Below are 144179 nucleotides of genomic sequence, written 5' to 3' on the forward strand. Positions count from 1 at the left end.
ATATTAAAAAAGGACTATAAAATGTGTTCACCAAAAATATCCAATGATTCTCGTTGACATTCAGGAAACTTATCATTCCCTCGTAGTCATCAAAGTCCAAATCAAAGTTCCCCGTGACCCTGAAAAGGAGTAAGCGGTAGAAGATGGATGGATGGATGGATGGACTTATGACATTTCATTGTTATGTAACTGTCTTAAACTATTATGGATAAATTCACACACTTAAAATCTGTATGCTGTGTTTGTTTCTGTAAAGCTGCTTTGAGACAATGTCCATTGTTAAACGCGCTATACAAATAAAATTGAAGTGAATTCAATTATTAAAGATAATTGAAGATAAAGATAATCTTTACCTTTGAGAGACTGTTTCTCCGTACTTCATCTCGTTCTCCATGAAGTATAACACTCGCTGTGTAGTGATCTAGTATAAAAATCCTGCGTCCCTGGTCTCTATTATTCACCACCACTTGAAAATAGTATTGGACTGTCTAAGAACAAAAGATAAAAAATAAATGATAGTTACCTCATCCAGTGTTTCATTAACATTCATTCAATATACTCAATAATGGCTTAACATTGTCATCTTTACATAAGTTAATATATTTCTCTATGTTCACAGATTATTTTTCAATTGTCATAAGAGCAATGCATTTCCCAAAGGTATGAATCATTTTTTCTTACCTCCCCCACCTGCCATTTATGTGGCTGGAGTGTTTTCAGCTCTGAATGATACAGGATACAAGACCTTTTTTTGTCCTTTGTCTGTGTGACAGCAATGACTATCTCACATGCTTTCTTAGACCACAGAGCTTGGATCTGCAATGGGATATTTGAATATAATATAAAAGGTGGTATGAATTAATGTGAACAAAAGCTTTATGACATGATTGAGAACTGCATAATACCTGGGCTGATGTGTCCTCTGAATGATCCTCAGATGTTTGCTCAGTCTTGTGTCTTTTTGGTTGGGGCACTGCTTCTGGTGGATCAAAATACTTTGAACGATGCTTTGCTGGTCTTTGAGTTTGTGATCTCTTGGCCCATTGCTCTTCTTGTTGGCAAATGGTCTGTTGTTTTGAAGATGTTCCTTGAGACAGACTATCAAGATTATGCATCATCTGATGCTGTGTGTACCTTCCTTGCAGAGAGTTAAACATCTTTTTAATGAAATCTGCAGGCCGCAGGAACCTTTTTCTGCGTAATATAATATTGGGTTACTGATCGGAAGGTCAGGGGTTCAAGCCCAGCACTGCCAAGCTGCCAGTGTTGGGCCCTTGAGCAAGGCGCTTAACCCTCTCTGCTCCAGGGGCGCTGTATCATGGCTGACCCTGCACTCTGTCCCCAACTATCTGACATGCTGGGATATGTGAAAAAAAGAATTTCACTATGCTGTAATGTATACGTGATTAATAAAGACTCATCATTATCACAATTGCGTCATGACAACGAGACTATCTGACTGCAGACTCGAGTCGGACAAATAAATGGGAAAATTCTCAGACTTTCTTGCGATTCATTTGCTACTGTTTAGTGCATGCTCTCATTTTAATTGGAATTCAAATACTGTTTACATAATGTAATTGTTAATTAATGTTGAGAGGGACACTTTTAAATAATTTAGTAAAAGGGCAGGAAGCCTCCATTTGCACATGCTCATGATTATCCATTCAGCTGTGAAATGGTTAGGAATCACTTCAATATAATTTTTACATACTGAGATGGTGTATCATAGAAAAACAGTGGCATGTTTAAACAAGCCCCCAGAAAACTGTTAGGATTTGAGAATAGAGAATCTTTGGGTTACGATGTTAGGAAAAGAGTAAGAGAACATACACAAGAATGAAAGCACCCTCGCCCCGTCACACACTTCCCATACCAAGGCCTTGGGAGAGTTTGCCAAATGACACACAGACACACAAAGTTAAATGGCAAGATCTCTCATTTATTCAAAGAAAGGCAGAGTAGATATCAGGCTTGACACACAACAGAGACAATGGGTTAACTATTGATTGGCTAGACGGAAGGGCATATTTGCATAAAACAAGAAGCATATCAATGTAAGTAAGACAGGAACAACACCATATATGGTATTCAGGAAGTCCTAGGAATAAAAGCAATTGTTATTCAGGAAGGTATGTAAATGCTCACAAATGATATTTGGGGAGACAAAGGAATGCGCAAATGGTGAGGGGCTTCAACTGTCTGTACCTGAGTCAACAAAGGAACAAAGAGAAAAAGGTGCCAACACAGGAACCAGGGAACAGAGATGGTGGGAGATTTCACAGAGAGGTGAGGGTGTTCACAGTAAACTTATCACATATTGTTTTTGTTCTTCTTTTCTAAATTGCTTGATACCAATACCATACCATTGTGTATGACACAAGCCATATGTGAGTCACAACTCACAAATGCCTGTTCTATCCGTGTATAGTTTAGGTTGGTAATAAATAGAAACTTAATGCAGTGACCTTTTAACATAAATTACAGAGGCCTTTTTTTGCATTCAGATTTCATTTAACACTGGTGATGTCATGAGGAAGAGAAAGGGAACAGACATAAGGCAGTTTTTTACTAGCAAGAAAAAGACGAGTAAGTTGAGGAGTAGTTCAGAAAGTACATAGGCCTACTACTTTTTGAAGGCATTCATGGCACTATTCGTCACATTAAGCTGAACAGAATTGTATGAATTTTAGCATTTAAAGTATTGTGTTCAACTGTTTTAACCCTAGGAATCCTGTAACGCTAGGACATTTCACAGTGATTCACTGAAGCATGTATCTGCATTACACGAACTAGTTAATCTGGGCAAACTGAAAAAAAAAAATGGATCAGCGGTTGACTTGAAGCTGTGCATGCAATTTTTGCAATTTTGCAAAAAATGTGCAATTTTTGTTTGACTTGAGACGGCACCGACACCACATCACTATGATGTATGGCATCAAAGTACCGCGATAGTGATACGAGAACAGCCGACTCTCTCATACGGAAGGCCAAAAGGACAAATATGTCTTCAGGTGTTACGTGTAAAGACGAATTTCCTGTAAGGATGACATACCACCTGTACGCATTATTGCGCCTAAACACATAATTACGTGAACAAATGTCTACTCATGGACACATGATTGCGTGTAGACACGTAAAATAAATAAATAAATAAATAAAAAAACCTATTATTTTTTCATAATAAAAGCACATGGTCTAGCGATGCAAACACAAACATTTAAACGTGTATATGTATTTAATATTTATTATAATAAATAGACATTAATTATCATGAACATACATTAATTTTGTTCTATATAACAGTTACAAACAATTTAAATTTTCTAATATATATATATATATATATATATATATATATATATATATATATATATATATATTTTTTTTTTTTAAATAAAATGGCCTATAATGAATTAATACCAAAAACTGGATTGCAATTTTGTTTTTTTTTCTGCATGGGGTGTACATCTGATATAACAGTATATTCTCACTGTTTATGTCAGTAAATGAAAAATTTAATTATAACATTTGTTACTGTAAAAATGACATTTTAGTGAGATGTTCTAATTAAGTTGTATTTGAATTATTACCAGATTTTTTTTCAACCAGGGTTGACCTCTAGTTGTTGTCATTTGTGAAAATGTTGTACCATTCTCTATATTTGTTTTTCAAAAATGTATTATTTAACTAAACTTATAAATTACATGCTCATTACAAATTACACATTTGTTTATTTAAAAAAATATATTTTTTAAAGGGTACGTACAATATATGAAAACGTGTCAGAAAATGTAAAAATAAGTTTTGTAATATTTTAACTTTAACCTTCATTGCATAATTGTTCATACAGTGACAGTGAATTTGGTCACGGGCTAACATTCGGTCTAAGATCTTATTTTTATACATAGTTGTCCATCAAGGGCTGTTTGTGCCTGACCCTTCATCTCTTAAATATAGATGAAGAAATGTCTGATTTTGAGCAGGGAAAGAATCATCTCTTTTAGTATACTGGATGAAATTTGCCTTGCTCTTTCTCACATTTGCTCTCTAGGGAAAAGCTGAGCCCATTTTACACAATTTCCAGGCTAGAGAAGGGTAACAAACATTGAAGCATAAACAACTGGTGTTGGTCAAAATAATATTTGGGGGGAATTTATGGATGATTTCATGTCTTGAAATGGTTTATAAAGTACTTCAGTCAAAAGCACGAGTGGAGTTTTTTTTTTACAGATGCAGCAAATGGAATTGTTTGTTGCTGGAGGTACAGTAAATACGCCGCATTCAAAATGTAACCATCTTTGAAATAGCAAAAGCTTGGAAAAGCCAGCCTCAAATTTTCTGACCCGGTGGAGATTGATTAGTTGTAATGTCTTAACTTAAGTCTTAACTTCCTGTGTTCCCTATAAGGCTCCGCTAATAGGCAGTTGTCATGTCCACTGCAGTGCTAGCATGTCCTCTCACTCGCTCTCTCTCGCTCTCTCTGTCTCTCTCTCTCCCTCTTGCAATGTGACCGACCCCCATGGGCAGTTGTCATGTCGACTGCAGTGTTAGCATGTCCTGTCTCTCTCTCTCTCTCTCTCTCTCTCTCTCCTCTCTCTTGCAATGTGACCAACCCCCAAACCTCTGTAGTTTTTTGGGGGGAGGTAGTGGTGGTGGTGGTGGGGGTTCATCATGACAAAAAGAATTAATATGTAATGAACATTGAGGTAAAGGGGTGAGAGTGAATGGTCCATGTGTTCATATCTGTGTGTGTGTGTGTGTGTGTGTATGTGTGTGTGTGTGTGTGTGTGTGTGTGAGAGAGAGAGAGAGCGAGCATTTGTGCACATGATAAAAGAGAATACAGAATAGACAAAGCCAGTCTGACAGCTGTTTGGCACAGGGAATTCTGTTCCAGCTAAAGCTCTTTGGTAATGGTCCAATCCCAACCCCACAACCACACCCACCAAGCAGATAGTTTACTCATTACAAATTACTGTGAGACTTCACAATCTGGAAGTCAGCAGCTATAGTCTGTTGAGTTTTGTAGGAACGCTGCACTTCAGCTTCCTCCCCCATTCCCCCCTTCGGTTCTGAAGCACATGGTATGTTCCATTTAAAAGCAAGCATGTCATCTTTCACTGCACTGGGTCCCCTCCTGGAGCAGCTGCGGAAGAGAAGAGGAACCCTGGCTCATTTTTGCTTTTTCTCATTCTTTCACACACCATTTCTTATCTTGTATAACCGTACTCTCACAACATACACAAACCACATCTTTTCAGTCAAAAAGAGAAGGACACAGAAGGAAAGGGAAGCTTGTTATTGGGATTATTTGCCTTTCTGCACATTAAAAGGAGAGAGAAGGGGGAGAGGGCATGTTGTTTCCCCTATGCTGCATTTGACACCATGCTCCTTTGTGTGGACTGGCTCCTCCCCAGGGTAAGAGCTTGAATATGATGGAAGATAATAAGCAGCTGGCGCAGCACATCGATGGTGCCCTCCACTCTGCAAGCCAGGAGGTGACCAACTTGCACTCAGAGCTCTCGGCCACCAGTCGCAGACTTGCTGAGCTCAGAGCAAACAACCCTACCGGAGTTGAGAACAACCACCAGCATGGTAAGATTGCATTAACTTCCAACAGATGTGCTACACAAAGTTTAGGAGCTCTGGTTTCTGTGTAGTGCCATTTCTCCAGTGACAGTGTTTCTGAAATGTGAAATCAAAAGCCTCATCCTGTTTTCTAGGCACCTGATGGAATGACAGTTGTACATTATGTAGTTTTGCTTTGTAGAGAGAAAGAAAGAGGGGAGATATTGTGGAAGAAAGAATGAGGATGAGTAACGTGTGCTTGAGTTCTAAACATTCATGAATTTCTGTGTCTAAAAATTTTTAAATTTCTATGTGCATGTGGTATATCTGCAACATTGCATTTATAGCATGTAGCAGATGCCCTTATACAGAGCAACTTACATTTATCTCATTTATACAACTGAGCAGTTGAGGATTGTTCAAGGGTCCAGCAGTGGCAGGTTGGCTATGCTGGGATTTGAACTCATGACTTTCTGATCAGTAGTCCAAAGCTACCATTGCCTACCTTAATAGCAACCTTCAATTTTAAATGTCTGCGTGGTTATAATATGTCAATATGTCAGTAATGTTTCTTGTTCTGACTCAGCAGTTTAGATAATAAGTGTCTTTTTATTTCATCGTACATCTTGTTGCTGTGTGATTAACATGCCAATCAGGGTGTTTGGCATGTTATTGAGAAATGAGAAAGTTGTGCTGTTTGAACAGGTGTCATTAGCAGTGCCTCTCTGAAAAAGGTTTGTTTTATGCTCCCTTCTTCCTGCTTGGATTTTTAATTTCTGTCTTCCATCTGTCTTTCTATCCAATACGTCCATTCATTAATGAGGCTCTGTAAATGTGTTGGAATGTCCAGCATGGCTCTGTTGTAATGGCTCTTTTTATGCATGTCTCTGACATGGGACACATTCTGGTGCAGTCAGGTTACTGTTACATGCCAATGCTGCTGAATGAGTGTGCAGAATATAATCAAATATGCATTCCTGCCCCAGGCTGTCCATGGGAACTGTTCTCACAGTTCAAACAGCCAGACACCCTGCCCTCGGCTCATAAATAGTGTAAACAGCTCACTAAGCAGGGCCATTCCATCTAACACTATTACCTTACACTGAGTCAATCCACATAGGTTTTATTGCCACAGAGTTACTCTTTTTAGTGTATATATGTGTGTGTAACATGATAATGCAGGGTGGATAAGGTTTCCAACACTTAATCTTTATTTACTTGCTTAATATTTACATTATATAGGAGAGAGCTCAGAGCTAAAAAGAATTACAGTATTTTGAGATTAAAGATATCACCAGCTCTAATTATAAATATAACCAATCTGATCTATCGAAGATTAAGACCAAAAATGCTAGTGAACATAATGTAATCAGAAGACACATTCACTTAGGTTTGTGGTATTGTCAAGACATTAACAAGTTGACCACATGAGTTTTATTACTATGCAAAAACGTAATCTGTTTTGTTATAGTAGAGACTTGGATAGAAAGTTGATTTGCACATTTCCTCATATAATACACTGCATATTTTCCCAGATAAAAAAGGCCAGAATTGTTTAAATTGTTTTTCTTTTAGGCCTCACTAGAGTAAAATGAGATGACCTTTAAAGCTATCAAAAAGAATCATTGCATGATCTCACATTCTCTTAGAGAATTTCCTGCATGATTAGCTACTATTGTCTCAGTGTAATTAAACCAGTGTGTGTGTGTGTGAAACAATATTATAATATGAAATATTGTAATATATTTACATGTTATTATTATTTATTATATGTGTGACCTTGTGCACATGCCCATCCTCTAATGCTGTTATGGCAGATATGAAGGTTTATCAGACCTATTGGCAGCCATCCAGTACATCAATTGGATTATTGTACTGTAAATTAAACACATAGTTAATGTATAACACTGCTACCAACATTTTAATATTTGCTGTGGGAGGAAAACATCTGATCATTAAATATTTGCTCATCACTTAAAAATGAAAGATTTTCATCCATTAAAATTAATACTCTGAGGCCTCTGTTCGCTTGGTTTGCTTGTGTAAAAGAACTATGCAAATGTGATAACACTCAACAAAAACATGTACACTGATAAACTAACAGTATCTACTGAGGATTATGTCTTTCATATGAACAAAAATTCATGTGTTGGACATGTATTTGCTTTAACAAAGTCAACATGAACCTTAGAAAAGGTTTTCTTTGCATTTACCATGTAAGAAAAAAGCACCCTCAAGTCTGGGTTCATATCATATTTGTTCTTACTATTTTTAATCAGCAATGTATGACACACAATTATGCATTCTGTACATGTGGCAAATGTCGGTTTTACTCTTCTGGGAGTCTCTTTGAAGTCCCAGCTCAAAAGAGCTATCTAGAACAGATACAGGGGTTCCCAAATGAGGGGTCTCAACCCTAAGTGGAGTTGCTTGATTTACAAATGGGGTTGTGAGGAAAAACTAATAGTCTTCTCTTTAGTTTAATTCATTTATATTACAAATTAATATGATCAATATCACTATGAAAACATATTTTTTATGCTAGAATTTTGAAATGTTGCTGGGAATCACAATAAAACAAGGCAAACTTAGAGTGTACATATCTTTTTCTCTCGCTATCATGCTGCACCAGATTAGGAATTCAGCAACAATAACTGACAAATTTCTCTGTCGAGCTATCTCTGCCAGGTCCAAGACTTTGACATGAAACATGAAAATGTGCCAAAATGAAACATCTATTTATTATTGATTTACAAGTGTGATGGTACATAATGAGGAGAAACTAAAATGCCTCATTTGTGGTAGCATATTGGCATGCTGTAAAAACACCCAGTATCCAGATATTTATTACTTTGCATGCACTGAAAATGTTGGTTTCCATTTTAAGCGCCTATCTGTGTGAAGCTGGATTCAGTAGTTTTGCCTGCATTAAATAAGGAATAACACACCAATGGGCCTTCGTGGTATAAGAGGAATGACACACTGCTAGTTGTGCTGTTATTGGAAAATAGTAGACTCTGGCATGGTAACAGTAACTTTGCTTAGTGTTGGACTATATCACACCATCCCGGTGTGGATTACTTTCCTGTAACAACATGCCCCATCATGTTTTTTCTTTACCTATTTTTAAAGCTGGATATGAGAGCAGAAATGAGACACACCTTTTCAAATACAATTCTGGACTCTGAAAAGTTCTGTCAAGAAATGCAAGCTCACCATTCCCACTAGTCTGAAGACAGCCAGTGTAAGGAATTTTTCCTTTGTTATTTAGTCACGTACTGTATCTTACATATACATATGTATGTAACTGACATATAAAATATTCAAAGATTGCAATAGTCCTAAATTTTATTCATGTTTTTTTTTCTTTTTGTTTTTTCCGACATTTATACCCAAATCTGGGCTAAAGGTCTGACCTCTGCTTCATCTCCATTTCGGTATGTGTCTGTGACAGTTAGAAAAACAAGAGAGAGAAACAAATGCTAGGAGAGAAAGATGGGGAAGTGCATAGGGAAACCAGGAGAAAGAGAGAAATGGAAAGAGAAGAGAATGAAAAAGAGAGAGAAAGAATGAGTTAGAGGTAAAAAGGTGAGGAAATGGAGGGAAATGAAGGAGGCAGAGGAGAAAGTGAGACAAAAGGAGAAGAAAGTGTGTATGTGTGTGTGTGTGTGTGTCTGAGAGAGAGAGAGAGAGAGAGAGAGAGCACTGTAACAACTGAGAGTGGTGGGAAAGACTGCTAGACTGGCAGCCGTCGCCGTAGAAACGACTGGCTATGGGAGCCTGCAGGGCAAACAGTGGAGATCTGTGAATGTGTGCATAGGCATGTTCATACTGCATTGCATGCCTGCTTAGTTGTTTTACTAGTTTGAATTTTATTGTCAAATTTTATTGGTAAATAGTTGTGTTGTGGGTCTAACAGTGTTCATGAACTCACGTGCAAAGTAAGGGGCAAAAACTTGGTTAAGGTGTTTTAACTTCTTGATGGCCATGGCAATCTTGGATCTCAAAGAAACTTATACATCTGGTATAAGGATGATTAAAGATGGTGAGAAATGTTACAAAAACTGTACAAAATATGATATGAACATAAAATAACACAGCATAGATAGTTTGCATTCTGTTCAAAAGGTATGTGAAAAGAAAACAGTTTCACAGTCTCCTCAAATGCTATTGCTATCCAATATGTGACCACACAAAAGATCACATTTAGATTTGTTTGCTAGTTTGGTAGGTTTCAATCTTTCTGTGAGGATGAAGAAGAGATTAAATGTTTGTGCTATCTTTGAAATCTGAAGATGAGACTGTCATTTATGGTATTTGGCAGATGCCCTTATCCAGAGTGATTTATATTTGTCTCATTCATATAGCTGAGTAACTGAGTATTAAGGGCCTTGCACAAGGGCTCAACAGTGGCAGCTTGGCAGTGCTGGGGTTTGAACTCATGACCTTCTGAGCAGTAGCCCAACGCCTCTAATCACTGAGCTACCACTGCCCAGGCTGTCAATTCTGTAATTTTATTTTGAGTGATTTGATCTTACATAAAATAGATTTTAGCTCTATTGTTAACTCTAGCAGGCCATGTGAGATGAATTACAGTAGAGAGAAAGTAACATTGCCCCCCAATCCTTTTTAAAAAAAAAAAAAAAAACTTCTTTCCTATCTTGGCCCTCCTTGTCTTCCTGTTGGCCCCTCCTGTGTAGGATAAAATCCTCCATCCACCAATCTTCAAAACAGGGCCTGACTGCTATAAACCACACCCTGTTTTAAGCATGAATGGAGCTGTGTGTCCAAACAATTGCCCTGGCTGGGCTTCACCATAGGAAAGGCCTAATTACCCAGGGAACACCCACAAGCTCTTCTCTTGGGGCTCCAATATAAACTGGCTGGAGGGACATTTGGGGAAAGTAATCTGTTTCCATGGGAAGCACTTGGGACCTCTGATCCCTGTGATAGTCTGCACTTTCTATCCAAGTTCCTCCTGTGGTCATCCATCTTAGTGGCTTTAATGGAACAAAATCAAATTTCTTATATAGGTGTGTGGCCGAGTTTGCAGTGTGTGTAAGTTATTCAGCCATAGCCATTAGCTCTTCTGTACTGTTGTGCATAAATAATCCATTGTTTAAGAGGTCCATGTTGGCTCCTCAGTGCCACATTTGATGGTTGATTTTGAAGAGAATGAGTGACTGAAATGCAAATATAACTAGATGCACAAGGTTCTTAGCATGCTCCAGATGTACCCAGTTTGTAGTGAGACAGCGGTTATGAAGGATTGATTTTAGCAGCATTTCCATTGTTGAAGTGCATCATATAGTCCCCACTGGATTTTCTTTCTCAGTGTACTTATGAGCTAATTCCTAAGACCTTTGTGGGTTATATCATACGAAACCAACTGACACAATGTAGGACCAGTTTCAGATCACTTTTTGATCTTTTAAAAGATAGATGAAAATATTTTTTGTAGAATGCTTCTTTTTATTGCTATTTTTCCAACCCCAAAAAGATGACCCTTATTACTGCCAAAAAAGGAAAATAAAAATCATGAAGAAATTTTCCCATCTCACTGAATGGAGTTGAAGGTGTCATGTGTTGATTTGAGCTACCCCATCAATCCACATCACTGACTTCCGACCTCTCATGATCCCCACGGGTGTTGTGGTTACTGCAGCTGGTGGTAGAAGCAGTAATTGGGGCAGTAGTGATGATGAACTCAATAGCAGATGGCCTTTTTTCCCCAACACCAGCAATCAGTGACATCAGCTGTAGCTTTCTATTTCTCTAACACACATGCGCATACACACACACACACACACACACACACACAACTGAGCAGGATGGAGAAATATGCTCTCAGTGAGGGTGTTAGCTTTATTTAAAGGTCAGAGAGAGAGAGAGAGAGAGAGAGAGAGAGAGTGGACACAGAGCTACGCCTTAGTGACAGGGATTCAGCTGATGGAGAAATGGTAACTGTAAGAGTAAAACGCTTGTGGTCATCACTAATTAACATGTTAGGCCCTTGATTTGAGTTAAAGCTAAGAGAATAAGAAAGAAGTAACATTATTACTGATGCTGCCTCAATCTGATTCAGTTCGCCTTTTTTCTAACATTTTCTGAGATCTTGAACCCTGTTTTCCACTCCACACTGACTTCACAGCTCCCCTCTTCTCCGACAACCCCTAGCAAAAATTATCGAATCACCACACTTAGAGGATGTTCACCCAGTTTTTTACTTTGTGGCAAATAAACATATCACAGATATGACACAAAACAATTTTTGTTTAATAGCTGAACATTCTGGCTTTGTGAAATGTACCTCAAACAAATTAAATTAAATAGTTTTAATTAATGGCATATGGAAAAAAAAAATATAGAATCACTCAATGTTGAGGACAAAATTATGGCATTATCAACAAACAAAATCACAATTAGTACGTTGTTGCTCCTCCTCTCGCTGTTATGAATGAATTCTTTGAGGCATGGACTTCACTAACGAAAAACAATATTCTCCATCAACTTTCTCGAATAGCGGTTGACAGATCAGCTTTGCAGGATGGAGCCTTGTCATGGACCAATTTTTTGAAATTCTATCATAAATTTTTAATCGGATTGAGCGCCGGACTGTTTGCCAGCCAGGTCATTAAGTTGATATACCTTTACTGAAGAAAAGCTTTAACACCTTTTGCTCTGTGGCAAGAGGCATTATCATCCTGAAAAATGACTTCATCTCCAAACCTATTTTCTATTGATGGAATGAACAAAGTGTCCAAAATTCCAATGTGCATTGACTATTGAGGTGTCCCCTGGTCCTTTACCTGACATGCAACCCCATATTATATTTGAGTGGGTAAAATTGATTGTTTTCTTTAGGCAGTCACTGTTTCTTCAGGCATATGTTTCATTAGAACGGCACCAGACAAAAGTTCCAGCATCATCTCCTTGGCCAATGCAGATTTGTGATTCATCACTGTGTATCACTTTCTTCCAATCATCCACACTCCATGATTGCTTCTCTTTAGCCCACTGTAACCTTGTTTTCTTCTGTTTAGGTGTTGGTGCTGGTTTTCATTTGCCTTTTCTGTATGTAAAATCCCATTACATTTAACCAGTTTCTCACAGTTCTGTCACAAATGTTGACTTCTGTTTCTGCGCATTTGTTTTTTATTTCTTTTGCTGTGCATTTTCTATTTTCAAGGCATATTGCTTTGAGTTCCCTTTTAAAGGAAACTCAATGTTACGTGAGCTCCACGCTGTGGGAAGCACCATCGCATGTGACGAAGCTTGTGTAACATCATGCCTATTTATAGGCCTGCTGTGATCAGGTTAAGTAGTAATTAAGCTCGTGATATAAAAACGTCACCTGTGAACCGCGCTGTCAGCCTTATTATCTTCAGCGAGACTGCATGTCAGTCATTTGTGTAACGCTTGCAAAAAGACTCTTCATTTCCTGTCTATCTTTAAAAAAAAAAGAAAGAAAAATCTCTTTACTTTTCTGTCCCTTTTAAAAAAGAGAGAAATGTATGAGTGAGAGAAAATTCAGGAAGTGTGTTACGCCTTGCTCCCGTTTCATCATGGGGGAGGACGGACACACTTTCTGTGTAAAGTGTCTAGAGTGGGAGCATGCCAGGGCAGCCTCGAGAGGTCTGACTGTCAGCATTAAGAAAGCCTTACAATTAGGCAGCTCCGCTCGTGGCAGAAGGGAGTTGGGTTTCAGAGCCTCACGGATCTGGGCCGCCCGCTGCCAAGGCAGCCAGCCACGTCAGGACCTGGGGATCTCATATGGATCTGAAAGAGGAGCCGGAGATGAGCGCTGCTCTATCTCTTGCTCTGTCTTCCGGGTCTGGCGGCTGAGGCCTATCTGCAGACCGCATACCTTCCTGGGACCTCTCTGTGGTGCTGCATTTTTAGAATTGTACTGGTATTTGTTTTAGAAATGCAAATCACAAGGTGATTAATTTTTTCCTCTACTTGATCTGTACTTGAAATGCCATTAATTAAAATAATTTCCTTGAACTCATTTGAGGTAGGTTTCATAAAGACAGAATTCTCAGCTATTGAACAAAAATTGGTTTGTGTCATATCTGTGATTTGTTTATTTGCTACGAAGTAAAAAAGCCGGGCGAACATCCTCTAAATGTGGTGATTCCATAATTTTTGCCAGGGGTTGTACTCTTCACTTCCAACTGAGCTGCTGTTTTTCTTGTCTCCCTACCCAGGCCTGCTCATCCTAACACAATAAGGAGTGACATGGTGCATATTTTCTATAATGACAAGAGTAACAGGGCTCTGGCACAGGAAATGAGATATGTGCCTTGGTGGGAGCCTGGTGTTTATTAAGCCCATATGTCAGCTCTGAAAAAAGGGCAGCTTTGCATATATGGAGAGAAACAATTTCCTGTGCCTGCCTTGGACAGTTCCATCTGACGCATCATCTGTTCTGCCTCATGTCTGGAGAGCATGGTCTGGGAGTTTCAGTAGGAACTTTAGACAGAAGACACAGCTCTCACAGCAGGGTCCTGAGATCGTGTAGGTTTCTGGAACACATGTTGGCCGACTTACATCATATGCCATCCATTTCAAACACTTTGAAGTTGCAGAAATTTCTGTACAAAGCTAGTCATAGCAAAAAGATGCATGTTTGTTTGTTTTCATCCATTCATCTTCAGTAGCCTCTTTATTATGGTCAGGGTGGATCCAGAGCAAGGCAGTAATACCCACTGGATGTGACTCCAGTCCATAGCAGGGCACCATGCACACACACACACATTCATACACATATTTACACACCTGGGGCAATTCAGAGTTGCCAATCCACCTACCAGCATGTTTTTGTGAGGTGAGAGGAAATCCACATAGACATACTGAGAGCACAGGAAACTTAACTGACCAAAGCTCAGGATTGAACCAGAGACCCTGGAACTGTTAGTCAGTAAAACTATCTGCTATTTTTGGGTCTTTTTGGGTAGGAGTCTATCAGTGTGGCAGATCTTGATATTTATCCCACTCTTTCTTGCAAAAACATGCTAGATTGGTCAAATTGTGAGGGCATCTCCTGTGCACAGCCCACTTCAGGTCACCCCACAGAGTTTTAGTTGGATTTAGGTCTGGTCTCTGGCTAGGCCATTAAAAAACTTTGATCTTCTTTTCTTTGTTGATTTGGATGTATGCTTTGGGTCATTGATGTGTTGAAAGGTGAAATTGCTTTTCATCGTCATCTTACTAGCAGACATCTGAATATTTTGCACTAAAATCAGTTGCCATTTGTAGCTATTCATGATTCCCTCCACCTTGATAAAAGCTCAAGTTCTGGCTGAAGAAAGGAAGCCCTAAAACATGATGCAGCCACCATCATGCTGCACTGTGCGTTTGGTGTTCTTTTGTTGATGTGGATTTTTTTGTGCCAAACAAACATTTTGGAATTATGGAATTATTATATCTTTTGGAATTGGACTCTTCTATCCATAACATATTTTGCCACATGGTTTGGGGTGATTTTACTTGGGCTTGCATGGTTTTTGTCAGAAAGGGTTTCCATCCAGCCACCCTACAACACAGCCCAGATGTGTGAAGAATATGAGAGATTGTTGTCACATACAGAGAGTAATCAGTACTTGTCAGATATTCCTGCAGCACCTTTATTGTTGCTGTAGGTCTCTTGGCAGCTCCCTGGTAAGTTTTTGTCTTGTACTTTTATAAAATTTTGGAGGGACGGCCTGTTCTTGGTAATGTGACTGTGGTGCTCCATTTTTTCTACTTGTTGATGATGGCCTTCATGGTGTTTTATGGTACATCTTTCCATCCCATTTGTGCACCACTTATCCTACACAGGATCGCAGAGAACACCCAGGGTGCCAACTCATCACACACTTAATCTCACACTCACACTTTAGAGATGCCAATCAGCCTACAACGCGTGCATGCCTTTGGATACCCTCCCACTGTGAGACCCTGTACATGCAAACTCCTCACACACACAGGGCATCAGCGGGAATCGAACGCCCAACCTCAGAGGTGTATGGCAAACATGCTAACCACTGAGCCACTGTTGCCCATGATACAGCCCGATCAATTTCTTTCAACAGTGAGACCCTGTACATGTGAGACAGTGAGATCCTGAGGGCTGTGTGTATCTGTCTGCGGATCATGGCTTCAGCAGTCAGATGAAACCAAGAAGGTGTCAAGAAAATCCTACAGAAACAGCTGGTCTTTAATTGGGCTTAATAAGAATAATTTAATTGATGACAGCTGTATGATCATGTCTTTTGAACATGAGATTTAATGTGATTGAATTGAAAATTCATTCTGAACAGCCCCCATTAAAGGGTGTGCACACTTATGCACACTGGTTATTGTACATTTTTTATTTTCCCCCTAAAATGTTTCTATACATCATATATAAATATAAATATAAATGTAAATATATAGTTTTTATACATTGTAATTCCCATTTGAGGGTGGAAATAGTTCTGACGTGATTTATCTTGGTTTAAGTGTTTTCCATCACAAAAACTTTTTAAACTATGTACTTTTTTATCCACTGTACAGTGGATAAAGGTTTACACACACCTGTTAAAATTGCAGATTGCATAGCAAACAACATAATTAATGGTGAAAATTATCTGACATGGTTTACAGTGCTGTGAAAAGAACTGATTCTGTTTTTGTGTATATTCTTTCAGAAATTAAAACAAAAATCCAAGATAAATCAAAGGTAACCTGAGTAAACACAAAATACAGTTTAAATTATTATTTATTGAAGCAAAAATGTTATCCAATACCAAATGGGCCTGTGTGAAAATTTATTTTATCCCATAGTTGCTAATTCTCCAAATCTATGAAACTGCATTCATAATGGGGTTCAGCTGGACTAGACACAACCAGACCTGATTACTGCAAACCCTGTTCAATCACATCAACACTTAAATAGAACTTTTTCAACAGCATGAAGTTGGTTAAAAGGTCTTACCCAGTAATACACTATGCCAAAATTGAAAGAAATTCCACAAATGATGAGGAAGAAAGTGATTGAGATACATCAGTCTGGGAAGGGTTAAAAACCTATTGGCTCCGGGACTCCAAAGAACCACAGTGAGAGCCATTATCTCCAACTGGAAAAACTCTGCACAGTAGTGAACTGTCCCAGAAGTGGCCAACATTCCAAAATTCCTCCAAGAGCACAGCAACTACTCATCCAGCAAGTTACAAAAGAGCCAAGGGCAACATCAAAGGACCTACAGCCCTCTCTTACATCAGTAAAGGTCACTGTTCATAACTCCACTATCAGAAGTTCAGTGGGCAAAAATAGCTTCTATGGCGAAAACCACTGCTAACCCAGAAGACCATTAAGGCTCATATGAATTTTGACAAAACATGTCTTGATGATCCTAACACCTTTTGGGAGAATGTTCTCAGGATTGATGAGTTGAAAGTGGAACTGTATGGAAGACAGGGCTCCCATTACATCTGGCATTAGATGTAGAATAGAATTCCACAAAAAGAACATCTAACCTATGGTCAAACATGGTGGTGGAAGTGTAATGGTGTGGGGATACTTAGCTTCAGGGCCTGGGCAGCTTGAAATAAATGAGGGAAACATGAATTCTGCTCTCTACCAGAAAATCCTTAAGGGGAATGTCCGGTCTTCAATCCATAAGTTGTAACTCAAGCGCAACTGAATTATGCAGCAAGACAATGATCCAAAGCATAGGAGTAAGTCCTAGTACTACAAGTAACTGAAAGACTGATCTCCAGTTGTCTGAAGCGTTTGGTTGCAGTTATTGCTTCTAAAGGTGGCACAACCAGATTTTAATTTTAAGGGGGCAATTAGTTTTTCACATTAGTGGTAGGTACTGGATAACTTTGCTTCAATAAAATTGTTTTAATAAAAACTGTATTGCGTTTACTCAGGTTGCCTTTATTTTATGTCGTATTTTGTTTAGATATAAACTTACTTGATAGATATACACAAAAAAAGAAGAAATCAGGATGGGGCAAATACTTTTTCACAGCACTGTACACTATATGGCCAAATGCATGTGGACACTTGGCCATCACACCAATATGTGGGCCTTTCCCAAACTGTTGCCAAAAAGTTGGAAGCACATAATTGTACAGAATACCTTTGTGTGTATTCTTTTTTCTTTTTTTCTTTTTTTAAATAAAAGCTTTATTGAAAAATTATGAGCAATACAATTGAAATGAAATATTGATCAATAGTCAGTTTGCTCCTTGTTTTCCATAATTTTGACTTGGTTAGACATATTACATACCAGATAATATCATGTGTGTTTGTAGTCATTTTTTTCTTTAAAAATTCCATAACAAATCAAAATCATATTGGCTTCTATGTTAAAGCGGCAACTTGGTAATTTTTTCCAGACTTTTTTAGATTGATAGCATTCTAGTAAAAAAAAAAAAAATGTTCAAGAGTTTCTATACTATTGCATCCGGGCATAGGACATACACTTGTTTTGACGTAGCAACTCCACTTGACAACTGCCCTGTGTCATGGATATGCCAGAATGAACTCAGGACTACAGTTCCCAGCAGCCGCTGCAACCCACTGCATCACTGTCACATGACCACTTGTACATACAAGTGTCATATATATATATATATATATATATATATATATAATGTGTGTGTGTGTGCACTGCACTATTGTCTAGCTTTTGTCTTGGGTTGCTCTTCTTATGTTCTTTTGTCCGTGTACCTTTTTGTCTTGTTACCATAGTTAAATGTTATTTGTATTTTGTATTTTCATGCTAAATATTTTGTATTATTGTGTTTGCAATAAACTTCAATCTGCAGTTGCATCCGTCTCACCCTGCATTATATGACATCCTGACAGGGAATCTTCACACAGTGGCCAACCATGATGTATCTCTAAGATGTTCTGATCAAAAAAAATTGTAGATTCTTAACACAAATCATACACTGTTCTCTCAGTTTCCCTTCCCTGTAATTAAGGGGTCCAAACCTGACAATGCCCCAGTGCATTAAGCAAGGTCCATGAAGACATGGTTTGTAATAGTTGGTGTGGAAGAACTCAAGTGGCTTGTGCAATGCTCTCACCTCAACCCCACTGAACACTTTTTCGATTAATTGGAATGCTGATGACACCTTAGACCCTCTCACCAGATATCAGTGGCTGACCTCACTAGACAAATTGTGGCAAGTTTAGGACTCCAACCTTTGGCTTACAGCTTGTTCACAGTGCTTATGCCAAGCTCGATTTTTAGCCTGTAAAGCCTCTACATTTTATGACACTGTCAGCCTTAATCTCTCTCCAAAGTAAAGCTGGCCTTCCAGCTAACTCTTTTCTTCCAAGAGCCCACCATTCAGGTTCCTTGTCCTTTAAACATCTAATGAGTCAGTGGTTCTTCACAAAATAAGTTGTCAGATCATCCATCTTTCATCCAGGCTAGCAAACAATGAAATTCATTCACATATACTGCATGTGTGGTTTCACCAGGAAACCCTACTAGACATGACTTAAAAGTCCCATAATTAACCACAACTTAAGTCTCAGTTGTTGATTCAGCTGTGGAATTTTGCTCTGAAAACAAACCAGCTCTGGTTGCTTTGCCAAAGCTCTTCTAATAATGGTTGTTCTCATCATATGGGGAGTGTTAGAACATGGCCAACCATTGTAGAGTGGAATGACTTGCAAATTATGTAAATATTTAAGAGCATGCTAAAAAGTCTGCAAAGAACAATGTAGAGATGCAGTCAAAGGAACAATTTGTGACCAAAGGTCATGAGAGACAGGATGAACCCAAGAAAGCCACCACTCATTTTCCAGAGGTTTCTGGTAAATGAGTTTATTTAATAATCAGTGTATACCGAGTGCTGTATAAAAATACAGAAACTAATGGAGAGGAGATAAATTCTATTAATTTTAAAAGGTAATGTCTGCACTGGGGCTTAGTGGGACCTTTGCATTCAGTCATATCTGAGAATTACTGTATAGAAATAAAACTTTATATTATGGAACTTTAGATTATGGAATTTTTCATTGCTTCTCTACTGTATGAGAAACAGGGTAATGATGCAGGTTATCCAGCATTACCTGCAAATTCTAAATCTGTGGCCATACCTGAAGTTACTGCAAGACTTTATTTTATTTAATTTTTGAACTTTATAGATGCAGGAATTCAAGGTGGTTTGAGATTTAGTGAAAGAATAAATAAAGAAAAAAATATTTAATGTTATTTCAAATAACAGATGTTTACATATAGTCCACAAGACTCACTAATAACTGAATTTACACAAATGTACCCATTCAAAAGTTTACATATGCTCAATTCTTAATACAATCTGTACCTGGATGATCAATGACCGTTTTAATGTTTTGTGTTAGTTGTTCATGAGTCCCTTGTTTGTCCTGAGCAGTTAAATTGCCCACTGTTCTTCAGAAAAATCCTCCATTTTTTTCCCCCAGCATTTTTGGCATATTTGTCCCCTTTGTAACAGTGGATATATGATGTTGAGATCTGTGTTTTTACACTTGGGACAACTGAGGGACTCCTACACAACTACTGTATTACAAAAGGTGCAAACATTCACTCGCAACAACCTCTAGTTGAAAAGGGTTGGTAAAATCAGGTGCTTTATGTACAGGTTCACTACTCAAAAGTACCTCGACACTGTTAAAAGCATGATCACACACAGAAGACCAGTAATAACTTATGGTAGGACTGAGAAATTTAGTAAGAGGTTTGACAACAGTGGAGAAATTTCTGCGAAACCCTCGATAATAACCCGCCATACCTAAAAATCGACACACTCAACATGATGTGAGAATGGGGAACTTTACTATGGCAGTTACTTTTGCTTCAAGAGGATGGACTTGTTAGTGTCCCACCTGTTTTCCTAGACAAGAAACTGTTGCCTGAGCAAAGTCACGTTTAGCAAGATTCAGTGTAAGGGCTGCCTGTTCTAACCTCTCAAACACAGTACACAATGTATGCATATTAGCAGTCCAATTGTGTAAGTAAATCACAAGATCGTCTAGATATGCTGAACAGTTTGGCACATCACCCAACACTATATTAATCAATCTCTGAAATGTTGCAGGTGTATTTTTCAAGACAAAAGCCATCACTGTGTACTGCAGAAAATTATCTGCAGTTACAAACACTAATATCTCCATGGACGTACACTGGGTTTTGGCAAGGCATGCTCCAGTAAATACTGCATCCCCTTATCATTCTTTTAGTAGCATTTACACAATATAGGTGTTGTTTAACTGGCTTATTCACAGTAACTTTAATATCATGCTGAAGAACAGAGGTTTGCTTTAGAACAGAAAGTGCTGACATAATCTAAAACATTTACTGGCTTTCCTTTAGTGTGAGTGTCACGCCCCGAGACGTATGGGAGATTAGGACGGATGCAAATGCAGTTTGACAGTTTTATTTAAGAGAGACACAGGCAGGTAAATCCAAATCGTGATCAAAAACATACATAGGTCAGGCGATCGGCAAACAGGCATAAACGGGGCAGAGCAGGGATCAAGGTCGCGGTCACGGAAAACAGGGTTGAGAAACAAACAAGAAACATAAACTATGACTAGGGACTGGGAGCGGAAAACCAGCGTGGACTAAATGCACTAATCTAACATGAAACATAACATGGACCAGGACTATTTCTATCTACTATCTCTAACGTATCTAAACTAATCTAATCTAATACTCCGTGCCATGTATATATATATATATATATATATATATATATATATATATATATATATATATATACACACAAACATAATCAGCTTTTTAAGTGCTGACAGCTGACACCAATCTAGAAACACACTTAAAAAATAGCCAATGACAGAACAGGGAGGAGACATAACAGAAACATAACAAAAGCACGTGTCCATAGTAAACAATGTCACGAAGTGTGTCGACGTCCTCGGCGGAACAGAAAAATGGAGCGACGTCCTCAGCGGAACAGGAAAGCGGAGCGACGTTCTCGGCGGAACAGAAAAACGGAGCGACATCCTCGGTGGGACAGGAAAGCGAAGCGGCGTCCTCGGCAGAGCAGGAAGGCGGAGCGGCGTCCTCGGTGGAGCAGGCAAACAGAGCGCCGTACTCGGCGGAGCAGGAAGGCAGAGCGACGTCCTCAGTGGAGCAGGAAGGCAGAGCGACGTCCTCAGCGGAGCAGGCAAACAGAGCAACATACTCAGCGGAGCAGGAAAGCAGAGTGACGTTCACATTGGAACAGTGGCGTTCTCAGTGGAGCCTAAAGGCTGAACTAGGTAGGCTGTGTCAGCGGATTCGGGCATGAGCATAACTTGGTTGATCATGTCATCAGACTTGGACGTAAGCAGAGCTTGGCTGTCCGTGTCAATAGACACTTGGTTGGTCATGTCAGCAGACTCCGGTGTTAGTAGGCATAACTGGGCATTACAGTGGACTGGGCATTACAGTGGACCTCTGGAGCTGAGACCCCCTCGTGGGTCTCAGGTTGGAGCTCGGGTTATGAGGTCGCCATGTTGACCTGTGGCTGGAGCTCTTGTGCTGAGACCTCCACGTTGGTCTCAGGTTGGAGCTCGGGTTCTGAGATCGCCATGTTGATCTCTGGCTGAGGCTCGGGTCCTGAGACCTCCTCGTGGGTCTCAGGTTGGAGCTCGGAGGTCGCCGTGTGGACCTCTGGCTGGAGCTCGGCGGGTGAGCCCACCTCATGGGTCTCAGGTTCGAGCTCGGAGGTCGCCATGTGGACCTCTGGCTGGAGCTCGGCGGGTGAGCCCACCTCATGGGTCTCAGGTTCGAGCTCTGAGGTCGCCATGTTGTCCTCTGGCTGAAGCTCGGCGGGTAAGTCCACCTCATGGGTCTCAGGTTCACCGCTAAGCCACCACTGCCCCCCATTTTGGTTTGCTTTCTAAGAGTGCTCCACTTTAACCAATTTAAAAACCTGTTCATGGATAAATACAAACTCGTCAGCTAGCACAGCAGCTTGACAACCGAAGAAATGGTCCATTCATTTAAATAGATGGACCATACTTTCTGTAATGCAATTTTTAAACTCTAACTAGATTAATTCTCTCAACAAATCAAAATCACTCACCTTATTTCGCACTGCACCATTTATCAAAACAGAATCCCTTTTTCTCTAGTGAACTATATGAAAGTTTGGGAAGACTTTTTCCTTAGGTTCTGGAAGCTCTGCCAGTATGCCTCTGGTACAAGTGCATATGCTCTAACAATAACGGCTTTTACTATATCATATCGCAAACTTTCATTAAGTGACCAAGCTGAACAAACTTCCTGGACTTTCCCATCAAGATTATAGATTATACTGCAGAAGCAAGGTCCAAATCTCTTTAGGCCAATGGAAAGTCATAGCTAACCTTTCAAACATGCTGAAATAGGTGTCCACTTCAGATTCCTAAAATGGAGGAAATAACGCAATATGCTTACTAATGTCAAAAGTATGTGGATTCAACTCAGTAGTTATGCTAAATGGTGCAGTGTGCAAGGAAGCCACAGTTGGTGTCTTTCGGGAGCGGTTTATTCCGAGGCTGCCGCCCTGTGTTTTTTTGGTTAGGGAGAACTCCTTTTCTTTGAGCTCCAAATTACGAAACTGAATTTCCCTTTTACTCTCCAGCTCCATCTTACACATAGCCAACTTGAACTCATACTCAGACTGTCGTACCTCAGACCTCTCTTTGCCTCCATTTGGAGATGAGCTAAACACATCCTGAATCGGTTCTCAGCCAGAATTCCAGCGGACTCCTCCAACTTGGGAGAGAGAGGGTCACAAGGTTCACCACCCTCTGTGACACCGTCTGGCAAAACCTGCTCCTGTGAAACAAGCACATCAGTTGTATCAGCAACCCACTGCACAGGCAATACCTCCAATTCAACCAGACCCTCAAATATGAGTCTGCGAATTTCTCTTTCTACCATAGATCTCACAGTGGGAATTTAAAATGGCCAGCTATGACAACCAACTCATCCTTTCTGCATTTCTCAAGAGCTTTATAACTAGGGTAAACAAGGAAATTATGTAACTCAAAGCTAGCCATTTCTAAAACTGTTGGCTGACTGCATCAGCACCTTCAAATAATTAATACTAATAACCGACAACTCCAAAGTACTACTATACACTATGCCCAACTTTCCATCCACCATCACTAATTCAACAAAATTTCCAGGACCCTTCAACAAATATCCCAGACAATCCCCCCACATGTTATGTGCCCCTATTTTTGTCTAAAAGGAAAACAAACTATATATAAGTAAAGGTGTGTGATAAGTATACAAAGACTAGAGCTAGCATCAAACGTAAACACAAATATGTACACTGGCATGAAGTTGGTTTGATGTTGGATGTTCAATATTCGCAGATATGCGGAAATTAAGGGACCGTCTCTAAAGTTACATATGACATTGTTATATACGTTTCTAACTTCAATAGCATTTGAAGGGAATGACTTACAGTCATATAACCAACTGTAAAGTGTTCATCTAGGTGTCAGGTATGACACACACCTTTTAGATTTTTGATATTTAATAAAATAAACTAATAAATCATATATAAATATTGTCTTGTATTTTATTACTGCATGGGCTCATACACAAAATGTACCATAATTTAAAGCTCAATAGCATTAGAAGGGAATGATGTACAGTCACAGAACCAAGTGTAAAATGTGCATCTAGGTGTCAGCTATAATGCACACCTTTTAGATTTTTGTTATTTATTAAAATAAGCTATTAAATCATATGTAAATTAGATATGAATTTCACTACAGAATGGGCCCATACACAAAATATGCCATTATTTAAAGCTCAATAGCATTTGAAGGGAATGATGTACAGTCACAAAACCAACTGTAAAGTGTTTGACTAGGTGTCAGGTATGATGCACACCTTTTAGATTTTTGATATTTAACCCTACAATGCATGAACCAAAAAAAACTTCACGAATGCATAAAGGGGGTCTTGATTGAATGGTTTTCTTAAAAAAAATAGATGTCCTATTAATGAAATAATTTATATATATATATATATATATATATATATATATATATATATATATATATATATATACACACATATATATATATATATATATATATATATATATATATATATATATATATATATATATGGCAATATTTATCCATCCATCCATCCATCTTCTATACTGCTTATCCTTTTCAGGGTCACAGGGAACCTGGAGCCTATCCCAGGGAGCATCGGGCACAAGGCGTCTTGTTAGTGTCTAGACAGAGGGATATTCCTTGCGTGCTTATCTAGAGATGCGTCTAGAACTACCTGTCCACACCATTCGCTGGAAAATGGAAAGTGAAGGAACTAGCGAATAATAAATAAGCCAGCACAGGAACACAAACACACAAAATGTTAGTTTAGCTAAATACATTTGCCAGGACCAATCAAAACTACAAGATATGGAACACAGTATAGTCTTTAACATATTCAAACTTGTCTCTCTTAGTTTACGGTTCTCTTTCTCTATGTCTACATTTACATGTACTCTTTGCTACTGCTGCTTTCCTTTGCTCTGTGTGCTGTGCTTTTCTCTGATTTAAGCTCTCAACTTCCATGTTGTCATCTTTGATGACTTTTATACCCAGAGCTTTGCCTCCTTTGGGGGAAGATACAATGCCGACTGGTGCCGCAGCCATGCATCAGCGATCCAGTCACAGACCAAAGCGCCACCTGTAGCTAATCAGGGAGAGGAGAGAAAGCAAAAGGAAGAGAAGGAAAAAAAACCTCTCCATGTGTTGCTAGGACATAACACAATCATGATCTAATTAGAAGACAGTTTGCTAGGTAGGCAGCATTTTTGGTATATAAAGATTTTTGGAAGGCAGCAAACCACTAAAGTGCCATATTTTGCTCAAATTAGAAGGTAGCATGGCATGCAACATTTTATTAGAGAAGAATTGTACATACTGTATGAACATAAACTTACTCAGTGAAAGACAGAAAGGCAATTGCATTCTCCTCCAAATGGAAAGTTTGAAATACAGAAAAGTTAAAGCTTTGCATTAGTTCAACCCTTTCATTCAAACTAAGTAAGACATAATTGAGTGTTCTGTTGTGTTGTGTAATTTATACTTTGGAGGATAAACTATAATAGTAGTACTAGGCAAACATTGTCCAGTCAAAGTCATTTTTAAAAATGGATGCTTGAGTAATCCACCTCACATCAGCACTGAGACCTTTAGGTTCATGTTTATATTTATATATATAGTTTTCTTTATACACAGTTAAGGCCAAATGTTTACATACTGTACAGCTAGGCTATAAAAATTCATATATTTCATGTTAAATCAACCAGAGTATCTACTTTATTTCCATAAGAGGTAGTTTTACAATAATATCTAAGAGACAAATTTTTCAGCTTTTATTTATGATGTCAGTCTTAGAGTCGGGGCCGCTTCCTTACATGACAGCCTTTGAGGCCATAAACATGTAGGAATCTCTTAACGTTGGATGTACATTCTTTGGTACCCGATGCCTCAAACTCCTTCACCAGTTCCTTTGTTGTTGTCCTGGGGTTCAGATGATCAGTTAATTTGTGCCTCTTTCCTGAGCAATGTAACATCTGTGTGACCCCAAGATTTTTTTAGATTTCAATCCATACACTTGTTTATACAGATGGTCATCAGTTCAGTTGTGTGGAAATTGCTGCTAAGGAGGAACTGGTCTCAAACTGGCTTGGCAGAGTTGCTTGGATTTTTCCATGGTATCAAGGGCAAAAAGAAACTGCCTCTAAAGGTAGGCCCTTTGACACCCACAGACGCACTTCAAATTGACTCCTAATTATGTCAAATAGCAAATCAGAAGCTTCTAAAAGCCAAATTCCATAAATTATTGGAATCTGTTTAAAGAGAGAGTCAACTTGGTGTAGGTACATTTTTGGCCCACTGGTATAGTGATTTAATTCTGATATAGTGAATTAAAGTTTAAAAATATGTCTGCAGTTGAGTGTTCTAAAATTACCACTGAAATGAACAAAGTACATGCCCTAACTGACTTGCCAAAAGAAATGTATTAAAATAAATTTGACGCTGTGTGAAATGTGTGAAAAACTGAGACTGAATCTTTTGCCTAGGTCAGTCATTTTATTTTCCATCAACTTTTCCCCCTATCAGCCCCACTTCAAAGTGTTCATTCATTATTAAATTTATTGTTCTTGTCAAAAAATTCAGCCATTCTTCTCTCATGCCCAAAAACCAACTATTTCTGCTTATATATTCCCATGGAATCCCTAACATAGTTAACTGATGTTATATACTTATTTAATAATAGTTAAATTGACACAGACATACATGATGTACTTTATTTTACATTAATGAACTTAAAAATCTAAATTTACCATGACAGAAAGCAATGGCACAATATCAGCACATATGTCAAGCAGAGATCCCAAAACACCTGTTAGGGGAAAAAAGAAGACTGCTCTTTTGGCATCTTTTCATTTTGTTGTTAAAATGTGAAGGTGCTTTACAAAATACTTTACCAGTCAAAAGTTTGGAGACACTTGACTGAAATGTTTCTCATGATCTTAAAATCTTTTGATCTGAAGGTATATGATTAAATGTTTGAAAAATGTGTTGTAGACAAAAATATAATTGTGCCAACATATCTATTTTTTTCATTAGAAAACATTTGATTCCTCAAGAAATTGGTTGAGAAAATGCCAAGAATAAATTTCTGGAAATTCTAAGCAAAAAGGCTGTCGACTTTAAAGATGGTAAAATACTAAATTATTTAGATTTTATTTATTTATTTTTTATCACAACATAATTCCCATAGATCCATTTGTGTTATTCCATAGTTTTGATGACTTCACTATTATTCTAAAATGTGGGGGGAAAATAAAGAATGAGTGTGTCTAAACTTTTTGTACTGTATGTAAAAGTTGGCAGGTCTGTACTGGTCATTTAAATATGTATTATTGCTATTATCATGATTATTATTATTATTATTATTATTATTATTATTATTATTATTGATATTTTCCATTTCACATCAAATGAACTTCATGTAGTGGTGGTGCTATTGTTCTTCATTTCACAAAAGTTCAAAAATATTCAGATATCCTCAATAGATGCATAAGTGTGAGCTCATTTTCACTCATCTAATTGTTTTTTTTTCTATTTTCCCTCCAGTATTTAATGTATTTTCTTCCACAGCAGTCTCAGCCTGAAGCTGATTCCTATCGAGCACAACTAGATTTTACTTGATGGGAAAATATGCTTGGCTTTGGACCATCGTCCTTTGGGACACAGTGAAAGAAGGGGGTGTGAGCATAGAGTATAAAGAGGGCTAATAAAGGAAATGGAGAGTTCAGGCCTTGTCAATAGAGATGAAATGTCTTTAGTGCCTACAATTAAAGTATTTTGTCAGTTAAATGAGTGCACAGTTTGTGAACAATATTAATAATAATACATCAATTATTTGGATGAGAAGATGGCAGAAACATACTTTGTCTCTTTAAATTTATCAATAGGTCAGTCCATTTCAAGTGGTCCAAAAAATTTTTTTGGAGTGATTACCTCTATGTATTGGCATTGCAAAAACACCAGTTTTGTAAAATTATTTTTATTTCACTTGGTTTAACTATGACGGCCATCTTTCTATCTTTGTTTGGCACACAACAAATTTTGGTTAAACAGCTTATACAGGTTATACAGCCAATTTTATTTACATTTTACATTTACATTTTATGTCATTTTGGCAGATGCCCTTATCCAGAGCGACTTACATTTATCTCATTTATACAACTGAGCAATTGAGGGTTAAGGGCCTTGCTCAAGGGCCCAACAGTGACAGCACTGGGATTTGAACTCACAATCTTCCGATCAGTAGTCCAACATCTTAACCATTAAGCTACCACTGCATTTGTGACTGAAAAGTACTTTGTGCGACTGTGAAAAAATATTTATTTGCACCGGTGCGAGTGACCTGTTCGGAGTTCTATAATACAATAGGAATAAAAACTACACGAAGTCCAAAATGCATCTACACCACGCAAGAGTTACTTTCACACTGCTTTTCATCACCTCAGTCAACCGAACAAGTGTGTAAATACTGCAGAGAAGCCATTATGATGAAGCATAACACTGAACATCATCTGCTTCAACTTCCCGATCTCACAAACCACCATCTTTTATTGATCACGCAAAATGACCTGAACCTGCGACTGTGACCTGCTCGTGTAGACACAGCGGCATCGGGCGGAGTAAATTAATAATAATGCTAATGCTACAAGGTGGGTTTAAATTCAAACTTCTTTATTAAATAATTCCTCACCAATCATAATCAAGAGTAGCAACTGTTCAGTCTGTAAACATACAGTACACTGTCACTCTCCTTCACCAACTCTAATAGCACATTCACTTCATTTAAACTCATGGTTGCCAGATATTACCTAGAAAAGTCCACTCCAGTTTTCATGTTTTGATTTAATCCCACAAAAAACTAGAGATGCACCGATGTATTGGTTATTGTTCCTGCTATCAGCTATTGGCCGATAGTTTAAAAGCATCTGATGATGATGGCCGATTATATCCTGTCAATCAAAAGGGTGCTGGAAAACAAATCGATTTCGTGCTGTGTGTAAAGAAGATGTCTCTTGTGTGAAATGATGACAAAACTGCAGTTTGTAAGCTCTGCACCGCTAAAATTTTACACTGGAAGTAGCAGCAGTGAATCGGGAGTTTCGCGTTGAGTCTATTTTTTTCCCCACACTGCTCCCACTGAATTAAAGCACCAGTACATCGCTGAAAGATTTAAATGAAGATGGGTTGACAAGAAAGTAGTATATATTGCACATAAAAATATATTTGTAGAGTAGTATGTTTCAAATCCAGTTAATGTTAATATGAGTTAATATAATAAAAAAAAAAGGTTTATATTAGGCCTATATATTACCAGTTTCATGTTCAGTGATGAAGAAGAAATGCTTTTGTTTGTGGTTAGTGAATGTGAATCCTAAGAGTTTTTTTTTTTTTTAGAATTCAGTGAATTAATTCTGTTAATATGAATTAATAACATTCAATAAGTTAAGAAATTACTTACTTACTTACTTACTTTAATCTTCAGAATTTAGTTCATGTGTTAATGTTAATTTGACTAATGTGTTTTCTGTTTATGAGACCAGTTACTGTGAAACAACTTATTGAAATGGAGAGAATAAAGTTTTTATTTGCATTTCCTTCAGAATTGTGGAATTAATTATTATTAATTTAAAAGAAGGCATAAAAGGAAGAACTATCGGTATCAGCTGATATCACTCTGAATAATCAGTTATCGATATCGGCTGAGAAATTTAGTATCGGTGCATCTCTACAAAAAACGCAATATTATCAGTAGACATGGCAACACTGTACTGGGGGACCCGATCTAAAACTGAAACAAAAAAATAAAATAAAATAAAATGTAAAGATAGAAAATGTGCTTAGTTATAAATAAATCATTCAATATAAAAAGATTATAATAAATTCATAAAATATAAATAAAATGAGAAATGAAATAATGTTTAATTACTATGGGTTGCCTTTAATATCAATTTGACATCAAACTTAGTAGGCTATTAGTGTTCTCTTTCCTAATATGGGCCATTTTTGTTTTGGTCTACTTTTAATTAGGACTCTTTAATTCAATAAAATTTAATTTGTAAACAAATGCACGTGTCGAAATGTCGCGATTGTCAACAAGGGAAAAGCAGGTGCCCATGCACCTGCTCGTGCACGCGCACTCACATGCTCCACAGCGCGCTGCTTAAAGGGGAAACTGTGACATAACGCCCCCCCTCATGAAACATCCATCACCATTGGCGGTCCCAGCCCCCTGGGCAAAATGTCCCAAGCTGAACCAGGAGACCGCACGGTGTTCTTAGCGCAACAAAAAAGCAGGGCGACGTTCACAGCAGAGCAGGAAAACATAGTGACGTCCACGTAGGAACAGGAAAGCAGAGCGACTTCCTCGGCTGAACAGGAAAGCGGAGCGACGTCCTCGGCTGAACAGGAAAGCGGAGCGACGTCCTCGACGGAGCAGGAAAGCGGAGCGACGTCCTCGACGGAGCAGGAAAGCAGAGCGACGTCCTCGGCGGAACATGAAAGCGGAGCGACATCCTCGGCGGAACAGGAAAGCAGAGCGACGTATTCGGCGGAACAGGAAAGCAGAGCGACGTCCTCGGCGGAACAGGTAAGCAGAGCGACGTCCTCGGCGGAACAGGAAAGCAGAGCGACATCCTCGGCTGAACAGGAAAACAGAGGTACGTCCTCGGCTGAACAGGAAAGCATAGTGACGTCCTCAGCAGAACAGGAAAGCTGAGCGACATCCTCGGCGTTGCAGGAAAGCAGAGTGACGTTCTCAGCAGAGCAGGATAGGAGAAGAACATCCTCGGCTGAGCAGGAAAAAAGAGCACTGTACTCAGTGGTGCAGGAAAGCATAGTGACGTCCTCAGCAGAACAGGAAAGCAGAGCGACGTCCTCGGCGGAGCAGGAAGGCAGAGCGACGTCCTCGGCGGAGCAGGGAAACAGAGCGACGTATTCAGCAGTGCAGGAAAGTGGCAAGATGTCCTCGGCTGAACAGGAAAGCAGAGCGACGTACTCAGCAGAGCGACGTACTCAGCAGAGCCTGCAGGCTGAACTTGGTTGTCTGTTTCAGCAAACTTGGGTGTGAGCAGAACTTGGTCGAACGTATTTTCTGACTCTGGCGTGAGCATAACTTGGTTGGTCAGATCAGCAGATGTGGACATGAGCAGAGCTTGGTTGTCCGTGTCAAAAGACACTTCGTTGGTCAGGTCAGCAGACTTGGACGTGGGCTGAGCTTTGTTATCCGGTTCAGCAGACACTTGGTTGGTCAGGTCAGCAGACTTGGACGTGAGCAGAACTTGGTCGGCCGTGTCAGTAGACCTGGGCTTGAGCAGAACTTGGTCGGCCGTGTCAGAAGACCTGGGCTTGAGCAGAACTTGCTCGGCCGTGTCAGTAGACTTGGGCTTGAACAGAACTTGGTCGGCCGTGTCAGTAGACCTGGGCTTGAGCAGAACTTGGTCGGCCGTGTCAGTAGACCTGGACTTGAGCAGAACTTGGTCGGCCGTGTCAGTAGACCTGGGCTTGAGCAGAACTTGGTCGGCCGTGTCAGTAGACCTGGGCTTGAGCAGAACTTGGTCGGCATGTCAGTAGACTTGGGCTTGAGCAGGGCTTGGTTGTCTGTGTTATCAGACACTTGGGACAGTAACTGGGCTTTACAGTGGATCTGTGGAGCTGAAACCCCCTCCTGAACCTCAGGCTGGAGCTCTGGTGCTGGGGCCTCCCTGTTGACCTCTAGCTGGAGCTCGGCAGGTTCGAGCTCTGAGGTCGCCAGGTTAACCGCCGGCTGGGGCTCCGGAGCTGAGACCTCCTCGTAGGTCTCAGACTGCGGCTCTGAGGTCGCCAGGTTAACCTCAGGCTGGAGCTCTGCATGAGCTTGCCTGTAGTAGTGGGTAAACAGCAGGGCAGGTTTGCCTGCCAGACTTACCCCCCCCCCCCCCAAAAAAAAAGTTGTTCTAGCTCAACCCTCGCTTCCGGACTCCTGAACCGCATCATGAACTCCCCTGTCTTCCTGCTGCATCCATGTTACAGCGGAATATTCTGTCACGTTTCATGACGCAACGGAGATAAGGACGGATGCAATCGCAGGTTAACAGTTTTATTGAGAGACACAGGCAGGTAAATCCAAAACGTAATCCACAAACATGCAAAAGGTCAGGCGATCGGCAAACAGGCATAAAAGGGGCAAGGCAGGAAACTATGTCGTGGTAACGGAAAACAGGGTCGAGATACAAAACATGAAACATAAGCTATGACTATGAACTGGGAGCGGAGAAACCAGCGTGAACTAAACAAATGAATCGAAACATGAAACATGACATGGGCTATGACTATGGTTAACTATGGAAAGGACTCTAAACTAATCTACTCTAATATATCATATCTAATGTTCCGCACCATGTGCTGGGAGGCGTGCGGTATATATACAAACAAAATCAGCGTCGTAATAGCTGACGGCTGAGAGCAATTCAGACACACGTGAAACAACAACCAATGACAGAACGGGGAGGAGACATAACAGAAACATAAACAAATGCACGTGTCGAAATGTCACGATTGTCAACAAGGGAAAAGCAGGTGCTCGCGCACCTGCTCGTGCACCCACGCTCACATGCTCCACAGCACGCTGCTTAAAGGGGAAACCATGACAATACAAGAGATATAAGAGAGTATAATCTCTTACATCTTATACATCGATGATAAGATTATACTTTGATTGGATTTTACTTTGATTAAAATATTCCATATATTATCACAACATAATCATATGCTTAATATGTTTAAATGCTGGTTTAACATTAAGTCAGGGGCGGCTGTTGCTCTGTTGGTAGAGCGGGTTGTCCACTAATCATAGGGTTGGCGGTTCGATTCCCGGCCCGCGTGACTCCATGTGCTGAAGTGTCCTTGGGCAAGACACTGAACCCCAAGTTGCTCCTGGTGGCAAGTTAGTGCCTTGCATGGCAGCTCTGCTAACATTGGTGTGTGAGTGTGTGTGTGTATGGGTGAATGAGACACAGTATAAAGCGCCTTGGATAAAAACGCTATATAAGTGCGCCATTTACCATTTACGATGGTTTCATCTAAATCATGACGTATAACATCCGCTTAGAGCCATTACACTTAGAGGCTTGGTTTCGACGATACAATGTGTATAAAAGTGTCCCCGTTTTACGTATTGAAAGCGGCTTGATTATATGTCATATTGCTGACTATTCAACGTCAAATTGTTTGCTGGGAAGTGTGTGGATTAATCACAATTGAGCAAGCCGGTGGCGACAATGGTGAGGAAAAACTCCCTAAGATGATATATGGAAGGGAAGAAACCATGAGAGGAACCAGACTCAGAAGGGAACCCATCCTCATTTGGGTAACAACGGATAGTGCAAATGTAAAGGAAAGCTCATTATGATTTTTACATGAAGACTTTGTTGAACTAGTCTACTGTTAAATAAGTCCTAGGGCCTTGCAGTCCTTGCAGTCCATAGCAGAAACCGTAGTCCCAGCAACCACAGCGAGAATGTCCATGTGGAACTGGAGTTGATGAACACTCCAATCAGAGATAGGGCATCTGAACGGATCAGGCAGGTCCGGAGAGCAGAAAGGGTCAGGATCACTGGCATCTCCATAAAGTCATGTGTGGCTTGACAGAAGGAGAGAGGGAGAGGAAGGTAAAGAGAGGAGCTATTGTTAGGCAACACTGTGTGCTTTGTGTAAAAGAAAGTCTATTCATGGTAAGTTTGAGTAAACAAATACATTTTAAGCCTAGTCTTAAACACTGAGACTGTGTCTGAGTCCTGAACATTAATTGGAAGGCTGTTCCATAACTGTGGGGCTCTATAAGAGAAAGCTCTTCCCCCTGTTGTAGCCTTCGCTATTCGAGCTACCGACAAATAGCCTGCACCTTTTGATACAAGTAGGTGTGGCGGATCATAGAAAATCAAAAGTTCGCTCAGGAACTGTGGTGCGAGACTGTTTAGTGCTTTATAAGTTAATAATAGTATTTTATAATCAATGCGTGATTTCACTGGGAGCCAATGCAGTATGGATAAGATTGGGGTGATGTGGTCATATCTTCTGGTTCTAGTAAGGACTCTAGCAGCTGCATTCTGGACTAACTGGAGTTTGTTTATGCTCCTACTGGAACATCCAGACAGTAAGGCATTACAGTAATCTAGTCTAGAGGTGACGAAAGCATGAACTAATATTTCTGCATCATGTAGTGACATTATATTTCTTATCTTAGCAATATTTCTGAGATGAAAGAAGGCTATCCTAGTAATATTATCAATATGAGCATCAACTTAAAGACTGGGGTCAATAATCACACCAAGGTCTTTTACTGCTGTACATGATGAAACAGAAAGTCCATCCAGAGTTACTATGTGATCAGAAATATTACTTCTAGCTACACGTGGTCCTAGTACAAGTACTTCTGTCTTATCAGAATTAAGTAAGATGAAGTTAATAAGCATCCAATGTCTAATGTCTGTTACACATTCCTCAACTCTATTAAGCTGCTGTCTGTTGTCTGGCTCTGCTGAAACATACAACTGTCTATCTTCAGTATACCAGTGGAAGCCAATTCCATGTTTACGAATAATTTAACCTAGAGGTATCATATATAAAGTAAAAAGCAGTGGGCCTAAAACTGAACCTTGTGGAACACCAAACTTAACCTCGGTATGTGTAGAGAAGTCGTTGATCAGATATTGCTATGTTATCATCTACAGGGTTAGTTATAAAACTGTCTGGTTTTAATTTAATAGCCTGAATTTCACATCTAATATTTTCAATTTTACCAATGAAAAAAATTCATGAAATCGTCACTGCTATATAATGATTGTGTTCCTGTTTCTGTATTGGTTTTATTCCTAGTTAATTTTGCTACCGTGTTGAATAGAAATCTAGAATTGTTTTTGTTTTCTTCTATTAAGGTGGAGAGAGAGACTTTTATTGTTTAAGATATTTAAAAATAAATATTTTATGCTTGTGTATTTATCAATTAACAACAGTATTTCTCATTGATATTATTTTAATTCAAATAACAGTGACCATGAGCAGAGAACTTACATGTAACTGTAAAGCACTTTGCAGGCACACGGTGGCTTAGTGGTTAGCATGTTCGCCTCATGACGCCGGGGTTCGGTTCCTGCTGGGGCTGTGTGTGGAGTTTGCATGTTCTCCCTGTGCTGTGGGGGTTTCCTCCCCCAGTCCACACTTTGGACTGTGGTAGGCTGATTGGCGTCTATAGTGTGTGAATGTATGTGATTGTGCCCTGGGATGGGATGCTATCCTGGGATAGGTCCCCCTGTGACCCTGAAAAGGAGTAAGTGGTGAAGTGCTTTGCATCTGATGGGTAAATGAACTCATCCAATAACATCCTCTATGAGATTATTCAGATATATACACAATATACACAGAGTGGTTCAAGAATTAACTCCAGCCCAGAACCAAGAAAGTGGAAAATGTCTAATAGTGTAGCTTTAAATATATTTTAGAGGAGCAGACTTCAAACAATGAACATTGAGGTTTGTTGTATTTGTTTACAAGGTTAATGTTTTTTGTTTTTTTTTGCATACAGTCTGTAAAATTAACTGTAAATATTACATTTAGTTTATCAGAAGGTAAATTAATGTGTTTGGACTTTGGACCACTTTGGACTGTGGTAGGCTGATTGGCGTCTGTAGTGTGTGAATGTATGTGATTGTGCCCTGGGATGGGATGCTATCCTGGGATAGGTCCCCCTGTGACCCTGAAAAGGAGTAAGTGGTGAAGTGCTTTGCATCTGATGGGTAAATGAACTCATCCAATAACATCCTCTATGAGATTATTCAGATATATACACAATATACACAGAGTGGTTCAAGAATTGACTCCAGCCCAGAACCATGAAAGTGGAAAATGTCTAATAGTGTAGCTTTAAATATATTTTAGAGGAGCAGACTTCAAACAATGAACATTGAGGTTTGTTGTATTTGTTTACAAGGTTAATGTTTTTTGTTTTTTTTTGCATACAGTCTGTAAAATTAACTGTAAATATTACATTTAGTTTATCAGAAGGTAAATTAATGTGTCATGACTATGTTCCTAAATTCTGTCATAATTGACAAGCTCAAGTTTTCTCATGCCTACTTGTGCATTATATTGTGGCACATTAACATTACCATCTCTTAAAACAAACAAACAAAACAAAACAAAAAAAATTAAACTTCAACCATGCTCCTAAATTTTTGTAATTAGGAGCACAAGTGCTCTTAAAAGAAATTGCTATTGCATTTCGGGCAGGTCTGGAGCAGTGTTCTCTGTTAGATAGAATAAATCCCTTTGGGGGAAAAATATTAGTTTTGGGACTTTCCAGAGCTTATACATGCACAAACAGATATTACACTACCAAACAGAAGGAAAAAATCTCCCTCATTCTCTCCCTTTTCTCACACTGACTGCTCACTATCAGCGACAGGTAGGCTGGGCTTCTTTTTGGTCAGAAACCACAGCATGCCTTTTTCATCCTCTCTTCATATTTTCTACCTCTGTCAAACTCTGCAGTTAAAACACACATGTTCATTTTATAAATGAGCTTCATTAATTAATGCTATGCTTCGTTCCATTCATGTCAAAGCTCCGTGTCGAAGTCTCTGTGCACTTCCCAGCTGTCCCTTATACGGGACTCTGCATTAGCTTTATTTACAACAATTAATGACTGTGGCTGTGTGGCGGGACTGAACATTGTAGGTTTTATGTGTCAGCCGCTATATTTTACTTCCCTGAATGGTGCAACTCTGAAGCCATTATGAGATGCGGTAAAAAGAAACGATTCCGCGAGCTGAATTTAAAACAAATCGACTCATCAGCTGACTGAGATCATCAATGATTGACAGAACAGGGGCCCTTCTGGGGCTAATCAGATTTAAGCTGGGGCCGACCAGTGGAGTAGCATGATCCTGCAATACTGGAGACTGCATTTTCAGGACCGCGTTTCTAAAACCCTAGGTTTTTAGTGACAACGCCACCTACCGAATTAGAGGACCAGTGACCGCATTTTTTTCTGGCAATGAAGAAGATGGATAACAATCAGAGTGTGAGTACCAAATGTGAATAAATTTTTATTTGTTTAACATTAAAAACAATTTTGATGCATTGAATCATTCAAAGTTAATGTAGCTGAAGAGTTGCTAACTATAGCATATATAGAAACCATCATATATTAGCTTCTAATACTGTAAAATGAACTGTTAGCATATTCATTTAATGAAACTGTAGTGCGACTGGCAAGCCCCAACTACGTGTGGGCTTAATGACTATGATAATAAATTCTAGCCAGCACATTAAACTTAAAAATATGACAAAAGTATGTGGATATGATTTGTCTGTCAGCTACATTAAATGCTACTTCATGTCTTCAATTTGAAAGCTTGTTTAATACTCATTGTTTTACCGTTTTAATTAAGTTAAAATAATCTTAATATTTCAACTGTACTGGCTGCCTGTTTACCCCACAACACATGTTATCAGCACATCTCGTCATATAGACATTGTTTTTGTAATGTTGAATGAGACATTTGAGAATTTTAATAGTCAGAAATAACAGAAATACCTGCATAATAATTGACTATTAAAATACGTGTTCGATTCTGTCATGTACTGTATAGTCTGTATAAAGTGATTTCAAGGACACAGATTTATCTCAGTGTAGGCAATAGTATCACAGAAGATCTGTTGGTCAAGTACTAGGCTTAGGCCTAATTTAGGGCTATTTGTGTTTATGAAATTAATTTAATGTTTAATTTGATCAATTGGGCTCTCTCTTTTTCAAGAAGCACATAACAATCCAAGAAGGGAGATCCTTGCCCGAACTGAAGAAATGCACCACATGCTGCAAGGACTTCCACTGCCCATTCTGCAGTTCATCTTTGTTTCACCAAACAATGTTGGGCAAAGTCAAACCCTATTTAGAGAGCCATTTCAACTGCACAGTTCTCCATGAAGGTAAAGTTTGCAAACATTCTCTCGGGAAATGCAAATTGAGTTATAATATGTCTATGCATGAAAAGCAGTCTGAATGTCATGATATGCTTGTGTACAAACCAATATTTAAATGATGTATTTAAATTAACTATTTTCTTTTGATCTGCCATCAATATGGCCTTGCTGTGTTGCAAAATTTGCCTTTGCAGGAGGCTGAGCAGGTCTTCTTCTCTGGTCCTGATTATCATCACATGTAAGAGTAGAAAATTAAATTTTTTACACCATGTCGAATGTATCCTTTTTTAGGCGTTAACAGAATTTCTGTTAACCCAGCAGTGATTATGTTCTCCATTTACTATTTTAGTGAAGTGGAGGAATTTAATAGATGGATACACAAACAATTGAGGAAAGAAGTTAGTTGAGGAAGTTGAGGAAAGAAGTTAGCTGCTATATGCCTTACAATCTGGGATTTAAATATTCAAGGATCAGGAAAAGTCATGTCAATAACGTTATTTCTTGCATCTCTCTCTATTATTTTTTTTCTCAATTCAGAGGAAATGTTGACATGAATGTTTCAAGAAACAGTTTTACCAAAGCATCAAAATATAATTTTTTTTTCAAAATCTTTGAACAGTACACAATAACAGTAATATGAACATTAATTGGCATGAAGATTTATATATATATATATATATATATATATATATATATATATATATATATATATATATATATTAGTTATATATGTATTCTATATAATCTGTGTGTGTAATCTGTGTGTATACATGTGCACTGTGATCCCTAAGCTCTTTTAAATATGAAATTTAAAATTACAAAGTTGGACATGTTCAAGTAAATGTTCCTTATTTCATCCACTTCTCTCTCTCACTCTGTCTTTCTCTCTCAGGAGTCGGTGAGGACAGAAGTTCTGTCTATGTGGCAGCTGATGAACACATGGGTTTGTGTGTGTGTGTGTGTGTGTGTGTTCAATTGTTATTATTTATTATTTAATAAAACATCTGCCCCGAGAGTCTTGCCTCTGTACTTTAAAATATATGGTTGAGATCTAGTGACTGAAAAGGCCATATCATATGATTCCTTCTTTATTTTACTTGATGAGCTAATTATACTAATTAGTCACACAAATTGCTCAACATGAAACTCTTAGCAACCAAGTTGAATTGCAAGAAAGAAAGTAGTATTTGGGTGTAATAAACCTTTAAAACTATAAGTAGTTAGTATTTGGTGGAAATACTGCCTTAGTTGCACCTTTTTTGGTCCTCCAAAACTTGGGTCCTACAAATGCGGTCCTAGGACTGCGGTTCTCCAATTTGGTGGGTGGCACTGTTACAAAAAATTAGGGTCATAGGACTGCGGTTCTCCAATTGAGTAGGTGGCGTTGTTACAAAAAACTAGTGTACTAGAAATGCAGTCCTAGGACTGCAGGAACATACTATTAGACCAGTGTCCCTCTGGCCCCACCCCTGGAACTGCCAGTGCTTAAAGGAAATGTCAATTCTCTAAATTGACCTAAAAATAACCTTTAGAGAACGTTTCTTGTGGAAAATCTCTCCAATCCAAGTTAATAAGTCCAGAGTCAAAAATCTAACTTTATTTAAGGCAATAAAGCTGAGACCAGTGCAGATAGTCTGAGTCTATACAATCATGGCATGAGCTTTTATAGTATCCTGAAACAATTCTCATTTAGCCAGGGTTTACCCCTTTTCTCTTTTAGTTACACCCTGAACTTTCATCACAATTAATTCATTCTGATCAGCTTATTTTAAAAATGTTTATTCTTACATTATCACATGTACAAATGCTGATTGACCTCCACATTACTCTGATTTAACATCTTTAGCCTTTTACATTGTCAGCATTCATATTTTAATCTTTTTGTATTGCCAGCATTAACACACCCCAAGTCATTCTTAGACCAAGTCATTCCTAGGCCAAGTCATTCCTAGGTCTTTGACACAAGCACAAACATTACTTACTGATTAATGCACTTCTGTGGATATAACTTCGTAATCATCAAATCTTATACGTTCGTTACATATGACTTGGTTAGCACATTTATTGATTTAAAAAATTCCATACATAATCATATGCTTAATATTTCTAAATGCTGACTTTATGATTCAGCTGCTTTTAATCATGTGGTTAAATGCTGATTTAAACACTTGTGATCTATTATTTTGTCAGCTTTAGTCTTTTTATATTGTCAGCACTTGTCAGGACTAACACTTCCATGACTAAAAAACACCCAAGTTTATCTTTAGGTCGATGACAGATACAAAACATTTCTTGTTGATTTATTCAAACTTTGACCTGATGGATTATACAGTGATCATACTCAAATATCAGAAAATACTCTACACATTCTGTATTGTTTCTCTTTAGGTTGTCACAAAAAACCTCACTGCAACATTCTGGGAAGGTTAGTTTTTGGTTGCAATAAAAGAACCTACAGAAAACGTTCCTAGAATGTTATTAATATGGTTCCCAAAATATAACCAAACGGGAACCAGATGCTAACATTAGGGGAACATTCTGTTTTTGCTGGGAAGCAGCAGTAGACTTTACTGTAGCCTGGGGAGAAGCGTATTTTGTATTTGCTATATTTTTTTTACTACTCTGCCGCGGCGCTGCAGGACACTACAGTGTTAAGGCTTGTTCACACTGGGACATTTTGTTCGAGTGCGTCAAGTTCTAAAGACTCTGGGTTAGTTTTTTTTTTTTACTCGCCGGGTTAAAAATTGGCCGACCACTGAGATTCGCACTTTTGTTTGTGTGCCCAGAGCCACTGAAGTTACATAAAAAGCACGACTTGGTGGCGCTCAAGCACAAAACTGTCTTGCCGAGCACACGTCGATACCTGAAGAAGAAGAAGACAAAGAGAATGCAAGCAAGAAGCACGATGAATTGAGCTGCTGGTGTCTTTGGTGTCTGAACGCCAATAACTTTATGATAAACGCCACAGCGACTACAAACATATTGATAAGAGAGAGTTGTTGTGGATATATTATTACAAAACAATGCCATTCAACGTGAAAACTTCCATTACTAGCTGTGGTATTTAATAACTATTGGAACTAAACCCTTGAAAACACTTATGTGAAATGATTATTAGGAAACTGCTATAATAAGTCCACTGGGTCCTCTTGAAACCTCTTTACTAGCATCCACTATTCTAGTGAGAGAGTGCTTAAGTGACATACCTGAAATAAAATGCTCACTGCTAAATTCTTCTGCCTATACAAATAAACAAGGTATCCTTTGAAAGCACAAGATTAAAAATTACCCAAAGTTCTACTAAAGTGTATATATATATTGTAGTAAGTTTAGCCAGCAGTGGGCGGAGCACAGAGAGACATGAGGCCGTTTAAGTGGTAAACGAAGTGAATTTATTTACTGAGTGTGAAAGCATGTGCGTGCAGGAGTGGTCCCTAGGGGGAAAGTGCTCGAGTGCCGGGATCGTCCGTGAGTGGTAAGTGGCACGCCGTAGGTTTTCTGAGTGCCTGGAGTTGGTTTCGGTCCTTCAGCCTCGTCCCGGACACAGCCAAGGAGCGGAGCCTTCGGTCGCGTGCGAGCTTTCTGCAACAAACACACCAGAAGTTAGTATACGCACCTGGAGAATCCTCTCTCCCTTTGCTAGTGGAGGATTGCCCTTTTATATTCACCCCTCATCTACTGGACGGTGGAGAACGAACTGCTTACCGGCCGCCAGCTGTGTGTGTTTCGGCGGCTCCGCCCTGCCGCCACGCGCTCGCTGGCTGTCCAAAACATTGAGCGGCAATCGTGGGAGGAGTGCTCTTTCCTTTTTGTGCACCAGCCACCGGTCTGTCGCTACAGTACCCCTCCTCCCCCCCAGCTCTGAGCCTCCTGCCCCTGTATGTTGGGCCCCCAGTGCAACCCATTATGAGAGGCCTTCTGAGTTCCCGTGTTGGGCTCCCGCCCGGTGCTGGACCTGGAAAGAGAAATCTTGTAATGCAAGGAACCAGCGTATTACCCTGGCGTTGGTGTCCTTGGCTTTGGCCATCCACTGCAAGGGAGCGTGGTCCGTCACGAGTGTGAAGTGCTGACCGGCCAGGTAGTAACGGAGCTCCTCGATGGCCCATTTTATTGCTAGTGCCTCTCTTTCCACGGCAGCATATTTCCTCTCAGCGGGTGACAGCTTCCTGCTGATGTAGAGGACTGGGTGTTCTTCTCCATTGAAGGTCTGCAAGAGGACAGCACCCAGCCTGGTCTCAGATGCATCGGTGTGCTCAGAGAAGGGGAGGGTGAAGTCCGGGTTCCGCAGCACTGGGGCGCTGGTGAAAGCCTCCTTTAGGGCTTGGAATGCCTGCTCCGCCTCCGCAGACCATTTCACCTGGTCCGGCTGGCCCTTCTTCGTAAGGTCTGAAAGGGGGGAAGCTACAGAGGAGAAGTTAGGCATGAACCTGCAGTAATACCCTGAAAAACCCAAGAAGGCACGTACCTGTTTCTTTGACGTGGGCCGGGGGTAGTCCTTCACTGCCTCGACTTTCTTCGCCTGTGGCTTCAGCATACCCCGGGCAATACGGTAGCCCAGGTACTGTGCCTCGGTCAGCCCTAGGTGGCATTTCTTGGGGTTGGCTGTCAGCCCGGCCTAACGGAGTTCCTTCAGAACCTCCCCCAGGTGGAATAGGTGGTCCGACCAAGTGGAGGAGTGGATGACCACATCGTCCAGGTAGGCGGCCGCGAACATATGATGGGGTCGCAGGACAATGTCCATCAAACGCTGGAACGTTGCGGGCGCTCCGTGTAGCCCGAAGGGGAGAACCCGCTACTGCCAGTGACCGGTGGCCGTGCTGAAGGCAGTCTTCGGTCTCGTGTCCAGTGCCAGTGCCACTTGCCAGTAGCCTTTCGTTAGGTCCAGGGTAGATATGAACCAGGCCCTCCCCAGTCGCACCACGAGGTCATCCACTTGGGGGAGGGGATAGCTATCGAACTCGGAGACCTGGTTCAGCTTCCGGATGTCATTGCAAAGCCGCATACTTCCATCTGGCTTAGGCACGATGACCATGGGGCTGGACCAGGGGCTGTTGGACTCCTCTATGATGTGGTCCCGCAGCATTTGGCTGACCTCCTCCTCGATAGCCTTGCAACGGGCCTCTGGGACACGGTAGGGCTGCTGTCCTACCACTACTCCTGGACGGGTCTTGATCTCGTGTTGGACCAGCTGTGTCATTCCTTGGGAGGTAGAAAACACATCAGTGAATTGGTCCACCAACTCTGTTAGCTCCTGTCTTTGTGTGGGGGAAAGATCTTCCCCCAATTCTACAAAGGTACCCTTGCCGTGATCTGTGCCTAGGGCCGTGAATGCCAACACTACTGGTGCTGGTTCGATCCACTTCTTCAGCAGATTCACGTGGTAGAACTTTACCTCTGCTCACTTACCAGGCTGCTGCAGGCGGTAGTACACGGTGCCTTTCCACTCAAGGACTGTGTACGGGCCTTACTACTGGGCCAGGAACTTGCAGGAGCTACTGGGAACTAGTAGCAGTACCCGATCGCCAGGCTGGAACTCCCGAGCCTGCATGGGATGGTTGTACACCCTTTTCTGTTCTTCTTGGGCGGCTCGCATATGCTCCTGAACGATCGGGGTCACCCGGTCAATCTTCTCCTGCATCTCCTGCACATAGTCGATGACAGAGCGGAATGGGGACGGTTGTTCCTCCCACGCTTCGCGGGCCATGTCCAGCAGTCCCCGAGATCGCCGTCCGAAGATGAGCTCGAATGGGGTGAAGCCTGTGGACGCTTGGGGACACTCCCGAATGGCGAAGAGCACGTAGGAAAGGAGGAGGTCCCAGTTCCTTCCTTCCTCACCTACCACCCGGCATAACATCTGTTTTAGCGTCTGGTTGAACCTTTCTACAAGTCCATCAGTTTGCGGGTGGTAGACGGACGTCTTGAGGTGCTTCACCTGCAACAGCCGACACAGATCAGACATTAGTTTGGACACAAAAAGCGTACCTTGGTCGGTCAGAATGTCCTTTGGGATCCCCACACGACTGAACAGGAGTACCAGTTCTCTGGTGATGTTGCGGGAGGTGGCTTTGCGTAGTGGCACCCCCTCGGGGTATCGGTGGTGTAGTCCAGGATGACGAGTATGTAGTCATGGCCCCGGGCGGACTTGGGGAGCGGCCCTATGAGGTCCATCCTGATCCTTTCGAAGGGGACGCTTACAATGGGAAGAGGGATCAGGGGCGCCGGCGGGGGCTTTCTGGGGGTGGTACGCTGACACTGAGGGCACCGTTGCCAGAAGTCCCGGACCTCTGCGTCCTCCCCCAGCCAGATAAAGCTGTCCTTCAGTTTTTCCCCGGCGTTTCGGGGAAAGGGGCCAGGTGCATCAGCGTTTGGGTTCGGCTCTTGGGGACTACCAGGAGGTCCATGGTTTCCCCCTCTGCGCTGGGTCCAGTGATATAGCAGGCCTCCCCTGAGTAAAAAGTAGGAGGCGGGGAGCCTGTGTTCTGGGTTTTGGTCGACCCCCTCAATCTGACGCACCTGGGCGCAGCAATGCTTCAAGCGGTCGTCTTCTTTCTGCTCCCGGCCGAAGTTCTCCTGCCGGTTCACCTGTTGAAATACAGACGAAAATGGGTTAGGGGGTGTGTGCGGATCACCTTCGGCTGGGGCATTGTCCCTGCCCTGGGCCATGTAGACCAGCCGGGCTGGGGCCTCCTTCCTTCGCTGGGCTGGTTTTGGTGGCCCCCTCTGACCGGCCCGGAGTTTTGACTCTCCTTCGGCATCCCCGATCCGGTTTCATCGACATGGACCCCTCCTTGGCTGTCCCGTAGGCGGGGCGGTTTCGGATGACCTCTTTTGCTTCAGCAGTGCGCTGGCGGCCCCCTTCCGGGCGGGCTAAGGGGTTGCTGCCCATCCCTGCCAAACTCCAAGAGCGGCAGGGTGAATTCTAGGGCAATTAGCAGCTCCTTGGGGTCCCGGGCGCACGTATTCCCACGGCTTGGCGTTCTGGGGGCGGCAGAGCTCTCAGGAACCGATCCATGGCCACTTTTTCTGCCACCTCGGTGGCGGTGCACTGGTCAGGGTGGAGTTACCATTTGGTGAGGCGCAGGAGGGTGTCCATCTGTCCACGGGGCTTGGTCCCTGGCCGGTAGCTCCACCGGTGGAACTCTGCTGCCGCCTGGTGGGAAGTTCGGCTACACCATGCCAGGATCTCCTTCTTTACCTCTCCATAGCCCACCGAGTCCTCCGGAGAGTGGGCGTAGTATGCGGTGCTTGCCTCTCCGGAGAGAAAAGGGCCAAGGATGCGCGGCCAGGCTTCCATGCCCCAGCCTTCTCAGTGGGCAACCCATTTGAAGGCCTCAAGGTAGGTCACGATGTCGTCTTCTGGGGTCAGGCGGGGGAGAGGGTGCCAGGCTTCTCGGCCAGGGTCCCGGAGAGGTGGGGTCGCTTTCAGGGCCAGCAGCTCTTGGGTAGCGACTCGCGAGCTTTGGGCAAGCTGCTGTGTCGTGGTGTGGTAAGTGCCGTGCTGGAGGTTTTCCGAATGCCTGGAGTCGGCTTCGGTCCTTCAGCCTCGTCGCAGACACAGCCACAGGGGTGGAGCCTTCGGTTGCGTGCGAGCTTTCTGCAAGAAACACACAAGAAGTTAGTATACACACCTGGAGAGTCCTCTCTCCCTTTGCTAGCGAAGGATCGCCCTTTTATATTCTCCCCTCATCTGCCAGATGGTGGAGAGCGAATGCGCTGCTTATCGGCCGCCAGCCGTATGTGTTTCGGCGGCTCCGCCCTGCCGCCACGCGCTCACTGGCTGTCCAAAACATTGGGGGTGCTGAAGCGGAGCTGTCTCTTCAGCACGCCAGCAGCAGTCGTGGGAGGAGTGCTCTTTCCTTTTTGTGTGCCAGCAGCCGGTCTGTCGCCACAATATATATATATATATATATATATGAAATGAATTTAATGAATGAGTAGAAACACAATGGAGCTAAAGCCTCAAGTCAGCCATATTCTAGTTCAAAATTGAAAACTGATGAGAACATCATGCCTCATTTAATAAGATTATGTATATATTCTAAGAATATATTCTAAGTGATCAATTTCATTCTTTCATTGTTGCTTTATATATTAAATAGCATTGTTTGTTTCTTTGTCTCTTCCCTGCAAAAGTTTCACATCTCATTCAATGATAATCCACTGATTGATAGTCCATTGTATTTATTTTGCACCTGGCATATTTGCATATAAGTATTCTTGACCTCTTATTCAAATAGCTAAGTACCCCCATTATTGTGTCGTTGCACATTGACCACAAAAAAGACTATTCATAGTCAACACTTCATCAATTTGCAGGAACATTAACATTTTTTGGGCACAACAATAGTTGCCTTAACTCACCCACCCCCTCCTAAAAAAGACTTTGATATGATTCAAATCATTACTTATTAAAAATATTGAGAATATTGTTTAAAATTAGCCAGTTCACTATCAATATATGGGAGACTCCCAGAACTTCTAGGACAGGTGGGATGTCTGGATTTAACATTATAAATGAAACGAAATAAGAATAAGTATATAGTATATACAGTATATACGTGATGCAAAACGATACAGTGTCAGTGTGTGATGTGGTAGTGCCGTAGGGTGTAAACATTGTAGATACCATAGCAAATTTGAGTGGAATTAAAGTAAAGGTAGTGCAGTAGGGTGTAAACATTGTAGATACCATAGCAAATTTGAGTGGAATTTAAAAAAATTGTTAACATTGTAAACATTGTAAACTGTGTGAAAAACTTTGAAGTGTTGATGTATATGCATATGGTTATGGATGAGATTAACTCAGTGCAATTGTGTCCCACCACAGTGATCAGCTGTTGTACAGTGTTGTCACAGTTGGTACAAATGATCTCCTCTACTACTCCTTTCTACAGTGAAGCTGAATGAGTCTACTACTAAAGGAGCCCTGCTGTTTAACTAGTATGTCATGAAGGGGAGTCTGTTCATTGTCCAGAATGGTTGTGAGTTTGTTGAGTGCCATCTTTTCCACCACAGACTGGTAGAAAATCTCTAACCTCTTGCTACAAACATTAAAGGACCTGAGCTTCCTCAGAAAGTAGAGTCTGCTCATCCATTTCTTGTACACAGCCTCTGAGTTGACCTTCCATTCCAACTTGTTGTCAAGATGGGCACCAAGGTATCTGTTGGTGTCAACCAGCTCAATATCCTGACGCATGATGATAATTGGGCTGGTTGTGGTCCTCTTCCTCCTGTAGTCCACCACCATTTCCTTGGTCTTGGGCACATTTAGGAGCAGATGGTTTTTCCTACACCACTCCACAAGCTGTTGACCAGGTCCCTGTACTCTTCTTGCTGTCCATAACTAATGCACCCAACCACCACTGAGTCATCAGAAAATTTCTGAGACCTGACGTATACTGAAATCTGCGGTGTACGGGATGAAGGAGGAGAGCACAGTTCCCTGTGGTGCTCCAATGCTGCTCAGCACGCACTCAGGTTTCCAGCTGCACAAACTAGGGTCTGTCCGATAGGTAGTCAGTGACCCAGGAGATCATGGACGTGTCCATCTGCATTCTAAGGATCAATATTAATGTATATCCTCAGTACATAGTAAAATCTCTAGTGTTGAATTAACACCCAGCATGTTCATTTGTGTCCAGTGGAATTATATAAACACTGTAGGGTATAAATTGAACACTCTGGGTGTTAAATCAACTCTGGAGATTTTGCTGTGTATACCCACTTGTTTTGCTGTTTCAGAAGTCCCTAATCTACTCTTGTCCCAGCAAACACAGAATGTTCCCCTAAAGTTAACATAAGGTTCCTGTTTGGTTATATTTTGGGAGCCAAATAATAATGTTCTAGGAACATTCTCTGTAGGTTCTTTTTTGTAAATATATATTAACCTTCCCAGAACACTGCTGGGAGGTTTTTGTGGGACAACAATAAGAGAACTTATACAAAACATTCTATAATGGTTATTTCTAGGTAAATTTAGAGAACTGACATTTCCTTCAAGCACTGGCAGATCCATAGGTGGGGCCAAAGGGGCACTGGCCCCAGCTGAAATCTGATTAGCCCTTGAAGTGCCCCTGTCTTGTCACTCATCGCTGATCTATATCAGAGCACTCCGTTAGCTGAGTTGGTTCGTTTGAAATTCAACCTGCGTGACCATTTCTTTTTACTGCATCATGTAATGGCTGCACTCAGACAGTGCATTTTCATCATCCTCGTCCACTTAAGCTTCAATTGTAAGTACCTAATGAACACTTTAACTAACGTCTCATAGGACATTAGTGTTGTTGTCATTTAACTTCTCTTTGTCTAGCATTAGGAAGCTAGTTAGCTACAAAAACACACCAGTTAGTTTATTATCTAGTTACATAGGCTAAGCAATGTTGGCTAATTTGTTAGATTTCACACATTAGTTAACAGTTGCACAGTTCAGGGAAGTAAAATATAGCGACTGACACATAAAATCTATAATGTTTTGTCATTAACTGTTGTAAATAAAACTTGTATGTCCCATATAAGCTGCAGCTAGGAAGTGAATGGAGACTTCGATACAGAGTTCTGACTTGAATGGAATGCAGCATAGCACTACCATTAATTAGTGAAGCTAATTTTTTAAATTAGTATTTTTGTGTTAGCTGCAATGTTTGGCAGAGGTAGAAAACATGAAGAGAAAGGATGAAAAAGACATAGAAGAAAAAGTTTATGGTTTCTGACCAAAAATAAGCCCAGCCAGCCTGCCCGTGACAATAGCCATGTTTCTATCCAAAGGTTTTTTTGTGATAAAAGGTTTAGTGCATTGAAATGTTTACCGATATAGCTGATGGAAATGTAAATTATCGATAAAATTTCATGTGTTGACATAATCTTTTTTCTTTTAACTTTAGCACAGAAACTCTATATCGATACTTTAAATCAGCATTTCTCAACCTTTTTTCAGTCATGGCACCCTTTGAAAATGTAAAAAAAATTGTGCCACCCTACACTAATGCTAGACAGCGTTAAGCCTGGTTTATACTTGACGCATCCGCAATAGTGCAAGAGAGCGTGCGGCAAAAATGATGTTATTGCGGAGTGGGCGGTCAAGCGTGTAGAGCAGTGGTGTCAGACGTACGGCCAGCGGGCCAAAACCGGCCCGCTAGGGGTTTCAATCCGGCCCGCAGATTGAATTTTGAAAGTGAAAAAAATGCATAAAAGACACGAACTAGAAATTTTAAAGAAAATGCTATTCCTAAATTATCCGCTGGGGCGCACTGTTTTAATCAGAGTAGAAGACGCGGCACAATTCTGGGACTCAGACTGAACAGCAGATGGTAGCAATGCGCCTTCTGCTGTTTGTTATTACAGTGTAGTCTAACCTATTTTCTACTCGCCCCCACACCCTCATTAGCCAAAATGTTTTTGTCAAAAAGGGAGAAAAGTAGGATACTACTTTTCTCCTTTTTTGACAAAGGACCAAAACATGCCAAGTTTCAGGAGCAAAAACAAAGTAGTCTAGACATGACTAACTCCTTTAAAATGCTGCTTCAGACACTGATTGCACTTAAAGAATACAGTTCTGTGAAAAGGAATCCTTGCTGTAGTAATAGTTTAAAAAATGTGCAATTTAATGTTAGTCAACAACTTCACTACAAAAGAGTTTGGTTTGGTGGAATCCTATTGTTCATGCAATGCCATACATTTTAATGTGCAATACTATATTTTTCAGTTCCAAATACCTGTGACTTTAACTTTTTTGCATTTGTACAAACACTGTGACCAGCTGTAATGCACACATGTAAATGATAATCAGAAGCAAATTGCACATGTTTGTCTTAAGAAATCTGAGGTTGTTCGTGATATGTTTTGTAAAAGGATATTTCATTAAATATGAAAATTTTCCTAATGTACTTCTACTTCTTTGCAGGAAAACAAAGGGAAAAACATGGACTTATTGTTATTTATAGGTAATTATGCTATGATTTTACTGGCCCGGCCCACTTGACATCTAATTAGGCTGTATGTGACCCCTGAACTAAAATGAGTTTGACATCCCTGGTGTAGAGTGTCTTTTGTCTTTATACACAGAGACATTTACATTGATGGGCGGCCACACAGAGTTATCATTCTGTAATATCTTTCTTTTGTCTCTATACATAAAGACACATTTACACTGATGGGCGAACATATTCACCTGATTTTGTAATTGTGAGAAATGACATTTGCAGGAAGCTCCCACTTTTTGCTTATGTCTACATAATTGCTAACATTTACAAAATGAGCCTACAATAAATAATTATATTTAATGAAAGCAAAGGTCCATGTTTAATAAAAAATCTTAATGAAGTGAATAAAATTAAAAAATGAGGTTGTTCAATTTAGTTTTATACATGTTCTCATATTTATAGCTGTATTTCGTTGTAATGTGACAAGTGATAATCTAAAGGTTTACTGGGTTTTATATGATTCTTTTTTACATGCTGCGGGTTTTAGTGAAGTGTACTGTAAACAAACATCGTCAACAACAAACACAACAGTTCCTCTCTAGCATTCAGCGACTCCACTCGAGACGCCTTGTTTGTAAGCGTTGCTATAGTTGTTCCGACAAACTACCTCTTCTCTCAGCTACTTCCTGTTGGTTTATAGCTTGCCCCTTTTCGGTTCAAAGAATATTACAACGGCGAGCGCGTCAAGTATAAACGCCGCGTCCGTCACTGGACACTCGCGGTGCGGAGCCAGGCGAAAGTATAAACAAGGCTTTAGCTACATGAGGATGGAGATGATGATCCAGAAGAATCTGGAGCTTTTCTTTTAGGAAATCTGTACATATTCTTTTGCGCTACACACGCATCGTCACACACTAATTATTAGGATAAAACACACGCATACGTAACACATATCCTACTGATGTTGACGTGCCGCTGACAGGTCAGCGAAGGGGGCGAAGGGGAGGGAATTATAGGCTATATATAATTTTTCATTATTATTGTTATGCATGTCTGTGTTATAATTTCAGACATCAGAGATTTATCATATATATTAAAAGTCTTATACACATTTTAGCATTTTAGAAATGTTTGAAGGATTTTTACACGGCACTCCTGCTCTCATCAGACGGCACCCGAGTTGGGAGACACTGCTTTCAATGTTGCGAAAAAATAGTTTGGAAACAGTTTTTGTCGAGAAAAACGGCAAGATGCAGCAAGGACTTATCGTATGCAATTTCACTGGCCTCCGCTACATTCAGCAGCCTGATATAACGTTGCATTCAATTTTCTTTAATAGCTGTGTATACAGCATATACATATTGACGGACAGTCGTTTTACTTGCCCAGAAAGTTTCCCCCATTACACTGTACTTGGCACAGGATGCCAGCTTGAACAGTGCAAGAGCAATCTACTTTCAGGTCAGAACTGGTGGTCGGTGGCAACCCGTGATGTGCGCAGCTCTCCAACACTACCTCCCCCATGGGCAAGGCCGGAGTGGGACCCATTTTCAGCTAGGGAATTTAATTCCCAAGACCAGCCCTTTTTTTTTTTTTTTTTCTGGTGGCAGATATTTATTACTGACATTTATTACTGACTTTCAACAAGAATATAAAGGTAAATAACTGAGTATTGTTTTCTGCTACAAAAAGTCCAACTATATCATTATGAAGAAAAAAAAAACATTTGCTTGCATTCACACAAATATGAAGTAGCTATTCCAGTAAGAAATATACTTTTTTGGCAGCTCGTGCACACAGCATGTGACAGTTTGTTTATATCTCCATGGTAACGACCGGAGTACGCACACTTGTGTGTTTGTGTGTGTGTGTGTGTGTGTGTGTGTGAGTGAGGGAGAGAGAACGAGAGAGAGAGAGAGCACGTGCGCTGAACCAAGTGACGTGACGTGGCACTTTTTAATCCATAAGTAACTGATGCGGTGCTTTAAATACAAATGTAGTGTAATTAGTTACTTTAGCTATTAGTCACGCAATAATGTAACCTGCTTATTTTATGAGCCCAATTTATGAGCGGCCCATTGAGAATTCTCCCGATTCTCCTGATGAGCCACTCCGGCTATGCCCATGGGCTTCAGCATACTTGGAGCTCTATCAGCTGCTTCATTCTAATGTCGTCTTCTGATATTTCATACAACTGCAATTATTTGTGAAATTAAAATGAACGTAAGCTGGTCAATCTCATTTAATTGTCTCAATACTTTCTCCGTTTTACGGAGAGTTGAGGACACGTGGGACGCAAAAGGTACACAATTTGAGATATACACAAAATTATGTATGGAAACGGGGCAAGGCCAGATTTCTTCTGCTATATACCAAAACGTATGCAACAATTTGTTGTTTTTTTGTTTTTTTTTTTTTTAAAGAATGACATCATCACGCAGGCCATTTTATTGGTAAAAGACCAATTGGATGGAAACAGGAGGGAGACAGCAAATATGGCAAACTTATTTTATGCACTTTCACTTTGTCGATAACAGAAATGGGAAAAAGTAGATGCAAACTTGGTTAATGACAGCAGTCAGTGTGAGAAGAGGGAGTGAATAAGGGAGATCTGCTTTCATTAAATAATGTTAACCTGTTTTGTATGTACTTTTTAAATGGGTCATTCCATCTCAAATGGTCCAATGCAGGTTGCTCCACAGTTTATTTATTTATTTATTTATTTATTTATTTATTTTAACACATTTTTTGAGTGATTGCTTCAGTTTATTGGCATTGCAAAACCACTTTTTTATTATTTCTTTTCTTTTATTTTATTTTTTACATTTTACTTGGTTTAACTATGACGGGCATTTTGTGTTATGGCAAACAACACATTTTGGTTATACTGTTTAGGGAAACCTCAATATCTCGGCTCAGGATGGTCCTAGCTCCTTGGAACAAAAACTGATTTCTAGAGCACATCACTTCAGTTCCACTTTTAGGGTCAGTTTATAATGGGAAAGGTTCAAGTCTTTGTCTTGTTTTTTTTAGGGGGTACCTAGGTAATATGCAGAACTTTTTCAGGTTTGAGACTTCACATTCTTTTTTCTTATGGGGGTGTGAGAGTGCAATTTTTTAAAATTCCCCTCATTTTTGTGTTGATATCTCTGTTGGGAGGATCAGATAGGAACCTGAACTTTTCACAGAAATAGATCCTCTATAGTAGCATTCTGCTATAAATATTGTGAGTTTGAGGTTGGAGGTATACTCCGCAGAACAGTGGACCCCAAGGGTCAGATTTGAGGAAACAGCCTGATGTATCATGTGGTACAGGTGTACAGTTGGTATGTGTGAATTGATTTTATACAAATATGCAATAACAGTGTTCAGTTCAGTGTTTTACAAATGAACAGAGTCATAAACAGAGCTGTGTTGATGTTGTAAGTCACTTTGGATAAAAGCGTCTGCTAAATGAATAAATGTAAATGTAAAGGTAAATGTTTCTTCTGAGCTGTATTCACTTACTGTTTTTATCATGTGGAAAAACAACACCAAAGATGAACTGAAGCTGATGACACTGAACTTTTTTTAAAATTAAAAATGGTCAAGTAACCAACTTTGCAACTGTTGTACAGTACCACTTGAGATGGAATGACAAAAAACTAAAATATCAGCTCACGGCAATATCAAAGTCACATATATTATTGCAATGGTGCACTTGAGCGATAATTAGTGTATTTGTCTTGTTTTTCAATATAAATATATAAACATCTTTATCTGAGAACCAAACTGAAGAAGATTAAGTGTATTTTATTTATCTTTGAGAAGGTTTATGACAAAATACACAAACAAGTCTAAATATCTTTGCTTTTCATGATAATTTATATTTTTAAGAAGATTTACATTTTTTTTTTTTTTCTGTTTTGTGTAATATCGGCCAACTGGACACGGCTGTGAGCAAACTTCATGATATTAAATGCCTATATAATAGAAGTTTATTTATTTAATTCTATAATTCTTTAATGTTCATCTAATTCTAATTGTTTAATCTTATGTTCATGTAACTTATGTTGCATTTTTCATTTCTTTGTTACATTTGCAGATGATGGTGGTTGGAGAGCTTGATCAGAAGTTGAAAAAATTATCAGTTTATACAGTTACAATTTTTTAATGATACAATGCTCATGCACATGTTTATCTATGGAAATGTTTTCATGTTTTTTTAAAATTAAATTATAATTACTGTTTTGAAGGTCCCGGGATTCATGACTTATTTTATTTTATGTAAACAAACAATGGATGAACAAAATCATTGATTGTGCACTGATTATTTATTTATATAGACTGATTGTTTTATTTAAAGTGCATCCGAAAGTATTCACAGCACTTCACTTTTTCCACATTTTGTTATGTTACAGCCTTATTCCAAAATGAATTAAATTCATTATTTTCCTCAAAATTCTACAAACAATACCCCATAATGACAACATGAAAGAAGTTTGTTTGAAATCTTTGCAAATTTATTAAAAATAAAAAATAAAAAAAGCACATGTACATAAGTATTCACAGCCTTTGCTCAATACTTTATTGAAGCACCTTTGGCACCAATCACAGCCTCAAGTCTTTTTGAGTATGATGCTACAAGCTTGGCACACCTGTTTTTGGGCAGTTTCTCCCATTCTTCTTTGCAGGACCTCTCAAGATCCATCAGGTTGGATGGGGAGCGTCGGTGCACAGCCATTTTCAGATCTCTCCAGAGATGTTCAATCGGGTTCAAGTCTGGGCTCTGGCTGGGCCACTCAAGGACATTCACAGAGTTGTCCTCCTTTGTTATCTTGGCTGTGTGCTTAGGGTCGTTGCGCTGTTGGAAGATGGACCTTCGCCCCAGTCTGAGGTCCAAAGCGCTCTGGAGCAGGTTTTCATCAAGGATGTCTCTGTACATTGCTACATTCATCTTTCCCTTGATCCTGACTAGTCTCCCAGTTCCTGCGGCTGAAAACCATCCCCACAGCATGATGTTGCCAACACCATGCTTCACTGTAGGGATGATATTTTCCAGGTGATGACTGGTGCCTGGTTTCCTCCAGACATGACGCTTGCCATTCAGGCCAAAGAGTTCAATCTTTGTTTCATCATGGTCTGAGAGTCCTTCAGGTGCCTTTTGGCAAACTCCAGGCGGGCTGTCATGTGCCTTTTACTGAGAAGTGGCTTCCATCTGGCCACTCTACCATACAGGCCTGATTGGTGGAGTGCTGCAGAGATGGTTGTTCTTCTGGAAGGTTCTCCTCTCTCCACAGAGACACGCTGGAGCTCTGTCAGAGTGACCATTGGGTTTTTGGTCACCTCCCTGACTAAGGCCCTTCTCCCCGATCGCTCAGTTTGGCCGGGCGGCCAGCTCTAGGAAGAGTCCTGGTAGTTCCAAACTTTTTCCATTTATGGTTGATGGAGGCCACTGTTCTCATTGGGACCTTCAATGCTGCAGAAATGTTTCTGTACCCTTCCCCAGGTCTGTGCCTCGATACAATCCTGTTTCGGAGGTCTACAGACCTGGATTCAATCCAGATTCTACAGACCTGGACAATATGGACAGACCTTGGATTCAAGGCTTGATTTGTGCTCTGAAATGCATTGTTAACTGTGGGACCTTATATAGACAGGTGTGTGTCTTTCCAAATCATGTCCAATCAACTGAATTTACCACAGGTGGACTCCAATCGAGTTGTAGAAACATCTCAAGGATGATCAGTGGAAACAGGATGCATCTGAGCTCAATTTTGAGTGTCATTTCAAAGGCTGTGAATACTTATGTACATGTGCTTTTTTTGTTGTTTTTTATTTTTAATAAATTTGCAAAGATTTCAAACAAACTTCTTTCACGTTGTCATTCTGGGGTATTGTTTGTAGAATTTTGAGGAAAATAATTAATTAAATCCGTATTGGAATACGGCTGTAACATAACAAAATGTGGAAAAAGTGAAGTGCTGTGAATACTTTCCGGATGCACTGTATGATTTATGATGTATAAATGTATGAATATGTTAAATAAATGATGAAAATTGAGGTTAAGAGAACATTACCCTTAGAAAAAAAACCTACAGGAATCCTGCAGGATTTTCATTTTTGTGCAGGAAATTTCTGTAGGTTTTAGAATGGAGCCTTCGGTAAACAGAAACATGCAGGAATGTCCAACACGTGCTGTACAATGTTAATTCTTGAAGGACTGCTACACACCTCCTGCAGAAATTAAATCAAGTTCCTAATAAAACTCTGAAAATAAAATTCTGCAGGTTATGTAGTCGAGAAAATGAATTTTTAAAAATGGTAGGAATGAATCAGTTGAGTAAATGAGTCATTTACAATGCACACAAAGAAGCTCACTTTATGCACATACTGGCATAATGAGATAATTTGCAGAAAGGGACAGTAAATTAATCTTTTCCAAGAAAAGATTTGATTCATTGAGATGATGTCACTCTTTGACACTGTAATCACACAGGTATTCAAATGCACAAATTCAACTGTTACCAACCATTGTGTCTGTAGAAGTATAGTCCTACTTTTATTAAATATTTTTTAGACCATTATGGTGTACTAAATTACTGTTCTATTATGTATTTGTGATAGAGTGGTTAACGTAACTTTAGCTCACATGCTATCAAACACGGCCAATTTATTATTTACACACAGTGGTTAGCGTAAGGTTTCCTCGCTTAAAAGCAAACACTGCTAATTTTATTATTTACACACAGTGGTTAGCAAACGTTAGCTTGCTTACTAGCAAACACAGCTAATTTTATTATTTACACACAGCAGTTCACTTACTAGCAAAGTTTATTATTTACAAAAAGTGTTCTTACGTTTTTGTTATTCTGTTTTTTTAGGTGTGAATTACACATTGGCTTGGGAACTTTACAGATTGTGTCAGTTATTACTGTATACAACATCATTTCAATAAATAAAATAATTCATTTCTGAAAATATTTTGCTTTTGTTGTGAAGTTATTTCCCCTGTATGTGTCCTGCAGGACACTCGCCATGTTCTGCAGAATTTCAGACCTAGCCTACACAATAGTCATGTAGGAAGAGTGTGTTTTAAATAGATATGCAGGACATAATTCCTGTAGGATATAATTGCTGCATATAATTTTTTTTTACAAGAGCTGGAAATCCTGTAGGATATCTGCATAATATTCTTGCAGGATTCATGTTGTTTTTTTATTTATTTATTTTTTTTATAAGGGTAGGGGAATGTTAAGGGATCGTTAAGAGAATGTTATGGGAACGTTCTGCAAACCTAAATACAATGTTCTATTCTGTAAAGAAAACTTTCCTGGCTAATCAAAAACAAACCTTAAAAATGTATTTTCTGGGAACATTCTGGGAACCAAAAATTGTTAGCTGGGGTGTTAGCTTCCTCTTTAACCATATCCTTTTATTTTATTTATTTATTTATTTATTTATTTATTTATTTATTTATTTTTTGTGAAACTCACGACTCTTTGTTTTGTGCATTTTTATTGAAGTACACCCTTCCCTGCCCCTGAGAACTGCAGTCAATCGCCGTCACCGACTGAGGAAATAGTCAGGTAAAATGCTTGAAAAGTACTCAGTGCTTACTGCTGGGATGATTCTACTCTCTTTTGTCCGTGCTCAAGAGAGACTGACACCGAACTCGTGGATTACCTATTTCTCACGCATTACTTTACTTATGATCCACGTATGATATTGTGGTGCATCGTGATGCATATCACAACTTTTAGTATTGACTTAACAAAAATTATTGCATGACTGGCATTGAAATGAAACAATAATAATAATAAAAAAAACAGGAAGGTTCACAAGTTGGATTCCTATTATGGCTATTTTAGCAAAGTGTTTTCTCTGTATCCCCCTCCCCCTTACAGTTATTTTGTAATGTCCTTCATTTATTTTACTATACATTTCAATTAAGATATTTTTCACTACATTTTCTTTATGCACTTATTTTTTTTCCTAACTGATTAACATGTACTCAGTAGTTAAACATTTACACTGAGATACTGTGTTGCCAAAGGTACAAATAAATCTTTAAAAATCTGTAATGAGATTACTGACTCATGCTTTGCCTTTTTTTTAGGATTACACAACTGTATGGAACCATCTGAAACAACAACACAGCTCTGTTTATGACACTGTTCATTTTTAAAACATCCAACTGAACACTGTAATTCCATATTTGGATAAAATATATTCATATATACCAACTGTACACCTGTACCCACATGATAGATCAAGATTCTTTGAACATGGCCCTTGAGGTTCATTGTCCAGCAGAGTTTAGCACCAACCCTAATCAAACACACCTGAACAGGCTAACCAAAGTCTTCAGGATTACTAGACAATTACAGGCAGGTAAATTTGGAGGTTGAAGCTAAACCACTATCAAATGCAATTACATTTGAGACCTCAATGACAAGCATAAGCTATTGTACCTTAGATATTCAACCCAAATGTGAGGGGTATTTTAAAAAATTGCACTTTCAAACCTGAAATGTTCAGTATGCACACTATATTTAGCTAGGTACCCCTAAAAAAATTAAACTAAGATTCGAACCCTTTCCATTATAAACTGACCCTAAAAATGGAACTTTTTTCCAATCTTGAGCATTACATTTGGACATCTGCATATTTGACCCCTTTACAACAATGGCTATATGATTTTGAGATCCTTCTTTTCACACTTTACACAGGACAATTGATGGATGCATACAAAACTATTGTAAAAGGTGTAGACATTCACTGATGCTCAAGAAGGTAACACGCTTCATTAAGAAACATTTGAGGGACTTATACACATCTATTGAACAGGATGATTGGTAGAAATTATTATTATTTCGTCTTCTGGGAAAAATGTAAATATCTTATGTAGCTTCTGAAGGGCAGTACTAATTGAAAAAAATAAGACCTTTAAACAAAATAATAACAAAATATAGCTGCAAGCAGCAAAAGCGGATTCCTCCTCAAGATTGTGGACCATTTCAAAATTGACATGGTAGAGAAATGTATCCCATAGATACAACATATCAAATTCAAGTTCAAGTTCAAGTGGTTATATTGTCATTTCAAAAATATACAGTTGGTACAGTGCACAGTGAAACGAAACAACGTTCCTCTAGGACCATGGTGCTACATAAAACAACACACTAACCACATGAGACGACACAAAACTGAATATAATAGTAACAATAGTAACAATATAATTTAAAAATGGTATAAATGTAAACATAACCTGCTATGACTGAGTATTCAGCAAATTAGCTTATACCAAATATAGACATGGCAGTTATTGTGGTAGCAGCCAGGTAAAGTGTATAATAGTGACACTAAATTAAATACTATATTTTTATAATACAGTAGCAGCATCAATGCAGGAATGTGCAAATATTGCAATGGGAGTGGGGGTCCAGTCTCTGAGTATTGAGGAGTCTGATGGCTTGGGGGAAGAAGCTGGTCTGGCCGTGAGTGCCTGAATGCTTCAGTACCTTTTTCCAGACGGCAGGAGAGTGAAGAGTGTGTGTGAGGGGTGTATGAGGGGTGTGTGAGGCCCTCCACAATGCTGGTGGCTTTGCGGATGCAGCGTGTGGTGTAAATGTCTGTGATGGAGGGGAGAGAGACCCCGATAATCATCTCAGCTGTCTTCACTATCCGCTGCAGGGTCTTGCGATCCAATGAGGTGCAATTTCCAAACCAGACAGTGATGCAGCTGCTCAGGATGCTCTCAATAGTTCCTCTGTAGAATGTTGTGAGGATGGGTGGTGGGAGATGGGCATTCTTCAGCCTTTGCAGAAAGTAGAGACGCTGCTGGGCTTTCTTCATTATGGAGCTGGTGTTGAGGGACCAGGTAAGGTCCTCAGTCAGGTGAACCCCAAGGAATTTGATGCTCTTGATGATCTCCATGGAGTAGTCACTGATGTTCAGCGGAGAGTGGTCGTTCCATGCTCTCCTAAAGTCAACAACCATCTCTTTTGTTTTTTCCACATTCAGAGACAGGTTATTAACTCTGCACCAGTGCGTTAGCCAATGCACCTCCTCTCTGTATGCTGACTCATCGTTCTTGGTGATGAGACCCACCACAGCCATGTCATCGGCAAACTTGATGATGTGGTTGGAGCCATGCATTGCTGCACAGTTGTGAATCAGCAGAGGGAACAGCAGTGGACTGAGCACACAGCCCTGAGGGGCTCCCGTGCTCAGCGTGGTGGTGCTGGAGAAGCTGTTCCCAATCCGGATTGATTGAGGTCTGCCAGTCAAGAAGTCCAGAATCCAGTTGCAGATGGAGGTGTTCAGACCCAGTATGTTCAGCTTTCCAGTCAGGTGCTGAGGAGTGATTGTGTTGAATGCTTAACTGAAGTCTATGAACAGCATTTGAACATAGGTGTCCTTCTTGTCCAGGTGGGTGAGAGCCAGATGTAGGGTGGTGGCGATGGCATCATCTGTTGAGTGGTTGGTTCAATACACGAACTGCAGCAGGTCCAGTGAGGTAGGCAGCAGGGTCTTGATGTGCCTCAAGACGAGCTTCTTGAAGCACTTCATGATGATGGATGTGAGTGCAACAGGATGGTAGTCATTGAGGCAGGACACTAGAGACTTCTTCAGCACGGGGACAATGGTGGTAACCTTGAAGCACTTTGGAATGATGGCGCTGCTCAGGGAGATGTTGAAGATGTCAGAGAAAACATCTGTTAGCTGACCTGCACATCCTCTGAGCACTCTGCCAGGAATGTTGTCTGGTCTAGCAGCCTTCCATGGGTTGACTCTGCGTAGAGTTTTTCTCACATCAGCCATGGTTAGACACAGCACCTGGTCGTTGGGAGGAGGGGTGGTCTTCCTTTCTGCCACGTCATTCTGCACCTCAAACCGAGTGTAGAAGTTGTTCGGCACATTTGAAAGGGAGGCATTACTGTCACAGGTGGGTGATGTTGTCCAGTAGTTGCTGATTGCCTGAATGCCCTGCCACATGCACCGCGTGTTGCCGATATCTGTGAAGTGACTGTGGATTTTCTGGGCATGTGCGCACTTTGCCTCTCTGATGGTCCGGGACAGTTTGGCCCTTGCTGTTCTTAGGGCCGCCTTGTCACCTGCCCTGAAGGAGGAGTCTCAGGTCCTCAGCAGTCATCCAAGCTTCTGATTGGAGCATATGGTGATGGTCTTGGAGACAATGATGTCATCAGTGCACTTGCTGATGTAGCTGGTCACTGATGCCGTGTATTCCTCCAAGGTGGTGGAGTTGCTGTCAGTTGCAGCCTCCCTGAACATGTCCCAGTCTGTCTGCTCAAAACATTCTTGAAGAGCAGAGATGGCTCCTTCTGGCCAGGTTTTCACCTGCTTCAAAACCGGTTTGGAGCGTCTGACAAGCAGTCTGTATGCAGGAATTAGCATAACAGATATGTGGTCTGAGTAGCTGAGGTGGGGGCGGGGCTTTGCCCTGTACGCGTCGGGTGTGTTTGTGTAAACAACATCCAGCGTGTTCGCCCCTCTCGGTGCAAAGTCCACATGTTGGTGAAATTTAGGGAGCACTGTTTTGAGATTCGCATGGTTGAACTCTCTGGCAATGATAAACAGTCCATCGGGGTGTGTGTTCTGCAGTTCGCTAATAGCCCCATACAGTTCACAGAGCACCTCCTTAGCATTAGTGCTGGGGGGAATGTATACTATATATATATATATATATATATATATATATATATATATATATATATACTATATTATAAGGACAGTGGTGAATTCCCGTGGAAAATAAAATGGTCTGCATCTAACAGTCACAAACTCCACCAGCGATGAGCAGTAACTAGAAACTAGCACAGATTTCTTGCACCATTCCGTGTTGATGTAAACACACGAGCCACCACCGTGCGCCTTACCGCACAGAGCTGCATTTCTGTCAGCATGAATCAAGGCGAGCCTGTCTAGCTCAATGGCGGCATCCGGAACTCGGTCGTTGAGCCATGTCTCCATGAAAACAAAGAAGCAGCAATCTCTAAACTCACACCGCATTGCCTGCTGGAGTCGGATGTAATCCAGTTTATTGTCCAGGAAGCAGACATTGGAGAGCAGGATGGACAGGAAAGCCGGCCGGCTAGAGTTTGCTTTTAGCCTAGCATGGACCTTCCGCTTCCTTGCACACGACTTTTGACATCCCCTCCCCCGGCCACCGGCATTAGGCAATGCCGAGGACTGGAGGCCTGGTCTCCGCAGCAAGCCGAGATTGTATAGTCATGCAATGCTTCTCCAGTAGATCATTATGCAGGTTGGTTGTTGCATGATTTCTGTATTTTAGCAGTGTCTGGTGATAGTAAACATGAACACCAGTTTCTCTGATGTCCATTTGCTGTAAAAAAAAAAAAAAGGGCTACAAGACAAAAATAGCACCACTTTGGATCTCTAGAGGCCGCTGTGGGCTACTGCTGCACCGCCATCAACATTTCAAGGCATTTGGATCAATGGCAAATTTTAATTTCATTTTTGTAGTTTTCCACAAATGATCATTGTAGAGAAATATCTATCATGCAGGCATTATGGATTCGTGAGACCTTTTTGTTCCCCATGAGCAACAAGGTATGCATGCCACCTTTCAGACATTTTAGCCTGGCAGGGTCAAAATGCCAACATTGTGAATATGTCAGCTTTGAGTCGTGGCCTATATCACCACCTATAGTCTGTTTAGGCCCATGTTTTCTGTGAAGTGTAAGTCTAGTCTCTAGTTTCAGTGTGCCACAGTAGAACAAACTTTACCAAAATTGACCAAGCATCTTGGTTCTGGAGGAGAAGACTTACTGTTTCTATTAGCATTAGCCAAATCAGCCACAGAATATCTGCCTAATAGAAAGTCAGACCACCCTTGCCAAAAAGCCATGGATGCATTTGCGTGGCCCCAAGCTGTGTAAGAATGCAAAGGGCCTGAGGAGTCAGTGAGAATTTTGGAATGCGCAGACTGTGGAGGATGGGAGACATCCACTGGCAGAGTGCACTAGCATTTAGCCGAGCATGCATATTTCAGATATTCACAATAAATCTATTTTTACACTTACATTCACCCATTCCTCAGATGTGTTACTCAACATTGTCAAGAATTTTCATATGAACTGGTGATTTAATCGGAGTATACATTTTATGATTAGCCGATGTGTAAAGCATTATTTTAGCATTAGTATTCTGTCCTCTGTTCATGTGTTTCTGAATGAGCATATACAGATAGCTAAATGTCTGGTTATGCATGTAACCCTGTTCCCTGAGAAGGAAATGAGATGCTGTGTGAGCTCCACACTGTGGGAAATGCCCTCGTGTGTGACTGGCATCTGAAGCTTGTGTAACATCATGGCTATTTATAGGCCTGCCATGATCAGGTGACGTGGCATTTAAGCGAGTTGCGTGATATAAAAATGCCACCTGTGAACCTTGCCATCAGCCTCAATTATCTGAAGCAAAGATGCAATTCACATGCAAGCCCCAGTATAACAAAGCTACGCAACCCAGACATTCACTTTCCAAGGGAAAGCAATGTTGCATGAGCTCCACACTGTGGGAACGACAATACCCACTCCATCATACTGAGGGTATGGCCTGTACAAAAATATCTGAGCCCGAGGGTCACTGCAAGACACTTGAGCCCAGGGTGAAATGTATATCCAGGCTGTAATATGGAATGAATGTGCATGGTGTAGACCCCACTGCAGCACTCATATCCTGTAAGGGTACCCCTTTGGACAAAGCCTTTGAGGAGGCGACACCCCTAGTGGAATGAGCCCTTATGCCCAGAGGCGTAGCGACACCACGCGCCTCCTAAGCGATAGAGATTGCTTCCACTCTCCAATTAGAGATGCACTGCTTTGACACAGCATCACCTCTGCTGTCACCGCCAAAGCAGACCAGCAGCTCCTGTGACTTACGCCACTGGCCGGAGCAGTGGATGTAAGTACAAAGTGCCCTTACTGGATACATTAGGTGAAATTTCTCTTGTTTCAGTGTGAGGAACAGAGGAGGGCAGAAAGCCTGCAACACTACTGGCTGGGCAGCAGACATAGGCACTTTATATAATCCGGCTTAGGATATAGGAAGGCCTTGGCTAATCCAGGGGCAAAGTCAATGCAGGAAGTGGCAAAAGAGAGAGCTTGTAGATCTCCTACTTGCTTGAGAGATGCCAGGGCCAGCAGAAGAGCTACCTTTAGCGTCAGAAGCTTCTCTGAGGCTGACTATAAGGACTCAAATAAGGCACTTGACAGACCATCCAGGACACATAAAGGTCCCAGAAAGGTATGCATGGTCTTGCAGATGAGCCTCAGCCACCTGACACCATATATAAACCTCAAAGTTAGAGGATGTTGCCCCACAGAGGCTCCATCAATAGGGGCAGGCTGACCAAAATGGTGGTTACGTAGACCCTGATTGTAGAAGGTGCCATCCCTGCTGACAAACATCCTTGGAAGAACTCCAGGACTGTAGCTATTGCACAGTTCACTAGGTTTAGCTGATGTTCCTCTCACCACGAGACAAAAAGTCACCACTTGAGCGCATACAATTTCCTTGTGGATGGTGCTCTAGTGCTGAACATGGTTTCTAAAACCTCACTTGTGAGACCAGAATCTATGAGCTGGTGCCCCTCAGGGGCCAGACCGACAGGTTCCATAGTTCTGGTCGAGGGTGATAAATCAGCCCTTTGGCTTGAGACAGTAGATCCTTGCGGATGGGAATCTCCCATGGAGTGCAGTCCAGCAGGGATATTGTCTCTGAGAACCATATTTGAGCTGGCCAATAAGGTGCTACTAGCAGCAGACGTAGACAGTCTTGGCGTAGACAGTACTCAGTGTCATACGGCGATGCCTATGTGCTCAAGAGAATTTGGAGGTGTCCCTGGTTTCTAGCCTCAGGTCACACTCCAGGAGCATCTCCTTATTGCAAGAATGTAATGACAGACACCTCCCTCATGGGCTGGGTCACGGTCTTAAAAGGCTGTCCAGCTCAGGGTCTGGAGTGGCCCTCATCTGGAGTGGCATATAAATCACCTAGAAATGTGGGCTGTATTTCTAGCACTGAAATTCTTTTTTCTTAATTAACAGGTGGGCGAGAACAACATCTCAAAGAACAACATGTTGAATCGCCAGTTCCCTGGATCATGGTAGAATTAACCAGTCACCCAGGTAATTTAGTACATGGATGCCCTGGAGTCGCAATGGAGCCAGAACGGCATCTGCACACTTTGTGAAGGTGTGAGGGGATAAAGCTAGCCCGAAGAGAAGGACCCGATATTGGTATGCGTTGCCTCCAAACACAAATCTCAGGAACTTCCTGTGACTGGGCAATATTTCCATGTGGACATATGCATCTTTTAGATCTATCACAAACCAGTCCTCAAACTGAATCTGTGATTCTGAAATAATGGCTGTAAATACCTCCCTCCCTCAGATAATGGGGTACATGTTCTATGGCCACTTTGTCTAAGAGGGATCTTACTTCCTGCACTAACTTCGGGCTCTGCTCTGTGCTGACTACAGTGGTGAGCACACCTCTGAACGGGGGGGTCGAGCTCTGAACTGGACTCGGTAACCATTTTCTACAGTAGACAGAACTGATGGAGACACATTTGGCAGTAGTTTCCTGGCTGCCAGATGGTTTTTTAGTGACGTTAACTTTTCCACATTCTATGGGAGGGAAAGCATCAGATTTTCATTGCCCTGTGACTGCTCGCTGACCAGAGAACACTGAAAATTTGGGACAGCCTTGGCTAGGGAAGTCCCTACAGTAATACTGGGGGTGATCTGCCCTAACGACCTCATGTCCCCGATACGTCCCTCGGCATCCCCTCAGTACCGCTCCTTCTTTGTCTGCTCGGCCTGTATGATCATGCTCAGATTAGGACTATTAGCAGGCTGCCACTGTGGCCACCCAGTTCCCTTGGCTCTCTGTGGAGGGAGGCAGGCCGCCACACTCACCTTCTGTGCCTCCCTTGAACTAACGCTGGCCCAGGCTCCACTCATGGATGCCCGGGTGAACTCGACACAACAGGGAAGGAACTAGCTGAATGCCGCCGTATGTCAAGCTCACTCAGCAGGTCTGCATGGTAGACCTACAACACTACCATTGTATGCAGTGACCCACAAGCAAAACCCACTACTGCATAGGCCTTGCCCACCAACGCCAAGGTTGACTTACATGGGTTGTATGGCAAAGCCGGCTAAATTTCCTGCCGTCCATGGAGAGAGGTAGCTCGCAGGTGCCTCCTCCATCTTCGGCATAGCTAAATAGCCGTGCCGTTCATTCCCCACGATCGCCGAATAATCTGGAATCACAGGGTTATAAATACGGCTTATGTATGGTTTTCACCAGAACTGTGATATTTTGCCATGCAGTTCTGGAAAAAAATTTTTGGCTTTCCATAGCAGAAGGAGGAATTGCAACGAGAGCTTCAAAATCTGGTGGAGAGCTGGACCCAGAAAACAGAGCAAGAGATAGAGCAGCGCTCGTCTCTGGCTCTTCTTCCAGATCCATATGAGATCCCCAGGACCTGAGCCAGCTGGCTGCCTCGGCAGCGACTGGCCCAGATCTGCGAGGCTCTGAAACCCAACTCCCTTCAGCCGCAAAGAGAGCAAGTCGTGAGCGTACCTGCCTAATTGTAAGGTTTCCACAATGCTCACAGTCAGACCTCTCGAGGGCTGCCCTGGCATGCTCCATCTCTAGACACTTCACACAGAAAGTGTGTCCGTCCTTCCCCCATGATGAAACGGGAGCAAGTCATAACAAACTTCCTGAATTCTCTCTCACTCTCTTTTTTTTTTGAAGGGACAGAAAAGTAAAGAGATTATTCTTTTTTATTTTGAAAAGATAGAGAGAAAATGAAGAGACTTTTTGCAAGTGTTACACAAACAACCGACATGCAGTCTCGATGAAGATAATACGGCTGACGGCGCGGTTCACAGGTACCATTTTTATATCACCCGAAGTGCTTAATTGCCATGTCACCTCCACGGCAGGCCTATAAATAGGCATGATGTTACACAAGCTTCAGATGCCGGTCATACGCGAGGGCGCTTCGCCCAGTGTGAAGCTCACGCAACATTGAGGTCCCTTTGAAAGGGAACACATTTCAGCTTGTCCAGAGGCTTGAATAACCACTCAGGTGAAAAGTAAAGTTGACGCTTTTTACTTTGTTCCATAAGTGCAATCATGTAATTTCACTTGACAATTATCTCTTACATTTCTTGTGAAACTGAAAAGAAATACAAAAACTCTTATTTAACATACATTAGTCAGTAAATACAATTCAGTCTTTTAAGCTATATGCACATTCAAGCCGTTCAAAATGATCACAAACAGCAAAACTCACCAAATACAATCACAAATGATTACAAACTAGAAAGATGAATAACAAACTCACAAGCAAAGCTTCTTCCAGGCTTTACACAAACAGAATGATTCAACGCGTGTTCTTCACTCTGCCTAACTAAAATGGCTACTGCATGCATAAACACTACACAAATACAGTTTTGTCTTTCAAAGTGGACTTTGGTTCAGTCCAAGGCAAGCAGCGCCATCTAGTGGATGATAAAGATATTGTTAAACATAATATAACATATTAAATATTATTCCTTTTAATGTCATTGTTTTTGGAGATATAAGGTTGCCATCGCACATGGTATCATACTGTAGTGTCCTCCTTGTGTGTGGCACAGATCAAGTTGATAGGTTAATGTTCCATTGATTTATGGACACAAGAAATATGTGCAACAGTTGTTAATTCACCATTAATTAATTCAGCCAATTTTTATTTGAGACTTTATTGCTTATCACCCGATAGAAAGACATGTATCCCACACATATGTACCACAGTTCAAGTCAATCGGACCTACAGTTCATGAGGAGAAAATTTTTGTAGTAGTTTTTTCAACGTACTGGAAAATCTCTCTTTATGGGTCCCAATGGCTTTTTTGTTCCCATGATAAATAAGACATGTATACCAATTTTCAGATATTTTGATCTCACAATCATATTGCCACTGTTGGAAAGGGGTCAAATATGCTGAAGATGTTGGAAAAGCAAAGAATTTGCAGAACCTGGAGGATGTTTCTGAAGAACATTGAGCAGTTTAACTTTTAATGATCTCTCTTTTAACTGTAGACTTTTTATATTCATTGTAACTACCTCAAATAACTCCAATAATAATAATAATTATTATTAGACTAACCAGCTTAGACATCAGTTTAAACCTAGACATCAGGTAGACAACAGTAGATTTCTTATCATTCTTAATGCTTCCCAGAAATCCTTGGCTGCAGTAGGTAATTGAGAACATCCATCCATCCATCCATCTACCGCTTACTCCTTCTTCAGGGTCGTGGGGGAACCTGGAGCCAATCCCAGGGAGCATCGTGCACAAGGCGGGGTACACCCTGGACAGGGTGCCAATCCATCACAGGGCACAATCACACACACACTCACACACCCATTCATATACTACGGACACTTTAGACATGCCAATCAGCCTACCATGCATGTCTTTGGACTGGTGGAGGAAACCGGAGTACCCGGAGGAAACCCCCGCAGCACGGGGAGAACATGCAAACTCTGCACACACATGGTGGGAATCGAACCCTGGATCCTGGAGGTGTGAGGCGAATGTGCTAACCACTACATTGAGAACAGAAAGATCTAATTTCTGTAAACACCCCACAGCTTTATAGATTTCATGACTTTGCTGAACTCTCGTTGCCTTTTCAATACCTTGGCTGAGAGATCTTGTTAAAATTGCAGACGACTGACATTGTCACATCGTGTTTGCTTAATGCAGCCCAAAGAACTGGCTCTTAGTCCAGGAAGCAAAGAAATTGTACCAAAATTCTGTGAGGAGGATTGTGCCCAGCATGGACCGGCATAAACAATCTATCAAAGCTAGTATCTCATGGGAAATCCAGAGAAATTTCTCTGTTGCCAGTCAGGTCATATTTGTTCTTCCCTTACAGCTTCTAAGAATGAGCTCCTGGTCTTTATCAGACCATTCTGAGTCAACAAAGCAAATCTTTTTAAGCTTACCACACCATCCCAACCTCCTAACATGAAGTTGAGCAGAGCATAATGATCCTGCATTTATGGTGCATTTGACTAAACTTGGAAGTGGGACGTCTGAGCTCGGAATTCCATCATTTTGGCACGTGTGGCGCATTTGAGCTACAAAGTGGAAATACACATGGATACCTCCATGATAGCATTTATTTTGTTAGCTACATATTAGCCAGCTAACACAAGTACTCATGAGTCTATAATGTATGTACTTTCTCAAAACAGTGAATGGTCAGTGTTATAGAATTAACCAACTAATGTGTCTACGTTGAGTGATCTAAAGTAAATGCTATTATAAACTTTTGAATTAGTGAAGTGGTATTTTATTTACTGTTAAGTGAGAGTGGCCATGTTGACATGACATCATGCTGAATGTGGGGTTAAAGACACCTTCGTGTCTTTTCAAGTAGTAATTCCAAGTAGAGTGGCTAATTCTTTGTATTTTTGTTCAAAAATTCCTAATCAGCTTTAGCTGAACACAGAATTAGACCTTTTAATGTTGATGGGTATCTGAGTGCCAGCCCCAGGAAAAAAAAAATGCTTTTTAAAAAAAAAAAAAAAAATGTTTGATTATGTGATATACTACATTAATAACACATTTATTGTAGCTAGCATACATGAGATTGTTTTCGAAATGTGGCAGGCATGGCACTGTGTGTGCTGTTGCAGTAGGAAGATATCATGCCTAGCCTATACAAAAAGCATCCTATGAACATAAAAAAAAAACAGAGGAAGAGTCAAGAAGCTGAGGGGTGGTTTGCATTTACTGTCATTGCACTTTTCAATACACTTTCAAAAAAAGGAGTCATCACCAGCTCATGGCTTTTGTCCCGCTCAAGTTCAAGGTTCATATGCATGCTCTGCATGTATATGGGCATTTGTGTGTGTGCATACGTGTCTTGCAAACTCCTCCAGCTATATCTCCCACTCTCTTATGGGAGACACTGAAAAGACAAATAGAGACAAATATGTAGACTGATGGCAATAAGATACAGGTGAGAATTATTACGCGTTACCTGTCAGTGAAAACCAGCCTCTTCTCTGTTCGCAGCTTTACTGGAAAATCCAGTTAATGAAAGTAAAATAACCATGGGTTGCAATTTGTATTAAATGGAATTATTATTATTATTATTATTGTTGTTGTTGTTGTTGTTGTTGTTGTTGCTATATGTGAATAAAATGAAAAAACAATGTAAACGAAAATCATTTCCTTCACCCCCGCTGGTCTGATATTGATAACAAGAAAAAATATAACACTGGAGGTCAGCTGATGTGTGCCCCTTTGTCCTTGCCTGGGTTTTCTTCCTGTAGACAGAGGTGAACCTAGATTATGTGGAGACCCTAGGCCAAATAAATATGTGGGGCCGTTCTGAAAGATTTATGTTGCTATTATGTCTTCATGTTCATGTTACCCAGAGATATTGTTGTGACCCTTTACTTCCATGGAGCAATCGCAGTTGACATGTGTTTCGAAGACTTGAGTTCATTATTGAAAACAATTGTAAGAATGTAGAAAAATGATTAAAAAAGGGATTACCCTACAATTGCTGAACACGGTCTCAAAACTGTGTCCCTTCCCTCTGTAACAGACCCCCAGCTCCCATGTCTGCTGCCTAAATAAAATTCATAGGCATGATAGGGCAAGCCCATGTCATCACATCATTATGGGAAAACATAAAATGTTACATAAACACATATAAATGTAAAAGTTTTAACAGAATATTTCATAGACTTCTACAGATATAAGTATACAATGTACATTTAAAAGTAGTCAAAACGCATCTAACAGAACATAAAATGTTAATTTTTTTATAGCTTCATGATGTGTTTTACAAATAGGAAATCAAACCTCAGTGAGAAAACAAAATGTCCATCTTCAACTAATGTTAACTAATATAACCAAACGGATTTACTAACATAATGCATTTCGCATGAGAAAGTAAGATACAGGTGAGAAACATTATGCGTTACCTGTTAGTTTAACCAACACTGGCGGTGTTGTGCGCATTATTCCCGGTATCTATTGCATTTCAGCCCACATTAAGAACTGCTAAAACTACTCAAAACATGCTAACCCTAGCTAACTACTGTATTACCAATAATTCATCTTATAATTAGAGCTGCAAGAACTAATCGATAATAATCGATTATGAAAATCATTGTCAATCAATCTCATTATTGATTAGTTGGTCTGTGTGCGGTACATTTATTCATCACCTTACTTCTGTCCCAAAAACACGCATTGGAGAGTAAATACTAAAGTTGTGTCCCAAATGACATACTATACACTTACATTATGCACTGTGTACTCTACCGTTTAATGCAACCCTAGTGGTCAGTGGCCAGTGGTGTAATTGCAGGGAGTCCATGGGAAAGTTTTAAAAATGTTTATATAGCAGATACTCGGAGTCACCGACAATGACTTTCTTCAGTTTACTGTTTATGTCAACGTTACCTTTTATTCCCAACATGACCTCAGTCCTCATCAGATGGAGGCATAATCATCAAGTGACTGAGGAAGAAAGTGTGCAACCTCCAAATCCTCTAAGGCATAGGGGCATTTTATATTAAGAAGATAAAACTTTATAAAGTGGAGTTTGTGGAGCAGGGAAGCATGACAGTGATGCACGAGCACAAACTTATGTTTGTATCCAAAATGCTCCACCAAATGTGAGGGGCTGGAGAAACTGGTGCAAGTTGCTTAAGAGGTTTAGTTTAATTTAAGTTTATTGTCATTATATGTTGTATTTGCGCGCTTGCAGTGTAACTTCTGTTGTTTATTATAACGGAAGTGATGTGTTAGTAACGAGGCCGCGTTGCTCCTCACTCGCAGTGGGAGCACAAGTAAGATCTGTAATGTCTAATTAAAACATTATGATCAAAAGTAAAACAATATGCCTAAAAGCAGAAACCTTAAGGTGCCGTGAATGGGAGGTTTTATTATTAATTTAGGACTATAGTTTAATTCAGTGCTTTTTGTGCATCCATAAAAAGCAATGCATAAATACTATATATATATATATATATATATATATATATATATATACATATATATATATAAGGGATGCACCGAAATGAAAATTCTTGGCCAAAGCCGAAACCGAATATAATGAAAAACTTGGCCAAAGGCCGAACACTTTTTTGGGGTTTTTTTCCATTTATTTTGCCATTTTTTTCAGCATTGCATAAATTAAATAGTCAAAATGTGCTTTTTACTATTTTGTCTTGCTTTTCAAAGAAAAAAATCAATTACAAAAACTACAATTTCAAAAATATTTATTTAACACTGAACATTTTTTTTTTCATTCCAGCAGGCATAGGCTACCAACAAGGCACAATATAACTTTAAATAAATAAATTAGTAAAATAAAAATATTTTGATGTGGTCATCTTTGAGCCCCCCTTGAATAGACTATGCTATGCCTATAACTGACTGCTGAAAGAATTTAACACTCTGTAGCCTACAACAAAAAAGTGCATTAAAAAGTGCATTGTCAAGAGTGCAAAAAATGGTTCTATTCGGTTCAATACGGCTGATTATATTGGGGATATATACCGCTCGCGTCCCTGTACACCTCGCGGAGTATTATAGTAGATATAGGATTTGTCTGCCTGCCCTTAAATAAATACGTCTTTACCTGCTTCCATACTCTACTCCCTTACGTCTCGCAACGTGACAGAAACAAAACAAATGCACGTGTCCACAGCTCGTGCATGCGTGCGCCCCCTCATCGAGGTCGTGACATTCGCGCGTCTCACTCTGGTTGCTAGGTTATTTGGTCACGTCATCAAACACGTCATTGTTCGGTCAAATTTATTCGGCCTTTTCACTTATTAATAATTTCGGTTGCCAAACATTTGGTGCATCCCTAATATATTTGCTAATATATATATATATATATATATATATATATATATATATATATATATATATATATATATAATTTTTTTTTGTTTGTTTGTTTGTTTGTTTGTTTGTTTGTTTGTTTCCAGCGGTTTAGACATTAATGGCTGTGTGTTGAGTTATTTTGAGGGGGCAGCAAATTTACACTGTTACACAAGCTGTACACTCACTACTTTACATTGTAGCAAAGTGTCATTTCTTCAGTGTTGTCACATGAAAAGATATAATCAAATATTTACAAAAATGTGAGGGGTGTACTCACTTTTGTGAGATACTGTATATACACACACACACACACACACACACACACACACATACATATATATATATATATATATAGTAGGGAAACTAGCCAGCGGTAGGCAGAGCACAGACACACGGGAGGCAGTTTTAGTGTTACCGTGGAGGATCTTTATTCAAGACAGTCTGGTGGGGGTGTGTCGGTGCGCGCGTGTGTGTGTGTGCTTGCGTGTGGGCGTGCAATCGTGCGGTGAGGGTCTCAGTCATCTGCGGGGTTGCCGGAGTCACGCTTTCCGGGGGCTCCGTTCGGCTGTCAGGCAACGCCACGTTTGCAGCCAGTGGGCGGAGTCCTCGCTCGCGTCTGAGTCGTCTGGAAAAAAACACACACAATGACGATTAGTAAGCATGCACTCACCGATAAGCATCTGTGAACACACATAGAGCCATGCGCACATGTACTGCGAGACTTCTCTTCCTTTGCGAGTGGAACAGCGCCCTTTTATACTTTCCCCTTGCCTGCTGGATGGTGGAATTCTCCCGTGCCGCGCACCATTCACCGGCCGTGTGTGTGTTGGCGGCCCCGCCCCGCCACCACCTGCTCTCTGGCTGTCCAAAACATTGGTGGTGCTGAAGCGGAGCTGTCTCTTCAGCACCAGCGCGGCAGTCGCGGGAGGAGCAATCTTTGTCTCTTGTGTGCCGGCTGTCGGTCCGTCGCGACAGTACCGCCCCTCAGCTCCGAGCCTACTGCTGCCGCGTGTTGGGCCCACAGTGCATCCCGTCGCGGGAGGCCATCTGCATTTCCATGGTGGGTCCCCGCCCGGTGCTCGACCTGGAAAGAGAAGTCCTGTAACGAGAGGAACCATCAGGTTACCCTGGTGTTAGTGTCCTTGGCCTTGGCCATCCACTGTAGTGGGGTGTGGTCTGTCACCAGGTTGTGCCGACCGGCCAGGTAGTATCGTAGCTCTTCGATGGCCCACTTTATCGCCACTTTATCGCTCTTTCCATGGCTGCATACTTCCTTTCAGCGGGGGACAACTTCCAACTGATGTAGAGGACTAGGTGTTCCTCTCCGCTGCATGTGTGTGCATGGTGAATGGAAGGGCGAAGTCTGGGTTGCGTAGCACTGGGGCGCTGGTGAGGGTTTCTTTCAGGGCTTGGAAGGCCTGTTCCGCTCTTGCCGACCACTTCACCCGGTCCGGCTGGCCTTTTTCGTGAGATCTGAGAGGGAGAAGGCTACAGAGGAGAAGTTAGGCACAAATCAGCGGTAATACCCCGCCAACCCCAAGGCACGTACCTGTTTTTTTGATGTAGGCTGGGGATAGTCTTTTACTGCCTCAATTTTCTTCATCTGAGGCTTTAGTAGGCCCCGGCCGATACGGTACCCGAGGTACTGTGCCTCAGTCAGCCCCAAGTGGCACTTTTTGGAGTGGATGACCACATCGTCCAGGTAGGCAGTTGCAAAGGGACGACGGGGACGCAGGACAATGTCCATCAGTCGCTGGGGAGAACCCAGTATTACCAGTGGCCGTTCGCCATGCTGAAGGCTGTCTTCGGTCTTGCCTCTGGAGCCAAGGCTGCTTGCCAGTATCCTTTGGTGAGGTCGAGGGTGGATATGAACCGGGCCCTCCCCAACCGCTCCACTAGGTCGTTCCACTCGGGGGAGGGGATAGCTGTTGAATTCTGAGACCTGGTTCAGCTTCCGAAAGTCATTGCATAGGCGCATACCTCCGTCAGGTTTCAGCACGACTACGATGGGGCTGGACCAGGGGCTGTTGGATTCCTCGATGATGTTGTCCCGCAGCATTTGGCCGATCTCCTCCTCAATAGTCTGGAGGTGGGCCTCCGGGACACGATAGGCTGCTGTTGCACCACCACTCCCGCCGGGTCTTGATCTCGTGGTGGACCAGCTGCGTCATCCCTGGGGAGGTAGAGAACACATCCGTGAATTGACCCACCAACTCGGATAACTCCTGTCTTTGCCCTGGAGTGAAGTCTTCACCCAGCTGGACCAAGGTACCCTCATCATGACCTGTGTCCCGGGCCGTGAACGTAGACACTACTGGTGCCGGCTCTACCCACTTCTTTAGCAGGTTTACATGGTATGTTTGTGTCTCCACTCGCTTACCGGGCTGTTACAGGCAATAGTTTATGGCCCCCTACCACTCGAGGACTGTGTATGGCCCTCGACTGTGTACACTCGTTTCTGCTCCTCCTGGGCGTCTCTCATATGTCTACCTACCTACCAGGTCTGGTTGAACCTCTCGACAAGCCCATCAGTCTGGGGGTGGTAGACGGACGCCTTTAGGTGCTTAACCTGCAACAGCCGACACAGATCAGACATTAGTTTGGAGACAAAAGGCGTACCTTGGTCGGTCAAGATGTCCTTCAGTATTCCCACACGGCTGAACAGGAGCATCAGCTCTTTCGCAATGTTACGGGAGGTGGCTTTCTGGAGTGGCACCGCCTTGGGGTATCGGGTAGCGTAATCCAGGATGATGAGTATGTACTTGTGGCCTCGGGCGGATTTGGGGAGTGGCCCTCACGAGGTCCATGTTATCCCTCTTGAAGGGGACGCCTATGATGGGCAGAGGGATAAGGGGAGCCGGCGGGGGCCTCCGTGGGGCGGTGCGCTGGCACTGGGGGCACTATTGGCAGAAGCCCCGGACCTCTGAATCCATCCCCGGCCAGACAGAGTGGTCTTTTAGCTTTTCTAGGGTGTTTCTAGGTGGGCTGTCTCTTCACCTACACACAGCAGCTGAAGGACTCCTGTATTTGTATAGTGCTTTTAACAATAGACATGTTCACAAAGCAGCTGTATAGAAATATACAAATTCAGGATTTAAATTCATAAATTTTTTCCAGATAAGCAAGTCAGAGATGTCAGTGGCAAGGAAAAACTCCCTGAGATGATATGAGGAACAACCCTTGAGAGGAACCAGACTCAAAAGGGAAACCATCCTCATCTGGGTGACACCGGATAGTGCGATTATAAATAATTCCCTGTTATAATCGTATACTACATGGTCAAAAAGTGCAATTGTGTAACCCGGAAATTCATAACCACTAAACTCAAGTACAGAACTGTTCATGACAATTGCGGTCCTAAGGCTATCGTAGCAATTCTAGCAAAACTGTTCATATTAGTTGCAGTGCAAAGTCATCTTTGTCGTTTTTAAGTGGCACCATCCTCAGTAATCTTATTGATCTTTGTTCATGTGGGGCCATCCTCAGCAACAGAGAGTGACTTCCAAGTGATGAGAACTTAACCAGAAGTAGGGCGTCAGGATAGATCAGGCAGGTCCAGACAGCAGAAGGGTTCAGGATCACTGGTATCTCAGGAGTAGCATGTGTAGCTCGACAGAGAGAGAGAACATAACGGGACATAAAGCGGCCACTCACTCCACCATCAAATGCTTGGTGGTGGTTGATGGAAGAGGAATAGGACACAGAACAGGTCATTGAGCTGGTGATACTGGAGCATTTCATTGATTGACTCCACTCCTGACAGGAATGCAACCAGCCTGCATCCCTGGATGAAGCTGACAGGGAATCACTTGGTGGCAGTTCCTTGTCCAGGCATCTCCCTTTTTCCTCACTCTCTCTCTCTTCTCCCTACTCCTCCCCCGGACCCAGCTTCCTGGACCCAATGTGCCGGGAACCCAAAACCACCACCCAACTCTGTCTTTTCCCCATTTTTCCTCACTCCCCCCTTTTCCTTCTCCTCTGATGTCTATTCCTCCAGCTGTTTATTTTTAGTAACACTTACTTTTCCAGCCTTTTGTTGCCACCATCCCAACTTTTTTGAGACATGTTGTGGGAGACATGTTGTGGCCATCAAATTCAAAATTACCTTATTTTTTTCCTTAAAATGGTATATTTCCTCAATTTAAACATTTGATATGTTTTCTATGTTTTATTGTGAATAACATATGGGTTTATGAGATTTGCAAATCATTGCATTCTGTTTTTATTTACATTTTACTCACGGTCTCAACTTTTTTGGAATTGGGGTTGTACTTGTTCATTTATTTATTAGTAAAAATGATGCAATGTTACATATTTGTGAGTGGCAAAAGTATGTGAACCTCTATGATTAGCATATAATTTGAAGGTGAAATTAGAGTCAGGCATTTTCAATCTATGGGATGACAATCAAGTGTGAGTGAGCACCCTGTTTTATTTAAAGAACAGGGATCTATCAGTGTCTGATCTTCACAACACATGTTGGTGGAAGTGAATCATGGCATGAACAAAGGAGATTTCTGAGGACCTCCGAAAGAGTTGTTTATGCTCATCATGCTGGAAAAGGTTATGAAACCATCTCTATGGACTCCATCAATCCACAGACAGACAGATTATATACAAATGGAGGAAATTCAAGAACACTATTACCCTCTCCAGGAGTGGTCGACCAACAAAGATCAGTCCAAGAGCAAGACATGTAATAGTTTGCGAGGTCATAAAGGAGCCCAGGGTAACTTCTAAGCAACTAAAGGCCTCTATCAAATTGACTAATTTTAATGTTATTGAGTCCAAAATCAGGAGAACACTGAACAACAATGGTGTGCATGGCAGGGCTGCAAAGGAGAAAGCCACTGCTCTCCAAAATGAACATTGCTGCCCTTCTGTAGTTTGCTAAATATCACGTGGACAAGCCAGAAGGCTAATGGAAAAATGTTTAGTGGACAGATGAAATCAAAATAAGATTTTTGGTTTAAATGAGAAGGGTTATGATTGGAGAAAGGAAAACACTGCATTCCAGAATAAGAACCTAATCCCATCTGTGAAACAACCTGTTTTGTTGCATCTGGGTCAGGATGACTTGCCATTATTGATGGAAAAATTATACCAACAAATTCTAAAGGAAAATGTCAGGACATCTGTGAACTGAATCTCAAGAGAAAGTGGGGCATGCAGTAAGACAATGACCCTAAGCACATAAGTCATTCTACCAAAGAACGGTTAAAGAAGAATTAAGTTAATGTTTTGGAATGATCAAGTCAAAGTCCTGACCTTAAAAAGAAATGTTGTGGAAAGACCTGAAGCAATCATTCATGTAAGGAAACCCACCAACATCCCAGACTTGACGCTGTTATGTACTGCGGAATGGGCTAAAATTTTTCCAACTGATGTGCAGTACTGAACAACAGTTACCAGAAACTTTTAGTTGCAGTTATAGCTGCACAAGGGGGTCCAAAGAGATACTGAAAGTAAAGCTTCACATACTACATAAACATACATACGTACATACACATATTACATACATATATATCACCCATCATGCAGTATTTTGTATTTTCAGAATTCATAAATAATATTTTGATGACTGGACCCCCTGAGGTATTTTGATATGGACTACTCTGCACCCTTTTAATGTTTGGTCACACCAGGTCTATTATCTTATGTAGTGTTATTTTTTTCATCTTCATTGAGACACACCTTTACGCAGCAGCATTTTATTGTTATTATTGATGGCACTATAAACACTTTCTGGCTTTTCTTTTCAGGAATGTAGAGGAAGTTCAGACAGCTTTGTCTTGCTTTGAATCTATCTGTGCTATGAGGGTGAAAAGCAAAGGCGCAGGCAGTTACTGGTCTTTGAGATGATACTTGTGTGAGAGGCTGCAGGAGTGTGGATCAATAGAAAAGTGAATTTGGGGCAATTATGAGCTTGACTGCTTTTGTTTAAATCAGCTCTCACAAGAGATTCTGATTTAATTTTCACTGCTCTAGCCAGAGATTTCACTCTCTTTTTTCTTTTACTACCACTATTTGTCTTCCAGCAAACAACTATAGAATGTCATAGCACTGTCTGGAAAAAAGTGCTGCAACTTGAGCTAGTCTCAGCAGTCATCATATTAGTTGCAGGTGTGTCACTGTTACCATGTCAGAATTAATTTGTTTAAGAATCTCTCAATTCTTGCATTATTTATGATGCCTGCAAGTTTTGTTTCTTTATACATTTTTGCCTTATCAGTGAAATGTCTGTCCAGATTGCCACACCCAATAGTTTTCAGTAGCAAGTCATGTGTGAGTAACTGTCCTCTCAACTGTCCTCATCCACTTTATTACACATAACTTTATTTATGGACTTTAATATTGTGAATTATTTATATTTGCAGATTTCTTGAGTTAATAATGTCTGGTGAAAATTTCATGTGAATAGCCTCTTTGGAAATTATGCATTCAATACTTATTTCCCCCACTGTAAGTGTGCACAGCCCTTGTTGTGGGATGTGGCTGTGTTCAATAGGGCTTTTCACACTTGAAATAGTTAAAACTGGTTCATTCTAAACCTGGGTAAAGGGAATCCTGGGTTATCTTATTTCACATTTCACACTGTTCATACTTTACCCGGGGTTAACAATTAATCCTAAGTATTCATAATAGGATGTTTCACACTGTACATTCCTAAACCGTGTGTTAACATTCTTATTTGCATATTTACTGTGTCAACATGAATGGATAAATGACTGTGGTGGTGGGGGCGTGGTCGAGTATCAGCTGTGGATGGAGAGGAAGCAGGTAGAACCGGAAGGTAATACGTGATGATTCTCAACTGTGCCTGAGTTTACTGTCCGTTTGTGCTTTCAGGAGCTCGGGACAGGCCAGAGAGAGTGATATCTGAGCAGCACAGAACTGTTTGTGTGTGTGCGTGTGTGTATATACATATGTGCACAGTAAAATTAAAATCACTGAAAGTAAAAATTAGAGATGCACTGATACTAAATTTCTCAGCCAATACCGATAACCAATAATTCAGAGTGATATCAGCCGATACCGAGGCGGAGTATTCTGTCACGTCTCGAGACGTAAGGGAGATTAGGACGGATGCAATTGCAGTTGACAGTTTTATTAAAACAGACGCAGGCAGAATAATCCAAAGGAAAGACAAAGTTCGTAGTCGAGAAACAGGCAAAGGGTCAGGCGATCGGCAAACAGGCATAAACGGGGCAAAGCAGGAATCAAGGTCGTGGTCACGGAAAACAGGGTCAAGAAACAAAACAAGAAACATAAACTATGACTAAGAACTGGAAGCGGAAAAACCAGTGTGTACTAAACGGACTAATCTAAAGTTTAACTTAACTAAAACTAACAAGGCACATAACATAGACAATGACTTTCTCTATCTAATGAATCTATCTAACATATCTAAACAAATAGTCCGTGCCGTGTGCTGGGAGGCGCGCGGTATATATACAAACATAATCAGCGCGTTAAGTGCTGACGGTTGACACCAACCTAGACACACGCTCAAATAACAGCCAATGACAGAACAGGGAGACATAACAGAAACATAACAAATGCACGTGTCCATAGTAAACAATGTCACGGTTGTCAACATTCGAAGAGCAGGCGCTCGCGCACCTTGCTCGTGCACGCGCATGCTCACATGCTCTCCAGCAGGCAAGCAGAGCGCCATACTCAGTAGAGCAGGAAAGTAGAGTGACCTCCTCAGCGGAGCAGGAAAGTAGAGCGACGTTCTCGGCGGAGCAGGAAGGCAGAGCAATGTCCTCAGCAGAGCAGGCAAACAGAGCGACGTACTCAGCGGAGCAGGAAAGCAGAGTAACATCGCTCTGCGTTCCTGTTCCGATGTGGACGTACATCAGAACAGGAACGCAGAGCGATGTTCTCAGTGGAGCCTACAGGCTGAACTTGGTAGGCTGTGTCAGTGGATTCGGGCATGAGCATAACTTGGTTGAACGTATTTACTGACTCTGGCGTGAGCATAACTTGGTTGGTCATGTCAGCAGACTTGGACATGAGCAGAGCTTGGTTGTCCATTTCAGCAAACTTGGGTGTGAGCAGAACTTGGTTGAACTTATTTACTGACTCTGGCATGAGCATAACTTGGTTGGTCATGTCAGCAGACTTGGACGTGAGCAGAGCTTGGTTGTCTGTGTCAACAGACACTGGGTTGGTCTTGTCATCAGACTTGGACGTGAGCAGAGCTTCGCTGTCCATGTCAACCGACACTTGGTTGGTCGTCTCTTCGACCTGGGACAGGAACGTGGCATTACCTTGGGACTCTGGAGCTGAGACCCCCTCATGGGTCTCAGGCTGAAACTCTTGGGCTGAGGTCTTCACGTGGACCTCTGGCTGGAGCTCGGTGGGCGAGACCACCTCATGGATCTCAGGTTGGAGCTTGGGTTCTGAGCTCGCCATGTTGACCTCTGGCTGGAGCTCAGGTGCTGAGACCTCCTCGTGGGTCTCAAGCTGGAGCTCTGAGGTCACCACGTTGTCCTCTGGCTGAAACTCAGTGGGTGAGACCACCTCATGGGTCTCAGGTTCGAACTTGGGTTCTGAGGTCGCCATGTTGACCTCTGGCTGGAGCTCAGGTGCTGAGACCTCCTTGTGGGTCTCAAGCTGGAGCTCTGAGGTCGCTACGTGGACCTCTGGCTGGAGCTCAGCGGGTGAGACCACCTCATGGGTCTCAGGTTCGAGCTCTGAGGTCGCCACGTTGTCCTCTGGCTGAGGCTCGACGGGTGAGACCACCTCATGGGTCTCAGGTTCGAGCTTTGGTACAGAGGTTGTTACGTTGACCTCTGGCTGTAGTTCCGCAAGGGCTTTCCTGTGTAGACGCTTGTGCTGACGCCAGCTGCTCTTGAAGCATTCCTTAGAGCAGAAAAATGCTTCCTGGAGACCCAGCTTCTTGCATGTGGGACATTGGAGCTGAGTCTCTTTCCTGCAGCCCTCAGTCATGCATCTTGGAGAAACCTCCCCCACGTTGGCCGGAACCTGAAGTGGATCTGTGGAGGCTGCCCTGTCAATCCCCTCATAATAGAGGTTGAATGGCAGGTCAGCCTGGGGCTGTCCATTGACTCTCCACCCCAGTAAATCCAGACCGTGTATCTGCCCTGGCTGTGTGAACTCCTCCATAAAAAGTTCCGCAAACTGAGTGACATCTTGGAGGGCAGAGGACCCAGTACTCACCAGCTGCTCCACCCAGTCACGGGCCGGACCGCCAAACCTGGACACTAAGGACCCGATCCACTGTCTCTTATTAGGCTTGGGATACGCCAGGCTGCAGAGATATTCCTGGCAGCTGAAGAGGAACTCCAGCGGGTAGCTCCCCAATCCCGCTGTCTCCGGCGGAAGTTCGACGGCGTACCTTTGAGGGAACTGCACAGACAAGAAATGCGGCCAGTAATCCGAGCGTTTCCCGATAAGGTGCTGTCCTGCTACTTCCATGGTTTTTGTAGCGTGATGTCTCCCCTGTCTTCCTGCTGCATCCATGTAGAGGCGGAGTATTCTGTCACGTCTCGAGACGTAAGGGAGATTAGGATGGATGCAATTGCAGTTGACAGTTTTATTAAAACAGACGCAGGCAGAATAATCCAAAGGAAAGACAAAGTTCGTAGTCGAGAAACAGGCAAAGGGTCAGGCGATCGGCAAACAGGCATAAACGGGGCAAAGCAGGAATCAAGGTCGTGGTCACGGAAAACGGTCAAGAAACAAAACAAGAAACATAAACTATGACTAAGAACTGGGAGCGGAAAAACCAGCGCAAACTAAACGGACTAATCTAAAGTTTAACTTAACTAAATCTAACAAGGCACATAACATAGACAATGACTTTCTCTATCTAATGAATCTATCTAACGTATCTAAACTAATACTCCGCGCTGTGTGCTGGAAGGCGCGCGGTGTATATATACAAACATAATCAGCGCGTTAAGTGCTGACGGCTGACACCAATCTAGACACACACTCAAACAACAGCCAATGACAGAACAGGGAGGAGACATAACAGAAACCTAACAAATGCACGTGTCCATAGTAAACAATGTCACGGTTGTCAACATTCAAAGAGCGGCCGCTCGCGCACCTTGCTCGTGCACACGCGCGCTCACATGCTCTCCAGCGCGCTGCCTAAAGGGGAAACCGTGACATTGAACATCAAACTGGTAATATATAATATCAACTTTTTTATATACAGTATCTCACAAAAGTGAGTACACCCCTCACATTTTTGTAAATATTTGATTATAACTTTTCATGTGACAACACTTGAGAAATGACACTTTGCTACAATGTAAAGTAGTGAGTGTACAGCTTGTGTAACAGTGTAAATTTGCTGTCCCCTCAAAATAACTCAACACACAGCCATTAATGTCTAAACCGCTGGCAACAAAAGTGAGTACACCCCTAAGTGAAAATGTCCAAATTGGGACCAAAGTGTCAATATTTTGTGTGTCCACCATTATTTTCAAACACTGCCTTAACCCTCTTGGGTATAGAGTTCACCAGATCTTCACAGGTTGCCACTGGAGTCCTCTTCCACTACTCCATTACAACATCACGGAGCTGGTGGTTATTAGAGACCTTGTGCTCCTCCACCTTCCATTTGAGGATGCCCCACAGATGCTCAAGAGGGTTTAGGTCAGGAGACATGCTTGGCCAGTCCATCACCTTCACCCTCAGCTTCTTTAGCAAGGCAGTGGTCGTCTTGGAGGTGTGTTTGGGGTCGTTATCATGTTGGAATACTGCATACTTATCATGCTCTGCTTCAGTATGTCACAGTACATGTTGGCATTTATGGTTCCCTCAATGAATAGACATATGAGTGCTGCCAGCATTGCTGCAGAGGTTGAAGGGGTGGGGGGTCAGCCTGTCAGTGCTCAGACCATACACCGCACACTGCATCAAATTGGTCTGCATGGCTGTCGTCCCAGAAGGAAGTCTCTTCTAAAGCTGATGCACAAGAAAGACTGCAAACAGTTTGCTGAAGACAAGCAGACTAAGGACATGGATTATGAGACCAAGATAAACTTATTTGGTTCAGATGGTGTCAAGCGTTTTTGGGGGCAACCAGGTGAGGAGTACAAAGACAAGTGTGGCTTGCCTACAGTCAAGCATGGTGGTGGGAGTGTCACGGTCTGGGGCTGCATGAGTGCTGCTGGCACTGGGGAGCTACAGTTCATTGAGGGAACCATGAATCCCAACATGTACTGTGACATACTGAAGAAGAGCATGATCAGTATGCATTATTCCAGCATGATAACGACCCCAAACACACCTCCAAGACCACCACTGCCTTGCTAAAGAAGCTGAGGGTGAAGGTGATGGACCTGCCAAGCATGTCTCCAGACCTAAACCCTCTTGAGCATCTGTGGGGCATCCTGAAACGGAAGTTGGAGGAGCACAAGGTCTCTAACATTCACCAGCTCCGTGATGTCATCATGGAGGAGTGGAAGAGAACTCCAGTGGCAACCTGTGAAGCTCTGGTGAACTCCATGCCCAAGAGGGTTAAGGCAGTGCTGGAAAATAATGGTGGACACACAAAATATTGACACTTTGGTCCCAATTTGGACATTTTCACTTAGGGGTGTACTCACTTTTGTTGCCAGCGGTTTAGACATTAATGGCTGTGTGTTGAGTTATTTTGAGGGGACAGCAAATTTACACTGTTATACAAGCTGTACACTCACTACTTTACATTGTAGCAAAGTGTCATTTCTTCAGTGCTGTCACATGAAAAGGTATAATCAAATATTTACAAAAATGTGAGGGGTGTACTCACTTTTGTGAGATACTGTATATTAACATTAACTGGATATGAAATATACTACTCTACAAATATATTTTTCTGTGAAATATATACTTTTTTGTCAAATCATCTTCATTTAAATCTTTCAACAGTGTACTGGCCCTTTAATTCAGTGCAAGCAGCGCAACAAAAAAAAAAAAAATAGACTCGATGCCAAAACTCTTGCTTCACTGCTTCATCTGGTGTAAAATTTTAGCAAATTTAAGCAGTGCAGAGATTACAAACTGCAGTTTTGTCGTCCTTCCACACAAGAGACATCTTCTTTATACACAGCAAGAAATCGATGTGTTTTCCCGCCCTCTTTTGATTGACAGGATATAATCGGCCCTGATCACTGGATGTTTTTAAACATAGCATGAAAAATTGCCTTTATCTGCTGATACCAATTATTGGCCGATACATTGATGCATCCAGAGGAAAAATGGTTAGTTAAATAAACAGCCCCTTTTTGAATTGGTCCACAAAGGGCTGTACAGGGTCTTACTGTTGAAATGAATCAATCAGGAGAAGCGTATACAAGAATTTCCTAAACATTACATGTACCATGGAAGGCTATCATCAACAAGTGGAGGAAATGGAGCACCTAAGTGACATTACCAAGAATAGGACATCCCTCCAAAATTTATAAAAAGGACAAATCAATTCAATTCAATTCAATTTTATTTGTATAGCAGACATTGTGGACATTGTCTCAAAGCAGCTTTACAGAAACATATAAACACAGGATACAGATCTTAAATGTGTGAATTTATCCCAAGTGAGCAAGCCAGTGGCGACAGTGGCAAGGAAAAACTCCCTAAGATGTTAAGAGGAAGAAATATTGAGAGGAACCAGACTCAGAAGGGAACCCGTCCTCATCTGGGTAACAACAGATAGTGTAAAAGTAAAGGAAAGTTCATTATGGTTTAATATGAAGTCTGTTTGTTGCACTAGTCTACTGTTCAAAGGAGACCCGAGTGCAAAACTGCATGTTGTAATTGCAGTCCCGGGGCCTTAGAAGCAACCGTAGTCCCAGCAACCACAGTGAGTGTGTTCATCTGGAATAAATGGAATTGGAGTAGATGAGAGCTCCATCCAGAGGTAGGGCATCCAGACGGATCAGGCACCTCCGGAGAGCAGGATCTCCGTCATGATCTCCATAAAATCATGACAAGACAAAAACTTACCAGGGAGGCTGCAAAGAGACCTACAGCAACATGAAAGGACCTACAGGAAAATCTGAAAACTACTGATTACTCTCTGCATGTGACAACAATCTCTCGTATTCATGTGTCTGGGCCGTGGAACAGGGTGGTTAGACAGAAGCCGTGTGCCAACTGTGTAATGGTCTGATGAGACCAATTCCAAAAGGTATAATAATTCCATAATTCCAAAAGTATGCTTGGCACAAAAAAGCACATCAACAAAAGAACACCATACCCATGGTGAAGCATGGTGGTGGCTACATCATGCTTTAGGGCTTCTTTTCTTCAGCCAGAACTAGAGCTTTTATCAAGGTGGAGGGAATCATGAATATCTACAAATATCAGGTGATATTATTGCAAAATATGTAGGTGTCAGCTTGTAAGCTGACGAAGAAAAAGAATTTCACCTTTCAGCATGACAGTGACCCAAAGTATACATCCAGATCAACATAGGGATGGCTTAACAGAGGTGAGTAGACTTTTCAAATCTATTGTAATTTGACTCTGAGATAAACAAATAGACTTTGTGAGTAGACTTTGGCAAGAGAACAACACTGTGAAAGGTGACACTTTGGTGGAAAAGTTCTCTGTGTCACCATCAATCCCACAGCACCTGCTTCTGCCAGGACCTATAAGATAGTGACCAATTTACCACCTCTCTCATTTGCTTATCCGTTGCTCTGCAGTCACCCAAACCTGTCAGCACTAGAAGTAGAGTAGTACTGTCTCTGTCTCAAATAAATGAACACAACCAGCTTCTTTAAGTGATTTAATTCTCATTTTAGTCAAGATTTGCCCTGCTAATGTGATTTTTAAAAAACTGAATTTACAAACTTTTCATGTTACACATAAACCTGATTACAAATTATAATTAGACAAGAACTTTGAAAGAGCAATGCAGGTTTTTTTTTCTTTTGTTGATTTTGTTAGACACATTGAGCAATGAAAGAAAGCCTGGGCTGAGGAGTCATGTTTTCTTTTACATCATGTGGACAATCTAGGCAAAAGCATGTCTACTTTGAAGATGCTAAAATACAAAATTATTGTGATTTATTTTGGATTTTTCATCACAACATAATTCCCGTAGTTCCATTTGTGGTATATCCAAAGTCTTGATGACTTTATTATTATTCTAAAATGTGTGTGTGTGTATGTGTAATATTTATATTGTGTGCATGTGCACATATGTGCATATATATATATATATATATATATATATATATATATATATATATATGTGTGTGTGTGTGTGTGTGTGTATAGATAATAAGGCTAACGGCGCGGTTCACAGGTGACATTTTTATATAATGTGACACGTTTAATTGCCATGTCAACTGATCACGGCAGGCTTATACATAGGTATGATGTTATACAAGCTTCAGATACCGGTCAAGCACGAGGGCACTTCCCACAGCGTAAAGCTCATGTTAGGTTGAGTTCCTTTGAAAGGGAACAGAGATTTTTCATTAATGTAGTATTTAGGTAAGACGTACCCATATGGGATATGTCTCTCTCTGTGTGTGGGTGGGTGCGTGTGTGCACATGCACACTAAAGTTAAGGTGCTAAAGAACACTTAGCAACCTGACATTATGGCTTTTCTCACACACTCATCTAAGCCAGTCACAAGCTGTGCTGTAACTCTCAGAGCCTTCCGATTATGAAAACAGCTAAAATGAATAGCAAGCTCTTTACGTGCTCCTTCTTTGTCATTATTTGAGACTTGTTACTAAAAAGAGGTAGTGATCTTGAAATTTAAACACTGTCATTGTTAATAATTACAGCTTACTAATGCTTACACACTGTTTCACCTCCTGGCATCCTACCTTTTCCTTCTCTTTGTCCTTGCCAACTGTGACTTAGGACCAGTTGGATGAGGGGATTGCTCTCTGGAGATTTGGCTCATTTTTGAAATTTCATCATTTTAGATTGTTGGGATTTACATATTTACCAGTACTGTACATCAAGAGTTTAACCTCTGACTCATGTAGAGTAAAGTTTTTTTTACGCATACGCTAGCGTGTGCACACAATCGTATATATGGCCTTTCAAATTATACTTCATTTGACATGTACGCATACAAGGTCGGCAGTCAGTGAATTACGACAACTTGCACTACCCCTCCTGACCTACAGTCTGTACAGAGCAGTAAAGTAGGTCTGTTGTTATAAAGGACGACAACGAAGAGGAATCACAACAACACTAAAAACAATGCTTGGGCAATCTCTCATCACAATTAGCACCCATATACAAATCGTTATACACTTTAAGGCTAGAATTATATAAATGCGGGTACTTTCTAACTTGCACTCATTTCTGTCTCTTCCGCTTATTCCATTTCTTCTTGAACTACATTGAGAATCAATGGCCCTGGGTCACTGTTGCCACCTTGTGGAACAACTAAAAAGTGCAAAAGAATTAAATGCGCATGTGTGACCTGCACGTACAAAGTACGCAATTAGAAAAATCCTAGCGTATGCGTAAAAAGTGAAGCATACTTTGTACTTTAGACTCTGACTTCTAGTCAAGACATTGTGCTCAATAAGAAAGTTTAAAAATCTAGTGCTCATGATGCCACACTTTATTTTCCACTGATTACATTTCACAAAATGCCTTGATAATTATTAGGGTCAAATGTATCTCCATTTCTGTAGTGGGGCTATTTAAATTAGCTATTTAAATAGCGGGGCTATTTAAGCATGACTTCATATTTCACCCATAATATCTCTCTCTGTACACAGTGCTGCTGAGAGAGGAAGTCACTCAGCTGCAGGAGGAGGTGAAACTGCTGAGCCAGCTGAAGGAAATGTTAAATAAGGAGCTGCAGGAGATGCAGGGCTGCTCGGCCAATGCACTGTCTGCCACTGAGCTCCGCATACAGCTGGCAGAGAAAGAACATGAGCTGGACCGTGCCAAAGAGGCCTTACAAGGTTTGGACTTCACCTTAGTGTCTCATTCATAACCCACAGCTCTCTGAGTGCAGTATTATAGACAACTAGCCATATTCCAAAAGCAGTGCCATCATTACACTCCATTGTCTGTAAAGGTTACAGTATTGTCACTTAACAACCAAATGTCTTTGAGGTACATGGCCTCTTAGATCTTTCTTTGATGATTGCATGGACTACAACTGTTATCATCCACTTTAAAAGATTCTGTTACACAAGCATGACCTTTAAAGTTTTACAAATTAATTTGTGGCTGCTAAATCAAGTCCTACATGTACACAAAGTATTTTGGGAGCATTGGGGCTTTTGAAAGCTTGCTGGGACATGAGATGTATGCTGGAACTCTACCTTCCTTATAATCTGTAAGCATAACCATAAACACCAAAAAAAAAACCAAAAACGTTAGGTTATGGATGCACGTGCAGATAAAATTTTAATAAGAATGAAAAAAACACACAAAACAGGAACTGTAGAACACAAAGAGTTTGAAACAAACATAGAACAATGACCTTAAAACAGCACCAGGAAACAATGGCAAAGAAAGACAAAAGAAAGACAAAATGTGCAGTGCAAAGGGTGACTTATATACAGTGCTCATTATTCCAAATGTGAATCAGGTGTGGACAGTCATCTGACATGATCAGGTGAGGTGCAGTGGCTGATGAGAATCGTAGTCTCTAGTCTTTTTCCAGTATTTACATGGCAAAAAGTAGTAAAGCTAAGAAGTCATGAAGTTTCTGGCTTGGCTTTCTTTGAGCCTGTCAATACGACAGCACAACATTGAACCATATAAAGAAGACTCCCACCTGGCCTGGCGTGGGTTAAAACGCTTGGCCTGCTGAATGTAGGCCAAGTTCTTATGGTGTGTCCAGTGTCTAGAATCATAGGAAAAAACATTTACTATAACATGGATTAGCCAATGTCAGCTAGCTAGCAAATGTTGGTTTAGTGAGTCAAACCTTTAAAATCTTTTCCCGACTCCCATAAAATCAGTATATTTACGCAAATTGGATGATTATCATTTTATATATTTATTAATAATGCTATACTTACTACTTTGAGATAGTGTGTCATCTTAATTTGCACTTCAGCTAATAGCTCACAATGTGCACACTACTGGCATGAAGTAGGTGTGTCAATAAAAATAACTCAGTCAAGAGGCGATTTTCAATTCGACCAAATTTAGGCTTCAAAACTGCACAATGGGCCTCATTGTTCAATCTTTTAGCAATGTGTATAAATGTTTGCGTAAACTAAAGAGTACAGAAATGTTCTTCCAGATTCACAAATGTTTCAGAAAGGCTGATTTTATTCATCCAGATAAGGACGGATTCCCATTTGAGTTTGCTTCCTCTCAAGGTTTCTTCCTCATATTGTCTCAGGGAGTTTCTCCTCGCCACTGTCACCTCTGGCTTGCTCATTAGGGATTTCAAATTGTGAGTGGTCTCAGTAATATGTTGCAGCCTCATTTATTGAGTCTGTTTACATTGTATAATAATATTGGGCTTGATTTTCTCTTGTTTTTGAAGCTGCAGTTGCTTATTTGTCTCCCAAGAGTTGGCAACACTAATTATTCATATGGGTTGTATATTAGCCCCAATACTTGACAACAGAGGTGCCGGCAGATACAGCTTTCGTGGAGTAGAGGTGTGTTGCTCTCTTTCATAGCTAGCAGAAAATAAGTGCAATTTACCACATTGACCATAGCAAAAAAGCAAACAAACAAAAAAAAACCTAGGAAACTCAATACCTAGCTGAATCAAGCAAACAAGTGTGATAATGTTAGCTAACTACCTATTGAGACACTGAAATGTCTTACCTGTTCAGCAGAAAAAAGCCATCTCTGTGTTAGTATTCAATCCTTTCAGATCTCTGAGTTTTCACAAACCTCTCAAAAGCCATGCCGTATTTTATTCTCAATTTAGCACAGGCTCTCTGCAGTTCAAAATCACACCTGGAATACAACGGCCGATTAATTTCTTCATACAGGATGTGTCTTGAAGCTGTCATAACAAACAAAGGCTTCTCCACTAAGTATTAAATAAATTTCAGTTAGCGTGTTCAATACTTTTTCCCGTGTCATTCCACTTTATTACACATAACTTTATTTATGAATCTTAATGTTGTGAATTCTTGATATTTGCAGATTTCTTGAGTTAATACTGATGTCTGGTGAAAATTTCATTTGAATAACCTCATTGGAAATATATTTACTGAAAAAAATGTTGATGTGCCCAATACTTATTTCCCCCACTGTATATACAGAAAAGGGGGAAGAGGGTGGAGGTCTGACAGTTAGATCATTGCTTGACTTCACTAGGAACAGAGAGTTGATTGTGTCAGAACAGGGACAGGGACTTCTGTGTACTCAAATAAGAAGATGTACAGGCTATCAGAGAGAGAGAAGCGGGAACAGGGAGAATAGAGATAACAGACAGAGAGCATGCCTAAATGTTCTGGAACTTGCCTTCTTAGGTCCCAACGGGAAGAGTGCATGCTGCACCTGCCCCAAGTCATCCGTTCCCTTAAACAACAATCACCTCTACAGCCACACATTTACAAAGGGTCGGGACAATATAAAGGGCATAGAAGGGTGTTAATTCAGTGAGTTAAGTGATGTATATATAATCAGAGGCTTGTTCCCAGTAGGCAAGCAATGTTGCAGTTAATATAGCACTTGTATATGTTAACAACAGGTTGTGTTCTGATGTGTTTTCAGTAAATTGATGCTAGACAGCAAAGAAGTAAAGCTTCGTCAGAGTAGAAGATAGAGTTCATATGTGTGTTTCTATTACAAAATAATGCTATATGTGCATGTGTTAAGGTGAAATGCGAAGAGGCCCCCTAAGGGCTACTTGATAGCAGTATTGACTCTTGTCACTCATGAGCAGCACTTGATATGGCTGGCGTGAATCCACTAGGGTTGTGAAATTGTCAGGACAGTGTCCTGGAAGGAACCTGGAAGGAAAGGGTGAGTAGGCTGTTCTGTGGGTAAAGGGAGAGAAGCAGAAACATCACCATACATGCTAGTTAATTTTTCAAAGAGAGCCTGAGTATAGTTTGTGACAATCACGTCCAGGTCTCCTGTAAAACAAACACCTGGGTTACTCTTTGTCCATGGAGTGGGAAATGGTCTGCCCATAATGATCTCAAAATGAGGCAATTTCGTTTTCTGATTAGGTGTCATATGAATAGGATGGGCAAAAGGTCAACCAAATAGCTGGAGGGATTCTCTAGTAGTGCCTTAGCGAGGCAGTTCTTGATGGTTCTTTCCATGATCCCTGAACTTTGAGGATGATATGGGATGTGTAAGTGGGATGTGGAAATCAATGTTCAGATATTTGCAAAGTTTCTGTGTTACCTAAGAAACAAAGGGTGTTCCATTATCACTATCAATAACCTGAGGGATACCATAGCGCAGGATTATTTATTTGGCTAGAATTTTAACAACGTTGTTGGCATTTTCTTTTGAGCATGGGAAAGCTTCTACCCATTTGGAGAATTTGTCCACAATGACTAAAAGGTATTTGATACCTCTGACAGTTGGCATGTGTGTGAAGTCAATTTGCAATGCCTCTCCTCGGAGGCAAACACATCCACTTCTGCTTGGCCAAACCTCCCACATATGGACTCCACCACTTGTGGATGGAGCCTCCTATCCCTGGGTCTCAGCCCCTACCTCAACAGGATGTCTGCCCCCACATTCCAGTTGCCAAGAAAGTACATTGCATTCACTGACAAAAAATTCCCCTCTGCCCAGAGAAGAATTAGTTGTGCATGCCTGAACAGGGGGCGCGAACATAATCCTTCCCCCATCCCGTTAGGGAAGTGTCTGTCATTACCATCTTGTGAGAAAGAGACACCCCTAGAGTGTGACCCGAGGCTAGAAGCCGGGGACACCTCCAAATTCTCAGAGCACATAGGCATTGCCGCATGACACTGATTACTGACTTTTCAGCCACCACTTAAACGGTCTCATGTGCAATAGGCCCAATGGTATGACGTTGGCTGCTGCTGCCATAAGCCCCAACAGTCTCTTGTAAAGACTGGAGGGGATGTCAAGGTCCAGCATTATCTTGCTCAATGTCAATGGGATTGACCCTATGCATGTTGGGAACAGAAACACCCTCACTGTAGTAGAATCCTTATAACCTCTAGAAAAGTTGTCCTCTGCACTGGAGAAAGCATACTTTTCTTAAGGCTCAACGTGAGCCCCAAGCTCTTAATGTGGGCAAGAACAACATCTTGATGTTGAATTGCTAGTTCCCTGGATCATGTAGAATTAACCAGTCATCGAGGTAATTTAGTACATGGTAGCCCTGGAGTCGTAATGGAGCCAGATTGGCATCCCTGCACTTTGTGATAGTGCAAGGGGATAAAGCTAGCCTGAAGGGAAGAACCCAATATTGTTATGAGTTGCCTCCAAATGCAATCCTCAGGAACTTTCTGTGACTGGACAATATTTCTATGTGGAAATATGCATCTTTTAGATCTATCATCACAAACCAGTTCTCATGACTGGAACGATAAGTTTGAGCGTCAGCAGCTTCAACCTATATGTCCAAAGAGTATGGTTCAGATGACACAGATCTAAAATTGGCCACATACTCCTGTCTTTTTTGTGAACAGGAAATAACAGCTGTAAAAACCTCCCTCCCTCAGGGAATGGGGTACATGTTCTATGGCCCTTTTGTCCATTTACATTACATCTGCATTTGGCAGACGCCCTTATCCAGGGCAACTTACATTTCTCTAATTTATACAAATGAGCATTTGAGGGTTAAGGGCCTTGCCCATAGGCCCAGCAGTGGCAGCTTGGCAGTGCTGGGATTTGAACTCATGATAATCCAATCAGTAGTCCAACATCTTAACCACAGAGCTACCACTGACCCCATAACTTTTGGAGAATGCGGGCATCGATCCCGCTACCTGTCGCATGCTAAGTGAGCGCTCTACCATTTGAGCTAATTCCCCTGTTCAAAAGGGATCTTACTTCCTGTGCTAATGTTGGGCTCTGCTCTGTGCTGACTACTGCAGTGAGCACACCTCTGAACCTGGGGGTGAGCTCTGAACTGGACCCGGTAACCCTTTTCTACAGTAGACAGAACCCATGGAGACACTTTTGGCAGTAGTTTCCATGCTGCCAGGTTTTTTTTTTTTAGTGTTTTAGTGACGTTAACGTTTCCACATTCTGTTGGAGGGGAAACATCAGATTTTCTTTGCCCTGCTTGCTTACCAGAGAACACTGAAAACTTGGAACAGCCTTGGCTAGGGAGGCCCTACAGTAATACTGGGGTCTAACGGCCCTAACAACCTCATGTCCCCTGATGTCCCCTATGCTGCCCCTCAGGACCGCTCCTCCTTTGTCTGCTCGGCCTTTCTGATCATTCTCAGATCAGGCATATTAGCAGGCTGCGAATGTGGCCACCCAGTTCCCCTGGCTCTCCGTGGGGGGAGGCAGGCCTTCTGTGCTTCCCTCACACTAGGGCTGTGAACTCAACACAACAGTGAAGGAACTGGCTGAATGCTGCCATATGTCGAGCTCTCTCAGCAGGTCTGCTTGTTAGGCCTGCAACACTGCCATTGTATGCAGTGACCCACACTCAAGACCCTCTACTGCATAGGCCTTGCCCACCAATGCCGAGGTGGCCTTACATGGCTTAGATGGCAAAGCCAGCCCCCCTAAATTACCTGATGTCGATGGAGAGAGGTAGCTTGCAAGTGCCTCTTCCACCTTTGGCATAGCAAAATAGCCATGCCATTCATTTCCCACAGTGACATTGGAATCATCTGACATCACGGGGTTAAAAAGATGGCTTATGTATGGTTTTCCCAAGAAGCATGACATTTTGTCATGCAGTTCTGGAAAAAAGGGGAGTTTTCTGCAGTGTGAGGGAGATTAATTTTCACTGGGGAGAAAAAAGCTCATCCAGCCTTAGTAACCCTTAGTAGAAGGGTACACCCTTCTGGCTCCTCGGAGTCAGAGAGGAATAAATGATTTTTGGCTTTCCATAGCGGAAGGAGTAGCAACGCGAGTTCCAAAATCCGGCAGCGAGCCGCACCAGGAAGACAGAGCAAGAGATAGAGCTGCACTCGTCTCTAGCTCCACTTCCAGATCCATACGATATCCCCAGGTCCATAGCCACGTGTCTCTGAAAGCCAACTCCCTTCGGCTGCAAAGAGAGCAAGTCACAAGCGGAGCTGCCTGATTGTAAGGCGTTCACAATATACACAGTCAGACCTCTCAAGGGCTGCCCTGGCGTGCTCCATCACTAGACAATTCACACAGAAAGTGTGTCCGTCCTCCCCCCGTAATGAAATGGGAGCAAGGCGTAACACACTACCTGAATTCTCTCTCACTCATACTTTTCTCTCTTTTTTTTTTAAAGGGACAGAAAAGTAAAGAGATTTTTTTAAAAGATAGAGAGGAAATGAAGAGTCTTTTTTGCAAGCATTACACAAACTATCGACATGCAGTCTCACTGAATATAACAAGGCTGACAAACTATATATCTAAAAACTGATTTTTTCGTTTTCTTAGGGAACTAAACCCACATTATTAGGCCAATCCTCATCAACATGCTTTAAATATTGATTTCACAAATGCTGGCTACAGGCCATGGTTAGTGCAAATGCAGCCACTATCTCCTCCATATTTATCACATTTGCCTGCCTTGCCTGTTCACAAGCTGCACCCCACTTGTTATCTTAATTTTATGTTGTTATTTATTTTTTATCTTTCTTTTCAAGTTCATAACGTGGACTCGACTGTACTCTGACAAAATCCATGTCCGTGTCAAGTTCAAGTGCAAATTTACCTGAGTGCATGACAAGTCCGAATTCGTTCATAATTGGGCTTCATTTCAGACTCGAGTCCAAATCCGGGATTGAGTACCCCAACTCTAATAGTAAGACAAGTGTGTGTGTTTGTGTGTGTGTGTGTGTGAGTGTGTGTGTGTGTGTGTGTGTGTATTTATAAATGTGGAGGGCTCTTTTCCAACAACAGAAGAACTATTTGTACCTTGTCCTCCTGCTCTTACCAACTGACAATTCTGTTGCATATCTGAGCTCTTATATTTAAGTACAGTTTTTGGGGTTTTTAGATTATTTTATAATTTTATAGCAATTTAAAATTATAATGTCTAATGTCTTCTGAATTATATAGCTTTGTTCTAAATAAAGATATTTATATCCGTTTGTGTTACTTAGGTGCACTTTTTTAACCTAGGACACTGCAGAAATTCCTTTTACATTAATTAACAAATCATGCTTGGTCTGTAGGGATCCCTGAGGGTGTACTACATATTGCACTTTAAAATTGCATTATAATGTACTGATAAAATTTAACATATATTTCACACTGCAATCCAGGATTAAAAGAAATGATGAGTGCATTTTTACACTTTAACCTGAGGGTCAAAAAAGAAAAAAACAATGAAACAATTTTTTTTTAGAAAAAACAATGAAAACAATGTCTAAAAAATAAAATGTGTGTGCATGTGTGTGTGGTTGTGGATGTCTAGCTATGAAATGCGACCGTACGAGGTTAAAGGCAGAGAAGGTTGACTTAGTGAACCAGATGCAGCAGCTGTACACTACATTAGAGAGCCACGAAGAACAGCTTCGAGACTTCATCAGGAACTACGACCAGCACAGAAAGGTCAGTGTCACTCATTACACCCATTAGCCTAAGTAAATCTCATTATTCACCACAGCCTTCTGATAGCAGAAAAACAAAACCCTTCCTGTTACTCTCACATTACTTATACGTTACTGAAAATACACTGAACACTGAATCAGTTGTTATGATGCTGTAATATACACTGATCAGCCATAAAATTAAATGTGAATAACATTGAATAAGATTAACAAAGTGAATAACATTGATTATGTTAATAATACATTAATACATTAGGCAGAAAGTAAATAGTCAATTCTTGAAGTTGATGTGTTGGAAGCAGGAAAAGTGGAGGATAAAAAAAGGATCTGAGTGACTTTGCAACGACCAAATTGTGATGGCTAGACGGCTGGTCTCTAAAATGGCAGATCTTATATGGTGTTCCCAGTGTGCAGTGGTTAGTACCTACCAAAAGTGGTTCAAGGAAGGACAACCAGTGAACCATTGTCAGGGTCATGGGTGTCCAAGGCTCAATGATGCATGTGTGGAGTGACCTGTCTGGTCCGATCCCACAGAAGAGGTACTATAGCACAAATTGCTGAAAGTTAATGCTGTCTATGACCAGTCAGAGTGCCCATGCTGCCCCATATCCACTGCCAAACGTGATTACAATGGGCATCAGACTTATACCATGGAGCAATAGAAGAAGGTGGCCTGGTCTGATCACGTTTTCTTTAACATCGTGTGGATTGCACTATGCACAGATGGCACTAGGATGCACTATGGGAAGAAGGCAAGCCGGTGGAGGAGGTGTAATGCTGTGGGCAATTTTCTGCTGGGAAACCTCCGGTCCTGGAATTCATGTGGATGTTACAATGACACGTACCACTTACCTAAACATTGTTGCGGACCAAGAACATCCCTTCATGGCAACAGTATTCTGTAATGGTAATGGTTTAAAGAACAAGACAAAGAGTTCAAAGTGTTGACATGGCCTCCAAATTCCCCAGATCTCAATTTTGATTGAGCATATGTGGGATGTGCTGGGCAAGTCGGATCCATGGACAAACCGTCTCGCAACTTACATGGCATAAAGGATCTGTTACAAACATCTTGGTGCCAGATACAACAGCACACCTTCAGAGGTCTTGTGGAATCCATGCCTTGACAGCTGTTTTGGTGGCACAAGAAGGACCTACACAATATTAGGCATGTGGTTTTAATGTTATGGCTTATCAGTGTATATCAGTCTGGAAAGTGTCATAACAACTTCATATCAATAATCCCCATCCCTGAATTGGCTACATAAATCTCTCCTCTCCACTAATAGCTGGTGTGTGGTGGGCGTTCTGGTGCACTATGGCTGCCACCACATCATCCAGGTGGATGCTACACAATAGTGGTGGTTGAAGAGAGTTCTCCCCCCATACTAAGTAAAGCACTTTGAGTATCTAGAAAAGTGCTATATAAATGGAACTGTAACTTTATTTCCACAAAAATGTGCATCACTTCTACTCAGCTGGTATGCCAACCTTATGCCAAAGGAAGTCTCTTTGAAAGTATTCATGTAGCTTTCTCAGGTGTTATGAAAGTGTGTGTGTGTGTGTGTGTCTGTGTTTGTGTAGGAGAGCGATGATGCAGTGAAGTCTCTGGCGAAGGAGAAAGACCTGCTGGAGAGGGAGAAGTGGGACCTGCGCAGGCAGACCAAAGAGGCCACAGAGCACGCTGGCCTCCTACACTCACAAATTGACATGAAGGAGAACAGAATTAAAGAGCTGGAAGCTGAGCTAAGCATGGTAAGATACACAGACACACACACACACCTTACCATTTCTCTTGTGCTGAGAGACATGACAGAGATGAGATGGCCTCTGGTTTCCAAATGGATGTCTTCCAATCTTCAGTACTCCACTGTAGACAAATGGCCTCTGCTTATTTAAATTAAACTGCACTCACAGGCACACTGAGCACTGTGGAGTGCCTGAAAGCTGTTCATAGCTTATTAAGAACATTATTTCTCTGCTTAAAGATTCTGTCTGCCCAACCTACAGTTTATCTTCCCAATAATAGTCATGACAAGCTCCCACCATTATACACAGATGTAAAGTTTCTTGATTTTCCAGGATATTATATAATATATGTTCAACATCTACTTTATTAGGAATTCCTATACACCTGCACATTCATGCAGTTATCTAATCAGCTAATCATGTGACAGTAGCTCAATGCAAAATATTGTGCAGATACAGGGCAAGAGCTACAGGTAATGTTCACATCAACCATCATAATGAAAAAAAGTGTGATTTCTGTGACTTTGATCATAGCATGGTTGTTGATACCAGGCTGGTTTGAGTATTTCAGAAACTGCTGATCTGAGGCTATATGAGGCTAATCTGAGGCTATATGAGGCTAATCTGAGGCTATCATTGGCACAGACTCACCCAAACTTGACAGTTGAAGACTGGAAAAAGATCAGGTGATTTTTTTATCGTCAACTGTCAAGTTTCAATGAGCCTGTTCCCATGATTTAGCCCAATCCATTTCAAGGTTCATAACCCATCTGGTACCAAATAGTATGCCATGGTTAGTATCAGAGATCACCCCCCTCCCCCCTCCCCCCCACCCAACCCCTATTAAAGTGACCAGTGGCTTGTTTGGGCACATAGTTATTTATTTATTTATTTACACTATACATTCTGAATGGAAAGCCATGGAGAAGGAAATGGCCACTTCACTTACAGCCATGACCAGTTGTCTGCACTTTGCAAGTTAGCATATTTATCCTTCATGTGTTTAAACATTCCTGAAGAAATAAACAAACCATACAGAGGATGCAAAGTTGGACTCAAAAATAAAGAAAAGAGAAGATAGTAAAAGCCCTCACTGTTTTCCTACAATAACCCCTGGAGAGGTAATCCTTCACCACCATCTGTGGCCCCCCCACCTGTGGACCACCTCAAATTTGAATGGCTGAAGTGCCAGATACTAAGGAGTGATTTGTGTGTTGGCATAATTCATGCAGTGGAGCCATTGGACTGGGGCGTGATCAGAACAGAGGGTAAAGGGTGCCCCAGTAAGTAGTACTGAAAGCTAGAGGCTGATGTACACTCAGTGCACTTCTTCCCCTCCACCATCTGGGACAAAATGGCCCCAGCCACAGGAAAGCAAAGTCTTGAGAATGCAATAGCAGGCCCCCACACAAAAAAAAACAAAAAACTTTTACCTGGCAGAAAGCCCATTTGAATGGCTCTGTCCACTTGATCGGATCTGACACTCCCTTGTTAGTGAGGTCAGTCAGCATGCTGGTGATGTCCCAAAAATTATGTACAACTTCTGATAATATCCAGCCAGCCCCAGGAACTGTCTCACCCCCTTTTTGTTCTTGGGTAGGCTGCAATTGCTTCTGTCTTATCAATTTGGGCCCAAGTGGAAGCCACACCATACTTCCACCCGTCCAGTTGCTTCTTTAGGTGTGCTGTGAGTTCTGCCCCTCTCAGGAATCTCAGGATAGGCTTCAGATGTTGTAAATGTTGCTGTCAATCATTACTACAATTGATTATGCCATCTAAATATGCAGCACCATATGCATTATGTGGGTGGAGTATACTGTCTATGAGATGTTGAAACATAGCTGGGGCTCCAAAAAAATCAAATGGAAGGGGGACAAATTGGTTTAACCCAAACGGAGTGGAAGAGGACATTTTTTTTCTCAAGATATTGGAGTCAAGGGAATCTGCCCATACCTTGGCTAAGTCTAGTGTCAAATAAAAGCAAGCTGTGCCTAACCGATCGAGCAGTTCATGAATATGAGTCATCGGGTATGTGTCAAATTTAGACACAGCATTTGACTTTTCTAAATCAAGCTTTGCTCAAACAAACAACTCTGTATCATCAGCATTACAGTGGAAGCTAATACCATTTTTTTTTTAAATTATAATTTTACCCAGAGGTAGCATATAGAGAAATAAGAGAAAAAAAAACAGTTGCCTCTTGAAGAGGAAGGTGAAGGGAGAAACCCCCAAAACACACAAAAACTGAAAGAAGCTATGGTACAACCTTGGAAAAGCATCAGAAAAGAAGAATTCAACAGTTTGATGATATCAGTGAGTCAAGGGCTTGATGCTATTATTGCAAGCAGGGGCTATGCAACCAAATATTAAGTGTTATTTACTTTAATTTACTTTATAGGATCTTTTTCCATACTTTTTCTCACCTAAAAATTGGGTGCCATGTTCCAAGTTGTTTAACATATCTAGATAAATATCTAGAAATTCTGATATATCGTATCATAGTTATCTTTTGATCTCAAACCCAAATGTATTCAATGTATGGCAAAAAAAAAACACAAAAAAATTGGCATTACCATTCCAATAATTTCAGAGGTGGCTGTATGTACAGTATCTCACAAAAGTGAGTACACCCCTCACATTTTTGTAAATATTTGATTATATCTTTTCATGTGACAACAATGAAGAAATGGCACTTTGCTTTGATTATTGTGATACATCCAAAATACATCCATGAGCAAGCCAGAGGTGACTGTGGAAAGGAAAACTCCCAGATTCGACAAGAGGAAGAAACCTTGAGAACCAGACCCAAAATGGGACTCATCCTCTTCTGGATGACAGCAGCGTAATAATAAATCATTTATCTTCTATAACTGCATACTATAGTCAAGTAGTGCTAAGTGTGTTAAAAGGAACTTGAAAAGGAAAAGGAAGTTAAATTTTTTTGTTTCTTCTGACCAGAGAGCACATCTCCAAAAGGCCAGGGTTTCATCCTGGTGATCACCTCCAAACTTCAATTTGGCTTCAATTTGGCTTTCATGCCTTGGAGTATGTCTTGGAGTAGAGGCTTCTTCCTTGTGTGACAGCCTTTCAGGCCATGGCGATATATGATTAATGGTGGATGTACATACTTTGGTTCCAACTTTGGTACATACTTTGGTTCCAACCAGTTCCTTTGTTTTTGTCTTGGGGTTCAGGTGAACTTTTCAACATTTCATTCACCATTCATTAATTTGTGCCTCTTTCTTGAATGACATAATGTCTGTGTGGTCCCAAGAGTTTAAGATTTGCATACAATTGATTGTATAAATGCTTGTAGTGTGTTCAGTTGTTAGGAAATTGCTCCTGAGAAGGAATGGGACTTATGGAGGTTCACAACTTTTTTTTCTGAGGTTTTGGCTGTTTTTTGGATTTTAGAATGATATCAAGGGTAAAAATGCTGTTGTTCTAAATGCAGCATATAACCAATTAACGTCTAGTTATGACAACTAGCCAACGACTGTCACCTATTCCTCGTAATGTAGGTTAGGATGGATGCAAGTGCAGAAAAGAGCTTTTAATAAAGAGAGGCAGGCAGACAAATCCAAATCATGAGACAATAGTGTGGTCGAAAAAACAGGCAAAGGGTCAGGCGATCTACAAACAGTCATAAACTAGGCAAGGCAAGAATTGGGAATGAGTAACAAGAAACTAGATCAATGAACAATGAACATCAAAACACGGAACAAGGTACAACCGCTTGGTATGGTGATGGTGACACTCAATACTACGCGAAGTACAAAGAGACACGAGGGGTTTAAATGACAAACGTAATCAGGGGTGAAACACAAGACAGCTGAAAACCGACAATGATAATACAGGGGCGGAGACAGGACATAAACCATAACAAAAGAACGAGTTGAAAGTAAATAAAGTCGATGTCACTGAAGACCCAAAAGCATGAGTTCGTTAAGAGCTCGCGTAACGGCTCACGCGAGCTCGCGCTTTGGGTTTCTGAGCATGCTGCGTGCTACAGCGCTAGCTTGAGGGGAAATCGTGACTATGACAAGCTTCTAAAAATTATTACAACAATTTCTGGAATCTTCCAGACTATTCAAACAGACTGTCATATATTGCCATATGTAATCTTTGGAAACTGGAATTCTGACATAGTGCATTAAAATGGAAATAAATATGTCTAATCAATTGTTTTAAAATTACCTCTGATGTGAACAGAGTAGATGTCCCACTCTACAAATTAAATGTCCTATGAAACACTTTTGAAGTGTTCTTCATACAGTGGATTGTGATAACTTCACTTCTGTCCTGTGAAGGAGGTTGGTGTCACTGACTGTTGTTTTTGGGTTTTTCTTCACAGCTCACAATGTGTCTGTCATCAGCTGTTGTTGTTGTTTCCCTTGGCCAACCCATTCGGTGTTTGTTGCTCAGTACAACAGTGGCTTCTTTCTTTTTCAGGACATTCCAAATTGTTGTACCGGCTATGCCCAATGTTTGTGCAATCCTTCTGATTGATTTTCCATCTTTTCTCAGCTTCAAAATGGATTGCGGTTCTCCCATAGACAGCTCTCTGAGCTTCATGTTGGCTTATCCTTTTCAACAAGAAATTCAGTCTTCACAGTTGAAACTAAAAGCTACAACCAAGAGTAGATGTTCAGAGCTATTTACTGTTTAAACAATCAATCTAACAGGATACACCTGCATAACAAGAAACACCTGCCTGTCACATGTTCCAATGTTTTTGCTCACCTACAAACTGCTCAACAGTATGATATCACCTAGTATCTGTTGTTGGTAACAGGGCATCTATTATGAGTATGAGTACATGGGCATGGTATTGGACTGATACCATTAACAGTATTGTTTCATTCCTAATTATTACACAGTAATATTTTATAACCAGTGGCATAATGTTGCAACATAAATCGTAGGGAAGAGACATTTCTTAGACATTTCTATCTGATTTAAGGAAGCTAATTATACATGACATACTCTTACCTTTAACTGTTATCAAACAGTCCACTTCTTCTTTTCACTAAAATTTGTGGTCCAGCTGCATGATAATTAAATTTAAAACTAAAACTTGTAGATGACAATGATATTTGAGTTTTTGCCTTATTCAGTTATTCACTTTTCTGTAGTGCACTGTTTTTTTAATTTTGTGTGGTTTTTTGTATTGGGTTTTATTAAATGTGTATTATTTACACTCTTAGAAAGGATGTGTTAATAGAATACACACTTTTTGTGTTATTACTATTTCAACATGTGTTAAATTCTCCAATAAATTTCTTTAAAAAAAAAAGAAAAAAAATGAACACAAGTGACCAATATGTGTTAAATTATTGTCCAATCACGTGGACTGGCTGCCAAGGTCATCATCCAACTGAAATCGCTTCAAAGTGAGTGTCCGTTGCTTTGACCTTTTTCATTGTGACTGCGGAGTCCTGAGGCGAGGAAACCAAATGACCACAGGTAAGTTAGCTTTCATCACTATTTAGCGTTAATGTTGCTGAAAATGCCTGGCCTAGTTTGTGATATTTAGGCAAGGAGCGCTCGAAAATGTATTCATTGGAAAACTCAGCAAGTGATAACTAACTTTACCTATCATGATGGCTTCAAAAGTGAATATCATGTACTGCTTCCTCACTGTTGGCATTGCACTACTACTGTTATGTGTTTATGCTGGCTGTGAAATATGGACAGAGGCTATAATTTTCTTGGTCTGCATCTTATCTGAGGCTCCAACTTAGGGTTTGCTACATGGATGCTGTCCCCAATCACAGTAGGGATGAGTGATGCTAACCTAGACACTCACCTCAGTTGATAACATTACTTTAGCATACAGCTCACGGTAATGTTAGACATTCCCATTCCCTTTTTGAAAGATAACCTAGCATTGCAGCTAGTCACCATGAGAGTGGGTTAACGTTAACTACATTTAGTAAGTGTTTTGGACAAGGTAAGTTGTAGTAATTTGCATTAGGAGGATGGGTTAGGGCCATGTTTCTTCAGGTATTTGATGAATGTAAATGCTGGTTAACAGGTGCAGACAGTCAGTGGCTAAAATAAATATTAGCAAGTTAGCTAGATTTTCCTGTTGAGTCTACAGTGCCATTTTGTTCATTGGGAGAGTGGAGGTCACATTTTAAAAATTACACAATTTGGGATTGTGTAACACAATTTCTCAGTTGAAGCCCAAAGGCATTTGTCCATATGTTGTAGCTAACAACTAACCAACACCCTTTTTGTTCTTTTACAGCTTTTCAAATGGAAGACAGTGGGACTCCTATCTTCCTAGATGGCAGGGAGATTTGTAAGAAGATGCAACAACTCCAATTCTTACATCTGTCAAATGTTTAAATGATTTTAATAAATGTCACCTGGATTTCATGCAATTGTTTGTTTATTTTGTGAGCATTTTAGAATTTTAGCATACAAACAAATGTTAGGATAATTATAGAAGGAAAAATATAAACACCACATCCTTGTGTTATTCAGGGTGTCCGCGGGTCCTTATAAAGTCTTAAAATGTCTTCAATTCCTTAATGTTTAAATAAGGACTTAATTAGCATTAAAAATGTCTTAAATTCAGGTTTCAAAGGTCTTAAAAATGCAAACGAACTGACAGTGCAAAGAAGATTTAGGTTTTATTTTGGCTCGTTGCTGTTTGAAATGGTAAAGTTGTGTTACTGTCTTGCACAGAGTGTGTGTGGTTTATCAGTGTTTTAGAGCCTCTCGGTTCACCGGTTCTGTTCCATACCTACTTCATCTCTGTCTGTGCTGTGAGTTTGAAAAGTTGCTCAGATTTGTCAAAAAAGTCGCTAGATTTGTTGCTAGGCACTTTTTTTTACAAACAAAAAAAATTGCTAAAGGGATCTGAAAAGTTGCTAAGTTGGCAACACTGGTCAACACTGCTGTAATCCGTCTCTCTATTTTTTTTCCTCTCTTGGAAAGTCATGGAAAGGAAATACTGGATTTTTTTCTTTCACTTTTGCAAATGGTAATGCATAAAGGATATTTGCTCTGGTCTCCCATATACCGCTATAGAAGTTTACCCTGCTACAGTTTACTTCAACCCAGAAATGGATGTATATGCATAAACACAATCCATTATAGCTGATGCATCATGTAGCATGAATAAAGTGATGTGCAGGTCTTAAAAAAAAAAATTTTGGAATATGGTATTAAAAAGTATTACATTTTAACTGTTGATACCTGCAGATACCCTGGTTATTTTTGAACACATCTTTCTGTGGAATTGTACTAACACACAGCATGTGCTAAATGTACTAACATACTGATTGTGTTGAAAGCAACACAAAATGTGTTGTCCTTAATTAGACATGAAGGTGTGTTAAAAATTAACACATGATGTGTTATTTTTAACACATCTGTTTTAAGAGCATAGGTACATTTTCCTGTCTAAAACAGACTGAAATGTAATTAACTTACTTATGCAATGTCAGTAAATGGCTGCTCATATGAATGTGTATGTGCATTATCACTAAGTGTTTATATTAGGAGATCATAAATATAAAATCAACAGAAAATGCAATTGTTACATGCAATTGATTTATGGCAATAAGCTCAAATGTTCATGATGTTAATGAAATATCTGCTTTCCATCAGGCCAAACAGTCTCTGGCCACCCTCACTAAAGATGTTCCAAAACACCACTCAGTGGCTATGCCCTCAGAGCCGGTGGTGAACGGTACTCAGGAGTGGGTGATGCAGGCCGAGCTTCCTCTCACTGCAGCCATCAGACAGAGCCAACAGACCCTGTGCCATTGTCACTCTGCAGACAGACAAGGTACACACACACACACACACACACACACACACAGCAGACCCTGTACCAGTTTTTTCCACTTTGTTGCAAGATTTGCTAGTGTGTAAAGCCCAAAGTCTGTACCTATGGGTGAACATCAAAACAAGGGTGTAAAAGTGAAGCCAAATTTCTCTGAAGCCATCTAGTGGCTGGCCCATTTCCCCACCCATTCCCATGAAAGTGAGAACAAGCCAAAATTATATTTTTAATTCTCCACAAATTATTTTCTGGAAAAGTACTCTGTCATTTTTACAAGTTCAGTTGAGCTTAATATCGACCTCAGTATTTTTCCTCATGATAAATGCATTTTATAAAAGGTATTTGGTGATAATTAAAAGGGATTAGTTGATGAGGTGATTGACAGTATTGGACTGGGCTGTTGAACATCTTCATATGACTGTTAATCTTCATGAACACACACACACAAACTTTCCAACAAGCAGCTGAAGCTTTTACTAAGACTATAGCCCAGCTAAATTCATTTGACATATTTAAAACTTTGGGCGCACGGTGGCTTAGTGGTTAGCACGTTCACCTCACACCTCTGGGGTTCGATTCCTGCCGGGGCCATGTGTGTGCGGAGTTTGCATGTTCTCCCTGTGCTGCGAGGGTTTCCTCCGGGTACTCCGGTTTCCTCCCCCAGTCCAAACACATGCATGGTAGGCTGATTGGCGTGTCTAAAGTGTCCGTAGTGTATGAATGGGTGTGTGAGTGTGTATGTGATTGTGCCCTGTGATGGACTGGCACCCTGTCCAGGGTGTACCCTGCCCTGTGCCCGATGTTCCCTGGGATAGGCTCCAGGTTCCCCTGCGACCCTGAAGAAGGAGTAAGCGGTAGAAGATGGATGGATGAATGGATATTTAAAACTTTGTACCAAATATTTTACAGTGTTGACAACTTCTGCAACTTCTGAAAATTCTGTAGCAAAGCCATGTCTTGTTCTGCTGTAAACTGTTCTGACAGACCCATAGGGAATTCTCTTCAGTTTTTCCAGTATATGACTCATTATGATGCCTAACCTAGCTTATTAACGAGCTAGCTAGCTGCTAGATAACATCAGCAAACTGAAATGTCTTGAAGGAAAGACAAAAAATGTGAGACTTTTTCTAACATTACTAGACTAACAAATTGTCAGCACCCCACGTGAAACTATGAAACACTTTCAGCAGGATCAAATTGTTTTAAATGCTTAAAATAATATATTAAGCAGGGAGATGTAAGTATAGGTGATAATTTTATTGATATTGTAAATATCAAACCAATGTGAGTGAGAAAAGTGATGACGTAAAAACCAAGCCAGCGAACACTGGCTAAATTTCACATCAATTTACTATTTACTGTATGACCTCAACACTAAGTAGCTTAGCCAGTCACTCCTTTTTAAACATACTGTACATCTCCATTCAGATGGGTATCATACTGCAAGTTATGAAAATCATGGAGAGCAACAAACTTTTTTTGTTTGTTTGTTTTTTTTACAAATTATTATTATTATTATTATTATTATTATTATTATTATTATTTTACAGATGTCTTGAGTGTAAATGGTGACTGCTGTTTACCAGTATATTTTTAGTTGTTACATTACATTAGCTACATATTCTTATTACTTTGGATTAGCATATAGGATCAGCTGAGGTAAGATAATTAGCAAGTGATCAATTATAACTCAAAGCTCTAAAATATTTCCCTGACACCATGCATGCTCCCGGCATAAAGAAAGTGAGGGACCATGAAAAATAAGTAATTCAAATTGTTATTGTTTCTTTTATGTATATTTCCTGACCCCTGGCTAGTTCTGCTTAATTTTGTCTGATTTCTTCATAGAATTATGGAATTTTGTAAATACTTAAATAGTTAGTTCATGGTACCATGACTAATGGTTTCTTTTTATAAGAAATAAGTTTGTTTTGATAAAACTATATTCTATTCTATCTTCAGAAAATCCTCTTTCTTCATGTAACACATTTTAATGTGCAAATTATCATGACAATTCAATCAGTATGTAAATTAGTATATGACATCATCTGTTGATGTCTAGCAATTTATTTAGCAGGCATTAGCTACAGTATTCTCCCCTAAAAGCAATTGGCATCACTGCCTTGTACCACTCTCATTCTGTAGAAAGACAAAGTACAACAAAGTATACACGCGCACACACTGTCACGTAATGGAGGCGCAGACAGAAGCAAATGCAGGTATGGTATTTTAATACAACAACAAGTCCAAAGGATAAGGCAGAAGATAATAATCATGAACAGGCAGATGTCAGGCAATCAGGCAAACAGCAAAAACAGGGCAGGGAAAAGAGATGAAGTCGTAAACGTAAGCAGGGTCAAAGCACCAGAATAAACAGACACAATATAGGGCTTGGTTAATGACAGAGACAAGGCAACTGATCATATCCTTATGTATCCTTTGTGAGTGTAAAGGGGAACAGGTGTCTCTGATTAGAACTCCATCGAAGGCGAAGGTGAACGTGTGTGTGTGTGTGAAGTGTAGTCCTCTTCAGCCATGTTTATAGGTGGTGGTGGTGCATTCTGGGAAATGGAGTTGCTGGTTTGCTGTGATATGTGCTGGCTCAAATTTTGCCTATTACCTGAAGACACTTAACATAGAAACAGATACTCACATATTCAATTGGAGCAAGAAAAATAAGACACCAGCCATGAGTGAGAAGAAGCAAGGGTCCAGGTTTATTCATTCCGTTCCACCACACGAGATCCCCACAGTTTGAGACGTCCCAAAATGCGATCTTAAAAACCAGAGCTGAAGCTCTTCTATTTATACAGTTTTCTTAGGGTCAGGATGACCCAGACACCCATATGTTTAGAGTTAGCTGTCCAAGAACACCATTACGTATGTTAACCCTTATCTTGCAGGTGCAGCTTGGCTCCAAAATATATTTTGTTTTGTTTCACTCTTTAACAATAACCTGACCTTGTCTGTGTCACTGTGACTGGATTTTCGTCGAGAACAGACACTTTCAAACACACCATCTCAACATTATGAGTAAATTTTATGTTTGTTCTACATTTCTTTTTTGTTTGTAGTGCTTGCATGTACATTACCCTATAATAGTTTTTCATGAAACAGAATATGAAACAGATTAATTTCTGTTTTCTGCATACACACCAGGCCTCTGTGTGTGTGTTTGTATGTGTGTGTGTCTTATATGACACACACACCATTCAATATATTTTTTACCTCTTCCTACAGCAATACTGGACATGAAAACTACACTGCTCTGCTTTTTCAGCCAAAGAAATGGTCAGAACAAATGTGAATATAATTCACACATCTGAAACGCCAGTTCAGTGAAGGGGAAAGGATGCAGGATGTGAAAGACATTTGTTTTTGCTCACAGTACTTTAAGCCTCTTTATCTAGATGAACTTCACCATGTGAATTCATAGGCTTCAGTCTTGTGAGCTAATAAAAACAAGTGGCACAGACAGTGGTGAGTAAAAAATAAAAGGAATTGCCACTAATTAGCAGTCAAACTCAACTTTTGCTTAGCTGCTTGGCACACATCTGAAAATAATTTTAAAAATAGCTATCTAACAACAATCTCAAAGAAAAACACCTGCTTCCAGTAGGTTACACACTAAGCTGTGATTGCTTATAAATAAATTTTTGAGGATATTTTTTAAATATCCATTCAACCACTAAATGTTTTATCATTATTGCTGTGCATGGGGCCATCTCATCCAACAAGATACTCTGTGGGTTTTGATTTAAAATTATTTAAACTGGATGCCACAGCTTAATGAGGGACACTGAGTAGAAAATCCTATCCTCAACATGATGCTTTAGCTGTCTATGTGTTTCTCACAGCTGCATTGCGAACCAGCCTGTGTCACTCACGCCAGCCCTCCATACTCTCAGACACATCAGCAGCTGATGGTGATCGCTCATCTACACCCAGTGACATGAACTCTCCACACCATCGGACTCACTCCCTCTGCAATGTAAGAGCTGCCTGGCACCCTCGACCAAGTAATCATCCCTCCCAAATTCTCTTTTTATTTTCTTTACTTCTTCTTCCTTAACATCTCTGTACAGCAGCAGGGCTTTAGGGTTCAGCCTTTGACTTTAGAAAATCTGAAATCCAAGCAAGTAGGGGCTTTAATACATTAAAAAAGGCTAAGCAAACATAAGGTAATACGTTACTTAAGTGCCGTGCTCATGGCTCCATGAAACCTAAATAAATCCTTCATGATAACTAATATACAGTCATGGGAAAAAGAAATGACACCGTTCACTTCTATTTGTGTATTTATCAGGGCTTAAATAACAACTGGATGGTCCTCACCAACTTCTATAAACAAACAAATTACTTCAGATGACAGCAAAACAACACAACAGATTTCAAAATATAGTCATTCTTTTCCAAAAAGTTAACCAACATCCAGAAATCAGGTGGGACAAAATAAGTACACCCTTCCTATCTTCACAATAATTAAGAGAATAATTAGCAGCCAGCTGTTACTAATGAAATGCATTAGTTATAATGAAAAGATTAGTTAATCATCAGGAAGTGTGACTACCTGTATAAAAGCAGATCCTTTGGCAGTTCGGTGTTCTGGAGTACTCAGGTGTGTGTCAACATCATACCAAGAAAAAAAAGTCACCAGCCATGACCTCACAGAAGCAATTGTTGCTACTCAACAATCTGGGAAGGGTTATAAGGCCATCTCCAAACAACTTAAAATTCTCCAAACAATTTGAAATTCACAGTAGAAGTGATTTGTTTACAAATGGAGAGCCTTCAAGACAGTTGCCAATCTTCCTTGGAGGGGTGTCCCAGCAAGTTCAGTCCAATGTCAGACCATTTAATTCAGTTCAATTCAATTACATTTTATTTGTATAGCACTTTTAACAATGAACATTGTCCCATAGCAGCTTTACAGAAATATATTAATTCAGAATAAAAATTTTTTATTTATGAATTTGTCCCTAACAAGCAAGCCAGAGGCAATGGTGGCAAGGAAGAACTCCCTGACAATATGAGGAAGAAACCTTGAGAGGAACCCATCCTCATCAGGGTGACAACGAATAGTATAATTATAAATAAGTACCTTCTATAAATGCGCTAATACTACATGGTCAAATAGTGCAGTTGTGTAACCAGGAAAATTCATTATAGTTTTACATGAAGCCTGTTTTGTTGAGCTTCTCGACTGTTCACTGATGGAGAAATGAGTGCAAAACTGTTTATGGCAATTGCAGTGCTTAAGCTATAATAGCAATTTGTAGTCCTGGCCATCATATCATAACTGTTCGCATGAATTGATGTCCAAAGCCATCTCCATGGTCTTCAAGTGATCCTCAGCAATCTCAGTGATCTTTAGGTTGCACCATGTGGGGCAATCCTCAGCACCAGCGTGTAACTTCTAACTGATAAACTCCAACCAGAAGTAGGGCATCAGAATGGATCAGGCAGGTCCAGAGAGCAGAAGGGGTCAGGATTACTGGCATCTCAGGAATATCATGTGTAGCTCGACAGAAAGAGAGAGAGTGAGAGAGGGAAAGAGTGATAGATCATTAGGTATGATCTCTGTAATGTCCTGTAATGGTTAAGGACAATGTACTTTGCGTGAGTGTAAGCAGGGACTCCGGCAAGACTAGCTATGAAAGCATAACTAAAGCAGAGAGCCAGAAGGTAACACAGACATGAGGGAGCCCTGGGACAAAAGGCAGCCAGCCACCCCACCATCAACAAACCAGGGTGAGTGCAAGAAAGTGGCGGGGAGGGGTTGCTGGGAGAGGAGGGGTGACAGCATAAAATCATCCCAGTTCACCACAACACTCTATGCCTGTGAGCCCTCTAGATCTACTCCCTTACCTAAGAAAAACTATTCACAAAAAGTTTTTTGTGAAGTTTTTGTGAATCCCGAACACCAATTGGAAGGCTGTTCCATAACTGTGGGGCTTTGTAGGAGAAAACTCTTCCCCCTGCTTTAGCCTTTACTATTCAAGGTACCAACAAATAGCCTGCACCTTTTGATCGCAGTAGACATATAATAAAAGACCAAAAGTTTGCTCAGGGATATAAAGAAAAACCCATGAGCTACATCATGTGACATACAGGCCTCTGTAAGCACACTGAATGTCTATGTTCATGACAGCACAATCAGAAAAAGACTTAACAACTATGGCTTTCATGGACAGGTGTCTAGGAAAGAGTCTCTTCCCTCCAAAAAGAATATTGCAACACAACTTAGGTTTGCAAAATTTTATCGGAACAAATCACAAAGGTTCTGAAACAATATCCTTTGGACTGATGGGACAAAGGTGGAGATGTTTGGTTATCATGCACAGTGCAGTGTTTGGCAAAAATAAACACAGCATATCACCACAAAATCTTCCTACCAACTATAGAGCATGGTGGTGGAGGGTTGATGATTTGGGCTTGTTTTACAGGCATAGGGCCTGGGAAACCTGCAGTCATTGAGACAACAATGAGCTCCACTTTATACCAAAATATTCTTGAGACTAATGTGAGGCTATTTGTCCAGCAGCTTAAGCCTGGTTGAAACTGAGTCTTGCAACAGGACACTGATTCCAAGCACACCAGCAAATTGGCATCTGAATGGCAAAAGAACAAAAAAATCAAGGTGTTGGAATGGCCAACTCAAAGTCCAGACCTCATCCCCCATGGAGATGCTGTGGCAGTATCACAAGAGAGCTGTGCATAAATAAATGACCTCCAAACATCAATGAACTGAAGCGATATTGTAAAGGAGAGTGGACAAATCTTTCTCCGAAATGATATACGAGACTGATAAACTCCTACAGGTGGTTCTAAATGTTCCTGAATTATAGGGTGTACTTATATATTCCCACCTGGTTTCTGAACATTGGTTTACTTTTGGGGACAAAATGACTACATATTAAAATCTGTTGTGTTTTTTTGTTGTCACCTGAAATTATTTGTTTGTTTGTAGAAGTTTTAGAGGACCATACAACTATTATTTAGGCCAAAATAAGTAAAAACATAGAATTGATGGTGTGTATACATTCTTTTTCCCATGACTGTAAGCCTACAAAAAGACTGCATTTGTCAGTTTTTGTGTTAGTTGACATGAAACCTGAGTTAAGTGACGAGATTTTCCGTATAAGCTTGTATTATCACACTTTCTGTGCTGACTTATGTTAGAACAACAACAAAAGCTGACTTTGTAGCTCAGTGCATTTCTGGTATGTTTATATCGCAAAAAGGTGATGTGTTAAGCACATAATACATAAGCACCACCAAAAATAAAAAACCTTTGTATCACCTCCTGAATTGAGCACTTGGTGGTATCAGAAGCATGATAAACCTAATGCATAAGGCTGCTATATAGTTAAGGCATTAACAGTGATTAAAAGGTAACATCAGATACATCTGCAACATCAGATACAACTATATACAATGCCCTCCACTAATATTACCACCCTTGGTATATATGAGAAGAAAAAAAAAAGACTGTGACAAATTGTCTTCATTGTTAACCTTTTGTTAACAAAAAGTCACAAAAATACTCTGCTTTCATGTATATCAAACAATTAAAAACAAAACACAGGTTTATCAAAAAAAAAACAACACATTTGTTAAATATGTGTGTGCCACAATTATTGGCACCCTTTTAGTCAGTGAGGTTGGAGAATACATGGCAATGGATCAGAGACCATTCCTCCATACAAAATCTCTCTACATCCTTCAAATTTCAGTATCCAAGTTGGTGGAATCTCCTCTTCAGTTTACCCCACAGCTTTTCTATGGGTATCAAGTCAGGGGGACTGGGATTGCCATAGCAGGGCCTTGGTTGAGCAGTTCACACTAAAACTGTGTACTGTTCAGTGCTACACTGTCAATTACTGTGCCAATTGTCCTGTTTTAGTAGTTACTGTACTGTCCTGTGTTTTAGCACACGTATGAACGTGCACTTTATGTAGAATGTTTGTGGATCTTATACAGTTCTGTGTCGTCTCATGTGGTTAGTGTGTTGTTTTATGTAGCACCATGGTCCTAGAGGAACATTGTTTCATTTCACTGTGTATTGTACCAACTGTATATGGTTGAAATGACAATAAAACCACTTGAACTTGATTTTGTGGTCAGTAAACCATTTTGTGTTGATATTGATGTATGTTTTGAATCACTGTCCTGCTGGAAGATCCAACCACGGCCCATTTTAAGCTTTCTGGCAGAGGCAGTCAGATTTTTATTTAATATCTGTTGATATTTGATAGAGTCCATGATGCTATGTATCCTAACAAAATGTCCAGGTCCTCTAGCAGAAGAACAGCCCCGAAACATTTAAAGAACCCCACTGTATTTAACCATGGGCATGAGGTACTTTTCCATATGGCTACCTCTCTGTGTGCACCAAAACCACTTCTGGTGTTTATTCCCCAAAAAAATAAAAAAAATAGTTTGATTTCATCTGACCATAGAACCCAATCCTATTTGAAGTTCCAGTAGTGTGTAGCAAATTGAAAGCTTGAGTTTTTGGATGAGAGTAGAGGCTTTTTTCTTGAATCCCTTCCAAACAACTTGTGGTGAACTTTTGGAGACTTTCTGACCCCAAGACGCTACTAACTTCTGCAATTCTCCAATTGTGCTCCTTGGAGATTTTTTGGTCACTCGAACTGTCCTCTTCACAGTGCATTGATACAATTTAGATGCACATCCACTTCCAGGTTGATTCATAACATTTCCAGTTGACTGGAACTTCTTAATTATTGCCCTGATGGTGGAAATGGGCATTTTCAATGCTTTTGCTATATTCTTATAGCCACTTCCCATTTTGTGAAGCTCAACAACTTGTCTAACCCATGGTTATGAATGACCAAGGGAATTTGGCCTATGTGTTACCTCATATTTATACCCATGTGAAAAAGGAAGTCATGGTTGAACAATTTCCTGTACGTAGTCACCCAGGTGTAAAAAAAAAAAAAAGTACAATATCAATGGGAATATACTATTTGTGGCACACATATATTTAACAAAGATTTATTTTTTTGATAAACCTGTGTTGTGTTTTCAAGTTTGATATCCATGAGAGCAGAGTATTTTTGTGAATATTTTGAAAAAAAGATCAAAAGCTTAAACAATAAAGACAATTTTTCACAGCCTTCTTTGCTTTACCAAGGGTGTCAATATTAGTGGAGGCCAGACCTTTAAGTAAATTGAGATAATGATGTTGTGATGTATTTTGATGTTTGACATCACATCATGACCGTTATGTGATATTTCATAGTAGCACAATTTTGAAATCCGTTGCTATGATGTTCTAATGTAATTTTGAAATATCACACCTTACGTCAACAAAATTCTGTATCAATTGGGTGTTATTTCAACTCCATAACAAATTTGATGAAAGCAATCTTTACTATAGCAGAATCGTATTTAAAATGTTTATGTAGGTTTATTTGAGTTGTAATCAAGGGATTGTGCAGGTTTTATGTGGTGCCTATAACATGACCCTTAGGTAGCATTAACAAAAGTAGAAGAGAAGATGAGGCTAATACTGAATCCCTGTTTCTGAAGAGATACAGTGCATCCGGAAAGTATTCACAGCGCTTCACTTTTTCCACATTTTGTTATGTTACAGCCTTATTCCAAAATGGATTAAATTAATTATTTTCCTCAAAATTCTACAAACAATACCCCATAATGACAACATGAAAGAAGTTTGTTTGAAATCTTTGCAAATTTATTAAAAACAAAAAACAAAAAAAAGCACATGTACATAAGTATTCACAGCCTTTGCTCAATACTTTATTGAAGCACCTTTGGCACCAATTACATAATCAAGTGTTATTGAGAATGATGCTACAAGCTTGGCACACCTAATTTTGGGAAGTTTCTCCCATTCTTCTTTGCAGGACCTCTCAAGATCCATCAGGTTGGATGGGGAGGGTCGGTGCACAGCCATTTTCAGATCTCTCCAGAGATGTTCAACCAGGTTCAAGTCTGTGCTCTGGCTGGGAACCCCAAGGACATTCACAGAGTTGTCCTGTAGCCACTCCTTCGTTATCTTGGCTATGTGCTTAAGGTCGTTGCCCTGTTGGAAGATAAACCTTCACCCCAGTCTGAGGTCCAGAGCGCTCTGGAGCAGGTTTTCATCAAGGATGTCTCTGTACATTGCTGCATTCATCTTTCCCTCAATCCTGACTAGTCTCCCAGTTCCTGCCGCTGAAAAACATCCCCACAGCATCTTTGTTTCATCATGGTCTGAGAGTCCTTCAGGTGCCTTTTGGCAAACTCCAGGCGGGCTGCCATGTGCCTTTTACTGAGGAGTGGCTTCTTTCTGTCCACTCAACCATACAGGCCTGATTGGTGGAATGCTGCAGAGAGGGTTGTTTTTCTGGAAGGTTCTCCTCTCTCCACAGAGACACGCTGGAGCTCTGTCAGAGTGACCATCGGGTTTTTGGTTACCTCCCCAACTAAGGCCCTTCTCCCCCGATCGCTCAGTTTGGCCGGGCGACCAGCTCTAGGAAGAGTCCTGGTAGTTCCAAACTTATTCCATTTGTGGATGATTGAGGCCACTGTGCTCATTGGGACCTTCAATGCTGCAGAAATGTTTCTGTACCCTTCTCCAGATCTGTGCCTCGATACAATCCTGTCTCAGAGGTCTACAGACAGTTCCTTGGACTTCATGGCTTGGTTTGTGCTCTGACATGCATTGTTAACTGTGGAACCGTATATAGACAGGTGTGTGCCTTTCCAAATCATGTCCAATAAACTGAATTTACCACTGGTGGACTCCAATTGAGTTGTAGAAACATCTCAAGGATGATCAGTGGAAACAGGATGCACCTGAACTCAATTTTGAGTGTCATGGCAAAGGCTGTGAATACTTATGTACATGTGCTTTATTTGTTATTTATTTTTAATAAATTTGCAAAGATTTCAAACAAACTTCTTTCATGTTGTCATTATTGGGTATTGTTTGTAGAATTTTGAGAAAAATAATCAATTTAATCCATATTGGAATAAGGCTGTAACATAACAAAATGTGGAAAAAGTGAAGCGCTGTGAATACTTTCCGGATGCACTGTAGCTGCTTTCTGCTAATCTATACATACACTCTGACTAACTCACCCCTACTCACTTGTTTTGCTTTTGTTGGCTCAGTCCATGGAGGACCTCGAGGATCAGAAGCATAAGAAGAAGAAGGAGAAGATGAGCCTGGGCTCACTCTCTCGAGTGTTTGCCCGGGGAAAATCCCAGCGCAAGTCTCTGGACCCTGGCCTGTTTGATGGTACTTCCACCCTTGATTATTATATTGAGGAGGATGCCGACTGGTGATTGAAGTGTGCATGTGTGCGTGTATGTTTGAGCATATATATGTGTTGGACATTATGTTTGAGTACATGGGTGTGCTATATTTGCTCAAAACCACAAAAAGATAAAGACCTCTTGCCTCATTAAAGTGTACATTATACATTAAAATATTGTATGTAAATGAAATATATATATAGATAGATAGATAGATAGATAGATAGATAGTATGTAGGCATATGTAGATATGTTTACATACATATAATATATACAGTACTGTGCAAGTCTTAGGCACCGTAGATTATTTTGATACATTTTGTATTAGATGTTTATTTTATGTATTCTGCTTCACTCTTTCATTATAAAGAGAAAATTTTAGGTTTACAATGATTCATTTTCCAAAAAACCCAAAATTTTACAAAGAAAAGTCTGTATACCATTAAAGAAAATAACAAATTAAGGCCACTTTTAAGATAAAAACATTGTAAAGGTGGTCTGGTATTACCTGCAGAAACAGAAGCAAATGAATCAATCAAAGTGACTTAAAAGGTTTTTTTATGAAAGAAATAAATATAATAATGCCTAGTAACAGGAACGCCGGTAAGTTTAACGCCGCTCCAGCTGGCTTGTTTTTATTTGCTATTTTTGAAATTAATTGAAAATTCAGTGTAGATATTGATTCTTGATTTTTTATATAGTATTTTAGTTAAGTTAGATCGTTGTAAATTAGTGACATGTTTATTTGTTTTCTGTCGCGTTTTTACTGTGTTCTGCCTGGAGACATTGCTATTCAAATCATTAAGATAGCTTTGAGATTTCTTTGCTGATAAACATCGAACTGCTTGAGGTAGATTACAGTGAAGTCTGGCTGAAGTTGGCTGCTGTCCACTCTGAAAACACTCCATCTGATTATTAAAGATGTGGAAATACTCAGCAGGTGAACTTTACCGGCTGTGGGGGTACTATGAGCCTCCTGTAGAGCTCGTCTGCCAACACGACATTCTTTGGCATTAAAATACATAGATCGATGATAAAGTGATCAACAAAAATGATTTCAATGTTATTCCCTCCCTCTGGTCTGTAAACTGCCGTCACTCAATGATCCCTGACCGATGCGGTGTTGACTGCAGTGTTCTAGCCTGTCTGCCTATGTCAGATGTGCACACGCACACTAACTGCCTGAAATTTGGATTATACAATATTTAGTCTCTCACCAACAAAGTTGCTATAATCGGTGACTTTATTACTGACCATAAACTGGATTTTCTAGGCTTCACAGAAAAACAAAACAATGATTTCTAATGATTTCATCTTAATCAAGCAGCCCCACTGAGATTTGTTCACATCTGTAAATCCCGTCCTTCTGGGAGAGGAGGCGGTCTTGCAGTGCTATATCACGCAAATGTAAAACTGACTTCACTCACCTTGCCTGATCAATCCTCCTTTGAACTGCTGGCTGTCAAACTCTGTGGACCTACACCCACTGTTATTGCGGTACTGTACAGATCACCTAAGCCATCAAATGTGTCAAAAACTTTACCTATACTAATGACTCTGAATATAATGTCTCCGAATGTGATCCTGATGGGTGATTTTAGCATCCATTTGTATAATTCTTCCAACCTACTTAGAAGAAACTTTATGGCCATGCTTGATTGCTTTGGTATTACCCAATGTGTAGACCTTGCCACCCACAGCAAAGGCCATATTTTAGATCTGGTCTGCTGCACTGGTATTACACCCTGCCACATCAATGCTGCTGAACTACCCATCTCAGAGCGCAAAGCTATGCTGTTTGACACCTACCTGCCTAAGAGGACGTTACCACTCTAATTAAATCCTATCCCTACCCTGCTCCTAATACTTCATTATTGGATCTAGTGCGCCATTAGAGCTACTGCTTGTCTTCTGCACTTAACAGTCTTGCTCCTCTGAAGACTCGGACCACTTCATTTGTTCACACTGCACCTTGGTATACATCTAAACTCCACCAGATGAAGTCCATGGTTCGGAGTCTGGAGTGGTTATCAAAAAGAAGTGATCTTTTGGTACATAAAGAGATGTATTGTGATCACATACTTCATTACAAAAATGCCCTTTCTGTTGCAAAAACATCATATCATGCAAATATCATCAGTGCGAGAGAAGGAAACACCAGAGCTCTTTTTTTTCAACATGAATGGACTACTTAAAACACCTGATAACTCCATTCATCTGAATCTCTCTGATGAATGCTGTTCGACCGTCCTGAAATTTTTTCACTCTAAAATTGCGACCATTCATTAACAACTGACTTGTTCAATTAATGAGCAAAAGGAATCATGCTCCCTGAATATTACGGGCCCTCCACATACCAGTGCATTTAGTCATTTCAGTCTCCCAGTGGAAAGTCACGTCTTGAATCTCATCATGAAGTACAATTCCTCCACCTGTCAACTGGATCCTGCTCCAACCAACTTACTTAAAGTGTGCCTGCCCTCTATCTCCCCTCTGATATCCTCAATAATTAACACTTCTCTCACCACTGGTGTGGTCCCCCCTTCATTAAAAACTGCCATTGTTAGGCCAACACTGAAAAAGCCAATCTGGATTTCGCCCTAAACACAGCTGATTCTGGACTACTCTCCATTCTCATCCTCCTAGACCTCAGTGCAGCCTTTGACACCATCTCTCATCGGATTGTTCAAGAACACCTAGCTGTCACTGGAGTCCTTGGCACTGTACATCAGTGGTTCACGTCCTACCTCACTGACACGACACAATTTTTCAAAATAATGAGCTGCAAGTCAAAGAGCTCTGCTGTCACCAAGGGGGTTCCCCAGGACTCAGTTTTGGGGCCTCTCCTATTTATTATCTCCTCCCACTTGGCAATATCCTTTGGCATCATGGTGTTCACTTTCACTGCTATGCTGATGATACTCAGCTTTACATGTCCATGAAACCCTCTGCCTCTCTTCCTCCCAGTCGATCATAGCCTGTCTTCAAGACATTACCTTATGGATGACTAAGAACTATTTGAAATTAAACAGCAATAAGACTGAGCTACTCGTTGTTGGCTCTAAAACAGCACTTGCAAAGATGAACACGTTCACCCTCTTCATTGATGGCTGCACCATGCCATGCTTCACTCAGGTAAAGAGCTTTGGTGTCATTTTAGATTGCACACTCTCCTTTGCTGCACACATAAACAATGTTTCTTGCAGTGCCTTTTTCCATCTACAGAACATTGCAAGACTATGCACATCCCTCACTCAACACAGCATAGAAGTCTTGGTCAATGCTTATGTTACATCCCGCATTGACTACTGCAATTCCATCCTGTCTGGCATCCCTAATAAATTACTTCACTGGCTCCAAATAATCCAAAACTCTGCAGCAAGGATCATTACATTCTCCAAATCAACCAGCCATGTAACACCTCTGCTCATCCAGCTTCACTGTCTTCCTGTTGCCTATCAAATTAAATTAAAAATTCTGCTTCTCACATTTAAGGCCCTGCATAATCATGCTCACACTTACCTCACTAACCTCTTGGAGAACTACACCCCTCCACACTTACTGCAATCCTCCTGAACAGGTCTACTAGCAATACCAGACATGAACTTTAGCACCATGGCTGGAAGAGCCTTTAGTCTCATTGCCCCTAAACTCTGGAATTCACTTCCCGAGCACATCTGCAACTGTGAATCAATTTCAATATTCAGAAGTTCTTTAAAAACTCATTTTTTCAAGCTTGCATATTCTCTGTGACATTGCAGCATTACAGCACAGCATTTGGCACATGCCCTTATCCAGAGCGACTTACAATTATCTCATTTTTATACAACTGAGCAGTTGAGGGTTAAGGGCCTTGCTCAAAGGCTCAACAGTAGCAGCTTGGCAGTGCTGGGATTTGAACTAATGATCTTTTGGTCAGACGTCCAATGTCACTGAGCTACCATTTCCCATGATTGGAACCTGACATGGTTACATAATACTAAATTATAATATGTGTTTGTGTTTTTTTGGATAATAATGTATAATGTATATATATGCATGTGTATCATTGTGTGAGTGTATATATATATATATAAAACTTAAAGCTCTCTGCCCTCTCCACCTCCTCCCCATGTACACAGAGGGCAGAATGCTCAGTACGCTTAGATTTTTTAAAGTCCCTATCATTTCCTTGGTTTTTGTAATGTTTAACTCCAGGTTATTGAAAGAACACCATTCTATCATATGTTGAACCTCCTCCCTGTAGGCCGTACGCCGTCTCATTGTTGTCCGATATCAACCCTACTATGGTAGTATCATCAGCAAATTTGACTATGGTGTTAGTAGAGTGAATGGATGAGCAGTCATGGGTAAAGAGGGAGAAGAGGAGGGGGCTGAGGACCCACCCCTGTGGTTTGCCAGTGTTCAGGGTGAGAGTAGATGATGTGTGATCTCCCACCTTGACGTTCTGGGGTCTGTTACTGAGGAAGTCCAGAATCCAAGTCCACAGTGAACTGCCTAAGCCCAAGTTGCTCAGTTTTTGAATAACTGTTTATGGGGAATAACTGTATTAAAAGCTGAACTGAAATCCACAACCAGCATTCTTACATAGGTGTTTTCCTGGTCCAGGTGTATAAGGGCTGTATGGAGAGCTATGATTACTGCATCCTCTGTCAATCTTTTTGCTCAATATGCAAACTGATGTTGGTCAAGGTCAGCAGGGTTGGCAGCTTTAATGTGAGAAATTAGGAGTCCCTAAAAACATTTGGTGATAATGGGAGTTGGTACCGGAATAATTGTAGCTGACTTAAGGCAGGTGGGAACTTCAGATTTTAGTAGTAAGAGGTTAAAGATGGTAGTAAATGCCTCTGCTAACTTGTCTGCCCAGGCGTTGAGCGTACTGCAGGGTAGATCTGACCTGATGTTGGTGTAGCTGAATGGGGCCGTCCTTTCCTGGTAGTACAGGATGAATGCTGGCCTCTCTGTCCTGGTGGTCGAAACAAGAGAAAAAAGGTTCAGAATGTCTGTCAGTGTGCTGTCTGGAATTTGTGACTGTGTAGCTGTCCTTGTAGCCAGTGAGAGACTTTATCCCCTGTTACATATATTTGTAGTTATTACTATTAAAGTTTTCCTCTATGCTCTGCTCGTACCTGCGCTTGGCCTCTCTGATGCCCCCCCTCAGGTTTCTCTGTGCCTCTTTATAGGCTTGCAGGTTCCCAGATTTAAATGCTGAATCCCATGCTCTGAGCAGGGTCATCAATTCAGACACATTCTCAGCACAAAACAGCTGATGTGTATCCCTCCAGGTCTGTCCCTTAAGCAAAAAATCTTGTCGGGAAGTTTACATACTTATGTAATCTGGGCAGAACAGACTTCAAGCTGGCATGATTAAAGTTCCCTGCTACTATAACAATGCTGTGTGGTTGTGCCGACAGATACTGGCTAATGGAGTGAAGTAGCTTCTCCATGGCTAACCTCATGTTAGCTTCCGGTGGTACGTAGCAACTAAAGTAAACTCCCTAGGCAAGTAGAAAGGTCTGCACTGTAACATCAGGTACTCAATATCTGGGGAGCAGTGACTATCTTTTGATTATTGCATCTACACACCAGCTGTTGTTTGTGTAAATACAAAGTATTTCCTCTGCTCTTACTGGAATGATTAGTCCTATCCGCTCTGAAGAGGGCACAACCCGCCAGCTCGATAGCAGCATCCGGGATGTTCTGATCCAGCCAAGTCTCATCACTGCGCAGTAATCCAAACTATGTGAAGTAATCCGCAGTTGTAACTCGTCCATTTTGTTGTGAAACAACCGTTTGTTGGTGAAAAAAAAGACTTGGAATGGACGGTTTGTAGGGATCAGCCTTTAGCTTAGCTTGTAACCCCCCCTTACCCCTCTTCTGTTTTCTGTGCCTGTGCCATCTGCACCATGTCAGTCAGGGGATGGTGAGCTCTCCACTCACGGGAGAATGCTGGATCTCCGGCCAGATAAAGTCCCAGTTATTATTGTCCAACGTGCAGTGATTGTGATCTACAACCATTAACAGTTCAGCTCTACTGTACTATATGTATATGGCTGCTAATGCACGTGCAAAATCACACAAAAAATCACTGTAATCCCAAAATTGCTGACAACAGCGCCGCCAACTATTACTCTCATGTGCAATGAGATATTTATAGTAAACAGAAAAGAAAATCCTTTATATATATTACATTTTATTACTTCATAGAAATTATTCATTTAATCACTTTTAGGTATCTTTGCTTCATAAAATGTATGTGCCTTTTGCACAGTACTGTGTAATATATTATATAGACTCAGTTGCATGTGAACTGGTTGTGGTAATATATGTCTCTTTTTATAAACTGGACAATTGAATTACTGCTGTGCTATTAATAACAGTTTTGTGCACCTTATGTTTGTTTTACATCTGTCCTGAATTCCTATTTTAATTTCTGTTCTTTTATTTGGAATTATTTGGAATTTACATTTCCTGTTATTAGATATTCTATGGTCCATATCCATGCCATCATTGCCACTCTTACCAAGATTGTCTGTTTATTTTACATTCATTTATCATTTATTATTACACAAATCTATCTATTTCTGACTCATATATACCTGTAGAATTTCTATTAAATCAGGACAAGTGCACTCATATTAAACCCATTCACAAAGTCACATTGTCTGGGTACAACATCATATAAAAATCCACAAAAGAATTTTTCTTAACAAAATGTACAGATGGAATAAACCTAGAAATTATACAGGACAGCACTCTTTTCATGGATGGAGGGAAATCACTGCTGTAGTGAACATATGCATGCTGGTTTCAGGGTGGATCAGACTGTCAATGGCTAACTGTGCAGTAGCTAACAACCACACTACAGCTGTAATTTTACATTAGATATTAGAGTAACAAGCTTTTCTAGTTCTACTTCCTATAACATGATGAGCAGTATGCCAGACCAAATAATTGTCATTCAAATCGAACAAAATATATTTTTTAAATGCCTTAATTAGGCATTGTTATATGTTTGGCTTCAAGAGCTCAAATGGAATATATTTCAGCACTGACTGTGGACTGTATACTCTACTCAATTTTCTCCACACAATGATTGCTAAACCTCAAGCAAGTGTCAGTGGTTTCAAACTAAGGGAGCATTGCCATATTCAACTTCGATAGGACTGCATTTTCATACATATCCACAAAAAAAAATAGGCTGTGAAAAAATAATCTACACTGCTTTCATAACTTTTTTCATAACTAATTTATTTATAATTGAAACCAAAAACACTATGCTTTTCCCACTGTTGATGTATCAATCACCATTTTTCTTTAAGCTTTTCTTTAAGCACTCCTCATGTCGTTCTAATGAGTTTTTAAGTTGTAAGGTTTGTAATATAGATTATTATGTCAGACACAAGTCTATTTAAAGAGTAGGAACAAGGTTATTTAAGTGAAACAAAACTACCGGCAATTTCACTGACAATTTTTTTAAACATTTTATTAAAACCATATAAAAAATAAAAGCTTATTTTAAAATAAAACATAACCTGACATCCACACCTGACTTCTTCTTGGCTTTGCCTCTGTGTGTGTGTGTGTGTGTGTGTGTGTGTGTGTGTATTATGTGATTTACGTGACATATATAATAATATGTGTCACGTAAATCACATAATGGAGGTTAGGACAGATGCAAGTGCAGATAAGAGCTTTATTAGATGATAGATAGGCAGAAAAAATCCAAATCGTGAAACACAGGTGTGGTCAAAACGGGGAAAGGGTAAGGTGATCGGAAAACAGGCATTAACGAGGCTACACTATAATCAAAGAACACTATGTTATAAACAAGATCAAAACCATGAAACAAAATACATGGAACAAAAGCTTGGCACGGTGATAACACTCAATACTTCGCATCGCATATAGACACACGAGGGGTTTAAATTACAAACATAATTAAGGTTGAACACAAAACAGTTGACTAATGATGACACATAAGGGAACAACCAATTCATATGAGAAAAATATATGTGAAGTATATTCCCATTGATATTTTACTTTTGCAATTGTTTGATATCCATGACAGCAGAGTATTTTTGTGAATATCTTATATATATAACTTAATGTACAGTGCCACACCCATTCACGCGCATTTACACACTACGGACAATTTAGAGATGCCAATCAACATAGAACTTTGGACTGGGAGAAATCCTGAAGTTCTGTGTGTGTGTGTGTGTGTACAGGTGTGGTCGGAAGTTTACATACACTCATCATGGACATGAATATCATGGCAACATTGGGCTTTCAATAATTTCTTTTAACTTTTCCTTTTCTGGAGCAGAATGATTGTACAACATACAACTTTAATTAAAAAAAAGAATTTGGTTCACAAGTTTTAATTCATTTTGGGTTTTCTGTAATCAACACACGACTAAAATTATACATACAGGGTCAAAAATATACATACAAACACTTAGATTATTAATTGAATGGTGCTGAAAGTTCCAAAATGTCCTTTAATTTGCCAAGATCAAGGTGTCTTAATTTCTTGTTAGTGATCATGATTGACTACAGCTGGCAGCTTCTCTGTGAAAAACATAAAAAGGGTTTGTTTGACAGCACTCGTTGGATTGACCAAAACACAGTACTATGGGAAAGTCCAAGGAGCACAGATCTGAAAAAGAGGATGGCAGATTTACACAAGTCAGGAATGTCTCTTGGAGCCATTTCTAAACAATTGCAGATTCCAAGATAGTCAGTTCAAACAATTGTACATAAGTACAAGTTATTGGGAAGTGTAGCCACTTTGCCAAGGTATGGAACAAGACCCAAACTGTCACCCTCAGCTGAGAGGAAATTGGTTTGGATGATCAGGAAAAAACCCAGGAACCACCAAGGGACATACCTGCCATGAACTGGAAGCTGCTGGAACATCAGTGTCACTGTCTACAGTGAGTTTTACATCACTATGGACTGAAAGGCTGCTGTACATGTGAACAAAGAAAAAGCCTTCTGGGGGAAAGTTTTATGGTCAGATGAGACAAAGATTGAGTTGTTTGGCCACAATTGCCAGAGGTATGTTTGGAGTAGTAAAGAACATTGTACCAACTGTTAAGCATGATGGTGGTAGCATTATGCTCTGGGTCTGTTTTGCTGCCAGTGGTGCATTGCACAAAGTGTATGGAATAATGAAAAAGGAGGGCTACCTTATAATTATTCAGCATAATTTCAAACCATCCGCTGAAACTTGGACACAATTGGGTGTTCCAGCAGGACAGTGACCCCAAACACACATCAAAGCTGGTTGTGGAATGGATAAAGCAGGCTAACATTAAGCTTTTGGAATGGGCTTCCCAAAGTCCTGATCTCAACCCTATCGAAAATTTGTGGACTGTGCTTAAAAGTCAAGTCAGGGCCAGGAAACCATCAAATGTCATTGAACTTTATCAATTCTGCCAAGAAGAGTGGTTAAATATCCAACCAGAATTCTGCCAGAAGCTGATTGATGGCTACCAAAAGCATCTCCTTGAGGTGAAACTTGCTAAGCGACATATTTTTGACCCTGTATGTATAATTTTGACTTTGTTTTGACTACACACAAACATATTAAAGATGTATGTTGTACAATCATTCTGCCCCAAACAAAGAACAGTTCAAAGAAATTATTGAAAGGCCAATATTGCCATGACATCTAAACTTCTAACCGCAACTGTATATACATACATACCTTCAGAAATCTGGAACCCACGGACAACTGTAGCTGCCTTAAGTTGTTGCTTTTTTGTCTGTCTTTCTGCCTTCAGTTTTGTCTTCAGTAAATGAAAAGCATGCTCAATTGGGTTGAGGTCATCAGACATTTAAGAGCATTTCATGTCTTTGCTTTTTTCCTTATGTAAATTGTGTCACTGTCTTACTTACTTATGTACCTTATTGTATGTTTTCAGCCTAGACATAAACATTGAGACATGTGGTCCTAGTACATGTACTTCTGTCTTGTCAGACTTAAGTACAGGTGCATCTCAATAAATGGAAAAGTTTTTTTCCCCCGTAATTTAATTTAAAAAATGGAACCTTCATATATTCTAGATTCATTACAAATAAAGTGAAATATTTCAAGCTTTTTTTATTTTAATCTTGATGATTACGGCTTATAGCTAGCTCATGGAAATAAAAAATCCAGTATCTCCAAATATTAGAATAAAGAATTTATAATACAGAAATGTCGACCTGAGAAGAGCTCTAATCAGGTAATTAACTCAAATCACCTGCCAAGGTTTCATGAGCCTTTAATCTCTCAGTCTGGTTCAGTACACACAACCAAAATTATGGGGATGATGAAAGTCAATTTTGCATTTCATTTGGAAATCAAGGTCCCAGAATCTAGAAGAAGAGTGGAGAGGCACAGAATCCAAGTTGCTTGAAGTCCAGTGTTAAATTTCCACAGTCAGTGATGATTTGGGGTGCCATATCATCTGCCACTGTGTTTTCTCAAGTCTAGAGTCAATGCAGCCATCTTCCAGGAGATTTTAGAGCACTTCATGCTTCCACCTGCTGACAAGCTTTATGGAGATGTTCTTATCCTGATGGCCCTGGTGGAAGTGGTAGTGGGTGACGACAGTTGATCAGTCTGATTGCCTGAGGATATAAACTGTCCTGGAGCCTGGATGTTCTGGCTGCAGTACTCCGGTACCACTTGCCAGACTTCAGTGAGGGGAGATCTGTCCCTGTGATTTTCTGGGTCAGCCTTATCACCCTCTGTAGTGCCTTCCTGTCATGTGCTGTGCTGTTGACAACCCACACAGTTATACAGCAGGTTAACACACCCTCTACAGCGCATCAGAAGAAGTTATGGAGTGTTTGTGGTGACATGCCAAATTTCCTCAGTCTCTGAAGGAAGTACATTCTCTGATTGGCCTTTTTTAACAGCTGCACCATGTTCTCTGTCCGCTTAAGGTCCTCACAAATATGGACACCAAAGAACTTATGTCTGTCCACTCTTTCTACCTCAGAGTCTCTGATCAGTAGTGGCCGATAGAAATGCTCACCCCTTCTCATGTCTACATCCATCTCCTTGGTCTTACTGATGCTCAGTGTGAGATTGTAGCCTCATAGCTTGTGACCAGTTCTGACACCTCTCTCTGGTAGTCTGTTTCATCATTTCCCCTGATGAGACCAATGACTGTGGTGTCATCTGCAAACTTTATGATGACTTTATTTGGCTGGGCAGTGACACAGTCATGCCTGAAGAGAGTGTACAGCATGGGGCTGAGTACACAGCCTTGAGGAGTGCCTGTGTCGATTATGAGGGTACTGGAGGAGTGTTTTCCGAGGCAAACATGTTGTGGTCTGCCAGTGAGGAAGGTCAGTATCCAGTTACACAGTGCAAGAGGCAGCCCCAAGTTATGCAGCTTATTTATGAGTTTTGAAGGAATGATGGTATTAAATGCTGAACTATAAAAAATAGTCTGGCATAACGGTCCTCATCTTCCAGATGAGTTAGGATTTTGTGAATGGCAAATGAAATAGCAGCCTCTGTGGATCTATTAGTCCTGTATGCAAACTGTAGTGGATCCAGGTTTGCAGGTATGGCACTCAGGATGTGTTCCTTGACAAGACTCTCAAAACACATGAGAACTGATGTAAGAGCCACTGGTCTATAGTCATTAAGACAAGAGACTATGGCTTTCTTCGGAACAGGTATGATAGTGGTGGTCTTGAAGCATAAAGGAACTTTAGCCAGGGTGAGGGAAAGATTGAAGATATCTGTGGCTACGCTGGTCAGTTCTGAAGCACATAGGCTGTGGAGGCATCCTGGGACATTATCTGGACCTGCTGGCTTGCATATGTTCACTCTGTTCAGTGACATACACTTGTGTAGGGGACAATGTGAGTACATGTTCCACCTCATCAGGTACCACTTCTACCATTGTCTGTGTTCATAAAAAAGGTTGAGTTCATCCGGTAGAGATACAGAGCTGTTTGCATATGTCCGGCCTTTATAGTCTGATGTGTGCAGACCTTGACACATTTTTCTAGAGTCGTAGATATCATGTATAACACAGAGTGCCATCTGTGTATCTGCCTGTGGTTGGATGTAAACAGAAGTAATAAAAATAGTACTGAATTCCCTCGGTAGGTAGAAAGGGCAGCATTTTAACATCAGTTGTTCCATATTGGGTGGAGATGTGCGATCACTCCGGTGTATGCACTGGGTTTGTAGTGAAATCGCTGTCTGGAACATCCTTATTTAACCATGTTTCGGTAAAAGTTAAAGTGCAGCAGTCCCTGTACTCTCTTTAAATTGAAATGCTGGTTCAGATCTCATCCATTTTATTCAGTAGCGACCTGATATTTGCAAGCAGCAGGCTAGGTAGGGGTGGCCTGGTTGCCTGAGCCTTTAGCCTAGCATGCAGCCCCCCTCGCTTGCCACTTCTCCGCTTCTGTTGCAGTTCCTGTCGGTTACGTGTTCCAGTCAAGATTGGAGATGTTAAGATTGCTCTGGGTGTAGCCAGGTGAATAATGCAATCCAAGTCCGGGAGACTAAAAGATAGTTCTTGTATTCTTGTTCTAATCTTTAGTAAAGGCTCTGTCATATGTTCTGTGTGCACAGCTTTTCCATAGTGTAAGTACTAGCATAACAAGTAAGTAGATGCACCTATAGAAGGAAGTTAATAAGCATCCAGTGTTTAATGTCATTTACACTGTCACGATTTCCCTTTGAGACGGTGCTACAGCTTGCAGCATTCTCGGAAAGCCGGAGTGCATGCACGTGTACAAGCCAGGTGCGCGAGCGCTCATCGAACGCACGCTTTTCGCTTGTTTATGACTGTGACATTGTTTACTGTGGACACGTGCATTTGTTTTGATTATGTTCTGTCTCTGCCCCTGTTTAGTCATTGGTTGTTTTCCGCAGGTGTGTCAATAGTGTTTCCACCTGTCCATGTTTACCCATTATTACGTTAGTCATTTAAACCCCTCGTGTCTCTGTGCAAATTGCGCAGTATTGAGTTTAGCTCTTTACCTAGCTCTCGTTTCTCGTTTCCCAATTCTCGTTTCATGTTTCTTGTTATTGATCTTGTTTCTCGTTTCCTCATTTTGATTCCAGCCTAGCCCAGTTTATGCCCGTTTGCCAATCGCCTGACCCTTTGCCTGTTTTGGCCACATCTTTGTATCACGATTTGGATTTGTCTGCTTGCCTCTCTCCTTAATAATTATCTGCATTTGCATCTGTACTAAACTCCATTACGTCTCGGAATGTTACAGAATACTGCGCCCTAACATGGATACAGCAGGAAGATGGAGGAGATGTCACACAAGGAAAACCAAGCAAACCGTTTCTGCAGTGGAGAAGAACCGAGCTCCCGGAGCTGTTTGATGGTTTGTCAGGTGATCCTGAATTTTTTCTTGGGGACTGCCAGATATACTTTTCTAGCCTAAAGGACCCCAAGCCCGATGAGAAGCAATGGCTAGGGTTCCTGTTGTCCCGGTTTTGTGGCCCAGCACTCCGGTGGGCACAGCCTTTCGTAGCCATGGGATCCAGGGGACTGGAGAATGTCAATCAGTTTGTGGGACTAGTCATGAGGATGTTCAGCAGTCCAGAATCCTGGGCAGTCTTTGAAGATCTTGTGGGGGAGCCATGCCTCAGAGATGAACCTGACATGCGGTTTACTACATATTATGAGCAGGCTAACTGGGTGACCTCCTACTCAGAGCTCCAACATGAGACCTACGAGGTGGTCTCACCTGCTGAGCTCCAACCAGAGGTCAACGTGGTGACCTTAGAGCTCCAGCTTGAGACCTACGAGGTGGTCTCACCTGCTGAGCTACAGGCAGAGGTCAACGTAGCAACCTCGGCACCAGAGCACCATCTCAAGACCCATGAGGTGGTCTCACCTGCTGAGCTCCAGTCCGAGGTCAACGTGGCGATCTCAGAGCTCCAGCTCAAGACCTATGAGGTGGTCTCACATGCCGAGCTCCAGCCGGAGGTCAACGTGGCGATCTCAGAGCTCCAGCTCGAGACTTACGTGGTGGTCTCACCTGCTGAGCTCCAACCCGACACCCACAAGGTGGTCTCCTCCCCAGAGTTTCAGCCTGAGACTCACAAGGTTGTCTCATCTCCAGAGCTCCAGCATGAAGCAAAGTTCCTGTCCGAGGTCAAAGAGGCAACCTTTCAAGATAAGTTCCGGTCAGAGGTCTAAGAGATGACCTCTCAAGCCAAGCTCCTGTCCGAGGTCGGTGAGACAGCCTCTCAGTTAAAAGTCAACAAGGTGACGTCCCACGCCAAGTTCCAGTCTGAGATCAACGATGTGACCTTCCACGCCACATTCCAGCCCGAAACCAACGCCACAACCACCTAAGTTCTCTTCACACCTGAAACTGACATCACAACCATCCAAGTTATGCTCATGCCAGAGTCTGTTGATAAGACCAATCAAGTTCTCCTTATGCCTGAAACCGATGTCACGACCAACCAAGTTATGCTCGTGCCAGAGTCTGTTGATATGACCAACCAAGATCTCCTCATACCTGAAACCAACATCACAACCAACCAAGTTCTCCTCATGCCTGAAAACGACGTCACGATCAACCAGGTTTTGCTCACGCCTGAGTCTGCTGACATGGACGACCAGGTTCTGCTCACGCCTGAGTCTGTTGACAAGGACAACCAAGTTCTACTCATGTCTGAGACTGACAACACAGCCAACCAAGTTCAGGGTTCAAAGTCGATGGAGAACGATGCTCAGACTCTCTGCGGGACTGAAGATACCACTCATTTTACATTTACATTTACATTTATTCATTTAGTAGACGCTTTTATCCAAAGCAACTTACAAATGAGAAAAATACTAGCAAAGGATATATCAAGCAGAGAACAATACAAGTAGTGCTACCATACAGGATCTGTTAATTGAGTTCCAGAAGAAGCAAAGTGCACAGAGTAGAGGTGTAAGTGCAAATTTTTTTTTTTTTTTTTTTTTTATGTTTACTCAGCCACCGTGTTCTACTGAGGAAGTTTCTCCACATCCCATTGCAGCCAAAAGCTCCGTTTTGCTTCCTTACGCTGCCGTGAAAGCCACTATGCCAAGATCCGCTGAGGACGTCGCTCTGCTTTCCTGCTCCGCTGAGGATCTTGCTCTGCTTTTCTGCTCCTCTGAGGACAGCGCTGTGCTTTCCTGCTCCACTGAGGACGTTGCTCAGCCTTCCAGTTCCGCTGAGGACATTGCTCTGCCTTCCTCCTCCACTGAGGATGCTGCTCAGTCTCCTGGTTCAGCTGGAGACATTTTGCCAAGGGGGCCGGGACCGCCAGGGGAGGGGAGTGTTTTCTGGTGCCCCCTTGGGGTTGGGGGGGAGGAGGTTCTGTCACGATTTCCCCTTGAGACAGCACAGACAGTGCTCGGAAAGCCGGAGTGCATGTGCAAGCCAGGTGCGCGAGCGCTCAGCGACCCCACACTTTTCTGTTGTTTATGACTGTGACTTTGTTTACTGTGGACACGTGCGTTTGTTTTGATTATGTTCTGTCTCCGCCATGTTTAGTCATTGGTTGTTTTCCGAAGGTGTGTCAATTGTGTTTCCAACTGTCCGTGTTTACCCATTATTACGTTAGTCATTTAAACCCCTCGTGTCTCTGTGAAAATTGCGCAATATTGAGTTTAGCTGTTTACCAACTCTCGTTTCTCGTTTCCCGATTCTCGTTTCGTGTTTCTTGTTATTGATCTTGTTTCTCGTATCCTTGTTTTGATTCCAGCCTAGCCCAGTTTATGCCCGTTTGCCAATTGCCTGACCCTTTGCCTGTTTTGACCAGGTCTTTATCAAAACCAGATCTTTATCTGCATTTGCATCCGTACTCAACTCCATTACGTCTCCGAACATTGCATACACATTCTTCAAATTTTTTAAGCTGTTGTTTCTCATCTAGCTTTGCTGAAACATTCAACTGTGTGTTATCAGTATTACCATGTTTAATACCATGTTTATGAATAATATTACCCAGAGGTAGCATATATAATGAAAAAAGCAGTGGGCCTAAAACAGGACCTTGCAGAACACCAAACTTTACCTTAGTATGTGAAGAGAAGTCACGATTTACATCTACAAACTGATAACGATCAGTCATCTGAGCCATTCCCTTAACTCCAACAAAATTTTCTAGTCTATCAAGAAGAATAATATGATCAATGATATCAAAAACTGCACTAAGGTCTTTAATATACCTTAAATACTGTAATGTTGTATATGCAGCAGTTAATACTATTTTCACAAAAACGACACATCACACTGCTTTTGCAGAATACACAAAGGTTAGTGACACTTAATTTAACCTAAAATTTTTACCTTAATCTTTAAAGATTTTCTGTTTGCTACCAAGTGGGCTAAACTTAAGCAAGGTCCTGCTTTCTTACTGCAAGTACACCTCTCTCTGTGGCTACTCTGGTCAGTGAGTGGCAGAGAGGAGCATTCATTTGCTTCTAACTTTTTCTCTGAGTGAATCATTTTACATATAGCCGAAATCACAGCACAGCCATTGTCTTTAACTTATGTGTGTGTGTTTTTTTTGATAGAGGACATCATTGTTATCATCATTTTAACAGTGTAGAGCAGCGGCTTGGAAATGGTTAGAATGTGATGTGTTTCAGTCACTATTTCATACTCATTCCTTTGTCTGACAACAGAAACATAAAAAATATGTAAATGAGAACAGCTTTATTGGGAATGAGGCTGTATTAAAATATAGTATGTGGGCACACAGAGTAGGAGAGAAGGAAACAGATGTAAAGGGCTGACACTAGGCAGAATGCAAATATGACGTGCTAGCATAATGAATACACTAATTAGCACATGACCTCATCTAGCGACGTTCAGCAACTTTCCATAGAGGGTTGTTGGCAACAGTGCTCCTGTCAGTCACTTGGAATATATTGGCATTATGGTGAAGGAGAAGCAATGCCTGGGCAATGCAAATTTGGTCCAGCATGGCTGGAAAAGACACAATATAAATTGTTTTATTATAATTTTTTTGGGAATTTAAGAAGAATAAATAAAAAATAAGTTTGAATTAAAGCTGCAATCAGCGATGAATGGGCCCTCACACCGTTCTGATGCCTCTGCAAAGTTTTGTGAGTTTTTGGGTATGTTTAGGCCCTCTAAAATGTGATTAATTTGAGAACGGAAGAAGAAGAAGAAGAAGAAGAAGAAGAAGAAGAAACGGAGCAGATCCAATAGTGCTTCGCACCAGCAGTGCTCGGGTACTACTGACATCTTTTGTCAAATAATTAATCTTAATAATCTTGTCAAATAAACAAAAAATGATGCTTGAAAAGTCTTTGAACGTCCTGGAATTTCACTGTGAAGCATCTGTACGAACCCTGTAAAATTAGCAGTGTTTGACCAGAAGTGAGCTAAGGGAGCTAATTTGGAGTTCATTTCCAAATTCAGTTATTTATTCCTAATCTGTTCATTCTTAGTATTCTGCATGATTTCATTGCTCTAGGGAACAACAGAATAATATATGACACGATTTTCCCTCGCACAAATCGCTGAAGCATGTAGCGTGCTCCGAAGCTCAAAGCGAGTTTCGATGAAATTGACTTTGTTTACTTTTGTGTTTTGTTATGGTTTATGTCCTGTCTCTGCCCCTGTATTGTCATTGCTTGTTTCCTTTATGTGCCATCATTAATCTCAGCTGTTTTGTGTCCATCCTTGATTACGTTTGCTATTTAATCCCCTCATGTGTCTATATGTGTTGCAAAGTATTGAGTGTTATCACTGTGCCAAGCCTTTGTTCCTTGTCTCTGTGCCATAGTTTTGATCCTGTTCTCATCCTCATTTTTCAATTCTGTTTTGCCTCATTTATGCCCATTTGCAGATCACCTGACCTTTGCCTGTCTTTATTTATCCCTTTTGCTTTGCCCTTTGGATTACATGTTCTTAATAAAACTCTGAACTGCACTTGCATCCGTCCAAGCCTCAAATACGTGACAATATGACACACTGAATTAGTTGCGTGTCAATGGTATGATTGTTCTTCAGTTTTTCCAATAGCCCATTATTCATTCTCATCAATAAAGTATTGAAAGGAAAATCTGGTTTGTCTGTTTTCATTTATATCTATGCATATATCTATCGTGATATTTCAGCTGGTATAGTACCATAAGATATGTTTATGGTATCATGACAACCCTACTCTGTGCAATGATGAGGCCTAAATCCCGACTGATATATTTCATAAATGTTATTCCTATGTACAATGGGGGAAATAAGTATTGAACTTGTCAACATCTTTTCAGTAAACATATTTCCAGTGAGGCTATTCACATGAAATTTTCACCAGACTTTGGTATTAACTCAAGAAATCCAAATATTAAAGTCCATAAATGAAGTTATGTGTAATAAAGAGGAATGACACAGGACAAAAATATTGAACACGCTAACTGAAATGTATTTAATACTTTGTTGAGAAGCCTTTGTTTGTAATGACAGTTTCATGTATGAAGAAATTAATAGGCCGCAGTATTCAGGTGGGATTTGACATAAACATATTGTCTTTAAATCTTGTTCAATTGGATTGGAGTCAGGTGATTGACTGGGCCATTGTAACACCTTCATTTTTTTTTCTCTGAATCCAACTGAGAGTTTTCTTTGCTGTATGTTTTGGATCGTTGTCCTGCTAGAAGGTCCACCCACGTCTCATATTCATCATCCTGGTGGATGGCAGCAGATTCTTCACAAGAATCTTCCGGTAAAGGGCTCCATTTATCGTTCCTTCAATTATATGATGTCTGCCAGTACCATGCAGTGAAAATCAGCCCCACACCATGATGTTACACCTGCAAAATTCACTGTTGGTGTAGTGTTTCTAGGGTGATGTGCAGTGCCATTTCTTCTCCAAACACGATGTGTAGTATATATTTACTGAAAAATATGTTGACGCGTTCAATACTTATTTCCCCCACTGTATTTTTTGTGGCTGCATGTGTTATATTAGTATAAAGCATTTCTAATGCATTGAATTTATGACTAGGTTTTTGTGTGATGCTACATTTGGTTTAATCTCATTTGGTTTAATCTACGTTTCTGTTAAACATAGTAAATTTAACTCTTGATCAATAAGAGTTTCAGTAACAATAATCACTTTAGATGTAAGAGATCTTGTAAGTGATCCTAGCTTCAGATTAAATGTGCTGGCTATGCATTCAGTATGATCTAATTTTATATTAATTAGGTTACTAAAACAAACTCTGAGAATTTCTAAATTTTTGTTTAGCTCAGGGATAAGACAAAGTCTCAATATAGTGGAACCTGAGTGATGACTGAGTGCAGCTTGCAGACGGTCTATATAGACTGCTTGTCTGCTCCCTGTCCTTGACTCTGGATTGTCACAGATTAAATAGGCCTGTTCTGAGACTACGTGCTATGCTGCAAGAAATAAGAGCAGCATCTTCCCCGAGTGGGATGGATACCCTCCTGCCCTAACAGGCCAGCCTTGCCCTCAAAACTACTCCATTTATCTATGAAGCCCACCTGGATATCCAGCAGTTCAGCAAACATAACCTGCTGTAATCTACATTCCCACATGGCCTTTGACATAGGTCCAGAGCACATTGTTGCATTGGACATGACATTCTATGGAAGCATTTTGGAGACAATATTCAAAAGCAATTGCAATTTGTATTTGAATTTCCTATATGTGGATACATTAATTGTGAATGTATAGTGTCTGCCAAATTTCAAATGGAAACATAAAGTTGATTTGCAATTCCATTTCCCGTGTGTTACACGTTTTCACCCTGTCATATTGAAATAGCAATAGAAATTACTCTGTTTGCTATTTCACTTTCTCATTGTCGCATATGGAGCCTGCCAATATTCAAACGGAGTCACAAATCCCTTTGCATTTGAATTTCCTATGCCTTGCACAGAAACTTGTCAATCAGTGTTGGGGGTGGGAGTATATTATGGGGCGTGTTTGTATTCGGAAGTGACGTCACTCACAGTCGACCGCATTTTAGACTGCCTTGCGATCACCAGACATTCATTTCTCAAAAAAAAAAGCACACAGAAAGGACAAAATGTATATTCTCTTACTCTGGAGTTTAACAAGAACCAAATACAAATTAATATATTTAAAATTTTTCTCCTGTTAAATCCCCCTGAAGCTACTCTCACAGAAACGCAGCTCACCAGTGATTTATAGTAATGGAGTCAGTAAGGGACCATCAAAAAATTGCATGACCCGGGCAACTGTGCTTACACCTATCCCAAATATTCTATATGAATAGAGTATTTATTTATTTTTTAATAGCATACATTCTATTAACAATTATTAATGATATACATTTTAAATGAGTGATTGTACATATAAACATTATATTATTATATAAACCCAGTTTAATGTATTATATAAATTAAATATTATTATTGTGCCACTTAAAACCCAGGGTTAGTCTTAGCAACTACAGTAAAATGCTGTAAAAAAAAAAAAAAAAAAAAAAACTAAAAAAAAAAATAATAAAAAAAAAAAAAGGAAAAAGTGGTTTTCATTGGTAATTTTTTTCTGCAAACAAATAGAGGTGTAAGTCAACAAGCACAACTCAAGTTTGAAAATAAGGGGGGATATATATATATATATATATAATTTCAAATTCAACAACTTTTTAATTGTAAGAGTTACTCATGTAAAACCAAATGTATTAGGATACAGTTCATTATTGCAAAAGCATATAGATTTTTAAAAATTCTGTTTGTTTTATTTTTTTTAAAGAAATGTGTTTTACATGTGTATCTCCTATAGTTAAAAAGTTGTTGAATTGTAATTATTTTTCTCTTAAAAAAACAATAGACAATAATATTGGTAGAATCTTACACAGTTTTCCAGGTCATGCAATTTTTAGACTGTCCCTTACTGAACTGGTGACCTTTATAGTGATGAAGACAATATAGTAATTTGGCAGACATTGTATGTTCATGTAAATGAAAATATAAACGGTATTACACTATTTGCATTTCCATTCGAATTATGTCACAATTTATGCATCCACAATTAGGATATGCAATTGCAGATACAGTTTGCAATTGCTTTTGAATATTGTTTGCAAAATACTTCCACAGCCTTCGCTAATTTACACACATCTACAACACTACTTTTAGTAACCTCTGAAAAAACTACCTTTGAAAACCTATGCTTGCCTAAGACCCTAAGATTGCCTGCTATGTCCAGTGCCCTGGCTCCTAACTAGTGCTGCTGTTGCCCCTAAAGGCATTCACTGCCCTAAATCCATTACACCATTGCTGAGATATGCCCTCACTTCCTGTTTGTTGACTTCGCCATCAAATTTGTTTGTGTGTTATGGATAAATATGTGTTTGTTCATGTCAATAAGTGTTTTTACTGTCAATATTTAAACCTGAGCCTCGTCCCAAGCATTGCAATGCCCAGTGTACCCAGTGTAACTGTGAAAATGACAAATAAATGACTCTGGAGTTTAAAAAAAAAAAAAAAGCTTTTGTTGAAATATAAAATGGCCAACATTGAGAAATAACAAATTCCTTAGATCATCAACACTTGGAACCTTTAAGTGAATCAACAGCGACAAGAATCTTGATTTTAGGATGAGCAGTTCAAAAGATATAAGCAGGTTTACAAATTTGTAAATAATATTGACACCCAAAGGTGAATTTATACTTCATGGAAACCCTTAAGATGATGTCCTTCAGTTATCTACAATTTTCTTCAAAATATGTCACACAGTTGCTGACATTATGCCCTCACTTCCTGTTGGGTTTGCCATCAAATCGGTTTGCATGTTATGGATGACCGATCCTGTAAATCTAAGAAACAACTTTTTATTGGACTGGTCTCACAATGGTGCATGCCAATTCGTTGATGATTGGACAAAATTTGAGGGAAAAGAGGAGAAAAAAATGTTTTTAAAAAAGTTCAAAATGGTGTAAAATCCAATATTGCAAAAATTAACATCATGGTATCTGTTGAAATCAGCTTGACACAAGGAATCGCGTTTCTACAACATTCTGCTCTTTACCATTATTATAGTAAACATATGTCCAAATTTGCCCTATTGGTAATAGCCTAGAGGGCTTGAGTGGTGTACACTACAATTGCTGTGAAGGTATCTGAGACTGTCCTCTATCACTGTGCCAAATTTCTTTTTAAAAAATTGTACAAAACATTCTATTAGCTGCCTTAGACTCCTTTGTGGAAGTGTAAGAAGAGAAATAATAATAAGAAGAAGAGGAAGAACAACAATAACAACAACAACAACAATAATAATAATAATAATAAATGTAATCTGATGCATGTAATTTGAACAATCATAAGTAATGTTACGACCTCGGTCTAGGGTCGAGGTGTAACATAAAAAGTATAAACAAAAATCATAATCAGAAATAATGAGGTTGACACACGTGTCTTTCAAGTCTTCGATATCTTACAAATTTAATGATTGCAAGAAAGAAAAAAAAATCCAAAACAAACAGAATCAATCCGAAAGCAAATCTCTTCAGGGCTGGGCAAGGCCAAAATAATAAACAGAATAGTCGCTATCTTGCCCTGTATCAATTTAAATAACCTAACAAAAAAAAACGTATTTCAAAAGAAAATACAGAGTCTAATCTGTCTCCCTAACTGACTCAAAAAGATAGATCCAAAAATAAACGGCACTCAACCCCTACAGCTTTCGTGATAGTTATAAAAGAAATATTTACAATAGAAGATATATTTAAAAATAATGCATACACTCAGCCACAACATAAGACAAGACAGGGGAAAGGCACAACACAATATCCTACCACTCACTTCTTTCACTTGTACACAATATAACAAGCAAGCGATTTCACTCAAACACCAAGAAAAAAACATTCGCTACTCAATCGTACCACCGCAATTACAGACACACCACACATCCGCATTCCTGCTGACATAACGTTCTTCCTACTTTTTAAAAGACGCACAATCTTCTCCTCTCCAATCCCCGTGCACCATGTCAGCATGTCCAATTAGGGAGGAGCGACCTGTGAGAGCGAAACGGGGGGAGGGGGGTGAGAGAGAGAGAGAGAGAGAGAGAGAGAACACACACCAGCACAATACGTCTCCTGATGTAACAGTAAGAAGACCAGAAGCCATTGGGAGCATCAGTGATTACTATCAGAATAGGCAAAACATCACGCAAATTTGAAGACAAAACATCAGGTCATTCCTGAGATATTGCCACTCTTTCTGTTTTCTGTGGCCCGCCCAAGTTGCAAATGAATTAAAATCTTGTTTGTTAACTTTAATTCTTGTCACTAAATATATGTCAAGTTTGGTGTCAATACATAAAAAGCATTGTTGAGATAAGCCATCACTTCCTGCTTGATGGCTTAGCTGTCAAAATCATTTACAGGTTATGGACAAACTGTTCCACATATTAAAATATGATACACAAGTTTTCTTCTGAATGGTCGATGCTGTGATCCTTAATTTCTTGATGTATTGGACAAATGTTTTAGGAGAAGTGAAAAAACAGTTCTTATCAGATTTCAAAATGGCTTACATCCTGATTTGCAAATCACTTTACATTACAAACTTCTTTACATTACAAACTATTAGGCACCTTCTCAGGGAATCAAGAGAAAGAAGAATCATGATTGGATGTTGAGTGCTTAGAAAATTATGAGCAGTTTTACTAATTTGTGACTTATTGTGCTCAGCAAAGGGGATTTAGACAAAAGTCTCACAATGCTGTCTTCCAAATTACATGGACAAAATTTGTAGGAAAGGAAGCCAAAAAATTTTTTTTGTTAAACTCAAAATGGCTGACTTCCTTTTGGACAAATCACAAATTCATTACACCAATAACACTTGGGACCTTGTGGGAATCAAGAGAAGGAAGGATCTTGATTTGATGTTGAGCAGTTGAAAAGTTATGAGTGGTGTAATATTTTCCCATGATTCACCACAGTTATGTTTCTTTCTTCATATATCTATGATGGCGCAAGTTCAGTCAGCTTAGTTTATTAAAATGTTTTCACTTCAACAGACTTCTAAAGACTTCATTGGCATCAAAAGATACAGATTAAAACAGAATATGATTTTTCTGAGAAATGACGGAGTAGGCCTAAAAGATAGGCCTAAAAGATACATTAGTAACTACACTGCATTTGTTCAGTGATCTCACCAAAATGATCTTACCAGCTTGACCTGAAATTATCTTAGTTTCTTTGATTAATATACTGATTTCTCTTTTAATACATTATATATTGGTCATACATGATTGGATTTTACTATCGATTACTTAACCTTAACGTACTGATTCATTCAATGATTTATTTTTTAATATTCACCATTGACTTTAAATATATACTATATATTCCTCCCTTTGGGACTTAGTAAATCCCACCTACCTCAAGAGAGCAGCTTCACGATCCAGTCCCTTAATGTCACACTAACTAGTGATCAACTCCTTACCACTCCCTCCATTTATCAATGACCAAATCCTGAAATAGCTCTCCTGCAGAGAACAGGACCAAACATCTCCATCCACACTTGCCCAGGAAGGAGTAAAATATCCTGTCTCCCTAAGCCTGACACTCAAAAATCAACATTGTGTTGAAAGCATGTGCATGTATATGGTTCAGCTCTTGCCTGTGGGTATCACAGTTGTGTAGAGTACAACAGTTATTTTACAGAATCAAAAATCCAATAATCACTTAAATATAATCAACTTCAAATTAAATTACGCAGAAATGATTGCAATAATAAACTTCTCGTAATCAATATTAAATCATGTGATTTGAAAATGTGATCAATGACAATCAGTTAGAAAAATAGAAAATATAAAGAGTAAAAAATATAAAAACTCAGCCTTTTCTCTCATTTAGATGGTAGTTGTTTTACAGCAAAAGATGTTATTCTTCAATCCAGATACTTTGCGCATCATAGATGGTCACCCTTGGGGAGAGGTTAGGCTAACACTTACACCCAGGGTATGGCTAATCACACTGCTTCTTCTTTCTCACTTGAGGAGCTGGAACTAGTATCCATTATTGAGATCATCCTAGAGTAATGGGGTGCTTGCATGTCTGTGTAATCAGAATTCGCATCATCCTGCAGCTGTTCCGGAATCCAGTCTGGCTTAGGAGGCCAGTCTGGATAAGTATCATGGGATGCCTCCACCAGTTCATTGTCCTTTCTCACATTATCGTCCATAGTTATCCCTTTCACAAGAGACATCCTCTTGTTCAGCAGGAACAGGTGACAGTTCATCTCCTTCCCCTTCAGCCAATACAGTAGGCTCAGAAGCAGGTGGCACATCAACTGAATCTCTCTCAGGTCCTATTGAAGCAGGTTCTGGCTCTTCTCCTTCAGTTACTGCTTGGAGAGGCTCTGGCACCTCTCCTTCAGGTTCTGCTGGGAGAGGTTCTGGTTCCTTCCCCCTTTCTTCATGACTTGGGCCTGCCTCTGGCTCTCTTTCTCCATCATCCAAGTCTACTCTTACCTCTTCCTGATCGTCCTCGAAGTATTGGCTGCTGGACCTTCCTCTCCTTTGGCAACCTGCTCTGCTCATGTTCTAGGTCTCAGTCTAGATACAATAGTACAATGATTCAAATGATACCAAGCAGTCCTACCTTCCACTTGTACTGCTGTTGGGGTGGCTGCTGTCATTTTGTATGGTCTTTCCCATCTGGGCTCATTCCACTTTCCCCTGAACACTCTAAGATACACCTGGTCTTCAGGAATCACTGCACAGGGTGCTTCTTCTTGTTTTCTGTGCCCCCTGTTTTATTCCTCTGAATAGATTTGACAATGTATAGCAGTTAGTTGTCAGTTCCATTTGTAACTGTTCTAGGGCCGGTCCTTGGTAGGGACCTCTCAAATATGGTACTGGCATAGGTCGACCGGTAAGCATTTCATGTGGTGTCAGGTTAGTAATTCTGTTAGTCTGCATGCGATAGCTCATTAGTGCAAGGGGTAAGGCATCTACCCAGTTAAGTTTAGTGTCAGCACAGATCATATTTAGCTTAGACTTAAGAGTACCATTCACTCTTTCACCCAATCCCTTGTGACTGAGGGTGATACACACATCTCTATTTTATTCTCAACTGCTGTAACACGGTTTTCATTGTTCTCTGAACAAATGCTGGCCTATTGTCAGAACTTATCTGTGATGGTATACCAAATATGGGTATTATTTCTCTGGTCAAGAATTTAATTACTGTTCCTGCAGCCTGGTCTTTTGATGACATTGCTTCTACCCATCTGCTGAATCTGTCTATTATCACCAATATGTATCTTTTTCCTCCCCTCCCACACTCCTTTCCATGTCTACATGGCACTGGCATGTGCCCTATTGGTGCTGATACATCCTTTCTAACATTATTTTGAGCACAGACACCACACTCAGGCAAAAAATTATCTACCATTGCTTGCAGATATAGGGACCAGTATCCTCACTGTTTAATTTTTTTATCACCCCCCCCCCCCCCCTTTGCCCCTTGCACAATGGTCAAAACCATGCACATTCAAAATAAGTAGAGTGAGAAGTACAGTAGGCACAATCATATGTTCTTTATATGAGTGCCACATGCCATTTTCATCTCTAGGGTCATCTCTCTGTAGACACACTGCTTGTTCATAAGCATTTGCTTTATTATTACAGTCACAAAATCAAATGTAAAGTGTGCGACTAAGTGTCAGCTATAACACACATCTTTTAGATTTTTGATATTTAATAAAAATAAATGATGAAATCATGTGTA

The 144179-nt window shown here is 40.7% G+C and overlaps 1 protein-coding gene across 3 annotated transcripts; it reads left to right on the plus strand.

Annotated features, from left to right (window-relative positions):
• Positions 1–4261: 4261 nt before the first annotated feature.
• kaznb (kazrin, periplakin interacting protein b) lies at positions 4262–120018 on the plus strand. 3 transcript variants are annotated; one of them, XM_053653552.1, is made up of 9 exons: positions 4262–5596; positions 88734–88922; positions 96464–96600; positions 98184–98354; positions 105972–106152; positions 110007–110168; positions 114464–114489; positions 116126–116131; positions 117298–120018. In XM_053653552.1, exons 1-9 carry the CDS (start codon positions 5434–5436, stop codon positions 117469–117471), a joined length of 1209 nt encoding a protein of 402 aa, XP_053509527.1. In that variant the 5' UTR covers positions 4262–5433; the 3' UTR covers positions 117472–120018. The 3 variants fall into 3 exon arrangements, with proteins under 3 accessions (XP_053509527.1, XP_053509525.1, XP_053509526.1); XM_053653550.1 differs by lacking the exons at positions 114464–114489; positions 116126–116131 and having other exon boundaries at positions 4264–5596; positions 110007–110140; XM_053653551.1 differs by lacking the exons at positions 114464–114489; positions 116126–116131 and having other exon boundaries at positions 4267–5596; positions 117298–117418.
• The last annotated feature ends 24161 nt before the right edge of the window (positions 120019–144179 follow it).

The sequence above is a fragment of the Ictalurus furcatus genome, chromosome 21 (genome assembly GCF_023375685.1).
Source record: "Ictalurus furcatus strain D&B chromosome 21, Billie_1.0, whole genome shotgun sequence".
NCBI classification, from domain to species: domain Eukaryota; kingdom Metazoa; phylum Chordata; class Actinopteri; order Siluriformes; family Ictaluridae; genus Ictalurus; species Ictalurus furcatus.

What these genes read in the sequence shown, in the direction of transcription:
- kaznb (XM_053653552.1), top strand. Translation starts at nt 5,434, where the DNA reads ATGATGGAAGATAATAAGCAGCTGGCGCAGCACATCGATGGTGCCCTC. An exon ending in TGAGAACAACCACCAGCATG is followed by an intron (nt 5,597 to 88,733) that starts GTAAGATTGCAT and finishes CTCTGTACACAG; the next exon opens with TGCTGCTGAGAGAGGAAGTC. An exon ending in ACTACGACCAGCACAGAAAG is followed by an intron (nt 96,601 to 98,183) that starts GTCAGTGTCACT and finishes GTGTTTGTGTAG; the next exon opens with GAGAGCGATGATGCAGTGAA.